Source organism: Salmo salar, chromosome 23, assembly GCF_965601325.2.
Source record: "Salmo salar chromosome 23, fSalSal1, whole genome shotgun sequence".
NCBI lineage: Eukaryota > Metazoa > Chordata > Actinopteri > Salmoniformes > Salmonidae > Salmo > Salmo salar.
The window spans coordinates 33304575-33423677 of NC_138313.1; the positions used below are offsets into that span (position 1 = coordinate 33304575).

Consider the following 119103-nt stretch of genomic DNA (forward strand, 5'->3'; position numbering starts at 1 on the left):
TCCATGGGTCTTGGATGGATTTTACACTTGTGTACCACTCCCAGACAAACCTAGCAAAATTCATGCTTGATAAATGTATCTTTGCTAAGAAGCTGTTTTTGTTTCTTTTTGACCATTTTAATTGAAAACATTAACAGTAAGGTACTTAATTGTTACAGAATTTTTTTTTGACATTGAGATAAAAATGTCGGCATTGAACCTTTAATAACTTCAGACATGCAATGTAAGAACTGAACAGCAGATGGCAGTACCTGATTTTGGTTAAGCCTGAAACATTTAGCTGTTTTGAAAGGTGGATGACTTGATAAGCTTGCAGTTGATAGTTGTCACCATATGTAGGGAAACATAAGAGGTACGATCATAACACGAGTACAAAGAGTTGGTTGCTACTTGACCCTTAGGTGTCAGTTAAGTAACATCCTTGTTGAGATGCAGGAATTACCCGTACACAAAATGGCAGTTAGAGCCGGTCTTTGTACTTGTATTGACGCATTCAAACTCAGTTGGCAGTACGTGCATATCTAAGCTGAATACTGTACAGTTCAGAGGATTTGTTTCAGAAATTGAAATGAATGATTTCCATTGCAGAAAGCAAGGACCTTTGGATAGAGTTTTTAGGTTAGCTGTCAAACAACAGGTCTGAGCATGTACTGTGATTACGTCATTGCCACCCACAGGCCTTCACCCCTCAAAGTATATGCTCATGAACATTCATGACGCAAAACGGAAGCATCAAAACAGCGTTGTTTTCCTGCAACAACAAAAAACTTGTTTAAATGAATCAGTCACAGATGACAGATGAAAGCTAATTGGCTCTGTGGTACTTATGTGTCTGACAGGATACAGAGATGGGGGCAGGATGAGTCTGCAAAGGGCACCAGTGCCCTCCCCCAGCCCTGTGCCCATGCTCCTCCAGTGTGCCAGGCTCTAGGCTGAAGAGGACCATGTGCCCTCCATCTGAGAGGAGTAGGTGGGAGGTGTTGGAGAGCCCCTCAAACCCTTCAATGTATTTCCAGCACTCACCCATTTCTGTCAACAACCAACTTCTCTCCGTCTACAGTGGGTGAATCTTCTCTTTCTACGTTTTACTCAGAAAGGTGAGCTTCAGGCAGAAGGTAGCCTAGCGGTTAAGAGCGTTGGACCAGTAACCGAAAGGTCACTGGATTGAATCCCTGAGCCGACTAGGTGAAAAATATGCCGATGTTCCCTTGTGCAAGGCACTTAACCCTAATTGCTCCTGTAAGTTGCTCCGGTTAAGAGTGTCTACTAAAATGTAGCAGAAAGTGCATAATAGGGTAAGATTCCGTACACTGATATGGGAACATTTTTATATGGACTATGGAACCAATAACCAAAATTGTATTAAACTTAGTCACTAGTGAAAAACGATACTGTTTAGTTTGGCAGGAAAGCTTTTTGATTGCCAAACCATTTTCTCCACAGTAATCTTCAGAATAGAACTAGATGTCAAATTGGAATGAATGAAAAGCTGGTTGTTTTTGGTTGCGGGAGGGAGAGAGGATGATGCAGTGAGAGCTGGATACAAAGCAGGGACTGATGGTCTATGGGGATTCCTTTGGCTGTCTGGGTGTTTGAAGGAGAGCCTGCTCAGTCTGGGAGTGTTTGTACTCCGCTCTGGAGACAGTCTGCCTGGCTTTACACCACACGCACTTCCTCACTCTCTACCTTTCAACTACAATGTGCTTTTGAAACACAGTGCTGGGAAAGGTTGTGTGTAAGTAAATGTACATGCATAGTTTTAGCTGTGCAAGGTTACCTGGGCATGTGGGCAATTCTTCCGCGGTGTGCTGCTTTTGTCGTGCCACTTTGTTCCCTAATGAATTACATCACGCAGAGTGATGTGTCAAGGTAATCAGTTTACATGCTGTGTTTTTGCACGGAGGTTTTTAGGTCTTACATGATCCTGATGCCCACACTAACTTCCATACAGGATGCTTAATGAGAGGCACTGTTCAGGCCCCATGTGGCTTGGCACAGCACATTGCAGCCATCAGCACATTGTGACATGGGCACATTGTCACCTTGACTGAATGGCAGCAGGTGCTGCCTGCTCCCCAGGCACTCTGTCTGACCTGCAGGCTATTATCTGATAGATTACAATGTGACTCTTTAATGTCAGGCTACAAAAGGGCTCTCGTACTAACTCTTCCTCCTCTTTCTCTCTCTTTCGGTCTTTCTGCTCCCTCCCTAAGCCTCTCTCTGAGACACACACTGTCTTGTACAACTAACCTTGTGGGGACATACAATTCAAAATCTTCTTTTCCCTAACCTTCAACCGAAAACCTAACCCTAGCTCCTTACGCTAATTCTAATTCTAACCGTAACCCTAAACCTCCTAGAAATAGCATTTGACCTTGTGGGGACTAACAAAAATGTGCCGGTTGGTCAATTTTTTATTTTACTATTCTTGTGGGGACTTCTGGTCCCCACAAGTATACTTAAACATGTCCACACACAACATCTAATGACCAATAGTCCCCTTGTATTTATGCAGCCATCCATAATCTGTATAAAGGCTTTATAGAGAGCAGGGAAAGAGAGCCAGAGACTTGGAATAGCACTGACTGGGTAAAAAGGATGGGGACAAATGCAGAGAATTCACATTTTTGGCCATCACTGTTGAGTGCAGTGAAGGGACCCTCCAGATGACTGGCATGGTTACCTAAGGACCCTGTCAATCACAATCAAGTTTAAAGTGGGCACATTTAAAGCTGCTGTGGATGAGCAGTGCCCACCAGGAATTCTGTGCAGAAACATTTTTAATAGGTAGACATTTTTTGGGGGGGTGTGTCTCATAGATTTGATAATAGTTTAGGATGCAGATGGAGGCTCTTGAGTTATCGGGCTCCAAAACATGGCCTTGTCCTTGACGTAATCTCAAATTTTTCAGCTAGAGCAACTCAGTGGTGTAAAGTACTTAAGTAAAAATACTTTAAAGTACTACTTAAGTAGGTTTTTGGGGTATCTGTACTTTACTATTTTATATTTTTGACAACTTACTTTTACTTCACCACATTCCTAAAGAAAATAATGTATTTTTTACTCCATACATTTTACCTGACACCCAAATATACTCGTTACATTTGGTATGTTTAGCAGGACAGGAAAATGGTCCAATTCACGCATTTATCAAGAGAACATCCCTGGTCATCCATACTGCATCTGATCTGATACACTCGCTAAACATAAATGCTTTGTTTGTAAATCATGTCTGAGTGTTGATGTGCCTCTGGCTGTCAGTTAAACAAAATAGTAAAATCGTGCCGTCTGGTTTGCTCAATATAAGGAATTTGAAATGATTTATACTTTTGCTTTTGATACTTAAGTATATTTAAAACAAAACTTTTAGACTTTTACTCAAGTAATATTTTATTGGGTAACTTTTACTTGAGTAATTTTCTATTAAGGTATCTTTACTTTTACTCAAGTATGACAATTGGGTATTTTCCCCACCACTAGAGAAAGTGTGTTGAAATGGAAACAAAATAATCTGAATGCCCTGAAGGCCAGTAGACTGGGTTTGGCTGAACAACGTGCACCTTGTGTTTTGGTCCATCAGCTCATCATACCTACACATGGGATTAAAAGGCCTGGCTGTACTCTCAGTCCTGAAGGTAGCTGGCCAGATATGGTCAGTAACATCTCTCCCCAACAGCCTGACTCACTGAAGTGAGAAGCCTGAGATCAGGGCTTGGTTCTAGTGTGTGGTGCCCTCACCTCTCCCCCTCAGTCTGACCATGATGACAATCCCTCCCACACATGCAGCAAACCATTTACATTACATTTACGTCATTTAGCAGACGCTCTTATCCAGAGCGACTTACAAATTGGTGCATTCACCTTATGATATCCAGTGGAACAACCACTTTACAATAGTACATCTATATCTTATTTTTTTTGTATGCCTAATTTACTCAAGTGTTTCCACTATTTTGGCAGTTACCTGTAACACACACACTAGGAGCCTCACAGTTTGAGAGCGGAGACAGCTTGTTAAGTCCCTATATTTCACAATTAGGGCCAGGAATGCAGATGGCCTGTTCTGATTGTCATTTGCTTGATTGGAGGACAGGCTCTTTGATGCAATATGCTCACAACACCTGCATTACGTGTCACTTTATGTTTACATCATGCTGATTTCATTACAAGATAATTGAGAGGACAACTTCTGACATGATGTTTTTGTGAAATTGTATCCATCGTACATTTGAACTGGTGTAAAAAAAAGTACCTAATTAAAAACAAGACTTTCTGTTTGACGCTTTTGGAACATTCCCCATGAATAATGATGATGCCGCTTGTACAGAGACCTAATTTGCTTGTAGCTAACGACTTCTGGCCTCTGGATCCAAACACCAAAATAGCTCCTATTAAGACTGACGGCCAATTACAGCCATTTTACAACTGCATTTAGGCTGCGTTTAGACAGGCAGCCCAATTCTGATCATTTTTCCCACTAATTGGGCTTTTGACCAATCACATCAGATCTTTTCACATCCGATCTTTTCACATCAGATCATTTTCAGAGCTGATCTGATTGGTCAAATGTGAGAAGAAAAAAAAGATCTGAATTTGGCTGCCTGTGTAAACCCAGCCTTTGATAGGCCTTCCTATGATTCCCCTGATTGCCATTAAAGGTCCAATGCAGCCGTTTTGATCTAAATATCAAATAATTTCTGGGTAACAATTAAGTACTTTACTGTGATTGTTTTAAAAAAAAAAAAGCTTCTTAGCAAAAAGCAATTTCTCAAGCAAGAATTTTGCTAGAACTGTCTGGGAGTGGTCTGAGTGAGGGTCCTAATTGGACGAGCCTAATAGGAGGGATATGTAACCTGAACTAGCTGTTATTGGCAGAGAGGTTTGAAATTCGCTTTGTTATTGGTCTATTAACTTATACCACCTGGTGATGTCGCCAGGCTAGCCAAAACTCCCACCAAAACAGGCTGAAATTTCAGGTGGTCTTTTCAAACAGCTCTTACACAAAAACGATCATAATTTTCACAATTTCACAGTATTTTTCCAATCTCAGGAAAATCAAGTTTGACTGCATTGGGCCTTTAACATACACAGCACCACAGAGATGGCAATGCAATAACATTTTCCGGTGAGTTCTATATATGCACAATTTCATTCTGTATATGCCCCTTGCTTGGGGATTAGTGTTTGGAAGGTGCTCTGACTCCAGAATGTAGGGCAGAGAGATGAAGGGAGAACTGGGATGGTAAGGAGGCCAGCGCTGGATAGAGATACACCATCCAGGAGATCTCATTCCCTCACTTTTAGGGTTGCAAAATTCCAGTAATCTTCCCAAAATGTACAGGTTCTCCAGAAATCCCAGTTGGAAAATTCTTGTAATTGGGAGGGAATAAGCAAGAAATCCAGGAATCGTCTAACCATGACTTCTGGAAAACCTAGGGGTTTTTGGAAAGTTACTCACTTTTAAGGCTTTTTTTATACTTTACAAAAATAGCAGCTTCAGTTTTTCTAGTTTTATAGAATATGGTTAATTTATGTGAAATATGATAGCACAGTGGAGGGTATTAGTCCATTATTAATGGGGTGGATACAGATGTTTATAGCCTTATGTACTATATAGTGTCAGTTCATTACCATTTCTCATCTAGTCCCCTATTCCTCAGTCTGTGGGCTCTACGCAATATAAACAAAGGTTATGCAACGTCTCTAGTGAATGTTTGTTTTTGTCTCCCCCAACGGCCACTCATAAATGTTCTCTGCCTGACAGTACAGTAGCAGACAGGGTTGGGTGACAGTGATGGTAATATGCAGTGTGTGTGTACCTCCCCCTTTAGTCAGAGGCCCTACCTCAGCTCTTTGATGTGCCCACCGGAGGTAATGGGATTTGTCATGTCTTCAGACTTCACTGTATCTTCACTCACTCCTGTTCTGTCTGTGTACAAGAGATACAACTGGCCATGTCCCTGTTGCCTGAGTGATGCTAGGAGACAACCGATGAATGATTCAGCTCATTACAAATATGGATTTCCTCTCTGGACCTGTACACACAAAGTAAAGTTTGGTATTTGAGATGAGAGCATCGCCTTAGTTTTATTTGATGGAGCTGGGGGAGAGGATGTGGAGGAGTGGAGTGTTACACTCATGTTTCAATAACCTCATCGAGAGCTCATTTTCACTGACTTAGTGTCTGGAGATGAGATTTCTGATTGGTCTGCCTTGCCAGCAGGAAATTAAAGTTGGATGGTGTGAGATTTCTGTGACGATGTCTATGTGAAGTGAGCAAAAACCACTTCTGTTTCTGACAATAATTTCAAAAGAAAGTAGGCCTATGCCGTCAGAAAATAAAATATCCCCCAGCCTTAGTGCTCTGTATAGCTTGGTGATCTCATTTGATAATTTTCTCACAAAAGGCCATTTTGTGTGAAGTAAGTTTTCATCCTGCCTTGCCTTGGCTGGCAGTTGATCATTGGACATAATAACAGCTATTTATTTATTTGTGCAGGTAAGAGAGAATTTATGGCTCTCTAAAAGCGTGTGATGGATATAAACTCTGGAAGGCCAAAACAATCTACCTTTCCTTTATGCTTGTGTGCTCCCAATATTGGTATTTGTCATATTGAATAGAATGAATGCTCTGCCAGTCATGTTTTTTGTTTTAGAATGGGAAAATGAAAACCGATACTAAGACTAAAATGAATGCAGAACCAGGAACGTGTCAGGCCAGGGTGAGTGCAGCCATGTGTTTTTGAAGCACCATGGCCTATAGAGAGACCGGAGGAGGGAGTTTTGTGAGTCATCAGTCTGGTTTTATAGTGCTGCTGGTACGCCAAACGAACATGGCAACTACAGCCAGGGTTATTATGTAAGAAGCTGTGAGCAGGGAGCTCTGAATAGGACTGTTGAACCGCTAATCATGAAAAGGAGTCCAACTACCTACACTCACAACAAAACAAACCATTTGACTGAAAATAAGCTGGAAGGGAAAAAATGTGGAAAGGGGAGCGGTTACATAATGGCAGCTATTTGTTTCCTTTTTCTACTATGAAATTAACTGCGGGTTTTTTTTTTGGGGGGGGGGGGGGTTCGAGTCATTCAGAGCACTGTGCTCTGACAATACAATAGCTGATATATATTATACACTGTACGTACATACATACATACATACATACATACATACATACATACATACATACATACATACATACATACATACATACATACATACATACATACATACAGTTGAAGTCGGAAGTTTACATATACCTTAGTCAAATACATTTAAACTCAGTTTTTCACAATTCCTGAAATGTATTCTAAGTAAACATTCCCTGTCTTAGGTCAGTTAGGATCACCACTTTATTTTAATAATGTGAAATGTCAGAATAATAGTAGAGACAATAATTTATTTCAGATTTTATTTCTTTAATTGCATTCCCAGTGGGTCAGAAGTTTCCATCCACTCAATTAGTATTTGGTAGCATTGACTTTAAATTGTTTAACTTGGGTCAAATGTTTCAGGTAGCCTTCCACAAGCTTCCCACAATAAGTTGGGTGAATTTTGGCCCATTCCTCCTGACAGAGCTGGTGTAACTGAGTCAGGTTTGTAGGCCTCCTTGCTCGCATATGCTTTTTCAGTTCTGCCCACAAATGTTCAATAGGATCGAGGTCAGGGCTTTCTGATGGCCACTCCAATACCTTGACTTTGTTGTCCTTAAGCCATTTTGCCACAACTTTGGAAGTATGCTTGGGGTCATTGTCCATTTGGAAGACCCATTTGCGACCAAGCTTTAACTTCCTGACTGATGTCTTGAGATGTTGCTTCAATATATCCACATAATTTTACTTCCTCATGATGTCATCTATTTTGTGAAGTGCACCAGTCCCTCCTGCAGGAAAGCACTCCCACAACATGATGCTGCCACCCATGTGCTTCACGGTTGGGATGGTGTTCTTCGGCTTGCAAGCGTCCCCCTTTTTCCTCCAAACATAACAATGGTCATTATGGCCAAACAGTTCTATTTTTGTTTCATCAGACCAGAGGACATTTCTCCAAAAAGTACAATCTTTGTTCCCATGTGCAGTTGCAAACCGTAGTCTGGCTTTTTTATGGCGGTTTTGGAGCAGTGGCTTCTTCCTTGCTGAGCAGCCTTTCAGGTTATGTCGATATAGGACTCGTTTTACTGTGGATATAGATACTTTTGTACTTGTTTCCTCCAGCATCTTCACAAGGTCTTTTGCTGTTGTTCTGGGATTGACTTGCACTTTTCACACCAAAGTACGTTCATCTCTAGGAGACAGAATGCGTCTCCTTCCTAAGCGGTATGACGGCTGCGTGGTCCCATGGTGTTTATACTCGCGTACTATTGTTTGTACAGATAAACGTGGTACATTCAGGTGTTTGGAAATTGCTCCCAAGGATGAACCAGACTTGTGGAGGTCTACAATTTTCTTTCTGAGGTCTTGGCTGATTTCTTTTGATTTTCCCATTATGTCAAGCAAAGAGGCACTGAGTTTGAAGGTAGGCGTTGAAATACATCCACAGGTACACATCCAATTGACTCAAATTATGTCAATTAGCCTATCAGAATCTTCTAAAGCCATGACATCATTTTCTGGAATTTTCCAAGCTGTATAAAGGCACAGACAACTTAGTGTATGTAATCTTCTGACCCAGTGAAATTGTGATACAGTGAATTATAAATGAAATAATCTGTCTGTAAACAATTGTTGGAAGAATTACTTGTGTCATGCACAAAGTATATGTCCTACTTGGCAAAACTATAGTTTGTTAACAAGAAATTTGTGGAGTGGTTGAAAAACGAGTTTTAATGATTCCAACCTAAGTGTATATAAACTTCCGACTTCAACTGTACATACACTAGAAACACAAAGCCATCTTGTCTTGCCCAAGTTTGTATTTTGTATAGCAATGCCCACACTAATGCCAACAGTATATGCTAGCACAAACAGAGTAAAAGCAGGCATAGAAAAGTGATTTAGTTGTGCTTAACACCACACCACCTAATCGGTTCTCATGGCCTGACTGGAGCACTTCCAGGCTAAAACAAAATGAAGCAGTGGTCAGCACACTCTACAGCACACACTCTCTCACAAAACTAGCAAAAGAACCCAGTCCGGGATATTCATGCCTTGCATTTGATCTTTGTGTTTGTGTGTGTGTGCATGAGAGTGTGGACAAGTGCACGGTATGCATGGGTGTGTGTATCAGTGTATATCCATAGAGAGAATCATTCTGCAAGTGAGATTGATTCTCATGAAGCTCACTTAACGTTATCTGAAAACCATTCAGCACTGAGCACCCAGTGATACCATTTTTTTTTACACAGCCTGGAGGTGTGTTGGGTCATTGTCCTGTTGAAAAACAATTGATCGTCCCACTAAGCGCAAACCAGACGGGATTACGTATCGCCGCAGAATGCTGTGGTAGCCATGCCTTGAATTCTAAATATATCACAGACAGTGTCACTAGCAAAGCACTCCCACACCATTACACCTCCTCTTCCATGCTTCACGGTGGGATCCACACATGCAGAGATCATCCGTTCACCTACTCTGCTTCACAAAGACATGGCGGATGGAACCAAAAATCGCAAATTATGACTCGGCAGACATAAGGACAGATTTCCACCGGTCTAATGTTCATTGCTCGTGTTTCTTGGCCCAAGCAAGTCTCTTCTTATTATTGTTGTCCTTTAGTAGTGGTTTCTTTGCAATAATTCGATCATGAAGGCCTGATTCATGCATTCTCCTCTGAACAGTTGATGTTGAGATGTGTCTGTTACTTGAACTCTGTGAAGCATTTATTTCGGCTGCAATTTCTGAGGCTGGTAACGCTAATGAACTTATCCTCTGCAGCAGAGGTAACTCTGGGTCTTCCTTTCCTATGGCGGTCCTCATGAGAGCCAGTTTCATCATAGCGCTTGATGGTTTTTGCGACTGCACTTGAAGAAACGTTCAAAGTTCTTGAAATGTTCCGTATTGACTGAACTTCATGTCTTAAAGTAATGATGGACCTTCGTTTCTCTTTGCTTATTTGAGCTGTTCTTTCCATAATATGGACTTGGTCTTTTACCAAATAGGGCTATCTTCTGTATACCACCCCTACCTTGTCACAACACACCTGATTGGCTCAAACGCATTAAGATGGAAAGATATTCCACAAATTAACTTTTAACAAGGCACACCTATTAATTTAAATGCATTTCAGGTGACTACCTCATAAAGCTGGTTGAGAGAATGCCAAGAATGTGCAAAGCTGTCATCAAGGCAAAGGATGGCTACTTTGAAGAATCTCAAATATAAAATATATTTTGATTTGTTTAACACTTTTTTGGTTACTACATGATTCCATATGTGTTATTTAATGGTTTTGATGTCTTCACTATTATTCTACAATGTAGAAAATAGTAAAAAAAAACAAAAATAAACCTTGAATGAGTAGGTGTGTCCAAAGTTTTGACTGGTACTGTACATACACATATAAATACATATATATATATTTTCCTTTATTACTTTCTAACCCTATCACCCCTCCCCTAATTGGAGTAAACTAGTGAACAACAGCGCTTAGGCCTCTACTTCCAGCTTATATATACTAAACTCAGCAAAAAAAGAAACATCCCATTTTCAGGACCCTATCTTTCAAAGATAATTCGTAAAAATCAAAATAACTTCACAGTTTAAACACTGTTTCCCATTCTTGTTCATTGAACCATAAACAATGAATGAACATGTCACAGGGGTCGTTGAAAGGGGACCAAGGCGCAGCGTGTAAAGTGCTCATATTTCTTTTATTTATGATAACACTTCAACAAAATAACAAAACGATAGCCAACAGTTCCGTCAGGTATTAAGACTAAAACGGAAAACAACTACCCACAAACCCCAAAGGAAAACAGGCTGCCTAAGTATGGCTTCCAATCAGACAACGAAAGACACCTGCCTCTGATTGGAAACCATACCTGGCCAAAACCTGGAAAACAAAGCATAGAAATAGAATATTAGAAAAACCCCACCTATAAACAGAAAACCAAAAACCACCCAACACAACCACCTGTCACGCCCTGACCGCTCTACTATAGCAAATTACCTGTGGAACGGTCGTTAAGACACTAACAGCTTAGACTGTAGGCAATTAAGGTCACAGTTATGAAAACTTAGGACACTAAAGAGGCGTTTCTACTGACTCTGAAAAACACCAAAAGAATGATACCCAGGGTCCCTGCTCATCTGCGTGAATAAATTGCAATGTCCGTACTGTGAGACGCCTAAGACAGCGCTACAGGGAGACAGGACGGACAGCTGATCGTCCTCACTGTGGCAGACCACGTGTAACAACACCTGCACAGGATCGTTACATCTGAACATCACACCTGTGGGACAGGTACAGGATGACAACAACAACTGCCCGAGTTACACCAGGAACGCACAATCCCTCCATCAGTGCTCAGACTGTCCGCAATAGGCTGAGAGAGGCTGGACTGAGGGCTTGTAGGCCTGTTGTAAGGCAGGTCCTCACCAGACATCACCGGCAACAACGTTGCCTAACCCACCGTCGCTGGACCAGACAGGACTGGCAAAAAGTGCTCTTCACTGACGAGTCGGGGTTTTGTCTCACCAGGGCTGATGGTCGGATTGCCGTTTAAGACATCCTCCTCCCTCATGTGGTACCCTCCTGCAAGTTCATCCTGACATGACCCTCCAGCATGACAATGCCACCAGCCATGCTGCTCGTTCTGTGCGTGATTTCCTGCAAGACAGGAATGTCAGTGTTCTGCCATGGCCAGCGAAGAGCCCGGATCTCAATCCCATTGAGCACGTCTGGGACCTGCTGGATCGGAGGGTGAGGGCCATTCCCCCCAGATATGTCCAGGAACTTTGCAGGTGCCTTGGTGGAAGAGTGGGGCAACATCTCACAGCAAGAACGGGCAAATCTGGTGCAGTCCATGAGGAGGAGATGCACTGCAGTACTTAATGCAGCTGGTGGCCACACCAGATACTGACTGTTACTTTTTATTTTGACCCCCCCTTCGTTCAGGTACACATTATTCAATTTCTGTTAGTCACATGTCTGTGGAACTTGTTCAGTTTATGTCTCAGTTGTTGAACCTTGTTACGTTCATACAAATATCTACACATGTTAAGTTTGCTGAAAATAAACGCAGTTGACAGTGAGAGGATGTTTCCTGTATATACGATCTTTACTGTATATACTGTATATACTGTTTACTGTATATACATTTTGTGGACACAGTCTATTTTAATAGTTGTAGATTGTTTGTTTTTGCTCCTGTTCTTCCTCTACCCTCAACCTCTCCCATCTATTTCTAAAGTCCATCCGGTTTGATGTCTTTTTGCCATATCTTTGAAACTGTGCTCTTTCACAAAAATTCTTAACCCATATACATTTTATTGTCACAGTATGTTTTACATAGTTATCTTGTTATTATTTGTTGTTATTAGTCCCAACCTTAAGCTTCATTCAACTCCTCCCGTCTATCTCTTAACACCATTCATATTGGATACCATTTTTCTAGTAAATTCAGATTGTATAAACTAACTCCTTTGTGTTCATCTAATTGTGAAATCATGTGAATTCCTATCCTCGTGTGAAATCCTCCTGGAAACCACAGAGAAATGTGATCCTCTCCACCGCTTTCTAATCCACCCACCATCCTCTTGTCTCAGCTCTGCCTCAATCTGCATACTGTGTGGGTGGCCATTGTGTGGCCTCACTGATCTTTGTGAATAGTTACATTACTCTCAGGTACACATGTATGTGGACACGCACGCACGCACGCACGCACGCACACACACACACACACACACACATAAATCACTCCCAGGGACATTGGGGGCTATAATCAAGGCCTGGAGAGAAACAAAATCATTTACATTGTCAGAACTCCGCAAAAAGGGAAACATTTCTATTGCAGATTTTAGAAATAACTTAATAAATAACTCCCTTATTAAGCCTTGAACGTCATATCTGATGTCATATCTAAAAGCACATTGGAATTTCAAATTAATTTCCCAAACACATTGAGCCCAATGCTTTACATTGTTGCTGTTTGCATGTTGAGAGGCACTCACACTGCCATGGGCTAAGGCTAGTATGACACTGTTGCTGTTCAGGGCATATTTCTGCTAGATTTTGACGTCGCATGCTAATCTCAATTAGCCAATTTAATTTAACATCTGAAATAATACCCAGAGGATAGTGCAGCATGAGCAATTGTTACCATCCAGTGGCATCTCGTACTGTAGCTGCAGTGTTCGGGGAACGGCACCTCCGTACCTTCAGGCTCTGATCAGGCCCTACACCCAAACAAGGGCACTGCGCTCATCCACCTCTGGCCTGCTCACCTCCCTACCTCTGAGGAAGCACAGTTCCCGCTCAGCCCAGTCAAAACTGTTCGCTGCTCTGGCACCCCAATGGTGGAACAAGCTCCCTCACGACGCCAGGACAGCGGAGTCAATCACCACCTTCCGGAGACACCTGAAACCCCACCTCTTTAAGGAATACCTAGGATAGGATAAAGTAATCCTTCTAACCCCCCCCCCCCCCTTAAAAGATTTAGATGCACTATTGTAAAGTGGTTGTTCCACTGGATATCATAAGGTGAATCCACCAATTTGTAAGTCGCTCTGGATAACAGCGTCTGCTAAATGACTTAAATGTAAATGTCATGTAAATACGCTTGACCTAACACTTTCAAATAAGAGGATACACATGTTGCTGAGAGGAAGTTTATCAAGGAAAAACCAGAGACATATTTTTGGGCTCTGTGAAACTGTTGCTGGGAATAGCCTATCTCCCTCTTTCTCTAAGCTCCTGTATGACTTTACCTTCCTGCTGAGTATAATTCACTGGTGGAATATTTTAGACCTGAATTTTCTGGGATTCTTTACAGACTTCAGAAGTTCCTTCCGAATGAGGAGGAATGGGATAATTGAGAAGCTGATTGCAGGCATGATGCTAGAGCTCTAGTAATAAGAGAGAGTGCTTTGTATCTGGAATGAGCAGAATGCCTTTAAGGAGTAGACAGTCCTCATGAAATATATTTTCTCCATAATCCCCACTTAGCTCATAAATTTCCATCGTTCGGATATTTGCGTTTGAAATCTGTATTGTGTTCAGGCTATCTCTTTCCGGTTCCAAGCGGTTTAAAGGCTCTCTTCCTTTGATAGTAATGGTAGGAATGAGCTGCCTCAGAAGGCAAAGCGGGGTTCACTAATCCTGCCCTCTATCTCCTTCCACCCATACACTTCTTATTTACTCCTGACAGCTCCAAATTGAAACTGTGATCACATTTTCCACACCATCCCTCATCCCCCACTTCAATCTTTAAGCTGCTCTCTTCCCGAACACAGAAGTAGCATTTTTGCTTTCTCTCTTCCTGGCTGTCTCCTCCAAGGTTGCCTTCGTGCCTTGAGGGCGCTATCAATATCTGACCCCTGTGCGCCCTTGTTCACCCTGTCACAGTCTTTGGAGAACACTTCATCTGTTAAGATGGAGGACTGCGGTGTTGGTGGAGAGCACTGGGGTGGATTAATCACAGCTGATGTATTTCTCCCTCTGACAGCTACAGCCAGTCTTGTCATTACTAGCAGATAAAGATGAAGAGAACCAGCGGCTGGGAATTGACTGGGCCATTTGTCCTACCATTCCTCTATCGCTGGTCACACTTGGTGTAAGGTTTAAAGTGTAAACAGTGACAGACCTCTGCCAGGCTCAGCCCAACAACCTCTGGGTGAAATGCATGAGTTAGGAATGGTGTATATTGGATAAATACTATACTATAGCCCAATGCAATGTATATAGCCTAAAGCACATTTTTGTGTACACACGCACATGCGCGCACACACACACACACACACACACACACACACACACACACACACACACACACACACACACACACACACACACACACACACACACACACACACACACACACACACACACACACACACACACACACACACACACACTTAATGGGATAACACAATGTATAAACAGCCATGGCCTGTTGGTGGAGCGTAAACTGGGTGGCTGTGACAGCCGGTTTGTGTGAGCTCTGGCCCTGAGCCCAGGCTTGCTCTGGCATGTGGTTGTGGGCAGTGCGCTTGACTAGGCTTTGTGTTGCTCATAAAAGTGGCACACAGGCCAGCTCTCAGGCAGGCTTCAAACAGAGACCGAGACGGGCAGCTCAGCTGTCCATAGGGAATCCTCTCCCTCTATCTCTACACTGCAGGACTGCATCAGGGCTCCCCACTCATTAGTCTACCACGACCTGCTGCTGCCAGATCCACCTGCCTCTGATGAGAACTAATAACTAGCTAGAGGAATGCTGATACACAATTCATTTGCATGATCATTCAGCACAGCAGCCTGATTCATGGAGGGGACAATGAGTGGGATTAACAGCCATTTTATAGAACATAGCTGAATGGATTATGTTTTAGACTACAGTAGTACATAAGCTGGCATGTGAATAGAGAAGCCAAACAATTATTACAATTCCGGTGAAGAAATTAAAGCAGCTGTAAAGTTCAGAGGACAAAGCAATACAGACATATGTTTCTCAAATCAATCACATGCGTTGGCGGCGGGGGTTGGAGCCAGGCCCTGATGACTGAGGTCCTCCTCCTGCTGTCCTGTGTTACTACAGAAAAGGAAGTCTAATTCATGTTGACTGTGCCATGCCTGTGCTCCCCAACTTGCCCCGATGTCTCTATTCCCATTAGGTTTTAATGAACTGCTACTGCAGAACTACAGGGAATGAGAAAGGGGTGAAATGATCCCATAGAGCTAAATGTAATTGTTTTGATAATGCTGCATTGTTTTGCTGCCAGGGGCCCAATAATTGTCTTACCCATGCTCTACATTTGCATATAAAAATAGAGAAACAACCAATTAAAGGTGACTTTTTCCTTGTTTAAATATAATCCATTTCCGTATGCCATTGTACCTTGTCGTTGCTACAAATCAAGTACACAACTCACAACACCTACACTGTCTTCACTACAGAGCTTTCACTGTCCTTTGAATTAAAATTCATGTTTTCATTTCAGTAGAGAATTGCTGTGTCTGAATGTGAATTTTGTGTACAGTTGGCAAATATGTCTACTTGCATAATTCACTTAGCCGAGGATAATATGTGCTTTGTTGAAAAACATAATGGACAGCTGTGTATACACCATGAGCATCAAATACATTTTGATTTGTCACATGCTTTGTAAACAACAGGTGTAGACTAACAGTGAAATTCTTACTTACGGCCAGAGAAGAATTATAGAAAAAATAAATAAATAAATAAATAAATACACAATGAGTAACTATAACTTGGCTGTGAACACGGGGTACCAGAACATTATACAAAATCCATGTTAGAGCATGTAAATACCACGACTGTCCGGCAGGATCTGTCCCTACTGTGTTGAGCAGAGCGGCAGGGTAGGAGATCCCTGTGGGTTAGCCACTACTAATACAGGGCTTTGCTGACCTAGTGGCCAGGGCCAAGTTTAGCTGTGTTTAAGCCAGTGATGAGGGACATACAGCATCTGACTAGACAGGTGGGTGATGATGGTAATGACCCAGTGAGCTCCAGACACTATCCCCCCTACTATAACTATAACACTCCCAGGGACTGGACAAACCAATACAGACTAAACAGCATACTAAACAGCATAGATAGGCTATTTCCCATGTGGTCTGGGTGCCTGTTGTCTTGCATGGCAGTTACTACCGTAATTTCCGGACTATTAAGCGCACCTGAATATAAGCCGCACCCACTGAATTAAAAAATATATATTATTTTGAACATAAATAATCCGCACGTCTATAAGCTGCAGGTGCCTACCGGTACATTGAAACAAATGGACTTTACACAGGCTTTAACGAAACACGGCTTGCAACAAAAATAAATAGGCTTTAACGAAACACGGCTTGTTACAACTTTTATTTTTTGTTACAAGCTGTGTTTCGTTAAAGCCTATTTATTTTTGTTACAAGCCGTGTTTCGTTAAAGCCTGTTTATTTTTGTTGCAAGCCGTGTTTCGTTAAAGCCTATTTATTTTTGTTACAAGCCGTGTTTCGTTAAAGCCTGTGTAAAGTTCATTTGTTTCAATGCTTTAGTTGTCTTTTTGCACTGAGTCAATTCCTCACGCTGCTGTTTCCAACGTCTTATCATCGACTCATTAAGACCCGTGCAGCAGCTCTATTTCCTTTTCCAACAGCCAGATCAATCGCCTTCAACTTGAAAGCTGCATCACATGCATTTCTCTGTGTCTTTGCCATGATGAGGGTGACAAAATGACTACCGTAATCAGAATGATGGGAAGTTTGAGAGTGCTCAATTTAATCTAAACAGTAAACAAAAAGTTGTTTGACCTTAACCCGTTCGGCAATTTCATTGGTCTAATGAAAGCTTCATGCCGCCAAAAAACTGAGCACGTCACAGAATGTGTTTTATTGGAGAAAAAAAAATTGAAAGCGTGAAAAATCCATATATTAGCCGGGTCATTGTTTAAGCCGCGAGGTTCAAAGCCTGGGAAAAAAGTTGCGGCTTATAGTCCGGAATTTACGGTATGTATCCTTGTTGAATACAGATACAGCCAGGTACCCAGGTTATTTCTCATGGTGATCTCAGTGTGTTTATAATTAATTTTCCAGACCCTCGCCTCCCTCTTCCTTTTCTGTCGACTTCAGCATTATCGGGGCACATGTTCCTGACTGATATTCACCTTAATTTGCTGAGTCAGCTGTTTCCCGCTAGAAGCGTAGGGGATAGATGTTTCATGCTGTCGTGTGAACGTATAGCTGCAGTCATGTTTTGTGTATTATTTTGTTTCAATTATGTATCTGTCTGTCGTGAGGATATCCATATCGAAATACTAAAGCAGGAAAATCCCTGCTCTCTCTCTCTGTCTCTCTCTCTCTGTGTGTGTGTGTGTGTGTGTGTGTGTGTGTGTGTGTGTGTGCGCGTTTACTCCACAATAAATCACAGATTTTAAAACATTAAAATCTTCTGCTCTTTCCATGACAGAGTGACCAGGTGAAATCTATGATCCCTTATTGATGTCACTTGTTAAATCCACTTCAATCAGTGTAGATGAAGGGGAGTAGACAGGTGAAAGAAGGATTTTTCAGCATTGAGACAGTGTACTTGTGCCATTGAAAGGGTGAATGGGCAAAACAAAAGATTTAAGTGCCTTTGAACAGGGTATGGTAGTAGATGCCAGGCGCACTGATTTGACGGTGTCAAGAACTACAACGCTGCTGGGTTTTTCACGCTCAAAAGTTTCCCGTGTTTATCAAGAATGGTCCACCACCCAAAGGACATTCAGTCAACTTGACACAAGTCAACTTGGATGAAATGGGTCCCATTTATGCCTGGCAAAAACCAAACACTTCATTCCACAGTAAGAACCTCATACCAACGGTCAAGCATCATCAAAATCAAATGTATTTATAAAGCCCTTCTTATATCAGCTGATATCTCAAAGTGCTGTACAGAAACCCAACCTAAAACCCCAAACAACAAGCAATGCAGGTGTAGAAGCACAGTGGCTAGGAAAAACTCCCTAGAAAGACCAGAACCTAGGAAGAAACCTAGAGAGAAACCAGGCTATGAGGGGTGGCCAGTCTTCTTCTGGCTGTGCCGGGTGGAGATTATAACAGAACATGGCCAAGATGTTCAAATGTTCAAAGATGACCAGCAGGGTCAAATAATAATAATCACAGTGGTTGTCGAGGGTGCAACAGGTCAGCACCTCAGGAGTAAATGTCAGTTGGCTTTTCATAGCCGATCATTCAGAGTATCTCTACCGCTCCTGCTGTCTCTAGAGAGTTGAAAACAGCAGGTCTGGAACAGGTAGCACGTCCGGTGAACAGGTCAGGGTTCCATAGCCGCAGGCAGAACAGTTGAAACTGGAGCAGCAGCACGGCCAGGTGGACTGGGGACAGCAAGGAGTCATCAGACCAGGTAGCCTTCCCTGTAGCTCAGTTGGTAGAGCATGGTGTTTGCAACGCCAGGGTTGTGGGTTCGATTCCCACGGGGGGCCAGCACAGGAAAAAAAAAAATGTATGAAATGAAATGTATGCATTCACTACTGTAAGTCGCTCTGGATAAGAGCGTCTGCTAAATGACTAAAATGTAAATGTAAATGTAGTCCTGAGGCATCAGGTCCTCCGAGGTCCTCCGAGAGAAAGAAAGAATTAGAGAGAGCATACTTAAATTCACACAGGACACCAGATAAGACAGGAAAAATACTCCAGATATAACAGACTGACCCTAGCCCCCACGACACATAAACTACTGCAGCATAAATACTGGAGGCTGAGACAGGAGGGGTCGGGAGACACTGTGGCCCCGTCCGACGATATCCCCGGACAGGGCCAAACAGGCAGGATATAACCCCACCCACTTTGCCAAAGCACAGCCCCCACACCACTCGAGGGATATCTTCAACCACCAACTTACCATCCTGAGACAAGGCCGAGGATAGCCCACAAAGATCTCCGCCACGGCACAACCCAAGGGGGGGCTCCAACCCAGACAGGAAGATCACGTCAGTGACTCAACCCACTCAAGTGACGCACCCCTCCTAGGGACAGCATGGAAGAGCACCAGTAAGCCAGTGACTCAGCCCCTGTAATAGGGTTAGAGGCAGATAAATATGTATCCATTCTTTGTTGCTGTTATTTGTAAACTCAGGTTCCCTGTATCTACTATTAGGTTTGTTTGAAGATCTGAAATCATTCAGAATTCAGCAAATACTTTTTCACGACACTGTACATATCAACCTCAATTACCTCCTACCCCTGCACATCAACTCAGTTCTGGTACTCCGTGAATTAAACGGTGTTATCATTACACAGGTGCACCTTGTGCTGGGAACAATTAAAGGCCACTCTAAAATGTGCAGTTTTGTCACACAACACAATGCCACAGATGTCTCAAGTTTTGAGGGAGCGTGCAATTACCATGCTGAGTGCAGGAATGCCCACCAGAGCTGTTGCCAGAGAATTTAATGTTCATTTCTCTACCATAAGCCGCCTCCAACGTTGTTTTAGGGAATTTGGCAGTGCGTCCAATCGGCTTTACAACCGCAGACCATGTGTAACCACGCCAGCCTAGGACCTCCACATCTGACTTCTTCACCTGCGGGATCGTCTGAGACCAGCCACCTGGACAGCTGATGAAACTGTGGGTTTGCAAAAACAAATAGTTTTTGCACAAACTGTCAGAAACCGTCTCGGTGAAGCTCATCTGCATGCTCATCGTCCTCACCCTGGTCTTGACCTGACAGAGGTACAGCGGTACAGCGAAGCCTAATCATTACAACAATTATAATCTGGCCTGTGGTTTTTTGTTGTTGTTGTTGGTTATTTATTAATTCTAGACACGTTTCATGGGAACATTGCAGGAACATTTCTGTGTATCAGTTGTTAGGGCGTCACCTGATGGTCCCAAAGAAACGTTCTCCCCCCCAAAAAAATTCATTAGACATCACTCCTTGTTACGGTTGCCAAGCCAATCAAGGCCCTGAACCACTGATCAATTTGTAGCTCTTTGTCTGTTGGTAAGGTTAGGGATACTCACACACAGTGCTTTTAACGTACAGTGTTTTCAAGTTACATATTTGAAGTAGGTGATTATTATTCATGTCCTCACCTGGGTTTCTCAACCTCTTGGTTCACGGTACCCCGGTCTTCCCGCTACGCCACTATGTCCATGTAAGGTATCGGTTAATCTGACTATTTTCATAATTTGACTTGATTTACAGTACTTTTTTTTTGCGATTTAAGGGCATTCTGTATAGTTGTCTAATGTTGGTGGGGCATATTAACATGTTTTAATGAAACTCCTGAATCACTATAATAAATAAAATAGCTTTTCTTGAGTGTTCTTTTAACAGAGCTGAGATTTACTTCAAAGTGCATTCACCCTATTGTGTACACCAATCAAGTTGTTTCATCTACATAAGTGCCTAGGGAGGCAAGGTTAAGGTTTATTCTGGACAGGGCCTAACTATACTTGCCCAATAAGCACATGCCCTAAAGATATCCCTTATTTGCACAATGGTTAGGGTGTTCAACGTTGGTGCTGGTGGCCTGGGTTTGAGACCTGCTGGTGGAGTCACCCTACTCTCACATTCTTAGCGATATACAATGTGTACACACAACATTAAGAACAAATGCTCTTTCCATGACATAGACCGACCAGTTGAATCCAGGTGAAAGCTATGATCCCTTATTGATGTCACTTGTTATTTTTAAGCCTTGAAACATGAATTGTGTACATTATGTGTGCCATTCAGAGGGTGAATGGACAAGACAAATATTTAAGTGCCTTTGAACTGTGTATGGTAGTAGGTGCCAGGTGCACTGGAACTGCAACGCTGCTGGGTTTTGCTATGCTCAACAGTTTCCTGTGTGTATGAAAAGGACATCCATACAATTTGACACAACTGTGGGAAGCATTGGAGTCAACATGGGCCAGCATCCCTGTGGAACGCTTTCGACACCTTGTAGAGTCCAGGCCCCGACGAATTGTTGCTGTTCTGAGGGCAAAAGGGGGTGTAACTGAATATTAGGAAGGTGTTCCTAATGATTTGTCCGCTCAGTGTAAGTAGACAGTATAACCTGCACCCATTCATCCTCCCTGTGCTCCTGTTGCAGAAGTAATTATTCAGTAATGATAAGGCTTTGCTGCTGGTAAATGGTGTGTGTAGTGTAATCACATTCACACAGAGAGGCAGTCTCCCAGTGGGGATCTGTATTTAGTAAACATGGCCCCCCGCCCACCGAGCGCCCTCCTTCAGCGTGTAGGCCTGCGGGTGCAGCTAGCGTTGTCTGTCTCCCTCCACGGCGCTACCTGCTCTGCCAATCCCTCCGGAGGCTCCAGGGCCCACAGACTTCCCTTCCCTTCTCTCTGCAAGCTGGCAGTCTCTGTGGATGTTGCAGGATGCATAGCCTACACACTCTCCCCACAGACCCCTCTTTATCTCTCCCTCGTCATCCAGCTTTCACTCCGCCTCCTACCCTGTTTTCCATTTCATTCTTTCCCTGCTCCCATTTTTACTCACTCTCCCTCGTCTACCATCTCTCTCTCCTAGTCTCTGTGGAGGCTACAGGGTACACACACTCCACACCCGCCTTTCTTCCTCCCCTCCCTCCTTCCCCTCGCTCCCTCCTTCTCTCCCCTCCCTCCTCACAGGCCACAGGGTCTCCAGCATCAGCTCAGGCCAGTGTGAGTCACCACCTTTCTCGCATAAACCACCTCCGAATCACGCACGCGGACACACACTCACCCTCCACTAGTACGCTAATCACCATGACTCTGCACCAAGGCACACATTTGTTCAGTTTGGGAATATGTTTCAGGTGCCAGAGGCAGTGACACTTGCAATAACCCAGCTTCACTCCACAGGTGTCAGATGCTGCACCTTTCTGCTGCTAACATCTGAAGCCTTGTCTCAGTAATCGGGATTTGATCAGAGATGTGTTTCTCTTCCCCCACAATGACCTTCCTACTGATTTCTGTAGTGAGCATGCTCCTTATGTTTTGATAGTGTTTGGCCAGTCACACAAATCATACAGCACCCTAGTTGAGGTCAGCATACCACCCTCCCAGTCCTGGGAGTGTGTGTTACTGTGTTGCTGTGTGCCACCCCAGATCGGCCTGGTCCGCAGGGCGTGAAAGAGCAGCAGAATTACTCGGCCCCTTTCACAGCTGCAGTGAGGGAACAGTCAGGCTGCAAAAGCTGTTAACCCCCCAGCACAGCAGCTTCCTCCCTAGGGCAGATATGCAGTTGATAACAGCAGTCACACTGTTGTGTCTGAGCCACACAGACAAACTCGTGCATGTATGCTCACGCATGTATGCACATACAAATTCCAGTGCCCCTCATTATAAAAGCTGCACTCATCTGTGATTGTAAGGGCACATAGTTGCAATCCGGTACATTTATCAGTTTCCTCAGTCTATTAAACTTCTCTCTCTCTTCTTTCCCTTCTCTCTTCCTTCTCTCAGTCTTTTGCATCTGGTGTGCGAGGATGTTTGTGAGTGTACTTAAAGTTTCTCAGGGCCAGTAGATAGACTATTACTTACTTCAAAAATGAGTGTGTTGGCTTGAACATATCGAGAGCATCTGTATGGGCTTGTTGACTGCATTGATTAGAAACTCTCACTCAAGGTGAAATGTGATGGTTGACTTTGCACCAACATATGTATGCTTCTCAATATCACAATAGCTCAGCATCACATGCAAGACATTGACTCAGAGAACATTTGACTCCAACATCCCTGAGTACACTTGACTCCAACATCCCTGAGTACACTTGACTCCAACATCCCTGAGAACATTTGACTCCAACATCCCTGAGTACACTTGACTCCAACATCCATGAGTACACTTGACTCCAAGATGGTGCCAACTTATGCCTGCCTCTTGCTCAACAGAAGGCTAGAGTGTTTCCTCACAAAACCCAGACATAAAAATACCATAATTTTTTTTCTCACTAAATGTAATCCATAGAATAGTCTCTTGGAGGAAGGATTGTTGACATACACTTGTATGTGGACACCCCTTCAAATTAGTGGATTCGGCAATTTCAGCCACACCTGTTGCTGACAGGTGTATACAATTGAGCACACAGTAATGCAATGTCCATAGACGAACATTGGCTGTTGAATGGCCCGTACTGAATAGCTCAGTGACTTTGAACATGGCACCGTCATTGTGCTGAAGCACGAAACGCATAAAAATCGTCTGTCTTCGGTTACAATACTCACTACGAGTTCCAAACTGCCTCTGGAAGCAATGTCAGCACAAGAACTGTTCGTCGGGAGCTTCATGAAATGGGTGTCCATGGCCAAGCAGCCACACACAAGCCTAAGATTACCATGCGCAATGCCAAGCATCGGCTGGACTGGTGTAAAGCTTGCCGCCATTGGACTCTGGAGCAGTGGAAACATGTTCTCTGGAGTGATGAATCACGCTTCACCATCTGGCAGTCCGACGGACCAATCTGGGTTTGGCGGATGCCAGGAGATGCTACATGCCCCAATGCATAGTGCCAACTGTAAAGTTTGGTGGAGGAGGAATAATGGCCTGGGGCTGTTTTTCATGGTTCGGGCTAGGCCCCTTAGTTCCAGTGATGGGAAATCTTAACGCTAGAGCATAAAATTACATTCTAGACGATTCTGTGCTTCCAACTTTGTGGCAACAGTTTGGGGAAGGACCTTTCCTGTTTCAGCATGACAATGCTCCTGTGCACAAAGCTAGGTCTATACAAAAATGATTTGTCGAGATTGGTGTAAAAAAAAATATTTAAAAAATAACTCCCTCACACGCCTTTTGCCAACCCCTGCTATAAGAGATCAAATGTAAACCCTCAGATAAAACAGCAGAACTATCATGTAGGCTGTAATATGATTATGAACATACATTTTTGGAATGACATTGTCCGCCAATGAGTAGGAATCGTGCTAGTACAGAAACAGAAAAAAAATGATCACCCTTCCATGTGATCATTACTGGGTGGTTCCTTACATAATATAACTGTGTTCGCATTTTCTTAGCTTTGCATAGAGATTCTGCATCAGTGCACCTGAAGTGTTGTCTCTTAGGGACAATAAATGGACAATAAGGGGTGAAATAAGGTACAGTCTATGCGTTCACCTGAATATGACGCTCTTGCACTGCCTCAGACTCCGATTTACTCTGTTATTTAACACCATGGCTGAAGTATAAAATATATGTTTGAACAGCCTGGAGGTAAAGTTATCTCCTCATTCTCAGCTTCTGAGCTCCCAGGGGGGATAAAATGTGACTCCTATGTTGCTTGTCTGGGGTTATGTAGAGGGAGAGAGTAAATGTGCTTTTTTACTGTCTGATCAGCAGAAGTTTAGAAATATATTATAATATCAAGAAAAAAAGTATATTTCCATGTTCAAGCAATCTCAAATGCAATGTATTGAACCTCTCTATTTTCCATCATTCCATTGCCATCTGGCCCTTTGTGGATGAGCTAAACCTTTTGTCTATGTTTTTCCTGTTTTCCAGACTTTTGAGATGATCCCTAAGCCGTTAGTTTGCTAGCAGAGTGAGTTGTGAAGCTGAACAACCGGAGTAGTGGAGAGGCAGCAACAGCACAGATGTGCTCCACTGAACAGCAGCAGCAGGGCTGTCTCTCTCCCTCACACACACATGCGCACACACACACACTCACATGCCCCTGTAGTGAAAGAGCACACCATCACCAGCTCAGGCTGTCACAGTGGCAGAGACACAAAGCCCTGTGCCCAATGGGAACCAGAAGCTGACTCTGGAACACAAAGAAGAGAGAGAGGGGGAAAGAGACTTCAGTTGCCTTTTCATCTGCAGAGGCAGAGGGAAGGGGTTGATGCACTATAGATAGCGGGAGCGAGGGGGAGCGAGAGGGGGAGCGAAGCAATTGCAGTCAGGCTCAGTTGCTGCTGTCACAGGCTGGAGGCTCAGTGAGTATTATCATAGGAAGCTGGTGGAGCAACATTACAGTCCAACACACACACACTCTCTGGACAGACGGACTGCAGAACCGAGGCGCAGAGGCAACACACACACGCCGAGTGAGGACCAGGCTTGCGAACGTGGATGGACCACCGGTCAAGATCTGGGTAAGACAACTTCTACTGATGCAAAAGCCACACATTCACACAGGCATGCACCCAGCACAGACATTGAACACATGGGATCCCCATAGCACTTGGGACAGGACTCCCTGTCACTGACATCCACCTGTGATCAACTGAAGGTGTAATAGCATTAATTAATTAGGGTGTAACACCACATGTTAGATTGGAGCTAAATGAATGGATACTGTATAATCATCCTCTTTTCTCTCCCTGCCTTGTGGACTTTTGTGCAGTTTTCCGATCACATCAGTGTCGTCCCATTCCCAACCCTTCTGTTATCACTTCCAGAGGCTCTGTGTGTTGTTTCTCCATCAGCCTCAGGTCAAAGTGGGTTTGTGCAGTCATAACAGATTGTTTTCCAAGGAGCTAGACAGACATCTGATGTTGTTATCACTGTGGGTGGGTATTTTCTCTCTGTCCCTAAATGTGTCTTCTGTGTTTTCTTCCTCTGTGCCACCACGTTCTGCCCGTGTCTTTGCTCATCCTCACACAATTAGAGCTTGATTACCAGGACAGAGAGGAGGCTGCACCCGGGATCGACCCCACAGGCGTCTCACTGTGAGGCGGACGTGTTGTTGGACTGACTCCCTGTCCTGCCACAGTCAGACTGACTGGCTTAGTGGGACTGACTGAATGACTGACTCTGGAGCTCTAGGGCTTCTAGCCGCCCTAGTCAGACAGACAGGCATGCAGTCAGACACAGACAGACATGCAGTCAGACATGCAGTCAGACATGCAGTCAGACAAACAGACAGACATGCAGATGTACAGACAGACATGCAGTCAGACAGACAGGCATGCAGTCAGACACAGACAGACATGCAGTCAGACACAGACAGACATGCAGTCAGACACAGACAGACATGCAGTCAGACACAGACAGACATGCAGTCAGACATGCAGTCAGACAAACAGACAGACATGCAGATGTACAGACAGACATGCAGTCAGTCAGACAGACAGGCATGCAGTCAGTCAGACAGACAGACAGACATACAGACAGACAGACAGACATGCAATCAGACATTCAGTCAGGCATGCAGTCAGACAGACAGACAGACATGCAGCCAGACAGACAGACAGACAGACAGACAGACAGACAGACAGACAGACAGACAGACAGACAGACAGACAGACAGACAGACAGACAGACAGACAGACAGACAGACAGACAGACAGACATTCAGTCAGACAGACAGACAGACAGACAGTCAGACAGACATGCATTCAATCAAACAGACATTCAGAAAGACATGCAGTCAATCAAACAGACATTCAGAAAGACAGGCAGTCAGTCAGACAGACATGCAGTCAGTCAGACAGACATTGAGACAGACAGTCAGACAGACAGTCAGTCAGACAGTCAGACAGCAGGAACAATAGCTGCTGGTGAAACAGTCTAGTTCTCCTATCCAATCTGCCTGCCTGTATGCCTGGACTTATTTCTGATACCAGTTTTTATTGGTTTTCCTGATGGATTTTTATGTGAGAGATGAGATAAGATGCAATGAGACAAGATGATACTTTGTCTGTTATGGGATATTGGATGGGATATTGGTTAATCAGAGACAGGAGAGCACCGGTAGCAATTGCACTTATAACCCTCAGTCAATTGCGTTTAACAGCACCTAGCCACAGTATAACCCTGCCCATCCATAATGAAATGGCCTAATGAATTGTTATGGCACCCATGGTGCCTCCGAGTGCAATGTATCCATTACGCCTACGGATCTCTGCCATCTCCTGCTGTTGCATATAAAGCTGTCCACTGTGCTCAAATGTGACATTACATCTCCTCAGCACTGGCAGAGCCGAGCCTCATTGTTTCCCAGCATGGCTTTGAGGACAGTAAAACAGCCATGCATCCCCTGTAAGTAAACTTAGAGCACCACTACTGTCACAGTGGGTGAAGAGAATGAGGGAGTGGAAAAGTGGTGGAGGACAGCAGAACACTGCCCCTGTGTGCTGTCAAACGCCCGAGGGCTACTAGTAGCATGTAAGTGGCAACAGTGAAAATATCCAGCTGGACAGTTCGCTCTTGAAATATGGGCATTCTACTTAAGTTGACTTCCCACTCTCTCACTGCTTCAGCTGCATAATGAATGTTCAGAATGACCTGTCCTGGACCAACTGCAGCGCTGTGAGTCGGCAACATCAATCATACCTTAAGAACATCAATCCTGGTTCACACCTCATAGAGGTCATTGAACAGACAGGCTCCTTTCAATATTTAAATTTAACCTTTATTTAACTAGACAAGTCAGTTAAGAACAAATTCTTATTTACAATGACGGCCTACCCCGGCCAAAACCTAACACAGACGACGCTGGGCCAATTGTGCGCCACCCTATGGGACTCCCAATCACGGCCGGTTGTGATACAGCCTGGAATCTAACCAGGGTCTGTAGTGACACCTCTAGTACTGAGATGCAGTGCCTTAGACCACTGCGCCACTCGGGAGCCCAATATTGTCAACCTGTGTTACAGTTTTACGTGTCAGGGTTGTCATTTGCTACATTGCCTTGTTATGAAGGTGTAATACGAACAATAGAGGTGTAGTGATTGGAATTAGCACCATTATGTAACTTGATTCAGTATTGTACTATGATGTCTTTGGATGTCCACCAGCTGGAGACTAAAGCCAATAAAGGAGATTACAGAAGGAGCCCTGCTCGTGTTCGCAGGCAATATTCCTCAGTTTTGTCACACCACCACAATCCCATCATCATACCACACCTATCCACCAGTCATTTCACATCCTCCAACCATAATGCATTTCCTCTGTTCTCGCTTTGAGCGGAACCCTTGTAACAACATGGCCGGTTCATTTGGCATCTGAGCTAATGAGTTTGCCTGTGACCTCTTTGTAGCACCCAGAGCATCTGCCAACGCAGATACTACAATAGCAGGTCAGAACAGAGGAGAGGGTGAGACAGAGATTTGTATTCCTCGGGGGCAGCGTTTTGACATGAAAGAGAGTGGAATGAACTAGAGTGGAATGAAAGAGAGTGGAATGAACTAGTCATGTCTTTACAAGGGTGCTAAAAGAGAGAGCTAGGACTGATTAGTAGCGGTTTGTATGCTTTAGCTGGTTCACTGTAGCTGGTTATCATATCTATAGGCTATTTCTGTTCCATGGTCAATGTAATCTGCTACAGCCTGGACTCTGTTAAGCGCTGATAAGTAATTTGTTAATGGTTGGTTTCTCATCACATTTCAGGGATGTCAATTATTGGTCAACCATAAACTTCGTTCCTTACCCATACACAGCCTTTAAAAACAAAGACCTAATCCTGTTGTTTTCAGAAGGTATACAAAATGGCAGAAGATAGGGGCATGGAAGTGTGAGAGGCTGACAGTTAAAAACATGAACCTGTAAGTGTAACTGAGTGTGGCCGCAGAGCCGCTAAATCACCTAGTGGGCAGTGGAGAGCCGGAGGAGGTGGTCAGGGGCTGTGAGTTTATATACTCGTCAGTCTCCACCTCATTTCATTTTATGTATTTTCTTTGCCTGGCAGCTCGACTTGAAATAGTGTGACTTTCTGGCCATAAAACAGATCTCTCTCCAGTATGGATGTACATGAGTGGGTTGTGGGGGCAGCAGGGTGAGTTATACAGGCTCTATGCTACAGTAGCTGATTCACTCATCATAGGCCATAGCCCCTCTGGCATTCCTGTTTTAGAACACCTGTTTACTGTGGCCTTTGGGGGACAATGGCTCAGGTTCCTCTTTGTCTCTCAGTGGGTCTGTTGCTTGGGCCAGCTCTTTAATTACAAAATGAATGATCTAGTCATCAAACAAGCCACAAGCTGGTTGTACCATTGTGCCATAATGTGATTGATGTGGGGGCACAGGGTATTTGATTACCCTACCCATGGTCTGCCCACCACTTGTCAGCTGCAGGTGGCATTCATTTAATAGATTTTTAAGTGTTTGTCCAAAATAGCTATTTTATTGTTTAAATGTTCCCACACACAGCCCCGACCCTGGCGAGAAGTTATAATAGATCCCTTTTGTCTGGTGTGACCAGACTTAAACCGATTGCTGCTTTGATTAATCGGTTTTCTTATGAAGCATTTCACGCATGTTAGTTAATAGTTCACAGGGTATTAGACTGAGCTGATTGAGCTTGGGACCGACAACCTTCAGCAGGGGAGCTGAGTGAGTGTGATGATGAAAGGTGAAGATGGATGATCAGTCAGATTGTGCTGGAGCTCAGCCATCCACCGGCATTCTCCTCAATCAGCCTCTCTGTCCAATGCATGACTCCTATCTATCACCTAAAGCAGGGGATCATGGTATCAGTTCAGAAGCATGCCATCTTTCCTCTGTGTTAAATAATAATGAGTCAGATCCTCAAATCGTCTCCAGAGGAGGCAGCAGATACAACAGCAGGAGAGCAGAGCAGACACAGCTATATAGCAGCAGGATGTCGGGTACATTTATATTTTATATAAGTGCTATGGCAGAGTGTGGTAGTGAGGACAGCTAATGATGGAAACTGAACCCAGTTATTTCCTTCATTATGCCGGGTTAATGTACATGTGTGGGGCGGAAGTCAGCCTCCTCGTCTCTCCAAGTGTCCCAGGAGTTGGAGTGTATTTTTAGGGTCATGTTTTTTACTACTCTATCTCTATCTGTGTCATTTTATAAGGCTGCCTACGAGCAGCGGGAAGGGACCTATTCCATTCTCCTATTCCATTTTTTTCTGGATGTTTTGAACGAATAAATCAAATGTGGTCCTTTGTGTCTGTCTGTACATTTTGGTGACAGTTGGATGGTGAGAACCTTCTAAGCATTTTGGTGACAGTTGGATGGTGAGAACCTTCTAAGCAGGCTACCTCATCCTCAGGGAACATGAATTCAGCTTCATTGTCAGAGAGAGTGGAGCTGTTTGATCAGAAATACTGTACCTAGGCTTTTTCAGATCCTAGGCTTTTTTTATTTGTATTTAGGCAGCAGCTACAATCGTGGCCAAAAGTTTTGAGAATGACACAAATATTAATTTTCACAAAGTCTGCTGCCTCAGTTTGTATGATGGCAATGCATATACTCCAGAATGTTATGGAGAGTGATCAGATGAATTGAAATTAATTGCAAAGTCCCTCTTTGCCATGCAAATGAACTGAATCCCGCAAAAACATTTCCACTGCATTTCAGCCCTGCCACAAAAGGACCAGCTGACATCATGTCAGTGATTCTCTCGTTAACACAGGTGTGAGTGTTGTCGAGGACAAGGCTGGAGATCACTCTGTCATGCTGATTGAGTTCGAATAACAGACTGGAAGCTTCAAAAGGAGGGTGGTGCTTGGAATCATTGCACTTCCTCTGTCAACCATGTTTACCTACAAGGAAACACATGGCGTCATCATTGCTTTGCACAAAAAGGGCTTCACAGGCAAGGATATTGCTGCCAGTAAGATTGCAGCTGAACCAACCATTTATCGGATCATCAAGAACTTCAAGGAGAGCGGTTCAAATGTTGGGAAGAAGGCTTCAGGGCGCCCAAGAAAGTCTAGCAAGCGCCAGGACCGTCTCCTAATGTTGATTCAGCTGCGGGATCGGGGCACCACGAGTACAGAGCTTTCTCAGGAATGGCAGCAGGCAGGTGTGAGTGCATCTACACGGACAGTGAGGCGAAGACTTGTGGAGGATGGCCTGGTGTCAAGAAGGACAGCAAAGAAGCCACTTCTCTCCAGGAAAAACATCAGGAACAGACTGATATTCTGCAAAAGGTACAGGGATTTGACTGCTGAGGACTGGGGTAAAGTCATTTTCTCTGATGAATCCCATTTCCGATTGTTTGGGGCATCTGGAAAAAAGCTTGTCCGGAGAAGACAAGGTGAGCGCTACCATCAGTCCTGTGTCATGCCAACAGTAAAGCATCCTGAGACCATTCATGTGTGGGGTTGCTTCTCAGCCAAGGGAGTGGGCTCACTCACAATTTTGCCTAAAGAATGGTACCAACACATCCTCCGAGAGCAACTTCTTCCAACCATCCAGGAACAGTTTGGTGACGAACAATGCCTTTTCCAGCATGATGGAGCACCTTGCCATAAGGCAAAAGTGATAACTAAGTGGCTCGGGGAACAAAACATCGATATTTTGGGTCCATGGCCAGGAAACTCCCCAGACCTTAATCCCATTGAGAACTTGTGGTCAATCCTCAAGAGGCGGGTGGACAAACAAAAACCCACAAATTCTGACAAACTCCAAGCATTGATTATGCAAGAATGGGCTGCCATCAGTCAGGATGTGGCCCAGAAGTTAATTGACAGCATGCCAGGGCGAATTGCAGAGGTCTTGAAAAAGAAGGGTCAACACTGCATGTCACGCCCTGACCTTAGATCCTTTTTATTCTCTATTTTGGTTAGGTCAGGGTGTGACTAGGGTGGGTACTCTAGTTTTGTATTTCTATGTTGGCCTGATATGGTTCCCAATCAGAGGCAGCTGTATCTCGTTGTCTCTGATTGGGCATCATATTTAGGCAGCCTCTTCCCACCTATTGTTTTTGGGATCTTGTTTTGAGTCAGTGCATGTAGCACCTCTGTCGTCACGGTTTGTTGGTTGTTTCTTTTTGGTTGTTGTTGTTGTTGTTGTTGTTGTTGTTGTTGTTGGTTGCAAGTTTCGCTAAAATAAAATGTGGAACTCAGAGCACGCTACGCCTTGGTCCTTCTCTACACACAATCGTGACACTGCAAATATTGACTCTTTGCATCAACTTCATGTAATTGTCAATAAAAGCCTTTGACACGTATGAAATGCTTGTAATTATACTTCAGTATTCCATAGTAACATCTGACAAAAATATTTAAAGACACTGAGGCAGCAGACTTTGTGAAAATTAATATTTGTGTCATTCCCAAAACTTTTGGCCATGACTGTACTCTTCCTCGGGTCCAGCAAAATTAAGGTTATATTTAATTTTAAAATATTATCCCAGAAAGGAGAGTGTAGAACGGTGTAACTCGGACTTCTCCACTTTCACAAATAACTGGTTTTCCAGGAGGCGCTGAAGGACTTGTCGAACATGAAGAACGTGTTCTTGGGCAGAACGGGAAAACACCAGGATGTAGTTGAGGTAGACGAACACGAAACGATTTAACAAGTCCCGGAGCACATCATTTATCAGGGCCTGGAAGACAGCGTGGCCGTTGGTGAGTACCTGGTCATGCTGTTTGGACTAATATCCACTGGCAGTGTTGAATGCTGTCATGTCCTTCGCGTATCTGAACCAGGTGCTAGGCATTCCGAAGGTCCAGCTTGGAGAAGATGGTGGCCCCCTGGAGAGGTTCGAAAGCCGAGGAGAGGAGTGGTATGGGGTAACGATTCTTGATCATTATGTCATTAAGACCCCGGTAGTCAATGCACAGACACAGGGTCTTGTCCTTCTTTTCCACAAAGAAAAACCCTGCACCGGCAGGAGATGCAGACGGACGGATGCCTCCAGCAGCCAGAGATTCCTCAATGTACTCCTCCATGGCCTTGGTCTCCGGGCCGGATAGGGAATATAGCTGACCACAAGGCGGTGTGGTGCCTGGGAGAAGGTCAATGGCACAATCGTAGAGACGATGCGGGGAAAGAGAAGTATCCCGTGCCCTGCTGAAGACCTCCAGGAGGTCATGGTACTCTGCGGGAATGGCAGAGAAATCCGAGGCTTTACTTAAGCCCTGAGGAGGACGTCTCGGGGAAGTCTGCGCCGCTTTGAGACAATGGGAATGACAGAACGGACTCCAACCCAGGGTTGAACTCGTGGTCCAGTCAATAACGGGGTTGTGGTTTTGGAGCCAAGAAAATCCCCAAACAACAGGAACATGGGGGGAATCAATGAGGATAAGCTGTATAGCCTCACTGTGATTTCCTGAATCCCGCAGATTAACAGGAACAGTGCTGTGGGTAACTCTTCCAATGGAGCGGCCGTCCAGTGCCCTAGCGTCCATGGGAACAGAGAGGAGTTGAGTGGGGATACCTAACTCAGAAACTAGGGTAGCGTCCATAAAACTCTCATCCGACAACAGTTGGAGCAGGAACGTTCCCTAGGCGATAATCCAGCTCTGCCCAGTTGCACAGTCTTAGGGGTAACCGACTCACTCATCGCCGATGATTCTCGAGGGAACTCGGGTGGCTTCGGCTCTTCTCGGAAGTGCACGCTTTGGGGACCTCCGGATTCCTTCAGAGGTGAGCAAGCAGCAGTGGATGAACGAATGTTCCCGAGACCCAACCTCCTCTCACTCCGGTGTTCTCGTAGATGCCCATCAATCCTAATCGTAAGGGCGATGAGGGAATCGAGGTTCAATGGTAACTCCTGCACTGCAAGCTCATCTTTTATTTCCTCCGATAGTCCGTGAAGGAAGGTATCGAACAGAGCCTCCGGATTCCAGGCACTCTTGGCGGCCAATGTGCGAAACTCTACCGCGTAGTCTGTCACACTACGGGAGTTCTGATGTACCTTCAGTAGTTTTCGGGCCACCTCTCTCCCGGGCACCGGCGAATCGAATACCTTCCTCACCTCCGCCATGAAATCTTCCAGGTTATGACAAACAGTGGATTGTTGCTCCCAAACAGCCGTCGCCCAGGAGAGTGCCCTTCCGGACTTTAGCTTAATTAGATAAGCTATCTTCGATCAATCCGAAGGGAACGAAGATGGCTGTAGCTCAAAAATGAAGGAGCACTGGGAAAGAAACGCCCGGCAGGTTCCAGGATCGCCAGCATATCGCTCCGGAGGAGGTAAGCAGGGTTCTCGGGGAGCCGGAGTAGGCTGAACAAACCCACCACTAGTAGGGAAGTTACTGAGTGGCTGGGAGGTCTCAGATGTGGCATGCTGCTTGCGAGCTAATTCACGGAATTGCTCTGTTAATGTCTTGAACCCCTGGTTGTGGCGTTCCGCCAGAGATCGGAGCCCCTCCATCAGGTTCTGAAGTAGCTCCTCCTGTCTCTTAATGGTAGCTCCCTGCAGGGAGACAGCGTGATGGAGCTGGTCCAAGTCTGCTTGGTCAGTCATGGCCCGTTCGTACTATAACGACACAAGGTGAGACCCAGATGCAGATACAGGAGGCAGATGGTTTGAGCTCTGATATTTATTATAATCCAAGGGTAGGCAAAAGGCGGGTCGGGGACAGGCAAGAGTTCATAACCAGGGCAGTCCAAAACGGTACAGGGCGGCAGGCAGGCTCGAGGTCAGGGGCAGGCAGAGTGGTCATGCAGGCGTGCTCAGTGTCAGGACAGGCAAGGGTCAGAACCAGGAATGACGAGAAAAAGAGAGACTGGGAAACTGGCACAGACAGACAGAAAACACAGGTATAAATACACAGGGGATAATGGGGAAGATGGGTGAGACCTGGAGGGGGGTGGAGACAGCACAAGGACAGGTGTGACAAGATCATTCATTTAAAAAAATGTAATCTCAAATATTTTTCGGCACAGTGCACACACTGCATATTTATGTGTGTCAACACACATGAGAGAATTTGACTTCACTGGCTGCTTAAAAAGTAGAGTAGAGTGAGGAGAATACTTTGGTTCTTGAGTGTGTGTGTGTGTGTGTGTGTGTGTGTGTGTGTGTGTGTGTGTGTGTGTGGTGTGTGCGTGGCGTGTGTGCGTGTGTGTGTGTGTGTGTGTGTGTCGTCGTGCGTGTGTGTCACCTCTCTCAGAGCCTTTTCAAACAGGGCTGAGGCACGTTGGGTATGCGTTGTGTGTGTGTTTTTTTCTTGGATGGCGTTCACTGTTCTCTCTGTTTGACAGGTGTACTCTCGTCTGTGTGTACTGGGTTGCCACACTTAAGGTTAAGAGGACAGAGTGCCTTTGGACCACTGGGATATGCTATGAATTTATCATGCACCGGTGCCTCTCTCCACTCCAGCATGTCATTGGTTGAAATGAATTATTCAGCTTTCTTAGAAATACACAACCATCACAGATTCAGAGATTGGTCGGTTGTATGGCAGTAAACTGTCAGAACCTATCCCATAACCCTCTCCAATCCCCCCCCCCTCTCTTGCTCTTTTTCTCGCTCTGATCTCAGATCAGTTGATCTCTCATCCTTCGGATGAAGAGCTGCCTTTCTTCCAAATGTGGTGAAGGTTGATTGGTGGATGAGTCGGGATAAACATTGTCTAAGGGGCCTATTATCTGTGTGATGGCCGGGAGTTTGCTGTTTGTTTGTTTGTGTGCTTGGCTGTGCTGTGCTGTTTGTTGACACTAACTGCCTGTGTGCTTTTATACAGCATACTGTATTATCCCTGCTCCAGTGAGTTCCTGTGTGATGTCAGAAGAGATCTGCATTTCATGTGCAGCACCCAATTACCCAGAGATCTCATTGTACAGAGTGGACCATAGCATGCTGCCTAGCCAAGCCTATGGGAGGCTATGAAGTGAATATGGGATCTCTGTTAGCAGCTGCCCCAATCCAGGGTCAGTGAAATTACATGCTTAGACAGGTTTAGTGTGATTTCAATAGACAGTTTTAGTTTTACTCTGCTGTGAGCATAGCATTTTGTTGATTATCATAATGCTAGATATGCTACAGACTGTCACCATTGTTATTTGAGACTCAATTGTTGGCCTTTTGCTGGCATTTTCTATAAGGCAAATACTCAATAATGTATGACCTACTGTATGTTGCAGATTAAAATTATATATGATTGTAAAAAACATATGATACACGTCACATAGTACTATTCCTGTTCCTGTTGGGAGGCAGGACCAAGGTGCTAGGGTAGGAATCACATACTGAGCGAGAGAGAGAGCAGCTGAGTCCTCCTAAGCTTTCATCTGGGAGAACTCAGAACCTCTGTTATTTACCACGGCTCAGTGTTACCTCTCCATGGAGCATGAGGCAGACTTTAGTATGGCCACTGCACAGTGGGGTAGGATTTCTCTCGAGCTGAGATTTACACCAGAGATACAGGAGAGAACACCTGTCAAATACCCATCTAGTCACGCACGTCTGCATTCTCCGCAGCGCTTCAATTTAGACAAATCCATTTCTTCCACTCTCTCCTTCCCTGGTTCTATCAAGTTGTATAATCCCTCACCTTCCTTTAAACCAGGGGTGGGGAACCTTTTTGCCATCAAGGGCCATTTGGATATTTATAAATTAATTTGGGGGCCATATTATTAAAATCTGCTATTTTCTGCTTTATTCATGTTTTAATGTGACTTTAATCACTGACATTGGTTGTATAGTTTAAATATTACTTGTATGATGTTTCTTGTGCCCTTGAGTATTAAGACAAGTGCTAGTCCTATTTAAATAAATATTAGTATTGTAAATAATGTTGTTATCATGATTACTTGTTCAAACTCACCTCTAATGCGATGGCTGAAACTGCTTATCTTTGACGAGCGTATGATGTCAGCTGGCAGTGAAGATGACGCTACTCGCAGCTGGTTTTCCAGGTTTGTATCAGTCAGTCTTGAGCGGGAAATCGAAACTTTGCAAGAATCAGTTTGGAAAAGAACTGCTCACAACAGTAGGTCGTCCAGAACACAGATGCAAATTTAAGTGCATGTCTCCTCAGAACAGGAAAATGCTCAGCACTAACGTACATTTTGTAGAACTCAAGGAGAGTGAGGTTGTTGTACCTGGCTTTGAGCTCGTCTTTGCTTTGCAGCTCAATGACTTCGTGTTGTAGGCCATCAGGCACATCCGCTGGTTCGACGTTAAACGGGGCCGCAAATATGTTCAACTCCAGTTGTTTACTTTTCACATCCTTATACTGCTCACAAAATGCCTTCGCAAGCTTTCCGCACTCACTGGCATTTCCAACGTAATATCAGGCTCTTGTCCTTGCAGAGTAGGAAAATGCACTGTGTTAAGCCTTTCTAGTTGGACTTGCCACAGCTTTAATTTCGCTTTGAACAATTTCACGTTTGATAGAAGATCGCTGAGAAGCTATTTTGGCCCATGGAGCTTCAAGTCAGACAGATACTTGGTTATGTCCACCATGAAGGCCAAATCACACATCCACTTGTCATCACTCAGTTCTGCAACAGGTTTCCCCTTCATCTCCATGAATAGTTTTACTTCCTCCTTCAGTCTGTAAAACCATGCAAGCATGTTTCCACGGCTCAACCATCGCACCTCACAGTGGTAAACCACATCACCATACTCCGATTCAAGATCACTCAATAGCTCCTTAAACTGGTGGTTGTTCAGCCTTTTGCTTTTGATAAAATTGATGGTCGACACTACAGTTGCCATTACGTTGTTCGGCATCAGGGACTGTGCACACAGACTTTCTTGATGTATGATGCAGTTGCATACAATTAAATCACTTGAATCAAGACTGAGGCAACTAATTTCTTTTTTCACTAATGTGGTTAACCCCTTTTTCGAGCCAACCATGGCTGGCGCTCCATCTGTAGTAAGGCCACTTAGTTTTTCAAACCGTAGCTCATATTTGCTCATGGCCGAGACAAGTCTCTCAAACAAGTCCTCACCTCTTGTAATAAGGGTCGTCTAAAGGAGACCAAAATGCTGCGTGTGAAGTGCTCATATTTACTTTTAATGAAAACACTTTGCAAAATAACAAAACGACCAACAACAGTCCCGCCAGGTACAAACAACGAAATGGAAAACAACCACCCACAAAACCCCATGAAAAACAGGCTGCCTAAGTATGGCTTCCAATCAGAGACAACGAAAAACACCTGCCTCTGATTGGAAACCATACCCGGCCACAACATAGAAAATACAACATAGAACGACAATCTAGACAACCCACATAGAAAACCCAAAATACATAGACAAAAACACCCCCCTGTCACGCCCTGACCAATCTACTATGGAAGAATTACCTCATACTAAGGTCAGAACGTGACACCTCTGGTGGTGCCATGCATGGCTTCCAACAACAGCAATTCCCCCCTTGTGTAAAACTCAGCGGTAATCCCACGCACAAAAATTGCAAATTGGGCGGTATTTGTTATGTCAGTTATTTGATCACATGCCAAAGAGAAAAACTCAAAATATCTTTGCGGAGTCCGTCAATGTTTTTTCGAAATCTTGTGCCATGTCAGTTATCCGCTCCGTGACGATTCTTCGAGACAAACTGACACTTGACACAATTTACTTTTGTCTGGTGCTAGCAAATCTGCAGTGGCAAGGAGACACTCTTTTACAAATTCTCCTTCCGAATGAGGCTTTAGTTTCTTTGCGATAAGCTCGCTCACCACAAAACTTGCTTGCATAACATTTTCCCCATCCAAACGAGGTTTTGTAAAGGCGGCTTGTTGGGCACCCAAACACTGCTGAAGAGCAATGACTTCATCCACACGAAGTTGTCCTTGCAACTCATTCAGTTTAGCATGTTTCGAGCTGTAATGACGCTCCAAATAGGCCTTTTTCATTACTGCAAGTGCATCCCCACAAACTAGGCATACAGGTTTGCCTTTCACTTCAACAAAAAAACATGAATTTGTCCATTTGTCTTGGAAAACGCAACACTCTGCATCTACTTTTCTTTTCTTTACTGTAGCCATTTTTCTGATGTACAGGTGCTGAGCACCTGAATTTTTTATTTTATTTTAGTGGAAAAACGACATCTAGAGCTTTTTTTATATTAAAAAAAATGATATTTATGAATTGGCTTTGGGGCCTGATCAAACGTTCTCGTAGGCCGTATACGGCCCGGATGCCGGACGTCCCCCACCCCTGCTTTAAACCCTCTCTCTCCTATTCTCTTTGTTTCTTCAGTTTTTTTATTATTTCTTTCTTCAGGAAAGACTGTTTTCTCTCTTCCTCTCTGTCATCCTGCAGGCTTGTCTCTTTTCTTGCCCTTTGTTGAACATTTTCCTTTTGATTTTCACTGGATCGTTCATCTGCTGTTTACTCTACATGGTCAATCGGTCTCTCCACACCTCTATTTTCCCTTCTCTTATTCTCTGTAACAAGAGGCGGTATCAGATGGTGTTAAATTAATTTCTCTGTAGACGTGGCCCAGATACTTCATTTGAATTCACTCCTCCGCAGTGGCGGTGCATGGGGAAAATCACTGGGGAAACCAAGCCAGAAAAAAAAGCCATATTACAACATGTTGTGATAATTGCGTTGTTTGCTCTATAACCTGTTAGTTCATATGACACAGTGGCAGAATAAATTCAACCACACCTTTTTGTTTCATTACAAAACCGGAGAGCAACCAGGAGCTGCCTCCACTATTCCAGCAAGTTTCACGTTTTAATGTCACATGCACAAGTACAGTGAAATGCCTTTATTGCAAACTCAAAATCCAACAATGTAATAATCAATGACAATATAATACTAGAAGAAAAACACACAAGAAATAAGAAATAAGAAATATATAAGAACACAATAAGTAAGTAAGTAAGCATACCATAATACAGGGTCAGTTCCAATACCATATTTAAAATGTGCATGGATACTAGAGTGATGGAGGTAGGTATGTATAGGGGTAAGGTGACTAGGCAACAGGATATAAGATAAACAAAGTAGCAGCAGCTTGTATGTGAGTGGGTATGCAGGTATGTAGAGTCAGTATAAATGTATGTGCCTTATTATGTGTGAGTGAGCAGATGATGGAGTTAGTGTGTGTGAGTGTGTAGCTCCTTGGTCTTACTGACATTGAGGGAGAGGTTGTTGTTCTGGCACCACACTGCCAGGTCACTGACCTCCTCCCTATAGGCTGATTCATCGTCACCGGTGATCAGGCCTACCACTGTCGTGTTGTCAGCAAACTTGATGATGGTGTTTGAGTTGTGCGTGCCCACACAGTCGTGTGTGAACGGGGAGTACAGGAGGGGACTAAGCACACACCCCTGTGGGGCCTCTGTGTTGATGACCTCCGCAATCGGGGGTCGTCCATCTTATTATCGAGTGACTGTACATTGGCCAGTTGAATAGAGGGAAAAGGTGGCCGGTGTTCCCTTCGCCTTAATCACACCAGGTCCCCCCCTGCCTCTGTAATGCCGGTGTTGCTCGCAAGCCTAACTTCCTTCCATGGGCAACGTTAGCTAGTTAACATTAGCCTTCTACATCTAGCTACATATTGAACTTCCATCCTCTCAGTCCAGGGGCACAATGTATTTCATGGTTGGATCAGAATCGCTGTTGTAATCATTGGCCAGTACGGAGAATTAAGTAAAGCCACAAGTCTAAATCTCAATCTCCAGCCATGGCTAATTTAGGAAAACACAGAGAAGAAAGATACATCATTTTTTTTCTTCTTTTTTTTAGGAAGCCTGGCTTCCCTTCGCATCCATGAATATATGCCACTGCTCCTCCATAGCCCTTTTACCAGATGGGTTTTCCTCTGAAATATGTTCTCCTCTCATTTGTGTATTTGGCTAAGCATGTAATAGATACAGTGAAATGGGACAGTAATTATGTTTGTAGATTAATTACCAATCACTATCTATGATGTAATTAGAGATTTTCTTCCCTATGTGCCTTGAGAAAAGTTTGTGAATGTTTTCTGTGGCGCTTAATTGCATTAGCAGTCTTAGTGTAATTAACGTAATCTTGTCAAATAGCATTGGCATGAAGACCTCATTACTTGGCATTATCAAGAAATAGATGTTATTAACACTCAGAGTATAGCTCACTAAACTAACAAATAAATTATCCAACAGTGTTACCTCATAGCAAAATATTACATCAATGCTGGACTGTGAAGCGGACCATATTCTGCCTTTTTGGTGAACAAACAAAAAGCTAAATGCAATTTCTATTACAACTGCACCACAATAATTGCCTGTTGTAATTTCCGTGGCCTGGAATGGAGTCATTTTGGATCAGTCCAAACGTCCCCTAGGCTCCACCCAGCTCAACCAGTTCACATCAGACACGTCTCTCCCTGCATACCTTGGTCACAGTGCTACGTGTCCCTTGTGATTGAATGAGGTGAGTTCCCCAAGGGATTTACAATGATACCGTCAACTTAATTCGTCAGAATTTTGTGGCCTTGTGACCCACTAGATATATTGTACTGGCTGGTGTGCATGAGATGGGGAGAACAGAGATTAACCAGTCAAGTAGCTCATACAAAGCTAAGTTAGCGAGTGTGCAAAAATAGAGTAAGGGAATGGAGACGCTAGCTAGATACAACGAGAGGATGACAACGATGATTGTTTCCGGAGTGGAGGAATATGGAAGGTGGATGGATGAACTTGATAGTGAAAGAGAGTAGAAGACGGTGATAAAGGAAAATGAAACAAAAAAGGGCTAAAGTTGTAAATGAACATAGGTTTTTGGTTGGATTACGATACACTAACGATGATGCTTTTTTTGGGCGATCCTTTTGAAGTATCACGGATGCGTTAGGAAAGCTGGAGTCGGTCAGAGTGACTAGAGGTGGTTTAGTTCGGATTTGTTGTGTGTCAAAAGAGCAGAAGCAGAAGGCATTATGGCTCTACAAACTACTGACATAAAAAGTGGAGAGTTTAGATTGTGGGGGCAGAACACAGATAAAAGGTGTCATCACCTGGCGTCACGTCGGATGTTGAGGCCTCGTGGTTTACAAGAAACATACCAGGAGTAGTTGAAGCACGCCATCTGAACCGTGTAGTGGAAAGAGGAAAGCCTGCCGGTATCATTGATGTTGGACGAACAGCATCTCCCTTATCATGTGAAGCTGGGATATGTGAGGTACGCGGTGAATTTTCAAGTCCAAGCCATTTTGCCGGAATTGCAAAAAGTATGGCCATGTATCAAGTGTGTGCGGAAAGAATATTATTGAAGAAAGTGAGGATGAATGGTGTTGCACTTTCCCAATTCCCAAGAGTGCCCGGTTAGGGAGTATGAAGTGACAAGGGTCAGGGCCATACAGCAGGTCTCCTACATGGAGGCACAGGAAGTAGTTAGAGGAGCGAGTGGAGCTGAAGATAATAGTGGTGGATGCCCCACAGCCTGTGGAGATTAAGGGTTGTTCAACAGTTGAGGGAAAGTGATCATGAAGAAGGTGGATTTTGTGGCATTTTATTGCGCATGTGATTAATTGTACTGCCCAAACGAACCAGAAGTCCCAGAAAATGCCTTTAATTTTATCTGCGGCTTCTCAGGCCCTAGAGCCTGTTGACATTTGAATCTGACTAAAGGAGTACATTGATTTATTTGTTGTTTATTTTGTATTTTCCTGAATATACACCTGTAAAAATATAAATGTTATCTCATATAACACCCCATACAATACGGTGGGTGGTGGCAGGCACCTCTAACATATGTTTCTGAACAGCAATAATACCATAATCCCAAACTGTCCTGTCACTAGGGGGCAGGCAGCATAGCAGAGACACCATTTTGGATGTTTAACCTTTTGTTCCAGTGTTTAGACAGTTTTCTGTGTTGTCATTTTCCTAGCGGCTGCCAGCTGTCCACAATAGCTGTCTGTTTTGGCAGCGGTGAGATTACCAGGGGTGTAGAAGGCAGAGTGGGCTGGGCGGAAAGAGCACCCCCGGATTAGATGGAGTACATTGAAGTAGGCCAGGCAAACATGCCAGGCTGAAATATTGACAACACAGCCCTACATTCCATCACAATAACATTATATAATAATCCTTCTCAGTGTGCCTCAGATGTGTGTGTGTGACAATTCTAAATAGTTGGTCAGTAGTAGTTATTGTCTGAACTGCACATTTTGCTGTTTAGAATTAACATTTAGAAAAATGGTTCTATGATCACATTTTTATCTCAAGGGTAAAGACAAAGCTCAAAATAATAAACATAAACCAATCCCTCTGAATATAGACTAAAATAGCCTTCTGTATCTCATGCTGTTGTACTGTCATTATGCTAACTAGGAGTAGGCTATTGCTTGAGAGGGGCAATCAGGTGACCTATTCTGCTTTGGTTTTTGAGCCCTACTGCACTAGCAGGCTGTGAGAGAGCCTTTCATGTGGGTGAGGGCCGGAGTATCAGGTGTTGCCTATGTTGTTGGTAATGAGAGCCCAGGCTCAGCCTCAGTCTGTCAGCGCCTCTGGTGCAGTGGTGACCTGTTCCCTGGCCCCTAGGGCCCCCTGTTGTCCCCTGTGGCGTTGTCCACCTCTTGTTGGCCCTTTACTCTTCCACTCTGCCCTTCAGTCACCTTCTTCCTCCTCCTTCTCTCCCCCTCATTACTCCAGGTCAGTACTGCAGGGGGCCAGTCTGCTGCAGGATCGCTGTGTCCAACAAGCCACTCAACCTTGACAACCAAAGTCACTTCACCAAGATGTGCCATCAGTGGACACGATGTACATTTCACTTTACCTCTGTTTAATTTAGAAAGGATGTTTTTGACATAGTTTGCTTGAATTTTCTTTAGCACCTTGAAATTTGATTTTTGCTCATTAAGCAACCTGACATCTGGTCCTCTTTGGAAATAGAGCAGTGTAAGACCATTAACTTGGAGGGTTATTCTGTTCTCTCAATGAATGGCTTTCCAATTCAGTACTGGTACATGAGAGTGTATGTGGAAGGCTGTTGTGAGTGAGATCGTTTATTGTTCAGTTTAAAGTGCTATGTATTTTCCCCTAAGTGTCTATGGCATGAGTTTGTGGATTACGACTAATATGTTTTATCCAGCTGAGTGACTTCCTGTGTCACTTCAGAGGGAAACTGCATCATCTGTAATATATTTTATATTTCATACTCTGAGAGCCAACCTGATCAGGTTGGGTAACCATAGTACCTTTATAATTACTTTGATTTTTCTTTACGGTTCCCTTTAGGCTTCATAATAAAGACAAAACCACTCTCCTCTTAAAAGGGAAAGGGGATACCTAGTCAGTTGCACAAATGAATGCATTCAACTGAAATGTGTGTCCAACATTTAACCCAACCTCTGAATCAGAGAGGTGCGAGGGGCTGCCTTAATCGACGTCCACGCCATCGTCGCCCGGGGAGCAGTTCTTGTTGGGGGTTAACTGCTTTGCTCAAGGGCAGAACGGCAGATATTTCCACCTTGCCTGCTATTACAATGTTGGAATGCGTTGCACAGGTAGCAGTGAAATACAGATCTTACTGAAAGTAGATCAATATCTCTGTGAGCTCAGTTAAGCTTAGAAGTTTGACGGACAAAAGAGTGGCGTATAGACTTTAGAGAGATTGACTGTAGCTCCGATAAGTGGTCTTTTCCTACACTAAACGGTTGGCTGAGCTTGATAAGGCTAATGGATAAGCAATAGACATATTTCTATACGGTCTTGGCTGGCTCCTTGTCACAGAACTACTTCAGCGTTCTCATGACAACTATTCTCACCAGAGCGTTTGATTGGACTTTCTCTTCTGGAGATGTCTTTGCATGGACTATTATACTGAACTTCCACATTGCTTCTGAGAGTTTGAATCCCCCAGCATTTGCCCGAGCAAAAGGAAAGGGATTACTTTCAATTTACATACCACTCCCTCTCTGGTAGACCTCTTCCTCAATGAGGTTAAAATGCAGTATTGGATTGCCTGAAATACTAGCCTGCCATTCTTCATAGCAGTTTGAGAAACGTGCATGAGCAACTAGTTACTGTAAATTTCCTCATGTTACTGACTCTCTATTTGACTCCTCCACTCATAGTTCTCAATTTACTGACAGAAGCTAAAGGAAGAACCATCCGTAACCCTCACAGATGCTCAATGACTCCTGTTAACTGTGCTTAATTGCCCTTGTTGATTTGCTTGCAGTGAAAGCTATAGACTCAATGACGGAGAGTCCGAGATACTCTTAATGGACGCGGCGATGAGAACGACACCGAGCGCCTGTGGGTCCCATCCGATTACATAATCTGTTACGTGTCACTGAACTGTCCTTGGCACCAATTAGAACCCAGAGAATGCAAAGAGGGTGCTCTGTGGTGTTCTGGCATTCCAGAATCCCAACTTCATTAGCTCAACATGGATATGTTTGCAAACAAGGACTCTTCTTGTGACCCCGTGTGTTCTCTCTCTGCATGCAGACACTAGACACTGACCTTTAGAGGGAACAGTCACAGTCACGCTGACTGCACAGGAGATGGTGTGTGTTTGAGTGGTGTGTGTGCGTGTGTTGTCGTGTCTCTGACTTGTCATTAAATGGGAAGACTGTTATTTTATCATATCAATTCTCTATATGTAATTATTATTACGTGATTAAACTAATCATGTAAAGTTTAATTAACTAGGAAGTCGGGGCACGGGGGGAAATGGTTATAGAGTCTATTTCCTGAATCGACTCTAAAGATATTTTCATATCTTATCAAGTACAGTCTCCTATTAATGAATTATTACCTCATCAGTTCTCATTCCAAACATCGTCAAATTATTGGTTATCTGCATGGACCCAGCCTTTACTTATGAATCATCCATACACAAATTGCCTAAATTATTTATTTACTAACTAATTAAACAATTACAGAATATACTAATGCAATTACAGAATATACTAATGCAGTAAATACCGTCCCTAGTGGACTAAACAAAAACAGTTTGGTTATAACACGATGGATTCAGAGAGAAGAGAAGGGGGTTTTGGTAGGAAGACTAAGGAACATGGGTCTCTATCGGACCTGGGAAGCTATTCTCACATAAATACATATGCCACCAACAATCGCTCAGTTGGAAAAGCAATGCATTGTATTTACGTGAAGCTGGCTTCGATAGTTGAGCTGGTGTTGTGAGGCTCTGGTTTGTCCAGTCAATGTCCCCCTCGTCCTTTGTGGAATCTACCGGGTCATCGTGTGAGAGGTTCACATGGTCTGAGAGGTCATCTCACTCTAGAGATGCTTCCTCGTCGGTCATTGTTTTCGTACTAAATTTGCGCATATGGTCAGCTGCAGTCTGAAATACAGCGGAAGTCGAAAGTTTACATACATTTAGGTTGGAGTCATTAAAACTCGTTTTTCAACCACTCCACAAATTTCTTGATAACAAACTATAGTTTTGGCAAGTCGGTTAGAACATCTACTTTGTGCATGACACAAGTAATCTTTCCAACAATTGTTTACAGACAGATTACTTCACTTATAATTCACTGTATCACAATTCTGGTGGGTCAGAAGTTTACATACACTAAGTTGACTGTGCCTTTAAACAGCTTGGAAAATTCCAGAAAATGATGTCATGGCTTTAGAAACTTCTGATAGGCTAATTGACATCATTTGAGTCAATTGGAGGTGTACCTATGGATGTATTTCAAGGCCTACCTTCAAACTCAGTGCCTCTTTGCTTGACATCATGGGAAAATCAAAAGAAATCAGCCAAGACCTCAGAAAAAAATGGTAGACCTCCACAAGTCTGGTTCATCCTTGGGAGCAATTTCCAAACACCTGAAGGTACCACGTTCATCTGTACAAACAATTGTACGCGAGTATAAACACCATGGGACCACGCAGCCATCATAGAGCTCAGGAAGGAGACGTGTTCTGTCTCCTAGAGATGAACGTACTTTGTTGCGAAAAGTGCAAATCAATCTCAGAACAACAGCAAAGGACCTTGTGAAGATGCTGGAGGAAACAGGTACAAAGCATACTTCCAAAGTTGTGGCAAAATGGCTTAAGGACAACAACGTCAAGGTATTGGAGTGGCCATCACAAAGCCCTGACCTCAATCCCATAGAAAATTTGTGGGGAGAACTGAAAAAGTGTGTGTGAGTAAAGAGGCCTAAAAACCTGACTCAGTTACACCAGCTCTTGTCAGGAGGAATGGGCCAAAATTCACCCAACTTATTGTGGGAAGCTTGTGGAAGGCCACCCAAAACATTTGACCCAAGTTAAACGATTTGAAGGCAATGCAATTAAATACTAATTGAGTGTATGTAAAATAAATAAATAAATACAATCTGAAATCATTGTCTCTACTATTAATCTGACATTTCACATTCTTAAAATAAAGTGGTGATCCTAACTGACCTAAGACAGGGAATTTCTACTAGGATTAAATACCAGGAGTGGAAAAACTGAGTTTAAATGTATTTGGCTAAGGTGAATGTCAACTTCTGACTTCAACTGTATGCTAGTTTAGTATGCACTTCTTCTTTAGGTGATAAATAGTTCAGAGTTCATACCATTTCACATGTGGAGCAAGCTCTCAAGTTTCCTGCCCGGTAGAGTTGAAATTAGCCCTTTTCAACGTGGAGGACAAGTCCTCCTGTTATTTGGAACTGAGGTGACTTTTCGTCACGGAGGATTTTATTCAAGAGTGGAAAAGGGGTTGGTTCATCATTGCCAAGCACTGTCTGTTGACTTGGGCATGGCTACTGACTTAGTTAAACTTTACATGGAGGCCAATTCTCTCATTTTAAAGGTTAACATCACATTACATCATTTCGCAAATAGTTTCATCTTTACTCATTCATTTTATACAAGAATTAGATGCAAGCCTCATAACTGAGGAACCTGTATAAACAGAGTTAGGGTAATGTGGCTGTATTGTCTTTCATGAGGTCACAAACATGAAACAAAACGGACCGGGTCGTAGCTGGCTTCTCCACCGACCGTTTACACATTCTCTAAAATAGGAATATTGTTCAATTCTCAAATTCTGGGATGTAATAGAATTTGGCGGGAGAGTTCCTTTGTTCTACTGTGACCCTCTCTCTCCCATACTGCATGGTCAGGGAGACAAGAGTCTCTGCAAGGAATTTACAATGTGGTTGTAAAGTTATAAAACTTTAGGGGGAGGGGGTTGTTCACATCTCTGCTAGCCAATTCACTGAAAGGGTTAGCATCATGACAGTGTGTGTTCATGAGAGTGTGTGCAAGTGTGAATGATTGTGCATTTGTGCATTTGCACAAGTATGAGTGTGAATGTGAGTGCGAGTGTGGACAGGACTGTTTTGTGTCTTTTTCTGTCTGTGAATATGTGTAATCAAGTGCTCTAGTGGCTTTATATGCCCCATCTCTGTCTGCATCTATTCTAATGTGATGCCAAGTGAAACAAATGTGCAATGCCCAGCCCTGGTGAAGTGATAACTCTTGACAGGGGATTGAGGCCAGCTGAGGAAGGCTGAATGTCAAGCAAGATGGCTGCTCTCACTCACTTTCACCCTCTTGCCTCCAAGCTATCTACAGTGAACAAAAATATTAACGCAACATGTAAAGTGTTGGTCCCATGTTTCTTGAGCTGAAATAAGAGGCCATACACACAAAAACATCCCTGTTAATGAGCATTTCTCCTTTGCCAAAATAATCCATCCACTTGACAGGTGTAGAATATCAAGAAGCTGATTAAACAGCATGATCATTACACAGGAAACAGCAGAGAGAGCACCGCCCCCATCCACATCGAAGGGACAGCAGTGGAGAAGGTGGAAAGTTTTAAGTTCCTCGGCGTACACATCAAAGACAAACTGAAGGCGTAACAGCGCCTCTTCAACCTCAGGAGGCTGAAGAGATTTGGCTTGTCACCCAAAACCCTGATAAACTTTTACAGATGCACAATCAAAAGCATCCTGTCGGGCTGTATCACAGCCTGGTATGGCAACTGCACCACCCTCAACTGCAAGGCTCCAGAGGGTGATGTGGTCTGCACAATACATCACCGGGGGCAAACTACTTGCCCTCCATGACACCTACAGCATCTGATGTCACAGGAAGGCCAAAAAGATCATCAAGGACAACAACCACCCGAGCCACTGCCTGTTCACACCGCTACTATCCAGAAGGCGAGGTCAGTACAGGTGCATCAAAGCTGGGACCGAGAGACTGAAAAACAGCTTCTATCTCAAGGCCATCAGACTGTTAAACAGCCATCACTAACACAGAGAGGCTGCTGCCTACATACAGACTTGAAATCATTTGCAACTTTAATAAATGGAACACTAGTCATTTTAATAATGCCACTTTAATAATGTTTACATATCTGGCATTACTCATCTCATATGTATATACTCTATTCTATACTATCTATACTATCTATTGCATCTTAACCTATGCCTCTCTGTCATTGCTCATCCATATATTTATAAGTATATATTCTTATTCCATTCCTTTACTTAGATTTGTGTGTATTAGGTATTTGTTGTGGAATTGTTAGATATTACTTGTTAGATATTGCTGCACTGTTGGAACTAGAAGCACAAGCATTTCGCTACACTCACAATAACATCTGCTAACCATGTGTATGTGACCAATACAATTTGATTTGATTTGACAGGTGCACCCTTGAGCTTGGGACAATAAAAGGCCACTCTAAAATGTGCAGTTTTGTCACAACACAATGCCACAGATGTCTCAAGTTTTGAGGGAGCGTGCAATTGGCATGCTGACTGCAGAAAACGTCCAACAGAGTTGTTGCCAGATAACTGAATGTTCATTTCTCTACTATAAGCGGCCTCCAACGTCATTTAAAAAAAGAATTGGCAGTACGTCCAACCGGCCTCACAACCCAGACCACGTGTAACCATGCCAGCCCAGGACCTCCACATCTGGCTTCTTCACCTGCGGGACCGTCTGAGACCAGCCACCTGGACAGATGATGAAACTGTGGGTTTGCACAACCAAAATATTTCTGCACAAACTGTCAGAAACCATCTCAGGGAAGCTAATCTGTGTGCTCATCATCCTCACCAGGGTCTTGACCTGACAGCAGTTCTGCGTCGTAACCGACCTCAGTGGGCAAACGCTCACCTTTGATGGCCACTGGCACGCTGGATCAGTGTGCTCTTCACAGATGAATCCCCGTTTCAAATGTACCGGGCAGATGGCAGACAGCATGTATGGCGTCGTGTGGGCGAGCGGTTTGCTGATGTCAACGTTGTGAACAGAGTGCCCCATGGTGGCGGTGGGGTTATGGTATGGGCAGCCATAAGCTACAGACAACAAACACAGTTGCTTTTTATCAATGGCAATTTGAATGCACAGAGATACCGTGAGGAGATCCTGAAACCCATTGTCGTGCCATTCATCCATTGCCATCACCTTATGTTTCAGCATGATAATGCACGGCCCCAAGTTGCAAGGAACGGTACACAATTCCTGGAAGCTGAAAATGTCCCAGTTCTTCCATGGCCTGCATACTCACCAGACATGTCACCCATTGACCATGTTTGGGATGCTCTGGATCTACACGTACGACAGCATATTCCAGTTCCCGACAATATCCATTAACATCGCAAAGCCATTGAAGAGGAGTGGGACAACATTTCACAGGCCACAATCAACAGCCTGATCAACTATGCAAAGGAGAAGTGTTGCGCTGCATGAGGCAATTGGTGGTCACACCAGATACTGACTGGTTTTCCAATCCATGCCCCTACTTTTTCTTAAGGTATCTGTGACCAACAGATGGATATCTGTTGTCCCAGTCATGTGAAATCCATAGATTAGGGCCTAATGAATTTATTTCACTTATTTCTTTATGTGAACTCTAACTCAGTAAAATCTTTGAAATTGTTGAATGTTGCGTTTGTATTTTGGTCCTGCACTGTACAGTGCACTTTGTCCCCCTGCCAGAAATCAATGGACATCCTTATGCAGTTATAAAGCTCCCGCTGTTCATCCTCAATGTCAACATTTTCTGGCTGAAGATTTACTACCTTCAATTGTTAGCCATTATTCTGCCACACATTATAAGCTATAAAACTAATTTTAGTTTTCAACTCCTCGACAGGAAATGGAAATAGAATGAAGGTATTTCAGCGTGGTTGAACAGGTACCATGTATACATAAACAATCAGAGCACTTCACAGAAATTGTGCAGGGCCAAGGATGTTTGCAAGTCATTACATTTGGTAATATATGAACACACTTTTCAAGGACAGACATTTACATTTTTGTCATTTAGCAGATGCTCTTATCCAGAGTGACTTACAGTAAGTAGTGAGTGCCTACATTTTCATTCTGGTCCCCCGTGGGAATCAAACCCACAACCCTGGCATTTCAAGTGCATGCCCTACCAACTGAGCTACACAGGACATCCAAGTCCATTGAGTTCTTTCCAAACGGATTTTCTACAATGACTTAATAGTAATCAACGGCTATAAGAGGACATTCTATTTTTTCTGTTTTTATACTGCAAGTTGCCCAGACAACTGTGCAATGTATAGCTAGACACACACACCTACTATTTTCATATACTCTACTACTTCTCTTTGTCTGATGAAGATGTAGGGTTGCACTACTAGTCCGTTGTCATCCCTCCACCATGTCTGTGTTGATGTTGTGTAACGGGTAGAGGATTCATTTAAGAGTCCTACTGCCGGTGGCTGCGCCTACATGCCTCAGGTGCCACATATGCTTATTTACTGTACCACAGCCCAGTCCTCTGTTTCCCTGTCTCTGTCTCTAGACGACCCTCTGTCACTAACTACAACGCTATTCGCCTTGTCCTGCCTGCTCACACCCACATCTGGAAAGCACAACCACCCCACTGGACAAAAACTAGTTGAATCAAAATTGTTTCCACTTCATTTCAAAGTCATCAATGTAAGGGCATTTCGTCTTTTTTTTTTACCCCACTTTTAACCTAAATCCAATGATATGATGAAATGTTTTGTTGATGTCACAGTGAATTCACGTTAGTTGACAACTCAGCCAAATGAAAATCAAAACTAGATGTTGAACTGTGCCTAGTGGGACAAGTGTCTCAACCCTCTAAATTTCCAAAGGCCCAGAGTGAAATCTGACACTCTGGAGGTAATTTACGAACGCACCCTTTAGAGCATATGAGAAAATATTTATTGCATTGAGTCATTTCGGGAAAGAATATTGCTCCAAAATGTTTTTAATAACAACAGAGAGAAGAAACCACAGTGAGGTGATAATGAAAGAGCTACGATTTAGCCGGAGGTTGGTAGTTGGTAAGATAACACAATTGGATGCACAGCCAAGAAGGTTGGTAGTTGGTAAGATAACACAATTGGGTGCACAGCCAAGAAGGTTGGTAGTTGGTAAGATAACATCATTGGATGCATAGCCAAGAAGGTTGGTAGTTGGTAAGATAACATCATTGGATGCATAGCCAAGAAGGTTGGTAGGTTGTAAGATAACATCATTGGATGCATAGCCAAGAAGGTTGGTAGTTGGTAAGATAACATCATTGGGTACACAGCCAAGAAGGTTGGTAGTTGGTAAGATAACATCATTGGATGCACAGCCAAGAAGGGTGGTAGTTGGTAAGATAACATCATTGGATGCACAGCCAAGAAGGGTGGTAGTTGGTAAGATAACATCATTGGGTGCACAGCCAAGAAGGTTGGTAGTTGGTAAGATAACATCATTGCATGCATTTTAAAAGCCACCCTGGCTTCATGGCATCATTGTGTGCAACTGGGGGAGGATATTTCACATAGCATTACGGTGATGGAGTGTGGGTCATTGGAGGGTGACATTTAACTTAATGTTCTTTTGAGCAACAACTCTGTGGCGTTAACTCAAACTGACTTTGCTTAGACGGATAGATCGTTTGGAAGTGTTTGTCAAGGACCTCACCCTATCCCGGTTTAACCTCGGAGCAATGCTGTCTGAATGCTGCCCATACAAAATGTCAGCTTACCATTTGTCACCCAACAATGAGGTACCGTTTATAGTCAGTCAACATAGTCAATGCAATATTTTGTTTGTAAAAACAATGAAGAAAATAAAGATAAGAAAATGGTTGCTGGTGAAGGGGCTGGTCTGGACCATTGTCTTGTCTATGGATCTAGTATCCATACATTATCCATATCCACCCATCTATCGTATATTGTGAATCAGCGGTGGTAGTGGTATGGGTAGATGGGGGGTCTAATGACACAGGTAAGGTTATGTCACTGTCAGTGTGTCATGACCGTGGACTGTGCCATTTTTTTATTTGTATTATTCAGCGGCTGTTTCGAGAACCCCTCACGTATACAGTAAGGGTCTTTCTATAAACTAGGGTACCAGTGAGGATTTCCTACACTGGGCAACTTGTTACAGCTGTTGATAAGTCATTGATAATTAATCAGCAAATTGTTTTAATGTCATTACATTCAGATTACAATTTCACACATAATCCAATCTAGGAAGGAATTTTCCTAATGACAGTCAAGTGATGAACAGCTGGTGTGTGCAACAACAACCCGAGTGCTGGAAAAAAGGTGTTTGCAAGTAATGTCCAGAATATTTTGGAGTCTCATTTGTTAATGATCTAATACTCCTAGAAAATGGATGTTGATAATCTGTTGTTGTCTGCTTGATTTACAGTAGGGTCTCGTTAGATTTAACAGAATAAGCATCAAGACAATAAATTCATGTTTTCACATGTTTTTGTGTGTTTTTGTGTGTTTTTGTGCGCAATTGTGTAGGATAGACTACCCAACGCTATTCCTTCTAAGTATTCTGTTTATTATGACAACGGATTACATGGCCTAGCGGGCTTCTTCACAACATCATCTGGTAATGAAATATCATGACAAATACATTTTGCTTTCTATGTTGCACCTGCAATTTGAAACAATATAAGGGGCTTGAAGTAGCCTACTTTACTTGAACTTGAATGTGGAGCTCAGAAATTCAAGTATTGGAAAAGGCCTCAATTTGGAAAAGTCCTCAATTTGGTGCTTGAAAATGCATTGTAATTACTGTAGCCAATTTAGAAGTTCTCCTGCTCCCTTATAATTATCCTTGATATCATTCTTGATCCATTTTTGTGAGAGATGTGGCCACTTTCATTTCGTTTCCAGCTGCTTCAATTGAAGGATGGTGTACCACTCTGTAGCATTAGTTGCAATACGTATGTAACATTTTGGGCAACCTGACCAAATTCACATAGACATATGAGTTATAGATCTATAAATCTATGCTTACCGTTCTTAAGTTTTGTTTTTGCGTAAACACCAGCTTAAACAGCTGAAACAACAATATTTTGGGTGTAATGGAAAATATATTTCACAGCGGTTTAGATGGTACAATGATTCTCTACACTATACTAGCTTATTTTGTCATACCCCCTTAAAATATTTAGATGCACTATTGTAAAGTGGTTGTTCCACTGGATATCATAAGGTGAATTCACCAATTTGTAAGTCGCTCTGGATAAGAGCGTCTGCTAAATGACTTAAATGTAAATGTAAATGTAATTAGGAGAACTATTAAAGTTTCAGCAACTAGGAAATGGCTGAGTGATTTCTGCATAGTGCACCTTTAAAACCACGTGTGGCTGTTATGAGGATGACAGCGTCTAATGTTGGCTTCAACTTTGCTTTCCAGAGAATTTCTTCCATTAAAAAAGGAACCTTGTTTTTGGTCAGTTTGTCATTATAAAAACAGTGATGGTGATATTCAAATGGTGAGATGAATACTACCCCTATTCAGGGCTTTGTTATGTGTGCCTGCGGCGGTCAAATAGGCTACAGAAAAATTGCAATGCATGCATCAAATCTAATTAGTCAGGCAATGTCTACATTATTTTCACGTATTTTAGAATGTAATAATATTTTGAATAACAATGCATTGGCAAGGCCCCCAGAAAATGCATTCTTCTTAAATTGGGAATTGCCTACAATTTGGGAAGGGGGGATAAAAGTTAGGCCCTATATGTCAAATAATATAAGTTGGCCCCATTATTTATAAAAAAGACCCATAAGCCCCCTCCGTTTCTTCCTTATCAAATATGCATGTTGGACAACATCACATTCTTACTCCCATCCGCTGTGTGCCATTGGGTTTCTCCATACGATACAAAGTAATCCCTGATGATTTTAATAGAAAGTCTCTATAAAGTCCCTCTATAAAGCCTTTATACAGTACCTCTTAGTCCCTCTATAAAGCCTCTATACAGTACCTCTTAGTCCCTCTATAAAGCCTCTATACAGTACCTCTTAGTCCCTCTATAAAGCCTCTATACAGTACCTCTTAGTCCCTCTAGAAAGCCTCTATACAGTACCTCTTAGTCCCTCTATAAAGCCTCTATACAGTACCTCTTAGTCCCTCTATAAAGCCTTTATACAGTACATCTTAGTCCCTCTATAAAGCCTTTATACAGTACCTCTTAGTCCCTCTATAAAGCCTCTATACAGTACCTCTTAGTCCCTCTATAAAGCCTCTATACAGTACCTCTTAGTCCCTCTATAAAGCCTTTATACAGTACATCTTAGTCCCTCTATAAAGCCTTTATACAGTACCTCTTAGTCCCTCTATAAAGCCTCTATACAGTACCTCTTAGTCCCTCTATAAAGCCTCTATACAGTACATCTTAGTCCCTCTATAAAGCCTCTATACAGTACCTCTTAGTCCCTCTATAAAGCCTCTATACAGTACCTCTTAGTCCCTCTATAAAGCCTCTATACAGTACCTCTTAGTCCCTCTATAAAGCCTCTATACAGTACCTCTTAGTCCCTCTATAAAGCCTCTATACAGTACCTCTTAGTCCCTCTATAAAGCCTCTATACAGTACCTCTTAGTCCCTCTATAAAGCCTCTATACAGTACCTCTTAGTCCCTCTAGAAAGCCTCTATACATTACCTCTTAGTCCCTCTATAAAGCCTCTATACAGTACCTCTTAGTCCCTCTATAAAGCCTCTATACAGTACCTCTTAGTCCCTCTATAAAGCCTCAAAACAGTACCTCTTAGTCCCTCTATAAAGCCTCTATACAGTACCTCTTAGTCCCTCTATAAAGCCTCTATACAGTACCTCTTAGTCCCTCTATAAAGCCTCTATACAGTACCTCTTAGTCCCTCTATAAAGCCTCTATACAGTACCTCTTAGTCCATCTATAAAGCCTCTATACAGTACCTCTTAGTCCCTCTATAAAGCCTCTATACAGTACCTCTTAGTCCCTCTATAAAGCCTCTATACAGTACCTCTTAGTCCCTCTATAAAGCCTCTATACAGTACCTCTTAGTCCCTCTATAAAGCCTCTATACAGTACCTCTTAGTCCATCTATAAAGCCTGAAGAACACATGAACGTAATATGACATCCATTATAGAGAGCAGACAGCAGCCATCATCAGTCACAGTACTTTGCATATCGCCTGAGGACAAAAACACACTTACGTGTGCTATTTACCTCATTGTCCATCTCCTCCGACCTGCCCTGTCACCATAATGTCCACAGTGGTTCCCCATACCACTCCTGGCCTGCTGTCCTCCAGTGGTGGCTGTGTGTCCTTGCCTGCTGTGGAGGGCCCAAGGCCCAGGCTGGTAGTGCAGCAGTGATCCATCATAGGACTATGAGGTGGAAGGTAGAGGGGAAGTCTGGGAAATAGAGCCCATCCAGAGAATCAATCTTCATGCTGGCCTACTATGCCAGGTGCCCCCGGGCTTCCCCATGCTGGCTGGGTATTACTACTTCTGATGATGGAACCTCAGAGAGGAGAGCTGTGTTTCAGACTGAGGAGGACATGCTTATGTAAAGTGTGAGTGTTCATGGTGGTGGAGCTGAAATCGATGCGAGTCCATCACTTGCAGTGGAAACGCTGGAGAGATTAGATGATGTGCTGCCTGCTGGAGAGATTAGATGATGTGCTGCCTGCTGGAGAGATTAGATGATGTGCTGCATGCTGGAGAGATTAGATGATGTGCTGCCTGCTGGAGAGATTAGATGATGTGCTGCCTGCTGGAGGGATTAGATGATGTGCTGCCTGCTGGAGAGATTAGATGATGTGCTGCCTGCTGGAGAGATTAGATAATGTGCTGCCTGCTGGAGAGATTAGATGATGTGCTGCCTGCTGGAGAGCACTACACACACCCACACCTCTTCCTTGCTACCTCTAAGCAGTATCCATCACCCACATAGCATCATCACTCCGGCAACTTAACCTACTGTAGACACAGTCAATTCAACCCAGTGTCCCAACAACAACTGCTGACGTTTGAGAGACATATTGAGAGAAAGAACATTGTGATTGAACTACATTGATCCTATCAACATCTCTGTTATGTTCGGTTTGAGATATCGAATGAGTTGGAAATGTTTGTAAACACCTTATCATTCAACATTTTCATGGATTAGAGTCCATGAACAAACACCTCTGTTCTCCTGTGGAGAGGCTGGATGCTCTATGCATTACAATACATTATAGGGGGCTCACAAACCCATCGTGAGTAATGTGCTCGATTGTCCCCCACGATGAAATCGGGAAGGGGACTGTGGATCTGTCTCCGTCTCTGTCCGATAGTACGATAGTCACGCGATATCTCAGACAGCACTGGCATTTACAATTACACTGATTGGCTCAAGACGGGAGCTATAGTAATAAGCAGTGGAGCAAAGTACTTAAGTAAAAATATTTTAAATTACTACTTTAGTCGTTTTTTGTGGTCTCTGTACTTTACTTGACTATTTATATTTTGGACAACTTTTACTTTTACTCCACTACATTCCTAAATAAAACAATGTACTTTTTACTCCATACATTTTCCAAATGGGCACTCAATCATTCATGGGGGACGATATGTTTACGTCAGTCTTGTTTGGCAGAACTTCTGCAGCGCCCTCTTGCCCTGTCCTCTCTTAATGTCCCTCATGTTTCATCATGTGGAGGCCTCACAACACAGGCCCTCAGGTCAGCCTTTCAACTCCATAACTCTGAATTGGTATCTGTAAATAAGGACAGACATCATTTGGTAAACGGCTCCTCTCATTTACACATTTTCTTAATTTGCCATCCACTTTGTCCGCTAATAGCTGTTATGCAATCACAGGTGAACGAGGAGAAGCGGACAAATGAGGCTGAGGTGGATATAGTGTTGCAAAGATAGAGGGGTGCAACACAACCCACTCTATATTCTAAATCTGTCTCTGTTGCTAACCTGTGCTTGGAACTTTGCAGCTGAAAAGCCACACTTTGCCAGAATCTCCCTGGGTGTTTTCGGGGGCTGCTAGGTAATTCGCTCCTGCCAGAGAACTGATGAGTTCAGGGTCACTGTATCCACCCACTCCACGGTCTGTGTTTATCTGGCTGACGCTGTACTGTATAGTATGGTCTCTGTAGGAGAAATGGGAGAACTATTGTTCTTGGCTGTGTGCCCCCCATAAGTACAATGACTTAATATATTATTCATTCGTTTTTACATCGACCCATGCCTGGGGAATTGCCATATGATATTACACTCCCATTGTTCATTCAATACCTCTGCAGCTTAAATTTGATGAATTTGAAAATCACACAGGGTACATAGAAAGATATATTAACAAGACAAGTAGGCCATCATTTTATTTTGCTCAAAAGGACCTTGTATGGTCTTTCCAGGAAGAGGCTGTAACATTTAAAGGGCAATTAGATTGCGTTGTGTGGCAATCTGGCAAAATAAATCCTTGAAATCGATAGCATTTGCATTTCCTAAATATGCCTCGCATGCATTTCCTGTGTCTCTTCAAAGCTGTACTGTACGAGCACATTTATGCCTTTAAACTGATCAGAAGACATTATTATCAGCTAGTTTTAGGCTCTGACAGGTTGACTAATGGGTATACTTATTCCTATGTCTCAAGATCAATTTAAATCAGAGCGTGTAGATCTTAGGAACATGAAAAGAAGGATTAAATCATCCGTGGGAGTTGAAAATCCTCAGACATTTTCTGTTTCCTTTCAAGTGTCACTGGTCCTCTCTGATCACACCCTGTGTTGTGTGTGTGAAGGTGTGAGGGGTTTGGGTGTGTGCATACAATATTGTGTCAGAGGGGAGGAGACTATAACACAGTGTTAGAGTTCTCAGAATTCTTACTAATAACCCCCCACAGGAAATTACATTAATCTGAGACTTTAGCAGCATTTCTGTCTAATTGATTCATACATTTATGGCACACTGTGTTGAGTGCATATTTCATGAGGCGTTGCTATGTTTAACCATTCTAGGGCATGCTCCTCTGTTCATGATTTCACTGCGTTCATTTATGGCCTGTAGTAAGTAGAGTATCTGTGTGCTCGGGTGACACACAGAACACATGGCTTGGGGACTTCCTCATGCATGAACTAATGGGAGTGACAGGTCTCATGGGGTTTTAATACATTTACTCCTCCGTAAGCCCACCATTTAATGAATATGACGTTATGGAACATGTTAATCCTGGGATGTTTCATGTCAAAGGTATAAACTGGAGAAAATTATGGATTGAGGAAGGGATTAACGCTCTGATGCAGGTGGTCATTATCCTGTGGAGTGGTCTGTTATATGAGATCCAGGCAGAGTTCTTTCAAGCTTCAGAGAGACAATATGGAGATGTAATGGAAGTATTATAGTGCTGTGCGCTGGGTCGTAGCCTTGTGTGATGGGTGACCTTGCCTGAGAGCTACACTAAAGAGTCATTTGAACACAATGACACTCGCACCCGGATTGAACACTAGATTTTCTGCCCAGCGGTATTGGCTGATGTTGGAGCATGGAGGCATGACAAACAGGGTATGAGTCAGTTAGACAGAGTCTTGGTGTGATCTTTAGATCACACCATTGTTTCTGACCTATTCATGATGAGTAAATTAACTTTTCACTCATTATCTTCTGGGGTCGTTCCTCTAAACAGAATAATAATTTACTGGAAACTCAGGCCGGGTTTCCCATGGTGTGTAACCCTCTGAGACTTGACTCAGAGCACTAGCTGTAATTGTACTTCAGTGCGAAGTTAATTAAAACCAGTAATTGTAATTCTACTAATTTACAGTGTTTGATCTCAACTGTTGGAGGGAATATACATGCACTGATTTGTCTTTGTTTGTTTCATTCTCTCTCTTGGTCTCTGTGGACAGGTGTCTGGTGCAGTGATCCAGCCCCAGCGGTGCAAAGGTAGAGAGGGGGCATGGCAGCCGTTCCAGGCCTGGGGTGGCCTGGCCTGCTACTGTTGCTGCTGACTACTGTGGCCTCCACTCAGACTCAAGGCTGTCCCCAGCGCTGTGAGTGCATGGCCAAGCTCAAGTCTGTGGCATGCCAGGGCAAGCGCCTGTCTGCCTTCCCCGACGGCATCTCCTCGGACACACGTCTGCTGGACCTGAGTGGGAACAGGCTTCGCTGGGTGGAGCATGGCGACCTCCTCTCCTTCCCTCGGCTGGAGGAGCTGGACCTGAGTGAGAACATCATCACCGTCCTGGAGCCCAACGCTTTCTCCAGCCTGCAGAGCCTGAGGGTGCTGTCGCTGAGGGGGAATCAGCTCAAACTGGTCCCCATGGGCGCCTTCTCACGCCTCACCAACCTCACCACACTGGACCTGAGCGGGAACAAGATTGTCATCCTGTTGGACTTCACCTTCCAGGACCTGAAAAGCCTGAGGAACCTGGAGGTTGGTGACAATGACCTGGTCTACATCTCCAACAAGGCCTTCCTGGGCCTGGTGGGTCTGAGGCAGCTCACCATTGAGAGGTGTAACCTGACCTCCATCTCCAGCCAGTCTCTGTCCTATCTCCGCAGCCTGGTCACTCTGCGCCTGCGCTACCTCAGCATCTCCTCCCTGGAGGACCAGAACTTCCGTAAACTGGGCGGGCTGCGGGGGCTGGAGATCGACCACTGGCCTTTCCTGGAGCACATCTCCCCCCACAGCCTCCAGGGCCTTAACCTGTCCTGGCTGTCCATCACCAACACCAACATCACTTCCGTGCCCACGGCTGCCCTGCGCAGCCTGCCCCACCTCATCAGCCTCAATCTCTCATACAACCCCATCTCCGTGCTGGAGTCCTGGGCCCTGAGGGACTTGGTCCATCTGAAGGAGCTGCACCTGGTCAACACCAACCTGATGACGGTACAGCCGTACGCCCTCGGCGGCCTTCGGCAGATCCGCCTGCTCAACTTGTCCACTAACGCCCTGGTAACCCTGGAGGAGGGCGCCTTCCAGTCTGTCAATACCCTGGAGACGCTGCGTGTGGATGGGAACCCTCTGTCCTGCGACTGCCGCCTGCTCTGGATCCTCCAGCGCAGGAAGACCCTCAACTTTGAAGGGAAGTCCCCAGTGTGTGCGGGTCCCATGGAGGTGCAGGGCAGGGCCCTCAGCGCGTTCTCAGACTCTGCCCTGTTCGACCACTTTACCTGCCAGAAGCCCAAGATACGCAACAGGAAGCTGCAGCCAGTGACTGCCAGGGAGGGCCAGGTAGTGTCTTTTGTGTGCCGGGCGGAGGGTGAGCCCACACCTATCATCTTCTGGGTATCTCCCCAGCGCCGCCGGATCACTACCAAGAGTACTGGACGTGTCACCGTCCTACCCGAGGGAACGCTGGAGATCCGCTACGCCCAGCTGACCGATACCGGCACCTACATCTGCATTGCCAGCAATGCTGGGGGCAATGCCACCTACTTTGCCACGCTGACCGTGAGCGCACTGCCTCTAGACGCTGCGCTCATGGCCAACCGAACATACTACACAGGTGACCTCAACGAGACCAATCTGAACGACACCAAGGTCTTCCTCAAGTTCACCTTGGACCTCAAGACAATTCTGATATCCACAGCCATGGGGTGTTGCTTGTTCCTTGGCGTGGTGGTTTTCTGTTTCCTGATGCTGTTTGCATGGAGCCAGGGCCGGGGACAGCACAAGAATAACTTCTCAGTTGAGTACTCTTTCAGAAAGGTGGACGGCCCTGCAGCCAGTGGCGGACAAGGAGGGGCCCGCAAGTTCAACATGAAGATGATTTGAGTCAGACAGGTCACTCTGTTTACTAGTAGACTCAGATGGTGACACAATAATAACTTTGGACTTTATGATTCGGTTCCCTTGTTGGTTCAGAAATCAACACATTAGGTGATCTAAGACAATGTACTAAAACTTTGTTTTGTATTTGTAAATGTCTGTATCAACAAAAAGTAAATAGGTAAATGGATTTGGTACAGACACATTTTTTCTCATTGCTATTTGTGTATTGTGGTTTATCTTGTGCAGAGGAGTCTGGATGATAGTTAAAGATGTCACTAAATCCTATTGACTGTTAAGATTCAAAACACAACACCCCTGCACAGCTCCATCTGTCTCTCTGCAGTGCACCCTCCCCTTTTAAGAACCTTAAAAGGGGAGGGTGACCTGGGGCTCTGAGGTATGGGTACGCATGGGAAAAGAATGACCTTTATATTAAAGCATTGCATGAATTATCACCGCTTTTGCTTATTGGCATAGAGCAGTATAGTAGAGGCGCTTGTAGAAGTCGCACACATGGAGCAAACATTTGTAGCCTGGGGTCCGGGAAAAATGTGGCCTTTTATATTTCATGCAATTCCACATCATTTTAGATGACTGGAGACTAGCAGAATCTTTTTTATACCTCACAAATGATTAAATTGTCAGGCTACTTTGACACTGACAAACTGAGAATCTGATATCAATAAAAACGACCTTGTCTTGAATCCATCAATAGCCTAGGTGTGTGGAGACGCATATTGTACAATATGAGGAGGAAATGATAGTCCTAAAAAGGTTTCCAGTTTCACTGACTCACCTAATGATGAGCAGCTCACTCATGGAGATGGCTGATGCGCTCGTGCCAAAAGCTTGTCGCTCTCTTGTTTTACTTTGTAAGACAATGCTGTTCGCTCAATAGGCCTATTTGGAAGTTGATAACTTGGTAGCCTACAATCAGATTAGTATTGTCTTTTCGGCAGGATCCATTTGATTTCCAACCTGTGTTTTCTCACGATTGCATTTTAAATATTGCGAAAGGCCTGTTTTGGCTGCATGCTGTTCACTGACAGATTTGCCTCGCGTTCCTGACTGTCAGCATGCCTTGTGATTGGGCTACACACAATCCACAGCAAGGCTATTTAAAAAATAAAAAAAATATTGATTGGCTGTGGCTAAATTATAGTCCAACTCCTGATGTAGTATTCAGAATTATGTAATTTCTTTCTGAACACGGAAGTAATTCTATTACTTTGGAAAATGTATTTGAATTCATCATGGGTGCTGTGGCACCTTCAGCACCCCTCCTGCACCTATGATTTTATAAGGAAATAAATGATGAAGTGCAACTCTGGAGAGAGGAGAGTTGCAGGCTCATGTCTATCAGAACAGAGAGAGGGAGAGGGAGAGCGATGATAGAAAGTGAATCTCATTCTAGTTATGTGAGTGATAGAGGCTGTCTTTCTCTCACTGCAGTTATGGCCATGCGTTGGTGTATAAAGGTTACAGTGTTGCGCAAACCATAAACCCCCGCTGGCCAACACAAATCAATTCTTAGAATATTAGGCACGTTTTAACAGTACGTTTTTCAGGGTGCCGCCAGGAGAATTACAAAGGAGAACTTGAATTAATTCTGATAGGTTTTATTAGGATTTTTACATTTCAAACAGTGAAAATGATTTGTCATGCCATGAGAGGTACCGGATCCTGACAAATGGGTTCTGGAAAGAAGCAGTCAAAAACTGAGAGGTGCCGGCTCACTCAAATGAAGCCTTGCTTAACAGTATTGTATCCTGTACACTCCCAAGCTATAACCATACAGAATGACTCCAAATGCAAACTACATTACAGGAGACTTCCAACCTCATCTGTCATTCAACAACATTAAATGCTGCTACACATTTTACTAGTTTCATTTTTCAAATGGATTTGTTACGCAAAGTACCCTAAATGACACAGTGAAAAATATTTAAACCTGGTGTACAGGTGAGTAATCACAAACAAAACCAGACACAACTTCCTATGGGATCAGATACCCTCGTGGTGGTGTATTTAGCAATAGTGACATGCCCTCAGCCTGCACCCCATCTGAAAATGTATACAAAACGTTTTGTGTATGTATATTGTTGTTGTTGTTGTTGGGTGTTCAGATTCGTTGTCTAATTTTCTAAATTACTTGCTATATAACCTTTGTTAATTCGTCATTGTCTGATTGCAACTCAATATTAGGCATGTGTTCTTAATGTTTTGTACCCCCAGTGCATTTTGTAATCTTTAAAAGCTATTGTGGTTGTTCATAATGTGTTGTAAGTCAGATTTTATGTGGATAATTCTAAGTATAATTTCCTAACTGGTAATACCCAGTAATTTAATTATTATCAGACACAGATTGCATGGCACAGAGATTTGAACTTTCTGTGCTTTCTAAACAACTTATAAAGGGCAAGCGTGCAGTGTATTTGATCAGTTTCCTCTTTTAGGTTTAGGAAAGCAGTGGGAAGCCTGGTGACCAGCAGTGACAGTGTTTCTCATCAGGACCCAAGTCTCAGAGATATGCAGGAAAATGCTAATGTGACAGAGACCTTGGATGCTGGAAGAGAGGTCACAATGGAATGGAGCCAGGCTGTGCTAGAGGGCCTTCCGTGCCCAATCACAAGGGCTGACATCATTTGCTTTCTGCAGATGAATTAGAATAGGATCAGAAATGATGTGAAGATTACACTGTTCCTTGAATATCTGTAAAATGTGTATTTGATTATGATAGCAGTATTTTGTATATTTTAGAAGAGCAGTTATTGCTAAGTTTTTTGAACCAGTAATAGGTTTAATCATCCAGGTTCCTAGCACATACTGTAGTCAACATCCGTATTAGCACTGTGCAGCCGCCTAACACATAATCAATATTCTCTATCCACACTACAGGAGAAAATTCGTATTGGGATTTAGGGTGCTAACGTAGCGCGGAATGTGTGAAACTTACTTCTCAGCCTGAAGTGTCCCGATTTGCGCCAGCGAATAACTAGCATTTTGCACGGCGCTGACCTTTCAGGAGGGTGGTCACGTGTGCTAGCAAGGCAGAGGTCCTGAGTTTGCGCCAGGTATGGACCAAATCGTGAGAAAGTGGTACTTGCTAAGCAAGCAGCGTGACATCCTTTACACGCTCATTTCTGATCCGTCATCAGGCTGATTTAAAGTTAATATCAACATCTGCCTGTCTATCTGTGGTTTGGCACTACAGTGAGGGAAAAAAGTATTTGATCCCCTGCTGATTTTGTTCGTTTGCCCACTGACAAGGAAATTATCAGTCTATAATTTTAATGGTAGGTTTATTTGAACAGTGAGAGACAGAATAACAACCACAAAATCCAGAAAAACGCATGTCAAAAATGTTATAAATTGATTTGCATTTTAATGAGGGAAATAAGTATTTGACACCCTCTCAATCAGAAATGTATTTGGCTCCCAGGTGTCTTTTGTAAAGGTAACGAGCTGAGACTAGGAGCACACTCTTAAAGGGAGTGCTTCTAATCTCAGCTTGTTACCTGTATAAAAGACACCTGTCCACAGAAGCAATCAATCAATCCGATTCCAAACTCTCCACCGTGGCCAAGACCAAAGAGCTCTCCAAGGATGTCAGGGACAAGATTGTAGACCTACACAAGGCTGGAATGGGCTTCAAGACCATCGCCAAGCAGCTTGGTGAGAAGGTGACAACAGTTGATGCGATTATTCGCAAATGGAAGAAACACAAAAGAACTGTCAATCTCCCTTGGCCTGTGGCTCCATGCAAGATCTCACCTCGTGGAGTTGCAATGATCATGAGAATGGTGAGGAATCAGCCCAGAACTACACGGGAGGATCTTGTCAATGATCTCAAGGCAGCTGGGACCATAGTCACCAAGAAAACAATTAGTAACACACTACGCCATGAAGGACTGAAATCCTGCAGCGCCCGAAAGGTCCCCCTACTCAAGAAAGCACATATACATGCCCTTCTGAAGTTTGCCAATGAACATCTGAATGATTCAGAGGACAACTGGGTGAAAGTGTTGTGGTCAGATGAGACCAAAATGGAGCTCTTTGGCATCAACTCAACTCGCCGTGTTTGGAGGAGGAGGAATGCTGCCTATGACCCCAAGAACACCATCCCCATCGTCAAACATGGAGGTGGAAACATTATGCTTTGGGGGTGTTTTTCTGCTAAGGGGACAGGACAACTTCACCGCATCAAAGGGACGATGGACGGGGCCATGTACCATCAAATCTTGGGTGAGAACCTCCTTCCCTCAGCCAGGGCATTGAAAATGGGTCGTGGATGGGTATTCCAGCATGACAATGACCCAAAACACACGGCCAAGGCAACAAAGGAGTGGCTCAAGAAGAAGCACATTAAGGTCCTGGAGTGGCCTAGCCAGTCTCCAGACCTTAATCCCATAGAAAATCTGTGAGGGAGCTGAAGGTTCGAATCGCCAAACGTCAGCCTCGAAACCTTAATGACTTGGAGAAGATTTGCAAAGAGGAGTGGGACAAAACCTGGTGGCCAACTACAAGAAACGTCTGACCTCTGTGATTGCCAACAAGGGTTTTGCCACCAAGTACTAAGTCATGTTTCGCAGAGGGGTCAAATACTTATTTCCCTCATTAAAATGCAAATCATTTTATAACATTTTTGACATGTGTTTTTTCTGGATTTTTTGTTGTTATTCTGTCTCTCACTGTTCAAATAAACCTACCATTAAAATGATAGACTGATCATTTCTTTGTCAGTGGGCAAACATACAAAATCAGCAGGGGATCAAATACTTTTTTCCCTTGTATATTACTGTATGTTTTATATAAAAAAAATACCCCAATTCAATTAAGCACCCTGTTTGTAACATATACAGTGCTTCGGAAAGTATTCAAACCGCTTGACTTTTTCCACATTTTGTTACGTTACAGCCTTATTATAAAATGGATTAAATACATTTTTGTAATCACACACAATACCCCATAATGACAAAGTGGAAACAGGTGTAATTATTTTTTTGCAAATTTATATTTTAAAAAAACAACCTTATTGACATAAAGATTCAGACCTGTTGATCTGAGACTCGAAATTAGCTCAGGTGCATACTGTTTCCATTGATCACCCTTGAGATGTTTCTACAACTTTATTGGAGTCCACCTGTGTTAAATTCAATTGATTAGATATGATTTGGAAAGACACACACCTGTCTATATAAGGTTCCACAGTTGACAGTGCATGTCAGAGCAAAAACCAAGCCATGAGGTTGAAGGAATTATCCGTAGAGCTCCGAGACAGGATTGTGTCGAGGCACAGATCTGGGAAAGGGTACCAAAAAATGTCTGCAGCATTGAAGGTCCCCAAGAACACAGTGGCCTCCATCATTCTTAAATGGAAGAAGTTTGGAACCATCAAGACTCCTCCTAGAGCTAGCCTCCTGGCCAAAAATATCAATCGGAGGAGAAGGGCCTTGGTCAGGGAGGTGACCAAGAACCCGACGGCCACTCTGACAGAGCTCCAGAGTTCCTCTGTGGAGATGGGAGAACCTTCCAGAAACACAACCATCTCTGCAGCACTCCACCAAGTAGCCTTTATGGTAGAGAGGCCAGACGGAAGCCACTCCTCAGTAAAAGGCACATGACAGCCTGCTTGGAGTTTGCCAAAAGGCACCTAAAGGACTCTAAGATTCTCTGGTCTGATGAAAGCAAGATTGAACTCTTTGGCCTGAATGCCAAGCGTCACGACTGGAGGAAACCTGGCACCCTCCCTACACTGAAGCATGGTGGTGGCAGTGTCATGCTGTGGGAATGTATTTCAGCAGCAGGGACTGAGAGAATATTCAGGATCAAGGGAAAGATGAGCGGAGCAAAGTTCAGAGAGATCCTTGATGAAAACCTGGTACAGACCGCTCAGGACCTCAGACTGGGGGAAAGGTTCACCTTCCAACAGGACAATGACCCTAAGCACACAGCCAATACAAGGCAGGAGTGGCTTCGGGACAAGTCTCTGAATGTTCTTGAGTTTCCCAGCCAGAGCCCGGACTTGAACATCTCTGGAGAGACCTGAAAGTAGCTCTGCAGCTACACTATCCATCCAACCGGACAAAGTTTGAAAGGATCTGCAGAGAAGAATGGGAGAAACTCCCCAAACACAGTTGTACCGAGCTTGTTGCGTCATACCCAAGAACACTCGAGGCTGAAATCGGTGCCAAAGGTGCTTCAACAAAGTACTGAGTAAAGGGTCTGAATACTTACAGTACCAGTCAAAGGTTTGGACACACCTACTCATTCCAGGGTTTTTCTTTATTTTCACTATTTTCAACATTGTAGAATAATAGTGAAGACATCAAAACTATGAAATAACACATATGGAATCATGTAGTAACCACAAAAGTGTTAAACATATCAACATATATTTAATATTTGAGATTCTTCAAAGTAGCCACCCTTTGCCTTGATGACAGCTTTGCACACTCTTGGCATTCTCTCAACCAACATCATGAGGTAGTCACCCGGAATGTATTTCAATTAACAGGAGTGCCTTGTTAAAAGTTAATTTGTGGAATTTCTTTCCTTCTTAATGCGTTTCAGCCAATCAGTTATGTTGTGACAAGGTAGGGGTAGTATACAGAAGATAGCCCTATTTGGTAAAAGAACAGCTCAAATAAGCAAAGAGAAATGACAGTCCATCATTACTTTAAGTCATGAAGGTCAGTCAATTCGGAAAATTTCAAGAACTTTGAAAGTTTCTTGAAGTGCAGTCGCAAAAACCTTCAAGCGCTATGATGAAACTGGCTCTCATGAGGACCGCCACAGGAATGGAAGACCCAGAGTTACCTCTGCTGCAGAGGATAAGTTCATTAGAGTTACCAGCCTCAGAAATTGCAGCCCAAATAAATGCTTCACAGAGTTCAAGTAACAGACATACCTCAACAGCAACTGTTCAGAGGAGACAGTGTGAATCAGTCATTCATGGTTGAATTGCTGCAAATAAACCACTACTAAAGGACACCAATAAGAAGAAGATACTTGCTTGGGCCAAGAAACACGAGCAATGGACATTAGACCGGTGGAAATCTGTCCTTTGGTCTGATCAGTCCAAATTTTAGATTTTAAGTTCCAACTGCCATGTCTTCGTGAGACGCAGAGTAGGTGTACGTATGATCTCCGCATTATTGGTTCCCACCGTGAAGCATGGAGGAGGAGGTGTGATGGTGTGGGGGTGCTTTTCTGGTGACAGTCTGCAGTGATACGCCATCCCATCGGGTTTGCGCTTAGTGGGACTATCATTTGTTTTTCAACAGGACAATGACCCAACACACCTCCACGCTGGACAAGAAGTAGGGGGATTTGACCAAGAAATAGAGTGATGGAGTGCTGCATCAGATGACCTGAGATGACCTGAGGTCGGACCTGGCCTCCGACCTCAACCCAATTGCGATGGCTTGGGATGAGTTGGACCGCAGTGTAAAGGAAAAGCAGCCAACAAATGCTCAGCATATTTTAGAACTCCTTCAAGACTCCTTCAAAAGAATTACAGGTGAGGCTGGTTGAGAGAATGCCAAGAGTGTGAAAAACTGTCATCAAGGCAAAGGGTGGCTACTTTGAAGAATCTAAAATCTAAGTTTAACACTTTTTTGGTTACTACTATTGTGTTATTCCATAGTTGTGATGTGTTCACTATATTCTACAATGTTGAAATAGTAAACATAAAGAAAAACCCTTGAATGAGTAAGCGTGTCCAAACATTTGACTGTTACTGTATGTGATATTTCAGTTTCTTATTTTTAATACATAAATATATATACCTATATATATATGTATGTTTTTGCTTTGCCATTATGGAGTATTGTATATAGATTGATGATTAAAACATTTTATGCAATCCATTTTAGAATAAGGCCGTAACGTAACAAAATGTGGAAAAAGTCAAGGGGTTTGAATACTTTCCAAATGCACTGTATGTCTTTTTGCTGCTTGTTGAAATATTTGCCACTTTTCTACATAGGCCTACCTGTATTCGCGCAGTGCCTTCTGGGTAGATCAGAGCTGCCATATGATGTAGTGTGTGGAGGTCTCACTATTCCCTCTCCCGTTTTTATTTGTTTAAATCCCCTGATAAGTTATGCAGTCTCATCCTTAAAGTTTGCTGTCTCAGCCTGGTCTGTAAATGTAAATCTGGGATGCTCAAATTAGTATATGTTACGTTTTCCATGGTTATATAAGACAGAAGGTTACTTAAGGCAAAAACAAAGGTATGTTGGTTGGGTGGGTAGATGTATAAAGTGAAAGGTATCATGGACAACCTTAGCATTTTAGCTAGTTTGCAACTATTTAGCATGTTAGATAACCCTAACCTTAAACTCTTAACCCCTAGCCTAGCTAATGTTTGCCACCTAGCTAACGTTAGCATTTGGCAGTTAGCTAACTTTATTTACAACAAATTGGAATTCGTAACATACTGTATTGTACACATTGCAATATGTAACTTAAGATACGAAATGGATGATGGACATCTACAAATTAATACCATATGAAACGTCACCTATGTGTGGCAGCCCAGGAAAACCCTTCAAAACATATTTTTTTTTATAAACAAATGTTATTATTAGTTAGTTAGGAGCTTTTAAAGTTGACTTCAGCCAAAGGTTACAACTGAGAAAGCAGCATTCAAGATTCCGTTACATTTTTAATGATTCCATTGAGGCATGAGAGAAAAACACTATATTTGTCATTTTTAAAACAGCAACTGCTTGTATTGTTTGCATTAAATAATCATTACTATAACTAATTATTGTACAGTACAATGACAGATACATATATTTGAATTGAAGCCAAAATAATATACATTTCAGTGCAATTATGAAATGTCAATAACAAATCCTTCAAAATAAAAACATTAAAAAAAGATCTGTTTGATTTTACTTTATATACACAACACTGAATGGCATGAAAGATGGCAAAAATAACGATAATTGAAATGATAACTGGAACGAGTTGCCGATGTGGCCAGGAGGAACAATCTCATCTGCTGAGAGATGAGCTTAAATTAGTTTGTTGTCATGACTCTCCTGTGAGGATCCAAATATCAGGTTTACAATGGATCAACTTCTATCAGACCCCTCTCACCCGCAGAGGGGAGGAGGGATTGATGTGGGGGGTTTTGTGACACCTCATGCCCGGTCGTAAATTGTATGCAGCAGAGGACTCTTTTTACCCTTTCAAATTGGTGATTGGAATGTGACTTTGTTACAGAGACTTTCTGCCGCCAAAAAACTCTAACATCCAAAAGTGAACACTGGAACAATATTCATATCATCCAAATGTGGGGAATGATGAGAGATGGTCTATGGAAAACTAATGTCTATTTTGTGATATCATTAAAAATGGTATAGAAGTGTTCTAACAACAATATTGTAACTTGAACAGTATACACGCTGTTCGAAGATGATGAGTGTTTTTGTTAAGATAGGAATGAGATTTTAGTTTTCAAACGAGATCATAGTTTTGATGATACTTTGCCCCAGTAAGTAGCCACACGCGAGGGAGCTCAGAGAGTGTGTCAACATGACAGAACGCCCCCTTTTTACCAGAGTGTATAAAGGATGAGTTGAGAATTAACATATCAGACCAGAAGGACTCAAGCTGCAGCTTAGGTCTCCATTGGTTACAACCCTGAAAATCAACATGAGGTGAAGACGACAAAGTAGCCTCTCTAACAATCAATGTTACGGCTGAGTAGCTGTTCTAAGAACTGTATCTAAGAAAGTGAATTCAAGTAGAACCATCCTCTTATTCTCTTCAAACCATCGTCTACTACACTGCTCACATCACCCCGCTGGGGATCATCGACACAGCTGATTAGCTGTCTTCAGTGGACCATTCTTCCAGAATGAGTGAAAGTAAACACCACCCTGTTAGTTCTGCTTCAGACTACAGGACAAGGCATTGAAGCCACAGCCAACTAAGAAGAAGGACATTGTGACCTCTTGTGGACAATCAAAGCCTTACACTTAAGAGCTCAGGAGAAGGCCCAACGGAACCCTTTCCACAAAGGCCTGGGTCCAACAGAGATAAACGACGAAGGAAGACAAACGCGTAAATATGTTCATGACTTCTTACTCCAAATGGGCGGCGGTTCGGGGGCAAAGTATTATGATTACTGTGAGCATAGTTCCAATTGTATAAGTGTTGTCTCTCTTCCTTTCTCCCTTTTCCCCTCTCTACTCCTCTCTCTTTTGATAAACAAGCAGTCATGTTGTTGTTAGTCCACTAGGAACCTGTTTCCATCGTATGAAGTTTCTAATCAATAACCTATACCGTGTGTGTGTATCCTGTGTTATCATTTAGTTAGTTAGTAAATAAATAATAATAATAATAAATCAGTTTGTGTGGTACAGAATGATCAGTAAAGCTGGGGTTTGTGCAGATGCAAGGAGTACACGACGTTCAGAATTATGACTGATATGAGGTAATGATTAGTAAATTACTGTTATCAATATAATTTATATATCATCTAGAGTTTAATTCAGGAGATTGTAACTCGTTAAACAACTTATTCCATGGTGCCCCTGTAATGAACACGAGGGGAGACAGAGAGCTGGTTTCAAGCGCAGCAGGTGTTTATTGCAAAGGACCACAGGAGGAGGCAGGTAGCTGGGTCCAGGGGCAGGCAGAAGTTCATACACAGGGGGTCCAAAAGGGCAACAGTACAGGTAGGGAAAAGGCTAGTAACGTAATCCAGGAGATCAGGCAATAGGTAGATAACAGGAAATCTGATAGGCTAAAGTACAGGCAGGGAATAGGCAAAAGGTGACATTAGTGAGGCAGGCAAAAACTATCATACACTGGAGGAGTAAATCACGGGAAACCCAGCACTCTGAAAGACGTGTGTCACAAAACAAACAATACCTCACAATGATGGGGTGCAAAGAACTGATCTAAATAGTGTGTGATAATGACATACAGGTGTGTGAACAGGTGATCAGAATTCAGGTGATTGGAATCTGGAGAGTGAGCTGCGTTCAGGGGATCTAGATGTTTGAGAGTGTGAGCTGGAAAGTGAGCTGCGTTCAGGGGATCTATGTGTTTGAGGGTGTGAGTTGGATGCAGACGTTACAGCCCCAAATCCTAATGAGTTAATTGTTACATGATTAATCGAACAAAACAATACTCACAACACTAAAAGATAATCATGAGAAACATAAATATATAACTGAAGAAAAGCAAGTAAAATAGTACAGTGCTAGTGTGCAAAAGCCAATAAAGTTACTGGGTAGTGTTGTGTGTTGACTGCAACCTGGTATTGTTGAAGGCCAGGATTGCAGTGGGCAAGAAGGATTTCATTCATATTGAAATTAATGGTTTATATTGCGAGTCATGATTATTGACTCTCTCTGACAAACAAATACAAAGAGATTTTTAACACACACAAACAAACTACTAGGTCATCATTGTTACCTAAGCTGAGTGCCTCATGGTGACAACCATTTTGGATCCATGATCCTGTCCATTTCCTTCACCATTTTACCCAGAGGAAAAAAAATTGTTTCAGTTCTTTATCAGTCTTATTTATTAAAACACATACACACACACTCACAAAGAAGGGGCTCTCTTCTTCTTCAAACCACTGTGCGTCTCTTATCTCTATCTCTCTCTCCCTCTCGCTCAATGAATTAACATCAACTTGTTAGCTACCTAACTTGTTTTGTGGGATACAGGGATGAAAAATACCACGTCTGCTGAAATAGTCAGTGAAACATTTAGGCTAACGTTAGCTATAGCATCTTGTCTTCAATAGTACTGTCACTCCAACATCACTGGCTATAGCTTACCTTGAACAATACAAAGAAGATGCGGGTAGTGAAGGGCTGATAGTTTATAAAGTCTAGCTAATGCATCGTGTACCTAACTAGCTTGCTACTCATTGAAGATGCTCTCATCTCTACATCTGAGGTGAGAGACGATCATTGGGACCACTGGTAAAATAATCCTTGATTAACGGTAATTCAGATAATAGTGGCAGTTTTGCTCAAAGTAATGACAACTAAGTAGCTAAATAAAACAACAAGCAACATCGCTCCCGAGTGGTGCTGCATTCTTAGGCACTGCATCTCAGTGCAGGAGGCGCCACTACAGTCCCTGGTTTGAATCCAGGCTGAATCACATCCGGCCGTGATTGGGAGTCTTATAGTGTGGCACACAATTGCCCCAGCGTCCTCTGGGTTTGGCCGGGGTAGGCCGACATTGTAAAATAAGAATTTGTTCTTAACTGACTTGCCTAGTTAAATAAATAAAAATTAATGCGCAGTTCTTTTCACCATAATAATTCCATTATCATTTATTTTTCTTATACTCCGTACTCCACTGTATAGCACACTGGCTACTTTCACCCCAAATTTAGACAAGTTTCTGTTTAAAATTCCCGACATTTGTTAGGTCATATTATAATTTCTGACATTTGGTAGGCCTTTTGTTTGTCAACTATAGTTAGATATATGCAGCTTCTATTCTGTCATGACTTGTTGTCCCAGAAAACTGAATAAAGTAGTGCTCACCAGAAAATGGTCTTACTTACATCAATAGAATGAATGCATTAATCTAGTTAACAAGTTGTCTGTTTCATTTACAAACCCGGGAGAAAACTCTAACTCCAAAACGGTGGTAAGATTGGACTTGTGCAAAATGTCCAATGTCATCAGTTTGACCGATTTTAAAACCATCAGGATCCTTTGAAACCGAATTGCCAACAACCAAGTATACCGTACTCAATTGTCTAAAAGATTTAATGACAAAATCTGGATGCTATCTTGCTAAGACCTACTACTTAAGGTGACAAAGGTACAAGAAAGGTTCTAGTACATGATGGTCGCACATTTCTCATTAATGAGAAGTCATAGAAGTCCAAGTATGACTAAGTGAGACGAGGGGGAGAATACCAACCCGACATGGAAGGAGATTAACTTCAACAGAACTAGTGATACATTCTGTGTATAATACAGATGTGACAACTTCATGGTTAGTTACGTGTAACTGCTGTAACCACCAGAAAGATGCTTAGCCACATAACGGAATGGGGTTGGGGTCTCTATGAGTCACAGGCCAAGTTGTTTGTCTTTTAAGACCCCCTGATCAACCTTCTAATGCTTCTTACTGTAGCCTATGTATCAATTTCTGTCACAGAATAAAACAGGGCCATCCCACTGGGCACAGAAGTCTATTTTAGATTTACATTTGGTTGAGTTGTCATTCAACTAACATGAATTCAACATGAAATCAACAAAACATGTCACAATGGCATTCAACATGAAATCAACAAGAAATGTCACCATGACATTCGATTTAGGTTCAAAGTTGGGTGAAAAAAATACGAAATTCCCTTACGTTGATGATTTTTGGCAAATCCAATCAACATCATCACATAGAATAATTTTGTTTAAATTACAGGTCCTGAGATCCTCAAAAGGTTCTACAGCTGCAACATCGAGAGCATCCTGACCGTTGCATCACTGCCTGGTACGGCAATTGCTTGGCCTCCGACCGCAAAGCACTTCAGAGGGTAGTGCGTACAGCCCAGTACATCACTGGGGTAAAGCTGCCTGCCATCCAGGACCTCTATACCAGGCGGTTGTAATGATTTCGTTAGGAGAAGTATCGGAGTCAGGCGCAGGACACAGGGATGAGTGCAAACAAAACGTGTTTACTCAAAACCAGAATAAAACTTCTCCCACAGCAATAAGACATGGTTGGGAGAAACACCTCCAACAACCACAAAACAGGAAACAATCACGGACAAGACAAACAGGAAAGCCAGAGGGTTGAATAATGAACATAATCAGGGAATCATAAACAGGTGTGTACAATTAAGACAAAACCAAACGAACAGGGAAACATAGATCGGTGGTGACTAGTAAGCCGGTGACGTCGACCGCCGAACGCCGCCCGAACAAGGAGAGGGTCCGACTTCGGCGGAAGTCGTGACAGCGGTGTCAGAGGAAGGCCCTAAAAATTGTCAAAGACCCCAGCCACCCCAGTCATAGACTGTTCTCTCTACTACCGCATGGCAAGCGGTACCGGAGTGCCAAGTCTAGGACTAAAAGGCTTCTCAACAGTTTTTACCCTCAAGCCATAAGACTCCTGAACAGGTAATAAAATGGTTACCCGGACTATTTGCATTGTGTCCCCCCCAACCCCTCTTTTTACGCTGCTGCTACTCTCTGTTTATCATATATGCATAGTCACTTTAACTATACCTACATGTACATACTACCTCAATTGGCCTGACTAACCGGTGTCTGTATATAGCCTTGCTACTGTTATTTTCAAATGTCTTTTTACTGTTGTTTCATTTCTTTACTTACACCCCACACACACACACACACACACACACACAAACACACACACACACACACACACACACACACACACACACACACACCTTTTTTTCGCACTATTCGTTAGAGCCTGTAAGTAAGCATTTCACTGTAAGGTCTACACCTGTTGTATTCGGCGCACGTGACAAATAAACTTTTGATTTCATTTGATTTGACAACTGAAATAAATGTAAATCAAAAATAGACTTCTGTGCCCAGTGGGATGTCACTGTTTTATTATGTGACTGTCACGTCCTGACCAGTAAAGGGGTTATTTGTTATTGTAGTTTGGTCAGGACGTGGCAGGGGTGTGTTTGTTTAGAGTGTTTGGGGGTTTGTTGGGCTATGTTCTGTTTTAAGAGGGGTGTTTGTTTAGAGTGTTTCGGGGTTTGTTGGGCTATGTTCTATGTTAGTATATTTCTATGTTTATGTAGTATGTCTAGTTCTATGTTTAGTTAATGGTGTTGACCTTCAATTGGAAGCAGCTGCTCCTAGTTGCGTCTAATTGAAGGTCCTATTTAAGAGGGGTGTTTTTCTATGGGATTTTGTGGGTAGTTGTTCCTTGTATAACTATATGCCTTGCAGGACTGTTTATCCTCTCCAGCGTCTCATCCCGTCAGCGGGATCAAAATCCAGCGAAAAATCATATCGCCAATTAGCATAAAAAAATAATCATAATTAAAATAAAAAAAAATATATATATATATTTTTTTTTTATAGATACACCTCTCCTGAATCGACCCCCGTCGTCCGATTTCAAAAAGGTTTTACAGGAAAAGCAAATCATTAGATTATGTTAGATGAGTCCATCGTAAAAAGCAGCTTCATAGCCATTTTCCGACCAACCACTTGCATCACATATAATCAAAAAACAGCTAAATGCAGCACTAACCTTTTACAAACTTCATCAGATGGCACCCCTAGGACATCATGTTATACAATGCATGCATTCTTTTGTTCAATAAAGGTCATATTTATATATAAAAACAGCATTTTACATCGGCGTCTGACGTTGACTAAATAATTTCCCCTCAAATGCGTCCCGGTAAACAATGCTACAATTCCCAAATTACTATCCGATAATGATTTTTTAAATTTATATTGTCAATCTAACATTTATAGATGAATATCTCTTGAGAACACCTGTCATACCAGATTTTAAATTAACTTTACTGGGTAATCACACTTTGCGATAAAAGAAGATGCGATACTCAGAAAATGAGCTAATATACAGAGCTCGGCGCCATCTTGGAAACAATCGCATGTCACATCTCATCTTGTATAATATTGTCAATAATCGCCTACCTTTAGTTGTCTTCATCAGAAAGCATCCCAGGTCCACAACAGATGTATTTTCGGTCAAAAAGTCCATACTTCACGTTCCATTAGCCTGCAGTTGGTAGCGCGTCCTATGGCTCTCTCCAAGCGCAGGGCTGAAGTTCCGGATAAAATGAGATTCTCCCGCCTGTAGGTTCGTTCAAACATGTCAAACGTTGTAAAACATTAATCTTCAGGGCCTGTAACACCAAGAGAGCCAATAAGATTCGAGGGGGATGATTTCATTGCCTTTAAAACCGTTTCCAAAGGTGGGGGTAGACATGGCCGCCGGCGTCATAATGGTGATGGCCCATCCCCTGTGACCAATTTCCAACGCGTCTCATTCACTGAGTTTCGACTGTATAAGGCTCAAACCACTGTGAAAAGACTGGCGACATCTAGTGGAAGCAATAGGAAGTGCTCACTGAACCATGGTTAACGGTGTGATTTATAGGGAAAGATGAGAAGTCGAGTCCACAATTCTGAATTCCACTTCCTGTTTCAATCGGTCTCGGGGTTTTGACTGCCATTTGAGTTCTGTTATACTGTTATACAGACACCATTCAAACAGTTTTAGAAACTTTAGGGTGTTTTCTATCCATATATAATATAATAAGTATATGCATGCCCTAGCTTCTGAGTTTGATTAGTAGGCCGTTGAAAATGGGAACGATTTTTTTTCAAAATGCGCTGTGGCGCCCCCTATCCTAGGGTATCCTCAAGAGGATTTATCGTCGTTATTTTTGTATACGTGTGTTTGTTTTTTCCTTCTTTCTACCCAATAAAAAAGAAGATGAGTATACACATTCCCGCTGCTGTAACGCCCGTCGTCAGAATTAGACCAAGGTGCAGCGGAGGATGTGTTCATCATTAGAATTTTTATTGAAAAAGAGAACACTACAAAAATAAACAAAAGACGACAGCAAAACAGTCCTGTCAGGATTAACTCTACACAGAAAACAATCACCCACAAAAACCCAAAGGAAAAACAGGCTACTTATGTGTGACTCCCAATCAGCAACAACAAACTACAGCTGTGCCTGACTGGAAGCCACACGGCCAAAATCAACGAAACAACCCAACCTAGAAAAAAGAACATAGAACGCCCACCCAATGTAACACCCTGGCCTAACCAAAATAAAGAACAAAAACCCCTCTCTATGGCCAGGGCGTTACAGCTGCGCCTTGGTCCAATCCTTCAGATGGCCGTGACAGAACTACCCACCAACAAAGGACCAAGCAGCGGGGTAAGGAGCACGATGAAGAAGGATGGACATGGGCGGAGATGAGGATGAGCAGATCCAGGGCTATGGAGGAGTTAAGGGAGCCTGAGAGGCAGCCCCCCCAAAAAACAGCCCCCCCCCAAAAAATGTTGTGTTTCTTTTTTGTGTGAGGTGCATCCGGCGTCTGCATAGAACAAGACATACAAGATAAACATAGAAATATACTAACATAGCCCAACAAACCCCGAAACACTCTAAACAAACACACCCCTGTCACGTCCTGACCAGTAAAGGGGTTATTTGTTATTGTAGTTTAGTCAGGACGTGGCAGGGGTGTGTTTGTATACGTGTGTTTTGTTTTTGTTTTTCCTTCTTTCTACCCAATAAAAAATAAAATGAGTATACACATTTCCGCCTGCATTTTGGTCTGATCCTTACGACACCCGTGACAGTGACAGAAATTGAGACATATGCTACATGTCTTCCCCCTTATAATGTTAGTCACTCTGTTAGGTCAGGGCTCTTTTCTCAAAGAACATGCCTGTAAAAGCTTTCTAGAGAGGAAGCTACTTTGTCATTTCACAAAGGTGAAGATTCAACAAGTCAGTCAGTGACACTTAGAATTCATGTTAGTACAAAAGGTGAGCGATGCAGATGCAGCTACTGAGATGCACAGTGGTTGTATTGAAATAATGTTGATTCCACCTTGGTTCTCATCTGTTGGCAACAACAAAAGATGTTGGCTGACAATGTAGTGGGAAAAAAAACAGAACTTGGCCTGTGACTCATAGAGACCCCTACCCCATTCCGTTATGCGGCTAAGCATCTTTCTGGTGGTTACAGCAGTTACACGTAACTAACCACGAAGTTGTCACATCTGTATTATACACAGAATGTATAACTAGTTCTGTTGAAATGTATCTCCTATGTAAAGTTGCTATTCTCCCTCTCATCTCACCTAGTCATACTTGGACTTTTCTGACCTCTCATTAATGAGAAATGTATTTGTATTTATTATGGATCTCCATTAGCTGCTGCCAAGGCAGCTGCTACTCTTCCTGGGGTCCAGCAAAATTAAGGCAGTTTATACAATTTTAAAAACATTACAATACATTCACAGATTTCACAACACACTGTGTGCCTTCAGGCCCCTACTCCACCACTACCACATATCTACAGTACTAAATCCATGTCTATGTGTGTGTATAGTGCGTATGTTATCATGTGTGTGTATGCATGTGTCTGTGCCTATGTTTGTTGCTTCACAGTCCACGCTGTTCCATAAGGTTTTTTTTATCAGTTTTTTTTTTATCTAATTGTACTGCTTGCATCAGTTACTTGATGTGGAATATAGTTCCATGTAGTCATGGCTCTATGTAGTACTGTGCGCCTCCCAAAGTCTGTTCTAGACTTGGGGACTGTGAAGAGACCTCTTGTGGCATGTCTTGTGGGGTATGCGTGGGTGTCGGAGCTGTGTGCCAGTTGTTCAAACAGACAGCTCAGTGCATTCAACATGTCAATGCCTCTTATAAATACAAGTAGTGAAGAAGTTAATCTCTCCTCCACTTTGAGCCAGGAGAGATTGACATGCATATTATTCATGTTAGCTCTCTGTGTACATCCAAGGGCCAGCCGTGCTGCCCTGTTCAGAATCAATTGCAATTTTCCTAAGTCCTTTTTTGTGGCACCTGACCACACGACTGAACAGTAGTCCAGGTGCAACAAAACTAGGGCCTGTAGGACCTGCCTTGTTCATAGTGTTGCTAAGAAGGAAGAGCAGCGCTTTATCATGGACAGACTTCTCCCCATCTTAGCTACTGTTGTATCAATGTGTTTTGACCATGAGAGTTTACAATCCAGGGTTACTCCAAACAGTTTAGTCATCTAAACTTGCTCAATTTCCACATTATTTATTACAAGATTTATGAGGTTTTGGGTTTAGTGAATGATTTGTTCCAAATACAATGCTTTCAGTTTTACAAATATTTAGGGCTAATTTATTCCTTGCCAACCACTCTGAAACTAACTGCAACTCTTTGTAAAGTGTTGCAGTCATTTCAGTGTTGAACATCCGCATACATATGTAACAGTGTAGGTTCCGTCCCTCTCTTCGCCTCAGCGCAAGGGGCCTAAACAGCTGCTTGGGGAATTCCTGATTCTACCTTGATTATGTTTGAGAGGCTTCCGTTAAAGAACACCCTCTGTGTTCTGTTAGACAAGTAACTCTTCATCCACATTATAGCAGGGAGTGTAAAGCCATAACACATACGTTTTTCCAGCAGCAGACTATGATCGATAATGTCAAAAGCTGCACTGAAATCTAACAAGACAGCCCCCACAATCATTTTGTCATCAATTTCTCTCAGCCAATCATCAGTAATTTGTGTAAGTGCTGTGCTTGTTGAGTATCCTTCCCTTTAAGCATGCTGAAAGTCTGTTGTCAATTTGATTACTGTGAAATAGTATTGTATCTGGTCAAACACATTTTTTTCCAGAAGTTTACTAAGGGTTGGTAACAGGCTGATTAGGTGGTTATTTGCGCCAGTAAAGGGGGCTTTACTATTCTTGGGTGGTGGAATGACTTTAGCTTCCCTCCAGGCCTGAGGGCACCCACTTTCTAGTAGGCTTAAATTGAAGATGTGGCAAATAGGAGTGGCAATATCGTCTGCTATTATCCTCGGTAATTTTACCTCCAGATTGTCAGACCCCGGTGGCTTGTCATTGTTGATAGACAACAATACTTTTTTTACCTCTTCCACTCTGACTTTACGGAATTGAAAAGTACAATTCTTGTCTTTCATAATTTGGTCCGATATACTTGGATGTGTAGTGTCAGCCTTTGTGGCTGGCATGTCATCCCTAAACTGGCTTATCTTGCCATGAAAAAGTAATTAAAACCTGTTGAGGACAGACGTTCCGCTAGCGGAACACCTAGCCAACATCCAATGGAACAGCATGTCGCGAAATACAAAACCTCAAAAATCTAATAATTTCAATTTCTCAAACATACGACTACTATTTTACACCATTTTAAAGATACACTTCTCCTTAATCCAACCACATTGTCCGATTTCAAAAAGGCTTTACAGCGAAAGCAAAACATTAGATTATGTTAGGAGAGTACATAGACAAAAATAACCACACAGCCATTTTCCAAGTAAGGATACAGTATATGTCACAAAAACCCAAAACACAGCTAAATGAAGCACTAACCTTTGACGATCTTCATCAGATGACACTCCTAGGACATCATGTTACACAATACATGTATGTTTTATTCGATAAAGTTCATATTTATATCCAAAAACAGCATTTTACATTGGCGCGTGATGTTCAGAAAATGTATTCCCACCAAAAACTCCCGGTAAATTTACAAAAATACTCATCTTAAACGTTGACAAAATACATAACAATTCATTTAAGACTTATAGATACAGTACTCCTTTATGCAACCGCTGTGTCAGATTTTAAAATAGCTTTATGGAGAAAGCACATTTTTCAATATTCTGAGTACATAGCTCGCCATCACAGCAAGCTATACAGACACCCGCCAAGTTCGGGGTCACCTAAACTCAGAATTAGTATTATAAATATGCTCTTACCTTTGCTGATCTTCGTCAGAATGCACTCCCAGGACTGCTACTTCCACAAGAAATGTTGTTTTTGTTCAAAATAATCCATATTTATGTCCAAATACCTCCATTTTGTTTGTGCGTTCAGGTCACTATCCAAAGGCTAACTCGCGAGTGCAATTCGAGACACAAAAAGTCAAAATGTTCCATTACCGTACTTAGAAGCATGTCAAACGCTGTTTAAAATCAATCTTTATGGTATTTTTAACGTAAAATTGCGATAATATTCCAACCGGACAATGGCGTATTCATTCAAGGAGAAAAAGAAGGAACAGCGTGCTCGTGGGACCGCGCATATCCAATCTCTTTGTACCCAGGCAGTCCACTCAGTGACTGAGCTACTATACTCTGCCCAGTGACAGGAGAATGCTCAAACAACTTTCTGAAGGCTTTTGACAGCCAATGGAAGCCTTAGGAAGTGCAACGTGACCCCACAGATACTGTAGTTTCGAAAGGGACTAGAAAGTAGAACTACAATTCTCAGATCCTCCACATCCTGGTTGAATTTTTCTCAGGTTTTTGCCTGCCATATGAGTTCTGTTATACTCACAGAAACCATTCAAACAGTTTTAGAAACTTCATAGTGTTTCCTATCCAAATCTACTAATAATATGCATATTCTAGTTTCTGGGCAAGAATAGTAACCAGTTTAATTTGGGTACGTTTTTCATCCGGCTGTGAAAATACTGCCCCTATCCTTAACAGGTTTTAAAGTAGTTGGCAATATCAATGGGCTTTGTTGTGAATGAGCCATCTGATTCAATGAATGATGGAGCCGATTTGGCCTTTTTTCCGCAAATTTAATTTAAGGTGCCCCAAAACTTTTTGCTATCATTTTTTATAACATTTATCTTTGTTTCATAGTATAGATTATTTTGATTTAGTTTAGTCACATGATTTCTTAATTTGCAAAATGTTTGCCTATCAGTTGGGCTGCGGGCCAGAAGATTGAGAGTTCACTCTCCCTGCCTGTTTCATTACACTACGATCAGAGCTGGCTGCAGACAATGATCAGCTAGGGGGAAATCAGATTTTCAACATTTTGATGCCATATTTATAATTATGTAAAATGTATGCAAATAATTTTCCACCTGTGCCAATACACCACACAACCAATAAACAAAGCATAGCGACCTCAGGCTCTTCAATATCATGGTTTGCGTTTTCAACACCACAATAAATAGACGTTGTCAACCTCGACAAACAGAAAATACATCCCTCCCTACCTTATAGGCTATATCCAGTATGGAAGGCTTGGTTTGACAATCTCCGAATGTCATTCAACTTTTTGGTGTTTTGTAACAGATGTTTCTTTCCATTCATCTAATGGCCGCTGCACAGTTTGGATTGATTGACTTTATTTGTCAGTTTCCAAAAATACATATATACACAAATACTTTTTTAAGTGACTGGGATTGCACACTAATGCCGGGGACTTATTTCTATTGTGATCCCTATATTTAACATAAATACATATACAATTACATAGATACAGACACATTACAGAGATAGAGATGAAAACATTCTCAACCTCCAGATGAGTATGAGGGGGGGTGTATATACAGTTGAAGTTGGAAGTTTACATACACCTTAGCCAAATACATTTAAACTCAGTTTTCCACAATTCCTTTCTTTTAATCCTAGTAAAAATTCCCTGTCTTAGGTCAGTTAGGATCACCACTTTATTGTATGAATGTGAAATGTCAGAATTATAGTAGAGAGAATTATATATTTCAGCTTATATTTCTTTCATCATATTCCCAGTGGGTCAGAGGTGTAAATACAGTCAATTAGTATTTGGTAGCATTGCCTTTAAATTGTTTAACTTGGGTCAAACATTTTGGGTAGCCTTCCACAAGCTTCCCACAATAAGTTGGGTGAATTTTGGCCCATTCCTTCTGACAGAGCTGGTGTAAATGAATCAGGTTTGTAGGCCTCCTTGCTCGCACACGCTTTTTCAGTTCTGCCCACAAATTTTCTATAGGATTGAGTTCAGGGCTTTGTGATGGCCACTCCAATACCTTGACTTTGTTGTCCTTAAGACATTTTGCCACAACTTTGGAAGTGTGCTTGGGGTCATTGTCCATTTGGAAGATCCATTTGGGACTAAGCTTTAACTTCCTGACTGATGTCTTGAGATGTTGCTTCAATATATCCACATAATTCTGCTTCCTCATGAAGCCATCTATTTTGTGAAGTGGACCAGTCCCTCCTGCAGCAAAGCACCCCCACAACATGATGCTGCCATCCCCGTGCTTCACGGTTGGGATGGTGTTCTTTGGCTTGCAAGCCTCCCACTTTTTCCTCCAAACATAATGATGGTTATTATGGCCAAGCAGTTCTATTTCTGTTTCATCAAACCAGAGGACATTTCTCCAAAAAGTACAATCTTTGTCCCCATGTGCAGTTGCAAACCGTAGTCTGGCTTTTTTATGGCGGTTTTGGAGCAGTGGCTTCTTCCTTGCTGAGTTGATTTTCAGGTTATGTCGATATAGGACTCGTTTAACTGTGGATATAGACACTTTTGTACCTGTTTCCTCCAGCATCTTCATAAGGTTCTTTGCTGTTGTTCTGGGTTTGATTCTGTGACGGCTGTTCGAAGGATTGGACCAAAATGCAGCGTGTTCGTAGTTCCACATAATTATTAAACGTGAAACTGAATGCAATACACTTAAATACTTGAATATACAAAAACAACAAACCGTGACGCAGAGAGCAAAACACACTACTCAAAAGATATAATAACCCACAAACAACAATGAGAAAAACCCCTATGATCTCTAATCAGAGGCAATGAGGATCAGCTGCCTCCAATTAGAGATCAACCCCAAACAATCCCAACATAGAAATAGAAAACATAGAACAACCCAAAAACACCCGCTGTCACACCCTGCCCTACTCTACTATAGAAAATGACATCTTACTAGGGTCAGGATGTGACAGATTCTAATTTTATGCACCAAAGTACGTTCATTATTTCTAGGAGACAGAACGCGTCTCCTTTCGGAGCGGTATGACGGCTGCGTGGTCCCATGGTGTTTATACTTGTGTACTATTGTTTGTACAGATGAACGTGGTACCTTCAGGCATTTGGAAATTACTCCCAAGGATGAACCAGACTTGTGGAGGTTTACAATTTTTTTCTGAGGTCTTGGCTGACTTCTTTTGATTTTCCCATGATGTCGTTCTGCCCCTGAACAAGACAGTTAACCCACTGTTCCTAGGCCGTCATTGAAAATAATAATTTGTTCTTAACTGACTTGCCTAGTTAAATAAAGGTAAATACATATATATATATTTATATATATATAAATGTCAAGCAAAGAGGCACTGAGTTTGAAGGTAGGCCTTGAAATACACCCACAGGTACACCTCCAATTGACTCAAATGATGTCAATTAGCCTATCAGAAGCTTCTAAAGCCATGACATCATTTTCTGGAATTTTCCAAGCTGTTTAAAGGTACAGTCAACTTAGTGTATGTAAACTTCTGACCCACTGGAATTGTGATACAGTGAATTATATGTGAAATAATCTGTCTGTAAACAATTGTTGGAAAAATGACTTGTGTCATGCACAAAGTAGATGTCCTAACCGATTTGCCAAAACTTAACAAGAAATTTGTGGAGTGGCTGAAACTGACTCCAACCTAAGTGCATGTAAAGTTCCGACTTCAACTGTATATATAATGTAGTGTGTGTGTATATATATATATTACATTACATTACCAAAAGTGTGTGGACACCTGCTCGTCGAACATCTCATTCCAAAATCATGGGCATTAATATGGAGTTGGTCCCCCTTTGCTATAACAGCCTCCATTCTTCTGGGAAGGCTTTCCACTAGATGTTGGAACATTGCTGCGGGGCCTTGGTGATATTCAGCAACAAGAGCGTTAGTGAGGTCAGGCACTAATGTTGGGCGATTAGCCCTGGCTCGCAGTCTGCGTTCCAATTCATCCCAACGGTGTTCGATGGGGTTAAGGTCAGGGCTCTATGCAGGCCAGTCAAGTTCTTCCACACCAATCTCGGGGGGAAAAAACATTTTATTTTGTGCAGAGGGGCATTGTCATGCTGAAACAGGAAAAGGCCTTCCCCAAACTGTTGCCACAAATTTGGAAGCACAAAATCATCTAGAATGCATTAAGATTTCCCTTCACTGGAACTAAGAGACCTAGCCCGAACCATGAAAAACAGCCCCAGACCATTATTCCTCCTCCACCAAACTTTACAGTTGTCACTATGCATTCGGGCACGTAGCGTTCTCCTGCCAAACCCAGATTTGTCCGTCAGACTGCCAGAAGGTGAATTATGATTCATCACTCCAGAGAACGCGTTTCCACTGCTCCAGAGTCCAATGGCGGCGAGCTTTACACCACTCCAGCCGACGCTTGGAATTGTGCATGGTGATCTTAGGCCTGTGTGTGGTTGTTCGGCCATGGACACCCATTTCATGAAGCTTCTTGTGCTGACGTTGCTTCCAGAGCCAGTTTGGAACTTGGTTGTGAATGTTGCAACCTAGGACAGAGGATTTTTACTCTCTACGCGCTTCAGCACTCGACGGTCCCGTTCTGTGAGAGTGTGTGGCCTACCACGTAATTGACCAGGGCAGCTCTAGCAGGGCAGAAATGTGACAAATTGACTTGTTGGAAAGGTGGCATCCTATGACGGTGCCACGTTGAAAGCCATTTTTTTTAACCAATGTTTGTCTATGGAGATTGCATGGCTGTGTGCTCAATTTTATTCACCTGTCAGCATAGGGTGTGGCTGAAATATACAAATTGTCACGCCTACTCCCGGTCCCTCTCTCCAGCTCTCAACGTCGGTCTACTAACCACCGGCCCTGGCAACCATTATTACGCACATCTGCTCCCCATCATTACGCCCACCTGGACTTCATCATCACCTTCATTACCTTCCCTTTATTTAGCCCTCATTAGCCTCAGTCATCAGGCAGTATTGGGTTGTTTTCCTGTTCAGTACGCATCCCCTGTTTTGTTCATTTGCCTTGCATCTATGTTATTAAACTCTCCTTCTGCACCTGCTTCCTGACTCCCTCCATATACGTGACACTAATCCATTCATTTGAAGGGGTGTCCACATACTTTTGTATATATGCATATATATAGTGTGTGTATATGTATATATTTACAGTACCAATCCAAAAGTTTGGACACACCTACTCATTCAGGGGTTTTTCTTTATCTTTTTTTTTTTTACAATTTTCTACATTGTAGAATAATAGTGAAGACATAAACTATGAAATATCACATATGGAATCATGTAGTAACCAAACAAGTGTTAAACAAATCAAAATATATTTTCTATTTTAGATTATTCTAAGTAGCCATCCTTTGCGTTGATGACAGGTTTTCATACTGGCATTCTATCAACCAGCTTCACCACGAATGCTTTTCCAACCGTCTTGAAGGAGTTCCCGCATATGCTGAGCACTTGTTGGCTGCTTTTCCTTCGCTCTACGGTCAGCACTCCATCACTCTCCTTCTTGGTCAAATAGCCCTTACACAGCCTTGAGGTGTGTTGGGTCATTGTCCTGTTGAATAACAAATGATTGTTCCATTAAGCGCAAACCAGATGGGATGGTGTATCACTGCAGAATGCTGTGGCAGCCATGCTGGTTGTGTGCCTTGAATTCTAATTAAATCACTGACAGCGTCACCAGCAAAGCACCCCCACACCATAACACACACATGCGGAGATCATCCGTTCACCTACTCTGCATCTCACACGGCGGTTGGAACCAAAAATCTAAATTGGACTCATCAGACCACAGGACAGATTTCCACCAGTCTAATGTCCATTGCACGTGTTTCATGGCCCAAGCAAGTCTCTTCTTCTTATTGGTGTCCCTTAGAAGTGGTTTATTTTCAGCAATTCAACCATGAAGGCCTGATTCACGCAGTCTCCTCTGAACATTTGCTGTTGATATGTGTCTGTTACTTGAATTCTGAACTTATCCTCTGCAGCAGAGGTAACTCTGGGTCTTCCTTTTCTGTGGTGATCCTCATGAGACAGTTTCATCAGAGTGCTTGATGGTTTTTGCGACTGCACTTGAAGATTTTCCGCATTGACTGACCTTCATGTCTGAAAGTAATGATGGACTTTCGTTTCTCTTTGCTTATTTGAGCTGTTCTAGTCTTAATATGGACTTGGTCTTTTATCAACCCTACCTTGTCACAACACAACTGATTGCTCAAACGCATTAAGAAGGAAAGAAATCCCACAAATTAACTTTTAACAATGCACACCTGCAATGCATTCCAGGTGACTACCTCATGAAGCAGGTTGAAAGAGTGCCAGGAGTGTGCAAAGCTATCATCAAGGCAAAACGTGGCTATTTTGAAGAATCTCAAATATAAAATCTATTTTGATTTGTTTAACAATTCTTTCGTTACTACATGATTCCATATGTGTTATTTCATAGTTTTGATGTCTTCACTATTATTCTATAGTGTAGAAAATTGTAAAAATAAAGACAAACCCTGGAATGAGTAGGTGTGTCCAAAGTTTGGACTGGTACAACCAATATAAAGGAAGAAAAGCTTAGTCCTAACCCCAGAAACATAGAGATAGGCCCGTGGTATGCTACGACACAGACATACATTTCTTTATGTCAGATGACTACTGTGTCTGCTATACAGATATACATGTAGCCATAATGAAGGAGGGTTATTCGCTAATTTTCAATCCAAATATTTTGTGTAAATTTAAGCACTATATTGTTAAATGATAGGAATAATACAGTCTGATACAGTCTTCCTCACCTCAAGTTCAACTGTCTGAGTCAGTTGGAGAGCCGTGGCACACTGCCTTCATATCATAGGCCTGCAGTATCTATAGCTTGATAATAATAGTCACACCATACCAAACCTTCACAAGCCTGTCTAAACTTTAATCGGATAATATCAAAAGTTAGTCAGGCCATTATTTATTGGGAAAATACGAGCAGAAGAACGAATGAAAACCAAGGAAAAAACACACTCCCCTCCCCTGTGCCCCCCCAAAAACCACAAAACCCTCCCCAAAGCTAAAGAAAGTTTGTCAACCCTCCCCTATTTTGGACCAACCAGTAACTTTCGACCTATCCCTTAGAAAACATGTCACAGATGGCCCATCTCTCCACCTCAAAGTCGATGAAGTACCTTTGAAATGCTGGCAGGCAGAGCAGACAAAAATAATATGTCTGTAACCACAACCCAAAAACACACTCCTCACCAGGGTTGTTGCCAGGGTCTGACTTTTAGTGCAGTCTTGAGAACAGCAAAAACAAGCATAAATGACCCCAGCATTTATCACATTGGTTGCTGTAGCTTCACCCACTTCAGTCTCTCTGAAAACACATAGCTATTAGCTATACAATTAACCGCTACACACTAATTCAGCACCGGGATTAAAAAATATCATTTAATACATGAGGGATCTGTTAGCAGGAAATAATTTTATTAACAAAGGTAAACAATTAAGTTTGCTTTACAGAACACATTTTTTCTTCAGTTTTACAGCAAATTTCCTGCAATTCTACACATTTTTCCCTTGGATGGGGAGACATGTTTTGCAGATTTAAAGCTAATTTCCTGCAATTCTTCACATTTTGCCATGACTTTTGCCAGGTTAATATGATATCTGAGTGAGAGTGACTAACAAAATCAATGGGGGCTCTGTGGAGGTCAGTGCAGCTGGGCACGTGCCCTGCATTTCCGATTGGTAATAACTAGACTAATTGACCAATCTTAAAATATTTAACTGACATGGGTTAATTGAGTGACTGTCAGTGAGTGACATATACCAAGAGGAAAACTGTTGCAACAAGGTTTTGAAATTGCACCTTGTATGTTCTACTATTCTAACTCTCAACAGTAAGTTGAGACCCCGACAGATTTTTGAAATGTATTATTATTTATATATTTTTTAAATTCCAGAGGTCTGGAGCTCGGCGTCCTCATGTGTCGCTACGGCCCTGCTCCTCACTCCAGAGAGGCACTGAACCACAGTGCTATCTTGCTCTGCCAGCCAGCCAACCAACAGAACCTAAACATTACCCACACAGTAATGTAAACACTTGATTGGATTTTATAAAATAAATGATCAATTCCCCCCCCCCCCCCCACATTCTATTTAATCCAGTTAACTTGGGCAGTAAGGAAGCATGGCAAAACCTGAGAAGCAACAACTTTCAGAAAATCAATCAACAGACAACTGTCAATTTGGTGTCAATGTTACAGCGCTAAGAGCATGGATCCTTCATGTTCTCAGTGCTGTGGTTGGTCTGCTCTGTGCTGCTGTGCCATGTGCCATGTGGTCAGTCAGTCAGTCAGATACATAGAGCGGGAGCTGGGGGGAGGCCCTGTCTCTAACATCCCTGTGGACAGTAGGACCTCTGATGGTCTTCAGCCTCAGCTTGTGCGGTAATGCAGTGCTGGAGGAGGCTGCTGGGACCTGCTGTTCCCCCTCCTCATCTGAACCCCCTCTCCTAGGGGTGGGCCTCAGCAGGGGAACCCCCGGCCAGGACAATAGGGGAGAGGGGAGAAGCGGGGGCAGGAGAAGGGAGGATGAGTTTGCAGGGTGGACAACACCAGGAATTTCTAAGAAGTATGGATAGGCCCTTCTAGTTGGTAGAGCATGTGGATTGATCATGGCAGGAGCAAGTTGTCCAGTCAGGACAGGAGGTAGGTGGTGGTAATTTGGCAAAGTAGAGGGGTCTCTGTAGCTGGGCCTCCTACCCCAGTAGACGTCCTTGTCCAGGGGCTGGGTTGGGCTGCTGGGTGGCGGAGAATGAGGGCTGTGGGTATGGGCATGGTGGAGCCGTAGCAGGCTGCTCTGGTGGGCAGCATAGCCCGCAGGGCTCACCAGGCCAAAGTGGAGTTTGAGGGCCAGCAGTTCTGTGTTCAACCGGGCGTTCTCTTTGTTCATGGCCGCCAGGCGGCTCTCCAGTACATAATCGTTTACCCTCCTCTTCTCCCGCGAGCGCTTGGCCGCCTCGTTGTTCTTGCGACGCTTCTCCCAGTAGGTGACGTCCTTCTTCTCCTCTGGAATGAACTCTCTCTTGCGCCTCAGGCCCTTGGGTGTCAGCGCCCCCTCTAGGGAGGCTGTATGACCATCCTCCAGTGTCTCCGTGCTCCCATTTGGAGATACTGACATGGGCTCCATCTGGTCTCAGTATAGAAAGTAGGATGGCTGTTTCTTGGTTGGCCAGGTAAAAGGAGGATATGTAAGTTCTTGTGCACTTCTGTCAGGTAGCTGTCTAGGATTTCACCTGTGAAGGGAAGGTTTATTATTAGTTATTTGCAAAATCCTATGATTAGGCTATACCTTTCCACATTTCTGCTATACAGGCTGGGACACAGATCAGAAATTTTTTTAATTTCTGTGTTTGAGAATTGAAATCTTTGAATGACATGGTGTTATGGAGCCACAAACACACTCACATCCCACTGTCTAAACCGGATATACAGGCTGAATAAAGCAGAGAGGAGGAGTTGTCTGAGGTGTAGCCGTCCCCTCTAATGTGACTAAAATAATGTAACACGTTTTGCTCTTAATGTCTGAAAGACGTGTACATTTAACGTGTGATTCATCTCGTAGACAGACACCAGACAGTATGCATGGCCTGCACGTGAAAATGCTCATGTTGGAGAGTTGGTATGATATAGTATAATGTGTCTAGTCTTTGCTTTGCCAGCTTTTATGTCAATCACACAACCAACTTCTAGATTTGACTCAGGAACCTCTCTGGACCTGTCTCTTCCTTCAACTTGACTAATAAACTCATATTGTTTTCCTAGATTACTATTACTTTTTTACTACCACTATTATGTCTGACAGAACGGGCAAGTCAAGTGGTTGAGAGTTACGATCACACTCAATCTGCTTCATGCAGATCAGGCTTGTTTTAGAAACAGGGAAGGTTTTGGTTTCACAATTCTGCTCTCTCCCTCTCACACTTTTTTTTCTCTCTCTTTCGCTCTCTCTGTTTCTCTCACACACACACACACACACACACACACACACACACACACACACACACACACACACACACACACACACACACACACACACACACACTCTCTCACAGTCTTCTTTTTTTGATGGTGCACTGACTTGCCCACCCACCCCTTCACAAGCAGCTACTGCTTGCATGTAGTGTGCTCATCTCTGGCTCTATATCCTCTACCTTCCTTTCCTTTTCTATACCCTCTGTATGAGATAAGAGGTTAGGTGCATGGGCCCTAGCCACAGCACAAGCTGGGCTGGAAAATAGAAACCCTAATACAACCCTAATAAAAGGCTCTCCTGAACCATTACATGCTTATTAGTAAGAGCACCATGTCCCAATGTGAACTCTGATCTGTCTGGATGTCAGTGGCATGCAGCTCAAGAGTTGAGATTGATTGGTCGCGGGCTGGTTTGGGCTACAATGCTGATGGCTGTTTGACGTTGTTTCTCCACCATGTTTCCTACAGCAAAGAGAGATGAGACCATAATGCACCAACTGTCAGCACCATGACGCCAGAAACATAGAGCAACAGAAGAACAGAAGAACTACTAGAATAATCTGAAGGAGACCAAGTGAATGTACAGTTGAAGTCGGAAGTTTACATACACTTAGGTTGGAGTCATTAAAACTCATTTTTCAACCACTCCACAAATTTCTTGTTAACAAACTATAGTTTTGGCAAGTCGGTTAGGACATCTACTTGTGCATGACAAGAGTATTTTTTTCCAAAAATTGTTTACTGACAGATTATTTCACTTATAATTCACTGTATCACAATTCCAGTGGGTCAGAAGTTTACTGTGTTGACTGTGCCTTTAAACAGCTTGGACAATTCCAGAAAATGATGCCATGGCTTTAGAAGCTTCTGATAGGCTAATTGACATCATTTGAGTCAATTGGAGGGGTACCTGTGGGTGTATTTCAAGGCCTACCTTCAAACTCAGTGCCTCTTTGCTTGACATCATAGGAAAATCAAAAGAAATCAGCCAAGACCTCCACAATTCTGGTTCATCCTTGGGAGCAATTTCCAAATTCCTAAAGGTACCACGTTCATCTGTACAAACAATAGTACGCAAGTATAAACACCATGGGACCACACAGCCATCATAACGCTCAGGAAGGAGATGTGTTCTGTCTCCTAGAGATGAACGTCCTTTGGTACGAAAAGTGCAAATCAATCCCAGAACAACAGCAAAGGACCTTGTGAAGATGCTGGAGGAAACAGGTACAAAGTATCTATATCCACAGTAAAATGAGTCCTATATCAACATAACCTCAGCAAGGAAGAAGGCACTGCTCCAAAACCACCATAAAAAAGCCAGACGACGGTTGCAACTGCACATGGGGACAAAAATCATACTTTTTGGAGAAATGTCCTCTGGTCTGATGAAACATAAATAGAACTGTTTGGCCATAATGACCATCGTTATGTTTGGAGGAAAAAGGGGGAGGCTTGCAAGCCGAAGAACAGCATCCCAACTGTGAAGCACGTGGGTGGCAGCATCATGTTGTGGGGGTGCTTTGCTGCAGGGACTGGTGCACTTCACAAAATAGATGGCATCATGAGGGAGGAAAATGATGTGGATATATTGAAGCAACATCTCAAGACATCAGTCAGGAAGTTAAAGCTTGGTCGCAAATGGGTCTTCCAAATGGACAATGACCCCAAGCACACTTCCAAAGTTGTGGCAAAATGGCTTAAGGACAACAAAGTCAAGGTATTGGAGTGGCCATCACAAAACTCTGATCTCAATCCTAGAGAAGATTTGTGGGCAGAACTGAAAAAGCATGTGCGGGCAAGGAGGCCTACAAACCTGACTCAGTTACACCAGCTCTGTCAGGAGGAATAGGCCAAAATTCAACCAATTTATTGTGGGAAGCTTGTGGAAGGCTACCCGAAACGCTTGACCCAAGTTAAACAATTTAAAGGCAATGCTACCAAATACTAATTGAGTGTATGCAAACTTCTGACCCACTGGGAATGTGATGAAAGAAATCAAATCTGAAATAAATCATTATCTCTACTATTATTCTGACATTTCACATTCTTAAAATAAAGTGGTCATCCTAACTGACCTAAGACAGGGAATTTTTACTAGGATGAAATGTCAGGAACTGTGAAAAACTAAGTTTAAATGTATTTGGCTAAGGTGTATGTAAACTTCCGACTTCAACTATAGCTCTTGTCCATAAGTCATTATAGACAAGGTTATAGACAAGGTTATAGACAAGACCATGGACAAGGTTATAGACAAGACCATAGACAAGGTTATAGACAAGACCATGGACAAGGTTATAGACAAGACCATGGACAAGGTTATAGACAAGACCATGGACAAGGTTATAGACAAGACCATGGACAAGGTTATAGACAAGACCATGGACAAGGTTATAGACAAGACCATGGACAAGGTTATAGACAAGACCATGGACAAGGTTATAGACAAGACCATGGACAAGGTTATAGACAAGACCATGGACAAGGTTATAGACAAGACCATGGACAAGGTTATAGACAAGACCATGGACAAGGTTATAGACAAGACCATGGACAAGGTTATAGACAAGACCATGGACAAGGTTATAGACAAGACCATGGACAAGGTTATAGACAAGACCATGGACAAGGTTATAGACAAGACCATGGACAAGGTTATAGACAAGACCATGGACAAGGTTATAGACATATTTATAGACAAGGTTATAGACATATTTATAGACAAGGTTATAGACATTTATAGACAACGGTATAGAAAGGGTTATAGACAGGGTTATAGACAAGGTTATAGACAAGGTTATAGACAGGGTTATAGACAGGGTTATAGACAGGGTTATAGACAAGGTTATAGACAGGGTTATAGACAGGGTTATAGACAGGGTTATAGACAGGGTTAGCAGGGACATGGTTATAGACAGGGTTATAGACAGGGTTATAGACAGGGTTATAGACAAGGTTATAGACCACGTTATAGACAAGGTTATAGACAAGACCATAGACAAGGTTATAGACATATTTAAAGACAAGGTTATAGACAAGGTTATAGACATTTATAGACAACGGTATAGACAGGGTTATAGACAGGGTTAGCAGGGACATGGTTATAGACAGGGTTATAGACAGGGTTATAGACAGGGTTATAGACAGGGTTATAGACAGGGTTATAGACAGGGTTATAGACAGGGTTATAGACAGGGTTATAGACAGGGTTATAGACAAGGTTAGCAGGGACATGGTTATAGACAGGGTTATAGACAGGGTTATAGACAGGGTTATAGACAGGGTTATAGACAGGGTTATAGACAGGGTTATAGACAGGGTTATAGACAATGTTATAGACAGGGTTATAGACAGGGTTATAGACAGGGTTATAGACAGGGTTATAGACAGGGTTATAGACAGGGTTATAGACAGGGTTATAGACAAGGTTAGCAGGGACATGGTTATAGACAGGGTTATAGACAGGGTTATAGACAATTTTATAGACATCGTTATAGACAGGGTTATAGACAGGGGTATAGACAGGGTTATAGACAGGGTTATAGACAGGGTTAGCAGGGACAAGGTTATAGACAGGGTTATAGACAGGGTTATAGACAAGGTTAGCAGGGACAAGGTTATAGACAGGGTTATAGACAGGGTTATAGACAGGGTTATAGACAAGGTTAGCAGGGACAAGGTTATAGACAGGGTTATAGACAAGGTTATAGGCAAGGTTATAGACAAGGTTATAGACAGGGTTATAGACAAGGTTATAGACAAGGTTATAGACAGGGTTATAGACAGGGTTATAGACAGGGTTATAGACAAGGTTAGCAGGGACAAGGTTATAGACAGGGTTATAGACAGGGTTATAGACAGGGTTATAGACAGGGTTATAGACAGGCTTATAGACAAGGTTAGCAGGGACAAGGTTATAGACAGGGTTATAGACAGGGTTATAGACAAGGTTATAGACAAGGTTATAGACAAGGTTTATAGACAGGGTTATAGACAGGGTTATAGACAAGGTTAGCAGGGACAAGGTAAGGTCCTACAGTGGTGTGTTGCAAACAAGATAGCTTGTAAATGTGAAATAGACAAAAATACACTAGAGATTTACACTACATTTATTTGCCAGTTATGTCACATGAGACCAACAATTATGTCATTTGAGCTTAATGTAATTCATAAGATTTGGAAATATGAGGCCTTGAGGGAAAGGCATGTATTCAGCTTCGTATGGCTTGTGCTGCTCTGCTCTCACTGTACCCTGGGACGAAGCTCAGTAAAATGTCAGTGTAAAATGAAGTAATCTACCGATCTGGGGATTTACTCTCTCAGAGTTAAAATATTGTAAACATACCAGCAATGACGGTGTTGTGAGACCACTTACTCATCATACCTTTGATCAAATGTCTGATCACAATCACAACTGTAGGTAATAGTGTGTCCATCCTAAACTTCTATAATCACACTGGCAGCCACACGTCTGTGTTGTACAAAATTCCCCAAAGGTTGTCATGTCTATGAAGGTCAACATTTTGCTCTGAGAGATGAAAATAACAATGATTTGTTAATAACCATGGGTCAGAGGGACGTTACCACCTCACTCCCTTTTAGGGTTGTCAAGATACCAGTATCGTGATACTCAGAAGTATCATGGCACGCAAACAAAACATGATCATTATTATTATTATGAAGCGGACTACATTTCTTGGGGAAAATCACTGTAATATTGAAAACATACAAACAGCCTTATGCTGTCATTCAGAGTCACATTTGCTAATTTTCCTAACTATAGCACACGCTATAGCACACACTATTTAACAAAAAGCAGGTTTTTAAAGTTTAGTCTTCTTTGTGTTTTACTTTTTTGTCATGGAAAGTCAAGTATAATAGTATTGTGATACTGGTATAGTGAGAGCCCTATTGCCTTTGACCAAGGTTTCAGCCTTTGGCTAATTAACATGAGTATAATGAGTCTTTTTAACCGCACACATGGGACACCTTCTCTTTATTGTCTCCATTAGGCAACATTACTGCTTCTTACCAGGCAAAATGTACAATCAGATATTACACCTCTTGTTGACTGCTGTACTTAACACTTCATAGATGCACTGCAAAATATGTTTTCGCACAGGATTTTGCGCACGAACCAGTGCTGTATGAAGTGCAAAAACATAACTATTATAGCTTTTTACCTCAACTTATAGTGAAATATCCTGCAAATTCTCATTTTTATTAATACTTTGCAAGCAGTCTCGCTGTCTGTCCTATTAGATTTATTATGTAGATCTTTGTCTGAAGCAATTTTGCAACAACAATTAAATATTATGAAAGCTAACAGTATTGAAAAGGAGTTTAAAAATGGAAATGTTGCATGTATGTGAACCCCAGAAAATACAACTTTGAGAATTTTACGATTCATGTAGATCACAGTAGACCGACGTTGTTGCGCGTTGCTACTACTTACTCTTTGAAGTGGCAGTCAGAGCAAAGGACATAAACATTTACCCAAAGACAGAGATGAGAGACAGAGATTAGTGCTCTGCCTTGTGGTGGAGAGTACACGCGTTTAGAGGTCAAAATACCTATATATAGTCTACCCACTCCCCTACACCAGATATAGCTGGACTTCTCAACGTTTCCCTTGCAGTTGTACCTTCTCTTTACATTGTTGTATGATGAGCTAGAAAAATTGCAGGCCATGATAATTTCTTAATGCACATCTTCATCAATTGATAACTAGAAGCAACCAATCTGTTTATGGGTGTACAACCACATCCAGACCATTTTAAACCTCATTGACATTGCTGCTGTACTGTTGCACAGTATTTCATGCAGTGCTACAAATTTACAGCCTGGTGCTAGAGGTGCTGAAAGTAGAGCAGCTCTGTGTCGGGATGCAGAGTGGCCTAAATGGGTACAAACTGGAAAAACTTGCCCCAACCCTTCTGTAAAAAGATTGCAGTCAGAGTGCAAAATAACAGCAGTATACTGAAAATACTGCTTCCAAAATAACCGTATTTTTTTTTTACTGCAGTACACTGCAGTTATTCTGCATTTATTGAGTCCAAAATACCACAGTCGACTGCAGTTACTGCACTTTTACTGCAGTTTCAAAACTTCAATCTTTTTTTGTAAGGGAACAGTGAGTTGGAGGACATTTGTCAGGGGTCAAGGGCTGAGAACTAGCAAGTGGAGAGCAGTGATGCTGTGTATAGCGTTAGCGATTAGGGAAGCTTGACAGCACAGGACTGCAGCAGAGAGAGTTGCTCAGCTTCCTGAACAGTCCTCTCCAGAGACGAGAACCTCACTGCTAAAGTTCTGCACCTGCTTCTTATTGACATGCTTATTATAGACCCTGCTTTTTAGTAAGAAACTCTCAAACTTCTTCTTTTGACACCTCTCTGTTTTTAAAGCAGCAGTCACAGCACCAGTTGGTCTGTTGTTGTTTCCTTCCTTGCTTTGTGAAGTACTTGAGTCTCTCTCCCTGGTTCCTAATAGGAAACCATTGGTTAACCTCCTGACTTTTTAACACATACATTCTTCAAAAAATAACATATAAAATCAGTTAGGCTCTTTCGTGCATTGTACGTGTCTATAAGAAAATGACTTTTTAATTAATAACACTTTAATTGACTCTTATTGATTAGCTCGTCACCAGAAGAAGAACAATAACAACAACGAGCTCCATTATGAATTTTCTGGTTGTTCTACCTTCCACAAGCTTTATACAGTATGTAGGGCGAACTAACTAAGCCTTTAACTCTACACAGTTCGTACCGTTTTCAACAGGGAATACAATAGAAGATAATATCTGTCTGATATCTCTTTTTTTACAATTATACATTTCTACCCTCTTATATAGAACAATAATCGGTCAATTAAAAATACATTTAAGTAATTTAGCAGACGCTCTTATCCAGAGCGACTTACAGTAGGGAATGCATACATTTCATTATTTAAAAATAAAAAATAAAATCATACTGGGAATCGAACCCACAACCCTGGTGTTGCAAACAACATGCTCTACCAACTAAGCCACACGGGACCAAATATTTGTCATTGCTGTAATCACTTTTACTATGTAAATGTAGAAAGGTCGTCCAGGTCCTACACTGCCTGACTACATTTCACATTTCTCCTAGTTTACACTTATGCAACACATATGCAATAAATAGCATTATTGTATTGGTTTTTGTATGTTGTACAAAAGTATTCTAAATAAGTTAAAGAAAGATGTTAATTTGTTTTAAAAAACTAGCTCCTATCCAGTGTCAACATTTTATAAAATGTGTGATCTTTCTTGAATGGGGAAGTCACCTAATTTAAAATATACCCAGATCTGAGATACCACATCTAAAACAGTCTTGCTATGATAACACACTCCAAAAATCTGAACACCAGAATACTGTAAATCAAGACTAACTTTTCAAGTCTGAAAATATTAGTTACGAATTGAAGAGCGTAGTAATATTCTCTGATGACTGCTGCAAGCTGAGACTTGAGAGTTCGATCAGACGGCAGAGCATGACTCTAAAAAATGACTTATTGTACCCAATCAACTCCTTGATATTTACCTCACTCTCTCTGTAGCTGTATACGTCATATGTGAAGGGAACTTTAATTTAGTTGGGTGAAAATTAGGTGAAAATGAACACAGGATCTTACCTTCTGCTGCCAGACAACTATATTCCAGTGAGTACACCACTGATGCAACATGACAATGACCTCACTCAAAGTGCCACCGCCCACCCATTGCGTTTCTGTGAGCAACAGACGGCAACTTACAGAACTGTATAATCATCCTTCCACTGTAACTCAACTGAAGTTCATCTACAGTAATGTGGCTATGACCACCAATACTATCTGTGACATCTCACAACCTTTTGTTTTCTCACTCTTAGCGCATTAAGTCTGTCTGCCTGCCTGTTTGTCTTTCCAGCCCTGCACCATCGAGCCTAGCCCATCTCTTGTGTTCTGTGTGTCTGTATCCCCTCAGTCCCCCTCAGTGTAAAGTTGGAGGCTTACGCATGTTATCATCTGGGAGATGTGTCTGATCAGAGAGAGCCTGGAAGGGCCAGCCTTTAGATCTGATGATACCTGGCTTACCGGGTCCTTCCCAGAAACTTCAAATATTTGTTTCTCTCGTTCTAGCCCTTAACCATCACTATGTATTCTATGTGGTGATAAGGCAATTTAGTTTAAGAGGCATAAAGTCACTCATATGACCTCAAGTTTCCCACAAATGTTCAATAAAAATGTCTGTCCTTTTGTCATGTTAGGAATGACATACAGTACTTCTTTGTCCACTAGGTTAAACACTGGAAAGTGGAATCTATGAAAACTTTCTATTGCTTTATTATAAAATATTGTGTTGCAAATTTGAGATCAAGATCCAATTGGGAAATTCCAGTGCAATGGCAAAACATCATAGACCTAGTGTTTCACCACACTTTTTAGTTCTCCAGCATCAACAGTTAGGCTACATTTGTTCACAACTGTCATGAGCTTTCTAGTTTGTTAATAACTAGTTAATAATTACTTCATACAATTTTACATGAAATATTTTGGGGATTAACCTGTACAATTCGGAAGATTTTGACAAACAATACTATATTGACCAAGCATGTCATGACTGAGATTCCGTGTTTGGTAGTAAAGTACTCCATCTAGTGGCTTATCATAGAAACAGGTGTTGCATTCTTCTGCCATGTTGTGCAGTGTACAGAGTGCTGTACTGCAGTATCCTCTGCTGGAGGTTTAATATGGGTTTACATGTAGAATAGTGCTGGTCTGAGGACCATGCTTCAAGGGTTCATGAGTTGCCCAATTGATTCTCTAATGTGATCTTGTTTTGTTACTATTACTGTTACTATACTGATTTTGTAGTTACTGTCCACAAAATGGTTAGTTGTAGTTGTAGTTACAGTAGTTATACAGTCCCAGTCAAACGTTCGAACACACCTACTTCTTCAAGGGTTTTTCTTTATAGGCATCAAAACTATGAAATAACCCATATGGAATCATGTAGTAACGAAAAAAGTTGTAAACAAATTAAAATATATTTTATATTTGAGATTATTCAAAGTAGCCACGTTTTGCCTTGATGCACACTCTTGGCATTCTCTCAACCAGCTTCATGAAGTAGTCACCTGGAATGCGTTTCAATTAACAGGTGTGCGTTGTTAAAAGTTAATTTGTGGAATTTCTTTCCTTCTTAATGCGTTTGAGCCAATCAGTTGTGTTGTGACAAGGTTGGGGTGGTATACAGAAGAAAGCCCTATTTGGTAAAAGACCAAGTCCATATTATGGCAAGAACAGCTCAAATAAGCAAAGAGAAATCACAGTCCATCATTACATTAAGACATGAAGGTCAGTCAATTCGGAAAATGTCAAGAACTTTGAAAGTTTCTTCAAGTGCAGTCGCAAAAATCTTCAAGCATTATGTTACCAGCCTCAGAAATTGCAGCCCAAATAAATGCTTCACAGAGTTCAAGTAACAGACACATCTCAACATCAACTGTTCAGAGGAGTGCGTGAATCCGGCCTTCATGGTCGAATTGCTGCAAAGAAATCAATACTAAAGGACACCAATAATAGGAAGAGACTTGCGTGGGCCAAGAAACACGAGCAATGAACATTAGACCGGTGGAAATCTGTCCTTTGGTCTGATAAGTCCAAATTTCAGATTTTTGGTTCCAACTACTGCATCTTTTTGAGACGCAGAATAGGTGAATGGATGATCTCTGCACGAGTAGTTCCCACCGTGAAGCATGGATGAGGAGGTGTGATGGTGTGGGGGTTCTTTGCTGGTGACTGTCAGTGATTTATTTAGAATTCAAGGCACACTTAACCAGCATGGCTACCACAGCATTCTGCAGTGATACACCATCCCATCTGGTTTGCGCTTAGTCTAATTATAATTTGTTTTTCAACAGGACAATGACCCAACACACCTCCAGGCTGTGTAAGGGCTATTTTACCAAGAAGAAGAGTGATGGAGTGCTGCATCAGATGACCTGGCCTCCACAATCACCTGACCTCAACCCAATTCAGATGGTTTGGGATGAGTTGGACCGCAGAGTGAACAAGCCAACAAGTGCTCAGCATATGTGGGAACTCCTTCAATACTGTTGGAAAAGCATTCCAGGTGAAGCTGGTTGAGAGAACGCCAAGCGTGTGCAAAGCTGTAATCAAGGCTACTTTGATGAATCTAAAATAGAAAATATATTTGGATTTGTTTAACACTTGCTTGGTTACTACATGATTCCATATGTGCTATTTCATAGTTTTAATGTCTTCACTATTATTCTACAACCCATATATCATATTGAATGAGTGATGTTCTCACACTGTAGCATGGGTGTGAAGGGCCTCAGTCAAAAATGAGATGAAATCAAAATATATTTTTTTATATGTTTCAAGTGGCATGTCCATGCTGTGACCTTTGAGCAGCAATGGTTTCACACCCCAAAACAGCATGACTTTTACAAGGTCCTCTCACCAGCTCAGTTACATTCACATAATATGGATGGTATTAACAACTCAAATAAAAGTATTGTATTTTGTTATTTGAGAAGATGTAGGCTACTGTAGGAATTTGATGTTAGAATTACTTGATATTGTCTTGGCTATATGTGTATATGAAAAGACTTGTAGGTGCACAGTTTGCAAAAGTGTATAAGTGTAACGGCCGTCGTCGTAATAAAACCAAGGTGCAGCGGAGGATGTGTATTCATTTTGAATATTTAATAAAATGAACCACTATAAACAAAACACTAAACAGCAACGACAGCAAACAGTCCTGTCTGGTCAAAAATGAACGAAACAGAAAACACTAGACAGAAACAATCACGCACAAAAACCCAAAGGAAAAACAGGCTACTTATGTGTGACTCCCAATCAGCAACAACAAACTACAGCTGTGCCTGATTGGAAGCCACACGGCCAAAATCAACGAAACAAACCAACCTAGAAAAAAGAATATAGAACGCCCACCCAATGTAACACCCTGGCCTAACCAAAATAAAGAACAAACACCCCTCTCTATGGCCAGGGCGTTACAGTACCCCCCCCCAAAGGTGCGGACTCCGGCCGCAAAACCTGACTCTGAAGGGGAGGGTCCGGGTGGGCATTCTTACGACGGCGGTTCAGGTGCGGGACGTGGCCTCCGCTCCACCCTCGGCGTCGCCCACTTAGGTGGCGCCCCTGGCCGCGCCGGAGGACTGGTGGGCTACCCTGGCTGCGCCCGGCTGGCGGGCGACCCTGGCTGCGCCCGGCTGGCGGGCGACCCTAGCGGCTCCGGGCTGGCGGGCGGCTCCGGCGGCACTGACCCAGGATTCACCAGGCTGGGGAGACATGAAGGAGGCCTGGCCCTGGGCGCAGGCACAGGACTCACCGGGCTGGCGGGCGGCTCTGGCGGCTCCGAACAGGCGGGCGGCTCTGGCGGCTCCGGACAGGCGGGCGGCTCTGGCAGCTCCAGACAGGCTGGTGGCTCTGGCGGCTCCGGACAGGCGGGTGGCTCTGGCGGCTCCGGACAGGCGGGCGGCTCTTGCGGCTCTGGCCCAGGACTCACCAGGCTGGGGAGACATGAAGGAGGCCTGGCTCTGGGCGCAGGCACTGGACTCACCAGGCTGGGGAGACCCACTGGAGGCCTGGTCCGTGGAGGAGGCACAGGACTGACCAGGATGGGGAGACCCACTGGAGGCCTGGTCCGTGGAGGAGGTACAGGACTGACCAGGATGGGGAGACCCACTGGAGGCCTGGTCCGAGGAGGAGGCACTGGAGGAGGCACTGGAGTTCTGGTACGTAGGCTCTTTACCCACACTCCAGGCTGAATGCCCACTTTGGCCCGGCACGGGCGGAGCGCAGGCCCTCCCAGCACCCTGGAGACACAGTGCGCAGAGCCGGTGCAGGATAACCTGGACCGAAAAGGCACACTGGAGACCAGACGCGCTGAGCTGGAACAATCCGTCCTGGCTCGATGCCTGCACTCGCATGGCACTTGCGGGGGGCTGGCCTATAGCGCACCGGGCTATGAACGCGCCCTGGAGACACTGTGCGCTTCACAGCATAACACGGTGCCTTACCAGTACCACGCTGCTTCCGGTAAGCACGGGGAGTTGGCTCAGGTCTACCGCCTGACTCCGCCAATCTCCCCGTGTGCCCCCCCCAAAAATATGCTTAACTATCAAAAGTAAAATTAAAAGTGTAAATCATTTCAAATTACTTATATTTAGCAAACCAGAAAGCACAATTTCTTGTTTTGTTAATTTACGGATAGCAAGGGGCAGGCTCCAACACTCAGACATCATTTACAAATGATGTGTTTAGTGAGTCCACCAGATCAGCGGCAGTAAGATGAACAGGGATGTTCTCTTGATAAGTGTGTGAATTAGATAATTTTCCTGTCCTGCCTGGCATTCAAAATGTAACGAGTACTTTTGGGTGTCAGGGAAAATGTATGGAGTGAAAAATACATAATTTCTTTAGGAATGTAGTGAAGTAAAAGTAAAAGTACAGATACCCAAAAAAACTACTTAAGTAGTACTGTCAAGTAGGCCTGTACACTGTGAGTCGCCTTACTGAATGCAAGGTGTTTATGAACCATTGCTAACATCCTTTACAGCACAGTTGACAATGACATCAAATTCGTGGATGCATTCATGAGTAAATGCTGCAAACTTTACTTGAAAATTTTCCTATGGATTCCACCTATAAAATTATATGATGTTATACATTTATGTTATACATTTATGGAAGTAGCCTACACTCACACATACACACACACGACAAGCCTATTCTAAGGCAGAAGTTCTGAAACTTTTTGGGGCCGGGGACCCTTTTGTGAAAGCAAATTCTTCAGGGACCCCCTCATAATCAGAACACAACTTGAGTGCTATAAAAAAATTTTTTTTACTATGACATCTGCAGTGCATGGCTGGACATACCAAGTCTCGAGCCTGGGGAAAGAACGCTTAAAAGGCCCGCCTCTTGGCATCGTAGAGAGATTTTTGCAGTTTTCAAGCTTATTTCCTGCAATTCTACACATTTTGCCATGAGGCAGAGAGAAAACGTTGATGTTTTAAAGCTTAAATTACAGTGCATTTACGTAAAAATTTACGATTGTTGGTGGAGTACTCTGGATACCAATATCCCTGGGAGCCTCCCAGGCCCATGTTGCCCAGGGTTAAGAACATAAGTAGGCTACCTCGTACACCGACCGCACTTTGAGAACCGTTGTTCTGAGGCATACAGTTGAAGTTGAAAGTTTACATACACTTAGGTTGGAGTCATTAAAACCTGTTTTTCAACCACTCCACAAATTTCAAACTATAGTTTTGGCAAGTCGGTTAGGACATATGTGTGTATGACACAAGTCATTTTTCCAACAATTGTTTACAGACAGATTATTTGAATTATAATTCACTGTATCACAATTCCAGTGGGTGAGAAGTTTACATACACTAAGTTGACTGTGCCTTTAAACAGCTTGGAAAATTCCAGAAAATTATGTCACGGTTTTAGAAGCTTCTGATAGGCTAATTGACATCATTTGAGGCAATTGGATTTGTACCTGTGGGTGTATTTCAAGGCCTACCTTCAAACTCAGTGCCGCTTTGCTTGACATCATGAGAAAATCAAAAGAAATCAGCCAAGACCTCAGAAAAAATATTGGAAACCTCCACAAGTTTGGTTCATCCTTGGGAGTAATTTCCAAACGCCTGAAGGTACCACGTTCATCTGTACAAACAATAGTACGCAAGTATAAACATCATGGGACGACACAGCCGTCATACCGCTCAGGAAGGAGACGCGTTCTGTCTCCTAGAGATGAACGTACTTTGCTGCAAAAGGTGCAAATCAATCCCAGAACAGCAGCAAAGGACCTTGTGAAGATGCTGGAGGAAACAGGTACAAAGTATCTATATCCACAGTAAAATGAGTCCTATAACGACAACAAAGAAGAAGCCACTGCTCAAAAACCACCATAAAAAAGCCAGACTGCGGTTTGCAACTACACATGGGGACAAAGATCATACTTTTTGAAGAAATGTCCTCTGGTCTGATGAAACAAAAATATAACTTTTTGGCCATAATGACCATCATTATGTTTGGAGGAAAAAGAGGGAGGCTTGCAAGCCAAAGAACATCATCCCAACCGTGAAGCACAGGGGTGCCAGCATCATGTTGTGGGGGTGCTTTGCTGCTGGAGGGACTGGTGCACTTCACAAAATAGATGGCATTATGAGGAAGGAAAATGTTATGGCTATATTAAAGCAACATCTCAAGACATCAGTCACGAAGTTAAAACTTGACTCGGTTACACCAGCTCTGTCAGGAGGAATAGGCCAAAATTCACCCAACTTATTGTGGGAAGCTTGTGGAAGGCTACATAAAACGTTTGACCCAAGTTAAACAATCTAAAGGCAATGCTACCAAATACTAATTAAGTGTATGTAAACTTCTGACCCACTAGGAATGAGATGAAAGAAATCAAAAGCTGAAATAATTAATTCTCTCTACTATTATTCTGACATTCACATTCTTAAAATAAAGTGGTGATCCTAACTGACCTAAAACAGGGAATTTTGACTAGGATTAAATTGGAATTGTGAAAAACTGAGTTTAAATGTTTTTGGCTAAGGTGTATGTAAACTTCCGACTTGAATTGTATGTGAATTGTATTGTTTACATCTGCTGTATCCTGTATACGTGACAAATACATTTCGATTTGTTTTGATTAGAAAATGTCTGCCTTCCCACGACAATGCATTGTCTAACTTTCTGCAACGTGCAATCGTCAATAACGGAATTCTCAGTGTGGGGTAGAGGGGATTACCACCCACCCACCAAAAAGAGCACCCAGTTTCGATGCTTCACACCACAGAAAAACCGCTATTTGAACGGTAAAATTCCTATAAGGCTAGGCTAAATGTTCAAACCAATGTCGCTCATCTCCGTTTGCAGATGTCAAAGCATTTTAAATCCATATTTGCAGCGTGCGTTAGGTCTGCTTGACGTGTTAGTGTCACTTATTCTTGACATTAGGCTAATAAAGCAATAGTTTTTTCCCCACACCTAATAGAACAAAGTGATTGAAAATGTCACTTTGATCGCCTTCAAGCCTGCCCTACCCTATATTGCTTATTTCAGAACTAGACAAATATTTGATTCTCTTTGAAAACGTGTATGTTTCATTGGAGTAATCATTCAATAATTAAGTGAAAGAAAATACAATCTGTCTATTTTATCCCTAATAATTGAATCTTCACTGTAATTGTAAAAGTTGTTAAACCAGTTTTATTGCTGCTGTTAGAAAAATTACACTTGTTTGCCTATAAGGTATACAGCAGAATTAACTCGTTTTTGATAAAGTCAGATGAAATTAGAAAATTCAGAGTTAATTGTAAACTGTTCGATTAAAATATACTGTGTTTGAAAGGCATTTCTTTAAAAAAATATTTGTGCGAAAATTATAATTTTCTTAATCAAAAATAAGTACATTACATTCTCAAGGGTTAATCCGTTTCTTGGGAAATACCAAATTGACGTTTTGCCAAAAAATACCAAAATTATATTCCTTCATGTAATAGTCTGACGTTCATTCAATAAATGTCCATTTCACTCTCAAAATTGAATTTATATACATAATGCATCTATAACAATATTTGAAATGATAATTGCAATTGTTGATTAGTAACCTTTAATTAAATACAGTGTCCATTTGTTATCTGACATTATCTGACATTTAAAAGAGTTCTTTGGCTGTCCCCATAGGAAAACCTTTTTTGGTTCTAGATGAAACCCTTTTTGGTTCCAGGTAGAACGATTTTGGGTTTCAGGTAGAAAGGGTTCTACGTGAAACCATTAACGGTTCTACTTGGAACCAAAATGGTTCTACCTGGAACCAACAAGAGTTCTTCAAAAGGTTCTCCTATGGGGACAGCCGAAGGACCCTTTTAGGTTCTAGTTAGCACCTTTATTTCTAAGAATACCGTTCCAATATGTATTAATATCTGGGGCCGATTTCTTCTTAGCGGCTCTGTTAGCTAGAAGCTGTTTGGACTGAGGTACCTTCTGAACTGAGCCAGAGTGTTGAACCTTCCTCTGAAGCCCCTATGTATGTCCAGGACCTGGTGCTGCCCCTCACGCTCCTTCAGTGGCAGGTGGAGAGGCAGGCTGGGGTACAGGGCTGACTGGGGGAGGCTGGGGAAACCCCAGGGCATCAACAGGTTGGTATGCACTGAGGAATGACTAAGATCGGGCATCAGCAAATTCTGGGGTGGGCATGAAGAGGGGGTGATGACAGAGTAAGTGGGGAAAGGGTGAGAAGGGGGAAGGAAGGCTCTATTAGAGGCAGAAGGGGGTTCCTCGTTGCCAGGAAGATCATTGCTGGAGGAGACCTGGTGGTGAGCTGCTTTCTCTTGTTCAGCCAATCCAACACTCTCTGGAGCACAGGCTCTTCTCTGTGAGAGGAGGGATTGAGGGAAGAAACTAGGAAGACCTGAATCAAAACCAATCTGAGGACTACGTTGATTGAGACCCACACCACCACTGCTGGTTATCAATGTAGGGTTTACCATGGTTCTAAGGAACAGCCCTTCCAGATCCTGCTGGTCACCTAGGAGGGAGGTGGGATGGCCCCAGAGCAGTGGAGCTGAGCCATAGGAAGGCAGGGTGGCTGGGCCTGCCTCTTTCTCCAGGTCCATGTGGTACTGCAGGTTGAACACCTTGGCCCTCAGCCGGGCGTTTTCCTCACTCAGGGTAAGCAGCTGGCCCTCCAGCATAAGGTCATTCACCCTCCTCTTCTCTCTCGAGCGTTTGGCGGCCTCGTTGTTCTTTCGGCGCTTGTCCCAGTAGCTGGCGTCCTTCTTGTCAGTAGGGGTCATCTCTCTCTTGCGGCGTGTAGTCTCAAGCCTCAGTAGTCTCTGGCCCAGAAAGGACGGCCGGGCCACAGGGAAGAGAAGGCCTGGGTCCATCGTCACCTCCTCCTCCCCACCACTGCTCTCCAACGAGGACGAGGGCTCGCATATACCCTCCTGGGGCCCGTCCCTACTCCGTGGGGTAGACATGTCACTCAGTATGCTATGAGAGGACACAGAATTGATTTTTTATCAGGGAGTCATACTGAGACCAAGTCTCTTTTACAGATGAGTACTTTACAGGATAGGCTCTATAGTAAAATTGTTTTAAAGGAAATTTATTGTACTTTGAAATATTTATCTTACACAGTAATTGACTTGATAATAGTTGACTTGATACAAAAAAAGCCAGGTTGGAATTTCAACAAAATATACTGGAAAAGGTGATATTCATAAGACTATTACAAAATATTGAGAAAACTATTAACTGCACAGTGGTGTAGGTATTTCCCATCATTTTCAAATAATGTTTTGGTAAGCTATAGTGACCATATTTTGATTTTTTAGGCCTACCTTTGTTTCGCTGTCAGGATGTGAAGTGATAATGAGACAATGCGCATCTTGCGCTCTGAAAACTTTTAAGCTTCTTGTGTGTGCGTGTGCACGCATGGTGTGTTTATTTCTGTGCACGCGCATCTATGTGGTTGGAAAGAATGCTTACTTTCAGTAGTCTTACCTAGCTTCTTCAGGAGTTCTGAAAGTGGAAATCCTGAGCAAGGTTGTAAAAAAAAAAGTTAGTCAAGAAATGACTCAGTCTGAATTACCCATCCTACAGTATGTATCGCTACTGTAGCATACCTTACAAACATCCTCTCCATAGAACTGGGTCAGTGTTTGTATATCTATGGTTGAGCCATAGGCATGTGGTGAGTGGGGGGGTTGTCCAGGCAGTAAGTGGGGGACAGTCTTGTGAGGAAAGGAAGCGTTGTGTTAAACATGTTGCTTGCGCTCTCCACAGGTCTTCTATAGTTCTGAACTGCCAAAGCTCGACAACTTGTCAGATTCTGTGGTCATGATGACTCATAAAGTCTTGTCTATATTTCCGAAGAACTGAAAGGGTTTAACCACAGACATTCACCTGAATTGGTATCTAGTCCGACTTACCGCAAGCATACCTTTTATGCCATTATACTGTAGAAGTGAAAAAGCACTTTGAAAAAACTGTCTTTGTGGGAGTACGGATCCATTTTGAGATTTAGTAGACAGGGCTTGTTGTGGTGCTCAGACTTATAATTGGTAGTGATTTTAAGATTTATTCTATACTTTACAGGTACTAGGGGGCAGTGTTTGGGAAGCTACTCTAAAACTATATTTTACCAAGCTTCCAATTACTTCACACCGGAAGAAGTTAAGCTACACTAAAGCTAACCTTAAGAAAAATATAGTTTGGTTAACTAAAGTAACTTTAAAAAAGTAGTTAACTACATCCAAACTACTTTGTGAAAAATGATCATGTGTAAATCTGTAATGTCATAGACTACAAATTGCAAGACAGATCACTTTGGGGTCATATGTTAACAGAATGTGTAATTTAGCATATTAAACACAAAACAACATTTCAAGTGAGAATTAGGCAGGTCTGATGCCTAAAAAGAAGGAAATTGTTTTATTTTATTTTTGCATAAAATGTAGTGTATAGTTCCAGTAGTTCCAGTGCATTCGGAAAGTATTCAGACCCCTTGACTTTTTCCACATTTTTTTACGTTACAGCCTTATTCTAAAGTGTAGTACATTGCTCCCCCTTATCAATCCACACACAATACCCCATAATGACAAAGCAAAAACAGGTTTTAATTATTTTTTTTGCAAATGTATTAAAAAAAAATCACATCACATTTACATAATTATTCAGACAATTTACTCAGTACTTTGTTGAAGCACCTTTGACAGTGATAACAGCCTTGAGACTTCTTGGGTATGATGCTTGGCACACCTGTATTCTTCTCTGCAGATTCTCTCAAGCTCTATCAGGTTGGATGGTGGAGCATCACTGCACAGCTATTTTCAGGTCTCTCCAAAGATGTTTGATCGGGTTCAAGTCCGGGCTCTGGCTGGGCCAATCAAGGGCATTCAGAGACTTGTCCCGAAGCCAATCCTGCATTGTCTTGGCTCTGTGCTTAGGGTCGATGTCCTGTTGGAAGGTGAACCTTCGCCCAAGTCTGAGGTCCTGAGCGCTCTGGAGCAGGTTTTCATCAAGGATCTGTCTGTACTTTGCTTTGTTCATCTTTCCCCCGATCCTGACTAGTCTGCCAGTCCCTGCCACTAAAAAACATCCCCAAAGCATGATGCTGCCACCACCATGCTTCGCTGTAGGGATGGTGCCAAGTTTCGTACGCTTGGCATTCAGGCCAAAGAGTTAAATCTTGGTTTCATCAGACCAGACAATCTTGTTTTCATGGTCTGAGAGTCCTTCTGGCAAACTCCAAGCGGACTGTCATGTGCCTTTTACTGAGGAGTGGCTTCCGTCTGGCCACACTACCATAAAGGCCAGATTGGTGGAGTTCTGCAGAGATGGTTGTCCTTCTGGTAGGTTCCCCCATCGCCACAGAAAAACTCTGAGCTCTGTCAGAGTGACCTTCGGGTTCTTGGTCACCTCTCTGACCAAGGCCCTTCTCCCCCGATTTTTCAGTTTGGCCGGGCGGCCAGCTCTAGCAAGAGTATTGGTGATTCCATTCTTCTTCTATTTAAGAATGATGGAGGCCACTGTTTTTGGGGACCTTCAATGCTGCAGAAATGTTTTGGTACCCTTCCTCAGATCTATGCCTCAACACAATCCTGTCTCGGAGCTCTACGGACAATTCCTTCAACCTCATGGCTTGGTTTTTGCTCTGACATGCACTGGCAACTGTGGGACCTTATATAAACAGGTGTGTGCCTTTCCAAATCATGTCCAATCAATTGAATTTACCACAGGTGGACTCCGATAAAGTTGTCGAAAGATCTCAAGGATGAACAATGGAAACAGGATGCACCTGAGCTCAGCCTCAGAGCAAAGGGTCTGAATACTTACAGTGCCAGTCAAAAGTTTGGACACACCTACTCATTCAAGGGTTTTTCTTTATTTTTGCTATTTTCTACATTGTGGAATAGTAGTGAAGTCATCAAAACTATGAAATAACCCATATGGAATCACCTACTAACCAGAAATGTGTTAAACAAATCAAAATACATTTCATATTTGAGATTCTTAAAAGTAGCCACCCTTTGCCTTGATGACAGCTTTGCACAGTCTTGATATTCTCTCAACCAGCTTCATAAGGTAGTCACCTGGAATGCATTTCAATTAACAGGTGCCTTCTTAAAAGTTAATTTGTGGGATTTCTTTCCTTCTTAATTCGTTTGAGCCAATCAGTTGTGTTGTGACAAGGTAGGGGTGGTATACAGAAGATAGCCCTATTTGGTAAAAGACCAAGTCCATACGCAAGAACAGCTCAAATAAGCAAAGAGAAATGACAGTCCATCATTACTTTAAGACATGAAGGTCAGTCAATAAGGAACAGTTCAAGAACTTTGAAAGTTTCTTCAAGTGCAGTCGCAAAAACCATCAAGCGTTGTGATGAAACTGTCTCTCATGAGGACTGTCACAGGAATGGAAGACCCAGAGTTACCTCTGCTGCAGAGGATAAGTTAATTGGAGTTACCAGCCTCAGAAATTGCAGCCCAAATAAATGTAACAGACACATCTCAACATCAACTGTTCAGAGGAGACTGTTTGAATCAGGCCTTCATGGTCGGATTGCTGCAAAGAAACCACTACAAAAGGACACCAATAAGAAGAAGAGACTTCCTTGGGCCAAGAAACATGAGCAATGGACATTTCAGTGGGAATTCCTTCAAGACTGTTGGAAAAGCATTCCAGGTGAAGCTGGTTGACAGAATGCAAAAAGTGTGCAAAGCTGTCATCAAGATCAAGGGTGGCTACTTTGAAGAATCTAAAATATTATATATATTTTGATTTGTTTAACTGTTTTTTGGTTACTACATGATTCCATATGTGTTATTTGTGGCGCAGCGGTCTAAGGCACTGCATATCAGTGCTTGAGGCATCACTACAGACACCCTGGTTTGATTCCAGGCTGCATCACTACCGGCCGTGATTGGGAGTCCCATAGGGCGGTGTACAATTGGCCCAGCGTTTGTCCGGTGTAGGCTGTCATTGTCAATAAGAATTTGTTCTTAACTGACTTGTCTAGTTAAATAAAAAAGTCAATCAATTTGGATGTCTTCACTATTATTATACTATGTAGAAATGTTTTTAAAATAAAGAAAAACCCTTGAATGAGTAGACTTTGACTGATACTGTATGTAAATAAGGTATTTCTGTTTTTTATTTATACATTCTAAAAGCTTGTTTTCACTTTGTCATTATGGGGTATTGTGTGTCGAATGATGAGGATTTTTTAATTTATTTCATCCATTTTAGAATAAGCCTGTAACATAACAACATGAAAAAGGGAAGTGGTCTGAATACTTTCTGAATGGACTGTAGCTACACTGCTATATGGCAAAAAAAGTAATTAACTACAGGAAATATTACTTAGATTTGAGTTTAGTTCAACTACCACAAAGCTACTGCAAAATGTTGTTAAATAACTAGTTGAACTACATGTAGTTCACTACTTCCCAACACTCCCAGGAGGGCATATCAATAATAGTCTAAAGTAGTTTAAACTCATTTATCTGCACTGAACTGAGGATACATGGCAGCTGAAAACAATGTGGTGGACGGCCTATCGGGTATTTTCTCACAACTGTCCAGTTCTTTCACATTAGTGCAGATGGAGGTACGAGAAGAGGAAGCCACTTTAAACTATTGAGATAGAGTACAGGTTTCAGTTCATTGTGTGGCAAAACCATTTCCTGCCTTTATGCTTGCATGGAATTTTCCTCCTCTGCATTCATAGGCCTACAGTATATCAACAAAGCGACACGCTAGCTAGCATATCTATAGGCAAGTAACAGAATCCTGTCCATCTCACCTCTTCATCCTCCCAACCCCCATTTTATCACATCTAACATACACAGGGTGCTGCACCCATGCACAGTCTCACATACAGTACTTCCGGAAAGTGGTTCATTGTGGTGTCCTGTACACTAGTACACATCAAGTATTGTTTGACAGGTTACGACTCCTCATCTTACATGGTTAATTAAAGAGTTGATCAAAAAAATACTTTTAGAAAAAATGTAAGACCTTTGGGCCTTGTTTCTTTTGCTTTCTGTTTCTAGTTGTCAGAAGTGTGTGCATGTGTATTTTGACAATTTAACATAATGTAATGTGAATGACAAGACGTGGTTCTATTTCAAACCAGATCATGTCTTCATGTTCACCATCTAGGTCAAAAGGCCCCTTTGAAATATTGTAGTCTTTACATGATTCCTGCTCCTATCCTGTCGGCTAAGGTGCTAACCACTCTGCACAGGAAGTTTCACTGCCTCATTTAGCTCACAAGTGTCACCTTCTGCCTCAGATGCAGTGTGACTGGGTGACAGGGTGACTGAGAGCAGAGGTTGGTCAGAGCCTGGATGGTATTCCCTGGCTGGTAGACTCTTCAAAGAGATACTACATCCAGTAGTATGCAAAGGGCCACAGAGATTATAGTTTGACCTCACAGTGTGTGAAGGTTTACAAGTCTGTAATTCGGGTCAGGGTGTTACAATGCTTTTGAGCTCATGTGGAAGTTTTTCTAATGACACCGGAGGGGATGGCTGCCGTTTTACGGGCTCCTAACCAACTGTGCTATTTTGTTTTATTTTGTACATAATGTTGCTGCTACAGTCTCTTATGACCGAAAAGAGCTTCTGGACATCAGAACAGCGATTGCTCACCTCGAACTGGACGAAGATTTTTTCTTTGATGAGTCCGATGTGAAGGATATACAAGACCTTTAAACAGGTCAACGTTCACAAGGCCGCGGGCCAGACGGATTACCAGGGCGTGTACTCAGAGCATGCGCAGACCAACTGGCAAGTGTCTTCACTGACATTTTCAACTTCTCCCTGACCGAGTCTGTAATACCTACATGTTTCAAGCAGATCACCATAGTCCCTGTGTCCAGAAATGCGAAGGTAATCTGCCTAAATGACTACCGCCCCGTAGCACTCATGTCTACAAATACCTAGGTGTCTGACTAGACTGTAAACTCTCCTTCCTGATTCATATCAAACATCTCCAATCCAAAATCAAATCTAGAATTGGCTTTCTATTTCACAACAAAGCCTCCTTCACTCACGCCGCCAAACATACCCTAGTAAAACTGACTATCCTATCGATCCTCGACTTCGGCGATGTGATCTACAAAATAGCTTCCAATACTCTACTCAGCAAATTGGATGTAGTCTATCACAGTGCCATCCGTTTTGTTACCAAAGCGCCTTATACCACCCACCACTGTGACCTGTATGCTCTAGTCGGTTGGCCCTCGCTACATATTCGTCGCCAGACCCACCGGCTCCAGGTCATCTATAAGTCTATGCTAGGTAAAGCTCCGCCTTATCTCAGCTCACTGGTCACGATAACAACACTCACCCGTAACACTCGCTCCAGCAGGTATATCTCACTGGTCATCCCCAAAGCCAACACCACCTTTGGTCGCCTTTCCTTCCAGTTCTCTGCTGCCGGTGACTGGAACGAATTGGAAAAATTGCTGAAGCTGGAGACTTACATTTCCCTCACTAACTTTAAACATCAGCTATCTCAGCAGCTAACCAATCGCTGCAGCTGTACATAGTCCATCTGTAAATAGCCCACCCAATCTACCTACCTCATCCCCATATTGTTTTTATTTACTTTGCTGCTCTTTTGCACACCAGTATCACTACTTACACACCATCATCTGCTCATCATCATCTGCTCATCTATCACTCCAGTGTTAATCTGCTAAATTGTAATTACTTTGCTACTATGGCCTATTTACTGCCTTACCTCCTCATGCCATTTGCACACACTGTATATAGACTTAATTTTTTTCCTATTGTGTTATTGACTGTACGCTCGTTTATTCCATGTGTAACTCTGTGTTGTGTTTCTGTCGCACTGCTTTGCTTTATCTTGGCCAGGTCGTGGTTGTAAATGAGAACTTGTTCTCAGCTAGCTTACCTGGTTAAATAAATGTGAAATAAAAAAATTAAATGTCGGTAGCCATGAAGTGCTTTGAAAGGCTGGTCATGACTCACATCAACACCATCATCCCGGAAACACTAGACCCACTCCAATTTGCATACCACCCCAACAGATCCAAAGATGACGTAATCTCAATCGCACTCCACACTGCCCTTTCCCACCTGGACAAAAGGAACACCTATTTGAGAATGCTGTTCATTGACTACAGCTCAGCATTCAACACCATGGTGCTCACAAAGCTCATCACTAAGCTAAGGACCCTGGGACTAAACACCTCCCTCTGCAACTGGATCCTGGACTTCCTGATGGGCCTCCTCCAGGTGGTAAGGGTAGGCAACAACACATCTGCCACACTGATCCTCAACACCAGGGCCCCTCAGGGGTGCGTGCTCAGTCCCCTCCTGTACTTCCTGTTCACCCACGACTGCGTGGCCAAGCACGGCTCCAACACCATCATTAAGTTTTCTGACGACACAACAGTAGTATGCCAGATCACCGACAACGATGAGACAGCTTATAGGGAGGAGGTCAGAGACCTGGCAGTGTGGTGCCAGGACAACAACCTCTCCCTCAATGTGAGCAAGACAAAGGAGCTAATCGTGGACTACAGGAAAAGAAGGGCTGAACAGGCCCCCGATAACATCGACATGGCTGTAGTGGAGCGGGATGAGAGTTTCAAGTTCCTTGGTATCCACATCACCAACAAACTATCAGGGTCCAAACACACCAAGACAGTCGTGACGAGGGCATGACAACACCTTTTCCCCCTCAGGAGACTGATGAAAAGATTTGGCATGGGTCCTCAGATCCTCAAAAGTTCTACAGCTGCACCATTGAGAGCATCCTGACCAGTTGCATCACTGCCTGGTATGGCACCTGCTCGGCATCTGACAGTAAGGCACTACAGAGGGTAGTGCGTACGGCCCAATACATCACTGGGTCCAAGCTTCCTGCCATCCAGGACCTATATACTAGGCGGTGTCAAAGGAAGGCCCGAGAAATAGTCAAAGACTCCAGTCATAAACTGTTCTCTCTGCTACTGCACGGCAAGCGGTACCGGACCTCCAAGTCAAAGTCCAAAAGGCTCCTTAACAGCTTCTACCCCCAAGCCATAAGACTGCTGAACAATTGATCAAATGACCACCCGGGTGGTTTATTATCCATGCATAGTCACTTTGCCACTACCTACATGTACAAATGACCTCAACTAACCTGTACCCCCGCACATTGACTCGGTAAGGTCTACACCTGTTGTATTTGGCGCATGTGACAAATACAATTTGATTTGATTTGATTGGACTGAGTACAGGTTTGATCTAACCAGGTGAGATGGAGCTAGCTCAAAGGGGCTCTCTCTTCAGAAGGCCTGTCTGTGTTATTTTGTGTGCTACAGGGCTGCAGTTTGACACCAACACAGTGGTACTGATGTACTCCCAACTAAATATACTGCAGTATGTCTGCCCATCCAGCTCTCTGTGTGTGGACATCAATCAGCAACTGTCCCAACGGTTACATGTACTATCATAAGTAGGCCTCCTCCTGTTGTGCTATTTCCAGCGGTGTGGTAGATTCACATCGAAGTCTATGTGTGTATGTGTGTATGTATGTGTGTATGTGTGTGTGTTTGTGTGTTTGCTGAGGGATATGAGGTTTAGCAGGTATAACAGGCAGCAGTTAAACTGTAGTGGAAAAAGCCTGGCCGACTGGTCTTATTGTGTGTGGAGGTTTGAGACTCCATGCCTCAACGCATCTCAGAAAACCACTCTGCTGCAAACCCACATTTAAAAATAGATGGGACTGATTGTTCCTGATAAAATACACACGTGTGCACACACAAAGACACTTGTGTTCAAGGTTTAGTATGGGGCCCTTTTGAGGATAATCAAATATGGGTATGAGTAAAAAAACATAACCACATTCAACACTATGTTAAATAGAGTACATACAATTGAACCATTTGAACTAGCTGTAAGATATTTATGTGTGTTGACAGAACATGACGTCTTGTTAATGTTTATAAACTGGTAATAAATTGTTGAGTGGATTGTCAAGCTGCAGTGGTTATTTACAACCACCAGATGGCAATGCAACAGAGAAAAGCACAAGATGGTGGGCTGACTGAACAATGGATTTGTATGACATCTAAAGGGCTCTGATAACACATTACTTTTTAACCTAAAACATGCTTTGAGATAATTAGCTATGTATCTTAGGGGCTTTTATATACATATTTATTTCATCGTGATTCCAGGCCATTTAGTAGTTTCCACTGTTGTGGCCACCCGACCCATCTAGCACATTTGGTTCGTTGGAAGTTGTGAGAATGTATATTTTTGGTTTCACATTGGTTGTGGGAAAGAATCCATACGTTTCCTGACCGGTAAAACCAAATGTTTTTTTAAATG

The 119103-nt window shown here is 42.8% G+C and overlaps 2 protein-coding genes across 2 annotated transcripts; one reads left to right on the forward strand and one right to left on the reverse strand.

Annotated features, from left to right (window-relative positions):
* Nucleotides 1-25183: 25183 nt before the first annotated feature.
* Nucleotides 25184-70985, forward strand: LOC106584427 (leucine-rich repeat and immunoglobulin-like domain-containing nogo receptor-interacting protein 3). Its single transcript, XM_014169750.3, has 2 exons — nucleotides 25184-25688; nucleotides 60258-70985. Exon 2 carries the CDS (start codon nucleotides 60308-60310, stop codon nucleotides 62126-62128), a length of 1821 nt encoding a protein of 606 aa, XP_014025225.1. The 5' UTR covers nucleotides 25184-25688; nucleotides 60258-60307; the 3' UTR covers nucleotides 62129-70985.
* Nucleotides 70986-90089: 19104 nt separating this feature from the next.
* Nucleotides 90090-100450, reverse strand: LOC106584428 (nuclear factor interleukin-3-regulated protein). The gene is made up of 2 exons (XM_014169751.3): nucleotides 100319-100450; nucleotides 90090-91923 (listed from the first exon to the last, which is right to left on the reverse strand). The coding sequence occupies exon 2, from the start codon at nucleotides 91815-91817 to the stop codon at nucleotides 90978-90980; it is 840 nt and encodes a 279-aa protein (XP_014025226.1). The 5' UTR covers nucleotides 91818-91923; nucleotides 100319-100450; the 3' UTR covers nucleotides 90090-90977.
* Nucleotides 100451-119103: the final 18653 nt, after the last annotated feature.

Bases quoted from the DNA above. Each gene is read 5' to 3' on its own strand.
- LOC106584427 (XM_014169750.3), top strand. From the start codon at position 60,308: ATGGCAGCCGTTCCAGGCCTGGGGTGGCCTGGCCTGCTACTGTTGCTG.
- LOC106584428 (XM_014169751.3), bottom strand. From the start codon at position 91,817: ATGGAGCCCATGTCAGTATCTCCAAATGGGAGCACGGAGACACTGGAG.